This window comes from Poecilia reticulata, chromosome 12, assembly GCF_904066995.2.
Source record: "Poecilia reticulata chromosome 12, P_reticulata-male-v2, whole genome shotgun sequence".
NCBI classification, from domain to species: domain Eukaryota; kingdom Metazoa; phylum Chordata; class Actinopteri; order Cyprinodontiformes; family Poeciliidae; genus Poecilia; species Poecilia reticulata.
In genome coordinates this window covers 24998318-25120899 of record NC_088841.1, presented here as the reverse complement: position 1 = coordinate 25120899, position 122582 = coordinate 24998318, and the positions used below count along the sequence as shown (strand labels likewise).

Below are 122582 nucleotides of genomic sequence, written 5' to 3'. Positions count from 1 at the left end.
CCAAATTCCTGATGATTTTGGACCAAATTTGAAAGTTTAAATATACGTAATCAGCCATACCATCATTGTGTTGGGGCAAATTTTTATATCACTTTATATGGTATTTAGACTAGATTGTTTCAAGTGGGGGCTGCACAGTGGCGCAGTTGGTAGAGCTGTTGCCTTGCAGCAAGAAGGTTCTGGGTTCAATTCCTGGCCCCGGTCTGTCTGCATGGAGTTTGCATGTTCTCCCTGTGCATGCGTGGGTTCTCTCCGGGTTTTCCGGTTTCCTCCCACAGTCCAAAAACATGACTGTCAGATTCATTGGCCTCTCCAAATTGTCCCTACTTGTGAGTGTGTGTGTGTGTGTGTGTGTGTGTGTGTGCGTGGTTGTTTGTCCTGTGTGTCTCTGTGTTGCCCTGCGACAGACTGGCGACCTGTCCTGGGTGACCCCGCCTCTCGCCCGGAACGTTAGCTGGTGAGGCACTAGCAACCCTCCCGACCCCACTGAGGGACCAGGATGCAAAGAAAATGGATGGATGTTTCTAGTGGGGAAAGTATTAAAACTGCACTGCTGCAACATTTTATAAATGTTGATGTTGAGGGTGGAGTGTTTGGTCAGAGACATCAGAAGGTGAGACGGAGACACCAGCAGCAGGTCCTCCACCTCTTGACTCTCGGTATAAAGGTCATAAATGTCTCAGCTCAGGTTCTGCATGATGGGAAACATTCATGGGGATCAACATTCAGTTGGAGGAACAGGAACAAAACAAAGCTGCAGTGAAACATTCAAGCTGGCAGAATAACGAGTAAACCCCAATTAACTGGTGGAAACTAATTTGCTCAAACTGCAACTGAAGGAGTACTGGGTAGAACAGATTTACAGACAAATGTTTTTTTTTCATCTTCTAAACAAAATGTTTACATTTTTAAACTTTTTTAACTTGTTTCCTGCAGTTTCAGGGTGAGTCTTTCTCATGTCACTTTAAGGAACGAGAAGCTCAATGTTTTTATTCAACCTTGTTATTAATCAGTGAAATAAATTGGATGAGAGACGTTTGGTTCCTGCTGCAGCTCAGTGTTAATCTGGTTAATCTGAGAGATGAGCTCCAGTCTAACACTGCAGTGAGGATTAAAAGCGGCCAGACAAGGTGAGGGACGGAGGAGAGGTCACCATCAGGAAGTTGGAACCTCTGCAGCAAACTGCATCTATCTGGAATTTTTTCTGCACAGTGAAAAATGTTCTGCAGGTTCTGAGTTTCAGGTAAAAGTTCTGAATGAAACAGAAAATATTTAGATTTTATCACTTTATGCTTCAAAGGATTGACCTCTGACCTTCATTGAATGGGAATCTTTTAATTTAGATTTCTGGAAGGCAGAATTTACAAATGAAAAAGTTTCTTTACAGCAATATCTAAACTTGAACAGAAACTAAAACACACAAAGAATTATGGCAGCAAATATACAAGAGGAAGATTTGACATTCAAATCTGACATGTTTAACAGACAGAAACATTGATTTAGGAAATCTGACTGATAATGTAATGAAAAAAAGGAAGAGAAACATCTTGATATTCAGTGTGAAGTTTTGACTGGAAACAAACAGAAAAACATGAGGATCTTGGAATAATCCCAGCTTCCATCTTTAAATGACTGGAAGAAGAAAAGGTTTCTAAGGACTCAATCAGAAAAGTTTAACCAAGAAATAGATTGTAGAGATGAACTATCTGTTCAACAGAGAGAGTTTCTCTGACAGGAGGAAAATATTTAGACTCAAATCAGCAAAGAAACACTGAAGAGGAACCAGAACTGGACCACCAGACACGAAATCCAGGAATCAGAGGTTCATTGAATGTGGTGTTGAAGGTGTGGAGGTGGATCAGTGAGTCAGATGAGACTCTGCAGAAGGACAGAATGCCAGAAGGACAGTCCACATACACTGATACTCTGTTAGAGACAGAGGAGGAGGAGAGACAAGTTTCTATGTTATTGTGCCAGACAGAGTAACCATAAAGATCAGAGCATCTCAGACTCCAGGAATAATCATTATATCCAAACCAGCAATTTCTCCAGTCTCCTCTCCTCTCAATTCTTCTGTAAGTCACTGATATATGAACTTCTCCTCTCCATTTGACCTCCCAGTAACAGCGACCAGTCAGACCAGTTCTACACAGCAGCTGAGGATAATCAAATCTGTCTGGATGATCAGGATATGACTGAAGATCCTCCACACGTGTTGCCTTCCTGTTGTCTTCAGACAGCTTGAGTTTTCTGCTCACTGTGTTTGTGTCGATGGTGAGTTGACAGGAATCTGATGGAGAGAACAAACACAATCCAGCTGCAGTTATTGATCATTTATTGACACTTTGATGGCGACTCCTGAATGTGACAGTTTGAAGATGGTTGAATGTGAGTTACTTTGTTGTCATGAATCAAATGAAAAAGAAACTTACACCTCCATGGACCTGGTGTCAAAAATCGGACTCCGGCAGGCTCCACCCTGAAAGGAGGAGGGGGGTCAGACCATCAGTCAGAATAACAAAAGACATTTCTCCCTCTTCCTCTTCTATCAGACCTTCTCTGCTCCTGCAGCAGGTTCCTCCATACCTGAGAGTCTTCAGCCTCCAGTGTGGATTCTTCAGTCCAGCCAACAGCAGCTTCACTCCTGAGTCTCCTGGATGATTGTAGCTCAGGTCCAACTCTTTCAGATGAGAGGGGTTAAAGGTCAGAGCTGAGGCCAGAGAAGCACAGCCTTCCTCTGAGACCAAACAGCCTGATAAGCTGCAGATACACAATTCATCACATGATGAGAAGATGAGAACATTGAGGTAGAGCCAAAGATCTGAACTGGTCATTTTCAAGAAACTAGTTGTTAATGTATTTATATTCTCACTATATCGCCATTCCTCAATCTGCAGGACATGGTGCGGATTAATTATTCAAAAATTGAGCCTATGCACATCATACATGTACAAAGAAAGTAATTTGTGGCTGGATTGCATATCATAGATGGTTCATGAATAATAAGTAGGTGACTTTGTGGCCTGCACAGCAGCCAGATTCCATTTGTACTCCAAACCTGCCTTCACATGAGGGTTCCACATAAAGCAGTTGGTGTGTGTGCTATGACTCAATTAGCAGCTCCTCTGATAATAATACAAGACAATATAGCTCCAGGAAAGACCTCTTATTCTCTCTCCAGCACCTTAATGACTCAAAGACGCAGACATGTGCTGGCCAGACACTCTGTACTTATGTTTTTACTGCTAATTCACCCACTTTTATAGATGTGATTGGCATTGTCTGTGGAGTCCCAAACAAATATAAATTAGCTGATCAAGTAGCAGCTGGGTTTGAAAATATACATATTCTGTCTGCTTTCTTCCCAATCACTTAAAGTGATAGAATAATGTGGATAGAATAATGTACATTGGAACTTTCTGAGATTGGCTAATCTCACTGTAATGTGGTAGAATGTCTGAGTGACCAGCTAGCTCCCACATTCTCAATGGCACTGCAGAACCGACTGGCATCATATATGTTGTCAGGCAAAAAAGGAGGCATTTATGCCATTTTGGGCTGAATTTGAAAAATCCTGGGGGCCCATCCAGGGGTCACAGGGTAATGAGATCAGGGTACCCCGAAAGAGCTAGATCTCGTTACCCATATGCCCTGGATACAGAATTTGTGACACCCACTGGGACACCGTGACGGCCCCCCAAAAACAGCAAAGTTCACCAAAAACAGTGGACGTTTTTTAAATGCACCAGGAAGTCAATTAGTTAGGGAGAGTCCTATTGACAAACACCAGGTGGCATTCTGACTTAAGGCAGGATTTTTAATGACATCCAGGAGCATTCCCATATTGACTTGCGGGTGCATGGAGGAGTTCTCCCTCATGTCACCGCCCATTTACACTGCGCCCTGCGGGTGGATTTTACATGTGACATGCAGCAGCATTCCCATTTTGACTTGCAGGTGCATCCAGGAATCCTCTTTTGTGTAAGTCCCTCTTGGTATCAAGTTATAAGCATTATGAACCCTGTAATTTGCATCTCCATTGGCAGAGTGGTTCAAGAGCCAGCCTCCCATCTGGGAGAGCCTGGTTAAAATCTAGTCTGGGACAACATCTTTTTGGCAGGAATTAGGTGTCTGCAATAAATCAGCAATTCTTAATGATCCAATATGGTAGGAACTCAGGTATGGTGGTCTTACACTATAAGACCTCTAGAACCACTGACCGAACCATTGCTATAATTGAGGAGAGAGATTGCTGAAAGATGAATTTAATGAACATTTATTTGAACATTATAGAAATTTGGGAAAGTCTGAAACATTATTGTAAATAAAAAAAATAATTCTCTACTACTAATAAAGCGAACAAAATTTTACATTGTTAAACTCACCAGATAAAATAAGACTTAAAATTATGATTATTATGACTCTTTTGGAAGCACAGATGCAAGTAGAAATGTTATACTCGCTCTGGAGAGCCAGGGGCAGACTGTGGACCTACTTTACCCGGGGATGGGTGCTTGACAGCCTGCAGGACTTTGTAAAAAAATAAAACCCTCCCCAGTTCTCCACAAGTAGGTAGATGGCTCCCATGGCATAGTGGTTAAGGCTTCTGACTACAGTGAAACAGCGGTTTAGTTCAAATCCCAGCTGGGGGAGAACATTGACATGACCCAAGACCAGTAGAACCAAGAGGTTGTGATCTGGGAATGAAATTCATTATCAGAGCAGCTATTAAACTATAAGACCACTAGAACCACTGATGGTACCACTTTTTACATTTTCATATAAGTGCTAACACTAACAGCACTTGGTAAAATACAAAATCCACCCATATGTCAGTAATCCACCTTTGTGATAGGCTAATGTAGATTTGACTTCCCAGTATCATTTAAAATGGGATTTTTACCATACGGGTAACAACATTACAGGAGGTTAAAGGGGGGTTTCCATGCATTGATTGAAACACTAGTGGGAAGGGCCATCCCATAAACTAGGAATGAGTAACAGAACGAGGCAGAACCTTCTCCAAAACTCACCTAGCTCTGGAGGGACCAGGGCTTTTTACCCAGGAATGAAGCACCAAAAACTCGTGTTAAGTTGTCAAAATCCCCCTGACTGACTTGGTCCATAGCTCCACCAGGTTCTCCAGAACCGGGGGCTCTCATGGAGCTTCTCCACCCAGGAATGAAGCACCGAAACCCCGCAAGATGTCAAAATTCTCTTTGCCTGGTTCTGGAGAACCAGGGCTGAACTTTGGTCCATAGGTCCACCAGGTCTTCTTGAACCATTGGCACTCACGGAGCTCCTTTACCCTGGATTGAAGTACCAAAACCCTGCAAGATGTTGTCAAATTCCCCTTGCCTGGTTCTTCCTTACCAGGCCTGGAATTTGAATCATGGCTCCACCAGGTTCTCCAGAACCAGGGGTACTCACGGAGCTTCTCTACCCAAGATTGAAGCACTGAAACCCCGCAAGATGTCAAAATTCCCTTTGCCTTGTTTTCCAGGACCAGGCCTGGACTTTGGTCCATAGCTCTACCAGGTCCTCCAGAACCAGTGGAGTCACACTCTACCCGGGATTGAAGAAACGAAACAACACATGATGTCAAAACTTCCCCTTCCTGGTTCTCCAGAACATGGCTGGATCTTGGACCAGCACTGGTTCTCCAGAACCCACGGAGCACCCAAACATTCCATGGACCTCCAGGGACCATACTTGGTCCTCCAGAACCAACATCCCCACCACTGGTTCCATGAAACCCCAACACACACTCACAGTCAACCACAATACTCAAGCACTTGTTAAAATACATAATCCACCCATATGTCAAACATCCACCCTCATGGCAGGCCAGCCCACACACCACACACACCTACAGTCGACCCCAGTACTCAAACACTTTGAAAAACACATAATATACCCATATGCCAAATATTCAGCCTTACGTCAGACTCTCTGATCTCAATATACTGGTTTCCATCATTTCATTTGCAATACAAGAGATCCATCCAGTGAAGAATGCATAACACTTCAATGCTGCGAAATGTAACAAAAATAACCACAAATGGCCATTCATGTAATACCGACATGGCAAAATTCATTTTCCCAGACCATAAAGAGCAATGCCTGGCATGCCGGTGGATTTTACATGGGATTCTCTTGCCATAAAAGAAGGGTGCCCTAACCTCAATAATTAAAATTGCTAGAGTAAAATTTATCTGCTTCAAAGGCTAGGGTACAACCATCATGCATGTGGTAGCAGGTCACTTTTCAATTGTTTTTGAAATTTTATAGCTATCAACTACAATTGAGATAACATTTACATCATCTCTGATAGGTAATGGGAAGAAATCTGGTTTCACCAGGATGAGAACATTTACCTGAGAGTTCCCAGGTTGCAGTTTGGACTCTTCAGTCCACCAGAGAGAAGCTTCACTCCTGAATCCTGCAGGTTGTTGTTACTCAGGTCCAGTTCTCTCAGACTGGAGGACTGGGAGCTGAGAACTGAGGACAGAGCTTCACAGCTTCTCTCTGAGAGGTTACAACCACTAAGTCTGAAGAGACAAGGAGAAAAAATCTAATCTGTTATTAAACAATTCATCAATATGTATGTTTTGTTACCAGTCAACAATGTTCTTCTTGGACAGATTGAAGGAACTGTCTTATTTGACATATATATTCATACAAACTATTTCAATTTGTTGTGAATTGATTTAGTCTACATCTGGGCCGCCAAACTTGACAGTCTCAAGTACAGGTAAGGAGTCTTGCAATAATTCACAAATACGCTTAAAAACTTTTGTATCAAAATCTCTTACTACAAAAGAAACAGATACATCCTATCAAAACAACTTAATCTTCCTATATTGTCCTGTGTACATGTGATTTTCAGATTTACATATTTTCCATTTCCAACCTCTTGGTTGAACATGGAGCTATATTGATCACCTGCTGCTCTGACTACCATGTCGTTGTGGTTCCAGGTTCATTCAGCACAATTTGGAAAAATTCTTACAGATTTTAATCAGCTGCTGTTTGCAAAGTTACACAATCAAAATTAACAGCAAAAATTCAAGTTATTTAACTGTCATAAGAAATAAAAATGGTTCAGAATTTCATGTTATATTTTTGTCATGTTATTTATTAATTATACATCCCATGGTTGAAACTAAATATTTAATTAGCAAACTAAAGTTTTAGTTTCAATCACAGTCCAAAAGCATGACTGTCAGGTTAATTGGCCTCTCCAAAGTGCCCCTAGGTGTGAGTGTTTGTGTGCATGGTTGTGTGTCCTGTGTGTCTCTGTGTTGCCCTGCGACAGACTGGCGACCTGTCCAGGGTGTACCCCGCCTCTCGCCCGAAACGTTGGCTGGAGATGGGCACCAGCACCCCTCCGACCCCACTGAGGGAAAAAGGGTGCAAGAAAATGGATGGATGGATATTAAATTTGTATTTCATTGATAATCAAAGCTGTTTGTCATTAAGCAAGCACTAAAGCTTGCTTAATAAAGATGCATTAAAAATTCTATTAAGATTTGTGGACATTCAAATTAATCAAGTCATTTTTATGAGTATGGTTCTGATTAATGTAAAACCCATGAGCATGACTCTAGAAACATGGTGGTTTAAACGTTTCTTGGCGTTTATAAAATAATGATCTTGGGGCTTATGTTGAGCCACTAAACTTAATCTAGCCTGTAAAGTGCACGTTATTAATAGGGAGAGAGCTACCGTTAAGTGTGTTTTTGGAACTATGCAGTTGTAGGACTACTCAACTGATTGTTTCAATAACTGAAAAGGGTCATAGCCCTTGGATCGAAGGTAGTTAGTGACTAGACGTGTCTTGATACTAGCTTGAATAGATTATCTCCCCTGAACCTGTCTCAGGCTAAGACTCTGAGGTTTAGAGATTTTCCGGACCCGCTAAACCAGCGGTTCTCAACGTGGGCAGTACCAGCCTCTGGAGGTGTTCAGAAGATGGCACGGGGTGCTGGCGGAAATTTTAAAAAAGGGTTGGCAGTGAGATTCCTTTGGGGGCGTTTGGTCAAAGGTAAACTTTATGCCTTAAATGCACAACAATACCAGTTTAGACTTGAGCAACTTCCTAAAACTGTATTGTCTAACATTAAATTATGCCTGGCTGCAACTGCATTGAAGGTAGCTCTCCTTCTATTCAGTGTTTGTAGCTTCTTGGCACAGCTCCGTTCTGCTACTGGTAGCTTCACCACATCAGTTCAGCGTTACATCGGCTGATGACTTTGCTGTGATTCACTTTGTCTGGTATTTTGTCCATATGTTTTGGCAGTTCTGTGATCATGTTAAGCAGCAACTTATATTAAAAGGTGTTTTATTTCCGTTTGAAAGCTGCACGCTTCCATGGAAGGACAACAGAAAATCACTCTTATAAACATGTAATTACTAAAATTACAATACCCTCACTTTGTATCCCTCTGAAAAATGGACCCATTTAAATAAAGAAATCCCTCCATGGGTGATACCACGATAGAGGACATTCATTTTATAATGTTAACACCGGTGCAGGCGGTGCTACAAGTGATCGGTATAAAACGGGGGTGATAGAACAACCGTACTACCACAGCACTTTTAAATGTCAATAATCAGAATAACAAAAATGTTTCAGTTATTTCAAAAGGTTTATGTCAGTCCGCCTTTTCCCCATCGATACGTTTCCCGAATGCTGCGCACCATAGGGGTTAAAAAAAACAATTAACGACGTGCACATTGCGCTAAGCTCTGAACAGGAGAAGCGGGACATAAAATGAAGCGACCAGTTGTGAATATGGCATAAAAACAGAGAATCCAACGCTGAATAGTGAAAAATCAACACATGATGTGAAACATATGACGATTAGGTGGCGCAGCAGGTGATGAGTGAAGATTACTGATGGTGAGCGTGCCATTTGGGTGAAGTTTTATGGATGATACTCTGATGTCCCATTCTCCTGAAGGCAGCACAGAGCTGCACCACTAGAAAGCGACAGAAACACTGAAGAGAAGAAGAGCTATGATTAATGTAGTTACAGTTCTATCCATGTCTTAATGTTGCAGAGCTCAGTCGTTTTGCAAATAGATTAAAGTTTAAACTGGCATTGTTGTACATCTTCTACCTGGTCATTTGTGGAATATTTAACAACTGGAAAATGGCACAAAATAAGAATATTTTTTCCAATCTGATTGGCTGCTGTTAGGCCTACAAATTTAAATTGAATGTTCATTGCATTTTTCGTAGACACCTGTGAAAATAAATTCTATTACCATGGCTTTTTGTTCTCTGGGAAATTATTTTGATAAAAATACAGAAACAAGCATAAAAATCAAAATATCTACAATACTGATAGTAACTTTAATAATAAAATAATAGTCAGTGCAAAGTAGCCTACAAATTCTTTGGTGGGGGCGGTGAGGGACCTGGATAAAGGCTAGGGGGTGCTGGCCCAAAAAGGTTGAGAAACACTGTGTTAGATGGAGACCTGGTCAGTAGTCAGTCCATGAGAATTATGAGGAAGTAGGTGTGGCTGACTATTGCGTAATAATACAACCCCTGGAAAAGCAGTTATTGTTCATGTACAGACCATAAATATGGAGTACAGCTGTGTTTGATGCTGCTGGGCAGACGGGCCACTGGGAACATCTGAGCTCTGCTGGTCCACTCTGTGGAGGAATCAGGAACAATCAGGAAGTCAGGAAGTGTCCATGAAGTGATGTCTGGATGTGAGAAGTGAACCAGATGATCCAAGAATCTGTAAAGATTTAATATTCCTGCTGATCCCACTAAGAACCAGCAGAACCTCTGATGGTCCACATCAGCTCAGCCTGGTTGAGTTCCAGCAGATCTCTCCAACCACATCATGAAGATTTCCTTCCTGCTGAACTGATCTCACAATGCACACAGGAACCAAGTTCTGATGGACCAGACTGGTTACCAGGTATTTCCAAGTGGGTGGGGGAAATGTGTCTCACTGTTAGTCTGACATGGAGCAAGGAAGCAGCAGAACATCATCATCACCCAGAGATGAAGATATAAAGGTGTTTTTATTAGAACAGAGTAGCTGGTTTGTGTGGATAATGGTTCAAATCTCTGTAAAAATAACTGGGAACATCTGAGTGCTTACTGGTCAGTTTCACAGTTAGAGGCCTTGTGAAAGTAGTTGGCCCCCTTGAACTTTTCAACGTTTTGCCACTTTCAGGCTTCAAACATAAAGATCTAAAATTTGTATTATTTTGTGAAGAATCAACAACAAATTGGACACAATTGTGAGATGAAACAACATTTTTTGGCTATTTTAAACATTTTCAACAAGTAAAAAACAGTACAGCAGTTAGATACATCTCACCTTTCTGATGATGGAGGTCCATGAGATTTAAGGTCAGTCAAGTGACCCATTAACTAGGGTGCACTTGACCAGATATAAACAGAACAGTTGAAGCAGTTAGAAACATCTCACCTCTCTGATGGTGGAGTTCCAGGAGATTTAAAGTCAATGGGCTGACAGATTGACTTGTTGCTCTTAAAGGACACACGGCTGGGTCCTGGTTCTGATTTGAGTCTCCAATTGATCCTGTTTAAAAAAATGCTTGATAAAAACTTTGTGTGGGCTTATGCTTAATTATGTTTTTATGTGACTGATTGTAAAATACAGAGCTGTGAGACACAACCAAACCAGACAGATCTTCAACTTTATGTTCTAAATGATTCCCATCAGAACCGGTTCAATCCTCGAACATGTTCCTGAACATTCATCTTCCTGAATTATGTCAAGCCTTGTTTAAAGAGCAGAAAGATCTGATTCTGAGACAAACAGTATCATTCCATAAATTATAGTTAAATCACCCTAGATAGGTCGCCAGTCTGTTGCAGGACAACACAGAGACAGACAGGACACAACCATGCACACACAACGTACACCTATTGACAATTTAAAGCAGTGGTCCCCATAGTTGGTCCTGGAGGCCCGGCATCCTGCATGTTTTAGTTCTCTCCCCGGTTTTATACACCTGCATTAACTGATGGCTCATTAGAAGGCCTAAGCGGAGCACTGACTTTCTGAGGAGGTTGTTACAACCAGAAGAAAGAGAACTAAAACATGCAGGATGCCGGCCCTCGAGGACCGACTTTGGACACCCCTGATTAAAAGAGACCAATTAACCTGACAGTCATGTTTTGGACTGTGGGAGGAAGCTGGAGAACCTGGAGAGAACCCACCATGTACAGGGACAACATGCATACTCCATGCAGAAAGATCGTGTACTGGGAATCAAACCCAGGACCTTCTTGCTGCCACTGTGCAGCCTGTCAGTGAAACATCAGATTAGATTTTGATTTTGAGACTTCTGTTAACTAGCTGGATGTGGAGAAGTTTTGTTTAGAGACTGGGGATCTAGACTGGGGTCTCAAACTCCAGTCCTCTGCTGTCCTGCAGTTTTTAGATGTGCCACAGGTTCAAAACACTGGAATGAAATGGCTCAGTTACCTCCTCCTTGTGTAGATCAGTTCTCCAGAGCCTTGCTAATGACCTAATTATTCTATTCAGGTGCAGCAGAGGCACATCTAAAAGTTGCAGGACACGAGTCCTAAAGTACTGGAGTTTGAGACCCCTGTTACGGCCCTGGCCTTAAGGGCTGGGCTGCAGGTGTTGCTTTTGTCTGTCCTTGTGCTCCTCCCTTTACAGGTGCTGCTGATCAGGTTGATTGGGAGTGCAGAGTACTTAAACCTGGCTGTCTCCATCTGCTGGGTCACCTTCAGCGTCCACTCTGCCGCTTATAGTGTTCTGTTGCCAGGCCTCGGCTCCCCTCCTTTTTTGCACATTTGCGTTTGTCTTTGTTTTGGCACTTCAACACTTCCATATGCACTCATACAACACATCCAAGCATTTGCATCACACCATTTATACTGATATCCACAATCCATTGTTGTTTTTGTTAAATATTCATTTTTCTACACTTTAACCCCTGCATGGTCTCCCGTTTTTGTTATGACATTGAGCCAGTCGTAACAATTGGGGGCTCGTCAAACGGTTCTGTCGGTTATGTTCTGTTCGGTAAGTTTGGCTTTTGTTCTTACCGTGTTAATTGAATTACGTTCTTGTTTGTGAGCGCTTGTTGCGCATTGGTCAACTGTTTGTTAGCGTTCGGCTCTGGGATGCTAATTTCCATGCGTTTAATTGGTGACGGGGGGAAGCCTGTGACGCAATTGTCCTTATTTGGACTTGTGCGCTCTTGGGGGATATGCAGGTGGTTTAGATGAAGTGCGGTGCATTTTGTTGGAGCGGGATGCATGTTCCATGGATTTGAGTTTATCGATAGGTAAGTGGCAAGTTTTTAAATGTGCGCTAATAAAACGTTTTGAGCAGGTGTCCCCTTGTAGGCTTTAGCGGCGTTTCCCAACAGGGGTTTCACCGCGTTCTCTACTAGTGTGGAGGTTCGGCGGGTAGAGCTTCCCTCTTCCTCTTTCCCTTCATCGGCTCGGGTGCATTCCGTGGTTTCGAGGGGGTGACAGCCTGCTGGTCGCCTTTATCGTACCACTGGTTTCTAAATGCATAAAAACCCATCGCCACGCCTCACGAAGACTAGGGTTGAGTTTCTAAGCTTCTTCGCTAGGCAGTTAGCGGGGACACGCTGCGGGTGGTCATTGTTGGAGTTTTTATTGTGCATGTCGCTTGTCTATTTCTATAACATGGATCAAGTTGGGGCTTTTTATGGTTGAAACCTTCTTGGAAATGTGTGCTAAGCAGTTATAATGATGGCAGAGCATTATGATGATCGCTTGAGTGTCACGTGGGAATGTGATCGGCACGTCTACAAATGTTTTATTTGTTTGAAATTGGTGTGCTTTGTGTCTAAACTCGTCTCCGTCCGTAATGGCGAGCGTTACTGGTTTATCCATGGGGAGCAAATGGACTTTTTGAGTTTCAAGTTCAGTGGAAGGAAAGTGTGCTTTGAGCCAGGTTGTGCCTGTGAAATAACCGTTCTGGTGGAGGAGTTGGCCCACGTTTTGTTTGAATCCCATGAGTATGGTGCTGGACCATGCTGGGTTTGTTATGCGTGTGGCTCTCTGTGTTTTGTTGGTCATGTGATGAGAATCCAGGGAAAAATTTGTGAAGCAATGATGTGACTGTTTGGTTTTGTGGAGATGTCGGCTCCCTTTGGTTGATGCCCTTTTGGTGTTGCTGGCTGTGAGATGGCAGTAACTTTGAGTATGGTGCTGGACCATGCTAAGGGTCATCGTGTGTGGGTGTCGCTCTCCATAATTTGTTAGTCACTTGCTTGGTTACCTGACTTGTGGAGTAACGTTTTTTGGTTGTTGACCTCTTGTTGCTGTGATCTTTTTTGTTGGGTATCATCAGTTCAGTTCTCGTTGCATTACTGGTTATTGTTTTTGCGAGTGGTAACTGGGTGAATCCATTTTGATTTGGCTGTGAACCTGTGGTAGGTCACTTGTGTGTCAGGTCTCTGTTTGTAAGTTCTCTCCTCGTAAGGTATGTTAAACGTGTTGACGCATTAAGGACATGTCCTGTTTTAGCTGCCTACCAGTCTTTTTAACCAGTGACGGCCATGATGGGCGCAGCAACTTATGGCTGTGGACATGAAGGCTGATGTGACGTTGGTCATCATGAACACCTCTTGGGTAATGTACTACCAGCCCAAACATTTTAAATTCATATTTGTTCTTTTTTGAATTTTTAAAGGTTCCCTTTGGGGCCCTTTTCTTAAGGGTGGGGTGTTACGGCCTGGGCTTAAGGGCTGGGCTGCAGGTGTTGCTTTTGTCTGTCCTTGTGCTCCTCCCCTTTACAGTGCTGCTGATCAGGTTGATTGGGAATGCAGAGTACTTAAACCTGGCTGTCTCCATCTTCTGGGTCGCCTTCAGCGTCCACTCTGCCGCTTACGGTGTTCTGTTGCCAGGCCTCAGCTCCCCTCCTTTTTGCACATTTGCGTTTGTCTTTGTTTTGGCACTTCAACACTTCCATATGCACTCATACAACACATCCAAGCATTTGCATCACACCACTTATACTGATATCCACAATCCATTGTTGTTTTTGTTGATAAATATTCATTTTTTCTACACTTTAACCCCTGCATGGTCTCCCGTTTTTGTTATGACATTGAGCCAGTCGTAACACCCCTGATCTAAATGGACCTGTTTTATACTCCCATGTTTTTTCATACGTTTTTGTGATACCAATAATCCAGTTGGACTTCATTGTTTTCATGGAGACATCAATGTCTCCATGATGTCTCCATAAAAAAAGAAATAACCTATAATTCAGTCTAATGTTTCCATGACAACAAAATCCAACAGAGCTTGATTATGTCACATGGCTACAATGAAAGATGTAAACAGAACAGTTACAGCAGGTAGGAACTACAGAGCCTCTGAGGACATGGATTTTTTTTCTTTGCGTTCCCTCGCAATACTTTTGCATAACCTTCCAAAAGGTTTTACGTTCTCTCGCAATACTGTACTGATCAGTTCATATGGTATAACTGAATACTGTAAGGCTTTCTTAGATTTCTTACCTTAACAGACATAAACATGCAGTAAATCGATTTTCAATCAGTTTTTTGCACCAAAGAGTTAATGATACATGTTTTCACTGAGGCTCTGTAAGAGCCATGTGAATAAGTAATGATATAGGAGCACGTGCAGTTCCAGGTTTGGCTGGAACTGCACATGAAAACGGCCCGTTAAACCATTCAGATTAGCAGCACAATAGAGACACAATCAAAACTGTCAGATGACTTATTACCCCATGATAATAACTCAAATAGTCCAAATAGTTTGGATGTGTTTTTATTTCTTCCTACTTAGGGAAAGTTCTGTTTATATCATAGATTTGTTGTGCATTTCTGCACTGCAGAAAAATATATAAATCTGCAGATATTTCACAAGGAGATATTAACATACTTTGAAGAACCTTACATAAACTTGTATTAAAGCAGAAAGTACAGCGGAATCGCAAGAAATGCTTACAGTATTCAATTATGCCGCATGAACTGATCAGTAGATTATTGCAAGGAACACACAAAAAAAAACTTTGTTCCCGGAGGTCTGTGTTAGAAACAACTCACCTCTCTGATGGTGGAGATCTGAGAGGTTTAAAGTTAATGAGCCCATCCTTTGACCTGTTGTTCTTAAAGGACACACAGCTGGGTTCTGGTTCTGGTTCTGGTTTGAGTCTCTGATGGATCCAGACAGAAACATGATGATTAAAACTGAATCTGTTCAGTCTGGATGAAGCAGCAAAGAGGAGCAGCAGCAGCTTCATCACCACGTCTGTTTTGGCCTGATATAGTGAACGCTGTGTGAAAAGGGCTGTGGACAGTTAGAGATGGTGACCTGACCTTTGCTCTGGCTCTCATCTTCCCCACACAGAGTGGTTTAGAGGGAGGGACTCCCTCCTCTCTGTCCTCACACTGATCCATGCTGCTGAATTCACATCAGCTCACACACACTTTCTAGCTTCACCTGCAGAGGAAACACACATCATTCATCTGCACATCAACTCTGATCATCCTTTACATCATTAGTGCTGGAAAAAGAAAACAGGAAGCTGTCATCATTTCTGCACTTCCGCTGTTAGTTCACTCGATAGAGACATGGAGCAACATTTCCATTGACTGAAACACCTCGATTCACTCTGACTGAACATCACCAACCAGGGGCGCTGCCAGAAATCTTGAGAAAAAAACCCTGACAAAAATGTGATCGGGGCCCCCCACGCAGCTGCTGTTACAATTTTTTGAGTCTATCTGACCCATAAAAAGCATCACAATTTTAAAGGCTTGCACCTGCCTTGCTTTCTTTGGTTCAATACTGGTAATTAGCACAATATTTACTTGTCCAACAGTCCACATCCAGTATGGAAGTAGGTTGCTTAATTTTTTTCTATTAGTTTTAGATACTGAAATGTCTCTCCCCATATGCAACAGTCAAAAGCAATGTGCTACAGAAAAGCAAACCAGACTTCTAAAAAGGCTACACAGACTGGTTGTTTCTAGCACTGGGAGAAAGCAGAGGAAATAGATTTTTCACAGATTACCTCTCATACCATACTGTCACAACATAATGGCAGTTTTAAAAAAATATGTGCGGAAAAAAATGTTTTTTTTTTTATTTTTAAAAAAGTTACATACAGCAGCTTTAATTTCACTTAGGAGAGGACGGGTCAGGAAGGACGTGGGTTTGAGCTGCTCACTCACATCTGTTAAGTGGTAAAAGGCACAGGGAACAAGTTAAATATATGAATATGTTGGTAATGTTTTTCCTTAATTCATTAAATGCTAGTGAAAAGGAGGCAAACAGTAGTCAGTAGCTACCCACCTCTCTTGTAGAAAAACTGGATTATAAATTAACACTCTTGTCTTTTTCTCTCTCTCTCTCCCTCTCTCTTTTTGTTTTTGAAAACCTGATTTTATAACTTTTCTGAGCAGCATAGTAACTGACACAGTCGCCGCAGTTTGCTTAATGAAGAAATAAAGAAACATCATCTGCTCATCATGTCATCTGATTTGAGTTAATCAATAATCTTACAATCAGCAGAGATATTTAACAAAGCAAACTTACAGTTTGTTCAAATTATCCAAAGAGTTGATGAAGAACATCTGGACAACAGACTGAGACAGAAAGAACCACAGTAGAAGCACACTCGTGCCTAACCTGAACCGGTGACTTTAAATTGAAAGTGTTATGAGGAGAAATGAGCCCAAACTGGTCTGACTGGTCAAACTGGGCCTAAGAGGAAACTTTTTCTGCTGACATCTGAAGACAGGGACTCTACTCATAAATCCGAATCAGCTGTTACTCTGCTGATCCTGGTTCTGTTTAACTCCAGCTGAACCAGAACCTTTTTTTTTTTTTTACTTTGAACCAACTGAACTCTTCATTAGTTGGGGTTTCTCCCTCTGGTGATGAAACTCTTACCTACATGATCCAAATAAAGCTCTGGAACAAAAAAGTTGACCACTTAAAATGATCAGTTTTTCTGATTTTACTTTTTACAGTAAAAAGGTATATGTTTGCTACATATACCTGTAGCAAACATTACAGGTATATGTTTGCTAAAATTAACACAGTTATTTCATTATATGGACTACTGAGAACATATCTAGTAAATTCCAAGCAAAAATTGGGTATTCATTTGCGAAAAATTAAGTGGTCAAAATAAGATGCAGTGCTTTCAGACCTCAATAATGGAAAGAAAACAAGTTCATTTAGAAACAACAATACTAACGTTTTAATTTAGGAAGAGTTCAGGAATCAATATTTGGTGGAATAACCAGGAGGTTTTCAATGGGGTTCTGTGCAGTGGACTCTTAACCTTTTTCTAGAGCTTTGTGTCAACCAAAACTAGTTCTAAGGTTTCTTTTTATCAAGACATGAAAGACTATGGGGTTGGAGTCAGTCTGGCGAGGTACTGTGAGGAAGTCGATGAAGAACACTAATTCAAGTACTATTATTATTCCAACATCATCATGGTCCAAACCTATCAGTTCTTCTACTATTCTGGCTGCAGATAACTTCCTTGTTCTGAGGACATTGAGTCTGTGAAAAGCATTAAGACAGACAGACAAACATGAGAAACTTTTCTGAGGAGATTCAGAGTCGGTGGAAGAAGGAGAACCAAACAGAGACAATGTGATTGATGAACGGTGGATTCTGGCTACTGAATCTGAAGCTGTAAGATTACAGTGTGATGAGAATCTACCTGAGACATTCTGATGATGAAAATGAACAGGACATTGTACCCGGTTGTCGGTCTGGTGCTGTAACAGAAGTCAGAGTCTTTAGGGAACAGCTTTCAATTGCTGTTTTTCTATGACTTAAGAGTTGGATAGGACTCTGGTCCAGTACTCTACCGGTTTGAATCTTACATAAAGAATAAGGATTTCTTTGTTTCAATAGGAAACTTCTCATCAAAGCGGACAGCAGTCACATGTGGGGCACCCGAAGATTCAAACCTAGGACTCTCTTATTTAATATCTACATGCTCCCACTAATTCAGGTGATAACAGGACATGAGATTAGCCACCATAGCTATGTAGATGATACACAGCTCTACATCATGATGTCTGCAGGTGACTCAGAACCCATGCAGTCTCAGAACAGATGCTTAGAACAGATCAATGTGTGGATGTGCCAAAACTTTCTACAGCTGAACAGAAATAAAACTGAAGTTACTAATTTTGGACCTAAAGAGGAGTGATCTAAAGTCCATGAAGTTATTACAACTAAAACCAGTGATCAGGCCTGAAACCTGGGGTCCAACTCTGACCTTAAACTTCAGAGCCACATAAAGATGGTTACAAAGTTGGCCTTCTATCACATGAAGAGCAATTTCAGCATTAGAGGACTATGTCTCACCAAGATCTACAAAAACTCATCCATGCATTTATCTTTAGTCGTATCAATTACTGCAACAGTGTCTTCACAGGTCTCCCTAAAAAATCAATCAGACAGCCGCAACTGACTCAAATCACTGCTGCTGGCATTCTCACTAAAACCAGGAAGCTATATGTTACATTCACTGCTTAAACCACCCATTCAAGGATTTAGTAATCAACTGGATAAAGTCAGATATGAGGTTTTCGTAAAGGTTTTATTGGCTCTAGTGACCTTTATTTGATAGTGAATTGACAGGAAAGTGGGTAATGAGAGAGGGGGAAGACATATGGCAAAGGTCATTAGGTCAGGACTCAAACCTATGATGTTTGCATCGTGGACTAAGGCCTCCATATGTGGGTTGTGCTTAACCCAGCATCCCAGATCTGAGCTTTTTAATGCTAAAGTTAATGCTACTGATTGCATTCCAATGGTTTCAAAACCTCTTTCTGGTTATGTGCATGCAAGACTGAAACAAAAGGAAATCAGAGATATTTTGGGAAAATGTCTGGTTTAGCAGTTGGTGACTTTTACCAGTTAACGCCAAGATGCCCTTCACCTCTGTGTGCATGATCAGGAACACATTAATTTATGATGGGAACATTTCTAGATCGTCACCCATACTGAGATTATGCGTCAGAAAGATGATGTTGCCTTTGTTGAGATTTTGAACAGCATTTGGGTAAAACAACCAAGGTATGAGCTTGCTCAGCGTGACAGAGATTTGTTATCACAAGTCATGACTGTACCAGAACAATGTCCAATTGAGGTATTATTCATATTTGCAACCAACAAGAATGTGGAATCCAAAAACATATGTTTGAGAAACTTCATACCAAGTTATCCAGATTGATGCATATGATTTCCAAAAGGATCCATGTACAGGCAGAATGGCACAAAGGGACAAACCATTTAAAGATGGGATAAATTATTTACCTGACACCCTGAATGTTGCAATGTTGACCAGAAATGTAGACGCAATGAATGTTTTGGTAAATAGTGCTTTTGGTTTACTGACAAAAATTGTAAGATCTGAAAATAATGAAAACATTTTTAAACTCTGCTGAGGATGGAGAACCAGTCTAGCAGAAACAACCAGTCGAAATTCAATGTCTTATGATCTGGAATACTTTGCAAGAGCAATGAGAGTGAGAGTCTGAAATTTGTCCTTCAAGAAGGTGGGGTACACAGACAGTTTTTTGTGAAACTTGCCAGTGCAATTCACAAACCCAGGGTCTTGCTACACAGAGAGCTGTTGTTTCAGTGAAGAACAGTTTTGAACCAGGTGTGGTTTATATTGCTCTCAGAAGGGTCACATCTGCTGGACTTGGATGAAGATCACTCTTTCTACATGACTCTTTAAAGAATGAGAAGCTCTAACTCTACAATTTTTTACCCAACCTTGTAATTAAGCAGGGGGAAAGTAAGCTGGTACAGTCTGGTACTATGTAACGGTAAAATACTTTTTGCTTGTACGCAGTACTGAAAGAATAGCTGCAATAAAGCCTCATTCAGAATGGCTGTAATTTGAGTCAGAATCGGTCTCCTAGCAATAGAGAATTTAAAACACGACTTAATCTGTTCATAAATGTATAATTTTCTTATTCCAAAATATTTTGGACTGACGCTAGCTGGAGATGGGCACCAGCATACCTCCCCACCCCACTGAGGGACAAGGGTGTAAGAAAATGGATGGATGGATGGATGGATGGATGGATGGATGGATGGATGGATGGATGGATGGATGGATGGATGGATGGATTTTTGGACTGCTGCGTGATGGAGCCTCTCTCCCCCTTCCATCTTCCTCTTGGAGCTCGGAGCTTTCATCAGCAGCCTAAAAACATTCTCTGATATGCTTAACCCAATCCCAATTAAAAATAAACAGATATGATCTAGTTGTGTTTCATGGTATTTTGCTCAATTTAAACAACACAGCACACCTTGAAAACAACAGCCTATTAAATTGACCAGAGATTTCACTGGTATTTTTAATGCAATATTTAAATTTGAACAGGACAAGAACAGAATTAGCAAAAATTGAACCAAATGCAGAAGAAATTTTTTTTATTTCTCTGAAACACATGAAGAAAAACTGTAGCAAATATACAAAAAGAAGATTTAATATTAAAATCTGACGTGTTTAGAAAAATAGGAGCCGACAGAAACAGAAAATGTTCAGTGATTGAGGAAAACTGATCAATATTTCAATTAAATCTGATGAATGAAAGGAAAAAATAAGAGAAACAACATCTTGATATTCAGTGTGAAGCTTTGACTGGAAACTAACAGAAAAACATGAGGATCCTGGAATAATCCTGGAATAATCCCACCTTCCATCTTTAAAGGACTGGAAGAAGAAAAAGTTTCCAAGGACTAAATCAGAAAAGCTGCACCAAGAAATAGATTGTAGAGATAAACTATCTGTTCAACAGTGAGAGAGTTTCTCTGACAGGAGGAAAATCTTTAGACTCTTTAGACTCAACTCAGCAAAGAAACACTGAGGAACCAGAACTTAACCAGAACCCAAATCCAGGAATCAGAGGTTCAGTGAATGTGGTGTTGAAGGTGTGGAGGAGGATCAGTGAGTCAGAGGAGACTCTGTAGAAGGACAGAATGCCAGCAGGACAGTCCACATACACTGATACTCTGTTAGAGTCAGAGGAGGAGGCGAGATAAATTACTCTCTTATTGTGCAAGACAGAGTAACCATGAATATCAGAGCATCTCAGACTCCAGGAATGATCATTCCATCCAAACAAACAGTCTCTACTGTCTCCTTTCTTCCTGATTCTTCTGTAACTCACTGATATATTAACTCCTCCTGTCCACTCAACCTCCCAGTAACAGCGACCAGTCAGACCAGTTCTACACAGCAGCTGATCCCAGTGATCAAATCTGTCTGGATGATCAGGATATGACTGAAGCTCCATCACATGTGCAACCTTCCTGTTGTCTTCAGACAGTTTGATGTTTCTGCTCACTGTGTTTGTGTCGATGGTGAGTTGACAGGAATCTGATGGAGAGAACAAACACAATCCAGCTGCAGTTATTGATCATTTATTGATCTTTGATGATGATCCTGAATGAGTGATGTGACAGTTTGAAGATGGTTGAATGTGAGCTGCTTTGTTGTCATGAATCAGATGAAAAACACACTTACACTTCCTCAGACCTGGTGTCAAGAATCGGCCTCCAGCAGGCTCCACCCTGAAAGGAGGAGGGGGGTCAGACCATCAGTCTCTTTCAGCAGCAAACATGGACATTACATGTCTCTCAGACACACATTGTCCTCCACTGAGACAGGAACAGTCCAACATCTGGATTGCAAACTGCAGTGGATGTAGGAAGGACAGTTGGTGCTGCTGCAGCACAACTCATTTCTCCAAACACAGGAAAAGCTCCAACAGAGAGGAGAAAGGAAATCCCTCAGTAACAACCTGAAGAAACTCACTGAAGCCTAAAAGGACATCAGGAAACTAAGGAAACATTTCTGGAAGCTCAACCTGATTTAATAATCAGCATTAAAATCCAATCAATCTAAACTCTGATCAACACCTGGATACCTGCTCCATCCACACTCCCACACACAGATGAAGGAATGAAACACTAAACAGCCCTGCTGCTGAAAACCTGCTGTGGCCTCACTGTAATATCCAGAAATACAAACATTAAAAAGGAGAAGCTGCATCACATTCAACAAAGAGTTAAACAAGAACCAAAGATTTGATCTCTGAGCTCAGACTCACAAACCAGGGAGAGGCTTCCATCATCACACACCTCTGACAAACACCTCCAACCTTTCAGCACTTCATCTACCAACCAGCACCACCAGGTGGCGCTGCACACATTTACAATGAGACCACGAAGAAGAAGTACAGCCTTTTTCCATGTCATTGGGAATTTTTTCCAAACTTTATTGAACAATCCCAAAAGCTTTCCCAACTACTGAAAACCTAAACACATTAGTCTTTTATTGGAACTGAACTCTAAAAGGTCTTATTATTGTTTTTTAATTTCTACCATGGTCAACAGAGAACAATTCTACTTTTTCCTCATCATTCACTGCGATTCTTCCATTTCTCTGTAAAACAAGGGATTTTCATTCATTTAATCATTTTCCAGATGTCGCCCCCTGGTGGAGAACAAAATACTGAATGGATGAAATTGCTAAACTTCTCACTTTCTATCTTTGTCTTATGAATAGTTGTTTTGTTTCTTCACTTTTTCATGTATTTTAGATTTTATTAAATCTTGAAATTTGTGAGTTTTTTTAAAAATCTAAAATTCTTTATTTCTCTCTCAGAACTTTTAAACATCCATCTGACCAACATGGAGTTACTTTTCTTCTCATCTTTGCTCCTTGGGGCTGATTGGTCTGGAGCTCCATCAAATATTGTTTTAAAGTCTTTCTATCATCAGTAGATCATCATGGAAATCTAACTGAACTTCTCTTTTATTAATTTAGTCAGAGTCCCTATTAAACTCTATTAAACATCCCACTCTTTAATTTTCCTTGTGAGCTGTTCTTAGTCAGGAGAATATTCCAGAAAACTGGGTAATGATCTCTGCCTCCAGATGAGGAGTCTAATAAATCTCATTTCACAATCAGCTGAAATCTTCCTGGACACTCGTGTTAAATCAAGGACTGATCCATTTCCTGGATCAACATCTGTTCTTGTCTCTCTTAAACCATCCAAACATCATCAGTTCTTACCCTCTAAATATTCTTCTGCTGTTTCTCCATTTACATCTGTTTTGTTTCCATCCCATAATATTCCATGTGCATTATAGTCACCACATATTACTGATTATCTAGAGCTTTAATCTGGATTAATTGATTCTAATCTAACTTTCATAATTGTTAATTTCAGCTCATTTATTATTGTCTCTATAGCTACATGTTCTAGATCAATTCCTCTACTTGTTTCTCTGAACATAGATCATATTTTCTAGATGTTGCTCATCTTCCTCCTGTTTCTTTCTTCCTGTCACTGAAACATTTCTACTTATTCTAAAATCTACATTTGCTCTCAGCCATGTCTCTTCAGTACCAATAATATCTGCTTTATGATGTCATTTATCTTCATATTTTTAACTTCCTGTCCATCAGCCAATCAGCTTCTTGTATTTTCTCAGTAGACCAATCAGTGGAAGCCCCGCCCAGCCCATGATGCTCCTGGTTTGTGAAGACAGAGAGACAAACTGAACTCTGATAGGAAATAGTTTAAACAGATTTTCTCTCTCCAACCTCTTGGTTCCACATGGAGCTATATTTGGCCCCCTGCTGCTCTGACTACCAGGCCATTGTGGTTCCAGTAGATGGGTTGGTTTCCCAGGTTTATTCAGCACAATGGGAAAAATTGGTATAGTTTAAATGGGCTGATGACTGCAAAGTTACACAGTAACAATTACCAGAAATAATTTCAGTTACTTAAATTGTCAAAGGAGACAAAAGGGGGTTCAAAATGTTATCCAGTGATTCATAAATGCCATGGTTGTAAACTAGGCTGCAAAGTGGCACAGCTGGAAGCACCATTGCCTTGCAGCAAGATGGTCCTGGGTTCAATTCCCAGCCTGGAGACTGGCTGCATGAAGTTTGCATGTTCTCCCTGTGCATGTGTGGGTTCTCTCTGGGGACTATGTCTTCCTCCCACAGTCCAAAAACATGACTGTCAGGTTAAGAAGTCTCCATAAATTCTCCTTGTGTGTGTGTGTGTGTGTGTGTGTGTGTGTGTGTGTGTGTGTGCATGATTGTTTATCCTGTCTGTCTCTGTGTTGCCCTGTGATGGACTGGCTTCAATTCCCTATCCAGGGTGTACCTGCTTCTCGCCCGAAGGAGATAGGCACTAGCACCTCTCCCAACCCCACTGGAGACAAGGGTGGACAGAAAATGGATGGTTTTAAACTAGATATTTAGCTCCCAACTAAACATTTCCCATCAGACTGACTAAAGATGTTTCTCCTCTTCCTCCTCTATCAGACCTTCTCTGCTCCTGCAGCAGGTTCCTCCATACCTGAGAGCTTCCAGTCTCCAGTCTGGATCCTTCAGTCCAGCCAACAGCAGCTTCACTCCTGAGTCTCCAGGCTGATTGTAGCTCAGGTCCAACTCTTTCAGATGGGAGGGGTTAAAGGTCAGAGCTGAGGCCAGAGAAGCACAGCCTTCCTCTGAGACCAAACAGCCTGATAAGCTGCAGACACACAATGCATCACATGATGAGAAGATGAGAACGTTGAGGTAGAGCCCAAGGTCTGAACTGGACATTTTCAATTTGTGCTTAACCTGTCAATAAGATGAAATAGTAATAACACTCTAATTTCATTCCGTGGGTAATAAAAATCAACATTTTGTCACATGTAGAATAGAAACATCCTTCATTGTTTCACAGCACGGAGTTCAGGTTTACCAGCAGGTAAAAGGAAGAATCGGATATTTAAGAAAAAGTAAAAAACAAAAAATAATAGGATGTTGTAGAGTAAGGATACATTTACAACAGAGGAGTAATAATACTGTACATTTAATAAAAACAGCATAATCAATTTGAAAGAAATATGCAGCTGAGTAGGGCAATTTATAATCATGTATAAGATGTGTATATTTGTATGTTGAAACAGCAATAGACTATTTAAAAGAAACTTAAAAAGAAACTTAAAAATACTGCATGTAACAGTCAGGATGTATATAATTATTGAGTTTGTTGGGAGCAGTTCTGGTTAGAAAGTCTAACAACTGCTGGGAGGAAGGATCTGCAATAATGCTCATTTGTGCGCCTAGGATGCAGCAATCTGTCAAGTATCCAGAGTTACACTATCAATGGCAGCCTGACCACTGCCTTTCTAAATATCTCTCTTCTTGGTTCTCTCAGCCTGGAGTAAATGAAAACTAGCAATGTTTATGTATAAAGACTTGCTAGCCACTTGTTAGTGACAGGATGCTACTTGTACATCCCATCACAGTTTCACTCTGGAATTCACTGAGTTCCTGAGAGCAACCATTATTTCACAAATGTTTGTAAAAACAGTTTACATGTATAGGTGCTTACTTTCATACACATGTGGCCATGGAAGTTATTGGAACACCTGATTATGATCATTTGGATGGGTGGTAAATTCTTTGGCAGTATAATGTCTCTCTGTTAGCAGCTAGTGGACAGAAATCTGGTTTCACCAGGATTGGTCACATTTTACCTGAGAGTTTCCAGGTTGCAGTTTGGACTCTTCAGTCCAGCAGAGAGAAGCTTCACTCCTGAATCCTGCAGGTTGTTGTTACTCAGATCCAGTTCTCTGAGACTGGAGGACTGGGAGCTGAGAACTGAGGACAGAGCTTCACAGCTTCTCTCTGAGAGGTTACAGACACTCAGTCTGAGGAGACAGGGAGGAAAATCTGTTACTAAACAATTCAGAAAAATTTATCTTTCATTGCAGTCAATTATGTCCTTCTTCAAAAGATTGAAGGAATCTGCAACTAAGTCTGCTAATGAGATCACATTTACATCATCTCTGATGGGGTTTAATGGACAGAAATATGGCTTCATAGGGTTGAGAACATTGTACCTGAGGGTTTCCAGGTTGCAGTTTGGACTCTTCAGTCCAGCAGAGAGAAGCTTCACTCCTGAATCCTGCAGGTTGTTGTTACTCAGGTCCAGTTCTCTGAGACTGGAGGACTGGGAGCTGAGAACTGAGGACAGAGCTTCACAGCTTTTCTCTGAGAGGTTACAGTCACTCAGTCTGAGGAGACGGAGAGGAAAATCTGTTATTAAACAGTTCATCAAAATGTATGTCTTTCTTTCCAGTCAAAATGTTCTTCTTGGACTGACTTAAGGAACTGTTTTGCTTTTATTTGTCTTTATGTTGCCTTTTGTTTTGAACTTATTCAGTCTATAGTTGGGCCTCTAGCCATGATAGACTGAACTAAAGGCAACAAGGAGGTTGAAAGGAGAAATGTTAAATTCTTCTATGAACTAAATTAATCCAGTGTCAGTTTTAACAGAATAAATCCAATGGAAGCCTGATAATCAAGACTAGGCTGAAGATCAGCATCAGAGCTGGTTTGAGGGCAAACATTAGATTCAATCAAAGCAGAGAGAATCTCAGATTTCATCCTTTCCATTTTGTTAACTCTTGGTATGCAGAGATTTAAAACTAAGCAACAATTGACAAAAGCCATTCTTTTGTACAACAGTCAAATTGCTCAATAGTAGGATTGTTCAAAAACTTCCACAAGCTAAATTCCATTTTGTTTGAGAAAAAAAATATGGCAAAACTTATGGAGCAGGAAAAAACCTTTCCAGACACCAAACCTAAAATTAGCAGAAGTCAAATATTGAGCAGCGAGAAATTTACCGTAGCTTTTAATGTATTGGCTTTTGAAACACCCCACCAACCTGACATGTGAGGGATTTAGCCCCTCCCTAACAGGTGTTGTTTTTGTGTACTTTATATATTCTAATTTATTTGTTAAATGTATTTTGTGTTTGGGGAAAGTAGCTTGATTTATTTACTTGTTTTAATCATCTTCTTTTCTCTTTGAGGTCACCTGGTCATGTGCTGCCATGGAAGCCCATGAGCAATGCTGATAAAGGACCTAGTGTTTTCAATCAGCCTCATTGGGAAAATCCATTGCCTGAGAGGGAGGAGAGATGTATTTTCGATTTTGTTTGGATCCAGATTGGTTTTGTTTCTAGCTTTGTTTGAGTTAATTGTAACTGTGTAAACATTTTTTTAAGAATATAGTTTAGTACAAATATTTTTTTCTTTCTTTCTGGAAATGTGAATGTTTCCACCCCTCTAAATTAGTCCTGGTGGAAGCCAATCCCTTAAAAGCCAGGTGGTCCAGATGAGAGGGAGATTCATGGCAAAAGGAGTGGAATAGAGGAGACAAGGCGAGGTTTTATTATAGTATCCAAAAAAAAGTTGGGGAATTTAGGAAGTGTAATAGAAATAAGAATGAAGAAGACATTATATCTAGAATAAGATTTGGACATATAGGATTAAATAGTACTCTTAAAATAATTAATAAACATAGTACAGGTTGGACTGCACAGTGGCGCAGTTGGTAGAGCTGTTGCCTTGAAGCAAGAAGGTTCTGGGTTCGATTCCCGGCCTGGGGTCTTTCTGCATGGAGTTTGCATGTTCTCCCTGTGCATGCGTGGGTTCTCTCTGGGTACTCCGGTTTCCTCCCACAGTCCAAAAACATGACTATCAGGTTAATTGGCCTCTCCAAATTGCCCCTAGGTGTGAGAGTGTGTGTGCATGGTTGTTTGTCCTGTGTGTCTCTATGTTGCCCTGCGACAGACTGGCGACCTGTCCAGGGTGTACCCCGCCTCTCGCCCGGAATGTTAGCTGGAGATAGGCACCAGCAACCCTCCTGACCCCATTAAGGGACAAGGGTGCAAGAAAATGGATGGATAGTACAGGTTCTTGTAATTATTGTGGAGAATTAGAAACAGTACAACATATCTTCCTAGAATGCAACAAATATGTCCGGGAAAGAGAGGTATTACTCAGAGAGTTAAGTAGGAATAAATATTAGATATTAGAGAATTGTTTCAGAGATTGTCAGGGGATGTAGTTTTTGGTAGTATTTTTCTTTTTCTTAGAAGAACGGGTATTATGGGAAGATTATAAGCATCTGATCCATACTCCAACCTGGAAGGTGGCGGTAATGCACCTAAAGGTTGTTTACCAACCGCCATAAAAAGAAAAGAAGAAGAAGAGAGGGAGATTCTCCCTCTTCATTTTTGACTGCATGACATGCTGTAAAATGGACTGAAGTGTGTAAAGGAAAAAAAATGCGAGCTCTAAAACTGCTGGTTCCAGTTTGGTTTTTGATTTCAAACTAACATGACACACAAAGCAAACAATATTCCAGAAGCCACGACAAGCAAAACTGAGCTCAAAAATATCTCAACATTGAATGGTCCTCCAAATATATTTTTAAACATTTCTTTGGAATAGGACGAGCCCCAACATGTTACGTTCCTTATGTCATCACACAGATCTCACAAAGCACAAAGTCCAGACCAGATAATGTTTTTAACAGAGAGGTTTTATTGAACCCAAGTCTGGACACAAAGTGGTTCTGGAGTCTTGGCCAAATAAAAGAGTAAGAGACGAAACAAACCAAGCAGCAGTTGGCCATCAGATTCAGGCCGCTGTTGGGAGCTCACACTAATTCTAAAATTAATAATATTTATCTCTAGTTTATATCACCACATTTATTATTCTATCACTATATTTAAAATCAAAATTACTTAGGGAAATTAAGTGTTATTTTAACTCATGTTAATTCAAGTTCTTCAAAGAGAACTTTGAAGTTCTCTTTGAAGTTTGAAGTGTAGAGGGGTGAAAAACAAGTCAATAGTAAATTAAAACAATAAGTAAGAAAATAGGCACCCCAACATAATGTTTTTCTTTCTTTAATTTCTCATTGTAATAAGTTCTTTAGTGTCATTTTAGTTAGTCCTATGCAATTCCACACACAACCGCTAGGGGCGCTGCCGCGTTGGTGGCATGGAGAAGATTGAGCACACAAGAAGAATTAATCTTCCGGTTGAATGAGAAGGAAGCTCAATGTGTGTCAAGTCTTTCTCATACCACAGGTCAGTAAAAATATGGTTTTATACATATATTTTAGTTGTCTTGGAAGTGTTGAAAAGGTTCTTAAATCGAATCTCAACTAATGAGTCACAAAGTTCGTTTTGTGATTGTTATTGTGTATGAAAACTGGACTTGTTCTTAAGGCTAATTGGAGCTAATGCTAGCGGACGTATACACGTCTGCGTGAGCTAGCTGAGGAGCTAGCTGAAGGACTGCAGAGTTCAATTGAACTTGTGTTTCGCACTTGAGATAGTTCTCACTCAAAATACATTGTTCTGGTTTCTTTATTGTATTTTATGTGATTCTTTTGATGGGTTTGTTGCAAAAACCAGATAAACCATATCTTTAGGACATATATGAAGGTGAGTACCGAGGCACAGCATGAAAGGAGCATTGCGCCTTTTTCAGTTTTATATTAAGAATAGTTTATGTTAAATGTAAAATATTATTGTTCTATTGAAACAATGGACATTGTTAAAAGCTAAGATGCTTAAATGTTAAATTACATTTTTATTTTTGATAGTTAAATACAAAAGGTCTCAGAAAAGAGGACAAGGTTTTGAATTTAAAGTACTAACAACAAAATTAATATGGTTTATTAAGCTATTTGTGAATTAATTTTGTCAGTTGATAGAATTCATAATGTTAAATAGAGCATGTTAAAAGAATAGTTGTTTGGTTGAAAGGAATATTACAGCCATTTCTTATGTAATGAAGTTAATGATTCTCTACTGAAGTATGTGATACTTGAAATATGTTGTATATGAAGTGTTTATAACACATGAAAAATAAATCTTCTGGTTGAATGTGAAGGAAGCTCAATGTGTGTGCCTCATATTTCCCATATCACAGCATTACACCTTGAGGGTAGATTATTCTTTACTTTACCCTCAGTCATCCAAGGTTGCAGGGTAATAAGTACTATTGGCAGGAAAGATCTCTTGTAGCACTTGGCATTAGTGCTACAAGAGCCAAAACTTTCTCCAGCTGAACAGAAACAAAACTGAAGTTATTATCTTTGGACCTAAAGAGGAGCGAACTAGAATCAATGCACAGCTTCAGTTATCACAACTAAAAACCAGCAATTAGGCCCGAAACTTGAGAGTAGTGATGGACTTTGACCTGACTATGACCTGAACCTTCACAGCCATATTAAGACAGTTACAAAGTCGGCCTTCTATCACCTGAAGAACATCTCCAGGATTAGAGGACTAATGTTTCAGCACGATCTAGAGAAACTCATCCATGCGTTTATTTTTAGCCGCATTGATTATTGCAACAGCGTCTTCACAGATGTGACTAACAAATCAGTCAAACAACTGCAGCTGATCCAGAACGCTGCTGCTCGCGTTCTGACTAAAACCAGGGAGATAGAGCACATAACACCAGTTTTAAAGTCCCTACACTAGCTCCTTGTAGCTCAGAGAATAGACTTTAAAATACTGTTGTTAGTTTATAAATCACTGAACGGTTTTGCACCACAATACATTAAAGATCTGTTATTGCTGTACCAACCGTCTAGACCCCTCAGATCTTCTGGTTCTGCTCTGCATGCTGAGAGTGGAACTCCTTTAATCAGTGCTCCATTGGCTAAGCAATGTAACGTGATCCTCTGCAGCAAGTGATGGCAAAGCGGGGCGTGTCATCACAACTTTACACAAGTGTGTCTTTACCTCCATGGCAGAGGCTCCGCCGAACCTCTGAGACCGACTCATCAAACTCCTGGGGTTCGATCAAACCCAGGTTAAGAACCACTGTTCTAAAATATACATTTGCTCAAACATATCTCTTCAATTCCAATTATATCTGCTTTATGATTTTATTTATATGTATATGTTAACTTCTTGTCCATCAGCCAATCAGCTTCTTGTATTTTCTCAGTAGACCAATCAGTGGAAGCCCTGCCTAATCCATGATGCTCCTAGTTTGTGAAGACAGAGAGACAAACTGAACTCTGATAGGAAACAGTTTCAAACAGAATTTCTCTCTCCAACCTCTTGGTTCCACATGGAGCTGTATTTGGCCCCCTGCTGCTCCGACTACCATTGTGGTACCAGTAGATGGGTTGGTTTTCCAGGTTCAATCAGCATCATATGAAAGATTCCTACAGTCTTTAATGGGATGCCATTTTGAAAGTTATGCATCAAAGTTAACAAGCAATAATTTGAGTTATTTAGCCTGTCATAAGAGAAAAAACAGGGTTCAGAATATCAAGTCATATTTTACCATGTTATTCATTCATTTATAAATGTCATAGCTACAAACTAAATGTTTAATGATCAAACTAAATATTTATCTTCAAACTAAATGTTTCCCATCTGACTGACTAAAGTCATTTCTCCTCTTCCTCCTCTCTCAGACCTTCTCTGCTCCTGCAGCAGGTTCCTCCATACCTGAGAGCTTCCAGTCTCCAGTCTGAATCTTTCAGTCCAGCCGACAGCAGCTTCACTCCTGAGTCTCCAGGGTGATTGTAGCTCAGGTCCAACTCTTTTAGATGGGAGGGGTTAAAGGTCAGAGCTGAGGCCAGAGAAGCACAGCCTTCCTCTGAGACCAAACAGCCCGATAAGCTGCAGACACACAATTTATCACATGATGAGAAGTACAGTTTGAGAGACATTGAGATAGTTCCCAAAGTCTGAACTGGTCATTTTCAGGAGAGAACAAAACTGCTTAAACTCTTGAAAATAAATCTCATTAGTAATACAATTTTATTTTATGCTGTAGGTACAGAAAATCAACTTTTGTCATATGTAGAATGGATGAGAAAGTCTAACAACTGCTGGTAGGAAGGATCTGCTATAATTTTCCTTTGTGCTCCTACGATGCACCAGTATGTCAAGTATCCAGAGTTACACTACCAGTCAAAGCCTGATCCCCATCTTTCTAAATACGTTTTCTTGGTTCTTTCAGCCTGGAGTAAAGGAAAGCCAAACTTGTTTATGACAAGACTTAGTGTGCTTAGTGAAGTCACAGTCAGATTTCTAGTCTACCAGTGAAATAATTATATAATCTCTGACAGACTGTCATGGACAGAAATCTGGTTTCACCAGGAGTGATCACATTTTACCTGAGAGTTTCCAGGTTGCAGTTTGGACTCTTCAGTCCAGCAGAGAGAAGCTTCACTCCTGAATCCTGCAGGTTGTTGTTACTCAGGTCCAGTTCTCTGAGACTGGAGGACTGGGAGCTGAGAACTGAGAACAGAGCTTCACAGCTTCTCTCTGAGAGGTTACAGTAACTCAGTCTGAGGAGACGGAGAGAAAAATCTGTTAATTCATCAAAATTGATGTTTTTATTTCTTGGACAGATTAAAGGAACTGCTGTGTTCTAGAGCTCTTGATTTTCACTTTCGGTTGCAAACTGCTTGTCATGAATTGCTTGTTATTGGTGATGCTTGTCACCAATATGCTTGTCACCATGGAAAACGCTGCCACCATTTTCACTACAATGGTGGACCCAGGTTGTAGTGAAATTGACGGTTTCAGTGAAGATAAACACAAAATCCAGGCAGCACAGGTGAGCAGTGAGGCTAGGAGCTAAGACACTGGTTGCAACTGGAGAATAATACATGATAGAAAACAGACGCAGGCAAACTAGACATGTCTTACAACACGACAAGGATCGACAGGGAGCACGGGGCAAAGGTAGGTCTTTATACACAGGGAGATAATTGGGAAATAAGGAACAGCTGGAGACAGTCAAGGGGAATAGGCAACAACACAGACTCAATAACATAGAAACATGGACACGACACTGTTTTACTCCATAGTTGGGCCTCCAGGAGTGAATGACTGAACTACAGGCAACAAAGAGACTGGCAAGAGAAATATTACATTTCACAGTGAACTAAATTAAGCCTGTTTCAGTTTCAACAAAAGAGCAGCAATTGGTTGCTTAAATACATAAAGTCATGGCAAGCCGCCGAAAGAAGTCAGTTTCAGTCTTCTACTTATCGTCCGCTAGTGGCTGACATTGAGGAAACGATGCACCATTAAATAAACTCAAACAACATAATTCAATATTTACAACAGCATAAGCAGATTGCTATCAAAAACAAATGCAGTAAAAATGTGTGTCCTTACATAGCATTGTTGGATGCTTTAACCACTGGCAGCAGCCTCAGAAGAACCTCCTCTGAAGCAGAGTATTTCTTCAGGTCAAACACATCCAGATCTTTTCCTGAAGACACTAAGATGAAACCCAGAGCTGACCACTGAGCAGGAGACAGTTCATCTGTGGAGAGACTTCCTGATCTCTGAGACTGTTGGATCTCCTCCACTAGAGAACGATCATTCAGTTCATTCAGACAATGGAACAGATTGATGCTTTTCTCTGAAGACACATTCTCACTGATCTTCTCCTTGATGCACTGAACTGTTTCCTGATTGGTCTGTGAGCTACTTTCTGTCTGTGTCAGCAGACCTTGTAGGAGTTTTTGATTGGTCTGCAGTGAAAGTCCCAGGAGGAAACGGAGGAACAAGTCCAGGTGTCCATTTGGACTCTGTAAGGCCTGGTCAACAGCTCTCTGATGGAGAGAATCTAGTTTAGGTTTATGTAATAATGAAGAATTCTTAGATGTTTGTGTTTCTTCCATCAGGTTGACTCCAGAGTTGATGAAGGTCCAATGAACATGAAGAGCAGCCAGAAACTCCTGAACACTCAGATGGACGAAACAGAACACCTTGTCCTGGTACAGCCCTCTCTCCTCTCTAAAGATCTGTGTGAACACTCCTGAGTAAACTGAGGCTGCTTTGATATCGATGCCACACTCTGTCAGGTCTGGTTCATAGAAGATCAGGTTTCCTTTCTGCAGCTGATCAAAAGCCAGTTTTCCCAGAGACTCAATCATCTTCCTACTCTCTGGACTCTCTGGAGTCCAGAGAGCAGGATCTGTTTCAGCTCCTCCATCATACTTGACCTTCTTCACTTTGACCTGAACAACCAGGAAGTGGATGTACATCTCAGTCAGGGTTCTGGGCAGCTCTCCTCCCTCTCTGGTCTCCAACACATCCTCCAGAACTATAGCAGTGATCCAGCAGAAGACTGGGATGTGGCACATGATGTGGAGGCTTTGTGATGTCTTCATGTGGGAGATGATCCTGCTGGCCTGCTGCTCATATCTAAATCTCTTCCTGAAGTACTCATCCTTCTGGGGGTCATTGAACCCTCTGACCTCTGTCACCATGCCAACACACTGAGGCGGGATCTGATTGGCTGCTGCAGGTCGTGTGGTTATCCAGAGGAGAGCAGAGGGAAGCAGTTTCCCCCTGATGAGGTTTGTCAGCAGAACATCCACTGAGCTGGACTCTGTAGCATCCGTCAGGATCTCCTTGTTGTGGAAGTCCAGAGGAAGTCTACTCTCATCCAGGCCATCAAAGATGAACAGAACCTGGAAGTGTTCAAAGCTGCAGAGTTTTTTGGTTTCAGTAAAGAAGTGATGAACAAGTTCCACCAAGCTGAACTTTTTCTCTTTCAGCATATTCAGTTCTCTGAAGGTGAATGGAAATATGAAGTGGATGTTCTGGTGGGCTTTGTCTTCAGCCCAATCCAGAGTGAACTTCTGTGTTAAGACTGTTTTCCCAATGCCAGCCACTCCCTTTGTCATCACTGTTCTGATTGGTTGATCTCTTCCAGGTGGGACTTTAAAGATGTCTTCTTGTCTGATTGTTTTTTCTGGTCTATGTGGTTTCCTGGATGCTGTTTCAATCTGTCTAACCTCATGTTCATCATTGACCTCTCCAGTCCCTCCCTCTGTGATGTAGAGCTCTGTGTAGATCTGGTTCAGAAGGGCTGGGCTTCCTGCTTCAGCAATCCCCTCAAACACAGACTGGAACTTCTTCTTCAGACCAGATTTAAGTTGATGTTGACAAACTGCAGCAAGATGTTCTAAAATAACACAAAAAGTAAAATCAGGAACTAAACAAAATCATCTTCTGAAGATGATTTGAATAAATGTGATTCCATCTCTTCAGACATCAGTAAATGTGTCATTTATCCATCAGGTTAAATCTTTGTAGAAATCCTCTTACTGCTCTGCAGACGGTCAGCCAGCTCCTTCTGCTTCATTGTCCTCAGGAAGTTCAGTGTGATCTTCATCACTGCCTCTCTGCTGCTCCTCCTCTGCTCTTCATCCTCACCTTCCAACACCTCATCATCCTCTCTCTGACTCTCTGAGCATTCTGGGTAATCTGGACTCAGAACCTTTTGGATCTTCTTCAACTCTTTCTTCACAAAAGTGACAATGTTGTCCTCCAGCAGCTGGAACAGAATAATAGATGAAGGAAACATCAGACTGAAATCATGGAGCCAAACACCAGATTGATGTTGGACAGACTGACAGTCCTCTTGTCTACAAAGTGCAGCATGGAGACAACTGTGAACAGAACCATGGAAAAGTAGTTGTTCATGTACAGACCATAAATATGGAGTCCAGGTGTGTTTGATGCTGCTGGGCAGATGGACCACTGGGGACCTCTGAGCTCTGCTGGTCCACTCTGTGGAGGAACCAGGAACAATCAGGAAGGCAGAAAATATTCATCCAGCAGTATTCTCATAGGAAATCACTAGTTTTCTATTAAAAGTCCTTGAAGGAGAAAAAAGAGCATCACACAAAAATAATACAAAGAAGTTAGAAAAAGGATGAAACTTCAAGGATGAAGACCAGTAACACTAGAATCACCCAGTAGACATTTTAAAAAGTTGGTGCTGAACTTGGACTTCAAACTGTCCACAATGTCAGCAAAGTTGATGCTGTGGAGACAGTGTCCCCAGAGCTTGGGGACAGTGGAAGTGAAGGTTCTGTTCCCACAGGTCTTCAGGACAGTGTGGGACATCCATCAGGTTCTGATGACTGGATCTGAGGTGATGTGGACATGGAGGAGCTCTGAGATATGTGGATGTGTCCATGTGGGATCCTCTCCTGGATGTTATAGAGGATGTAAAATGGATCCTGTAGATCTTGGAAGCCAGTGAGCTCACATTATATCTGTCCACACAGACAATCAGAAGGTAAAGGTCCATGAAGGGATATCTGAATGTGAGCAGTGAACCAGATGATCCAAGTAGTTGTAAAGGTTTAATGTTCCTGCTGATCCCACTAAGAACCAGCAGAACCTCTGATGGTCCACATCAGCTCAGTCTGGTTGAGTTCCAGCAGATCTCACCAACCACATCATGAAGCGTTCCTTCCTGCTGTACTGATCTCACAACGCACACAGGAACCAACTCTAATATTATTCTGGTTTCGATATGGTTTTCTGGTGCTGTGCTGGGCAAGAAATGCTTTTTGACTTTCTATCTGAATGTTCAATAATACATTGGATATGTGTAACAGGGTTTTAATGTAACAATGTTGTGAATGTGAAGTTTGTCAAAATTAGTTTTTTAATTTATTTTTTATATGTTTCTTTAGACATTATTTTTTAAGTTCTGTTTTGTTGCTCATGGCAGTGGGTGTCTACCATAGTAACCAGTAACTTAAAGCTCATCCTGTTTTTCTGTTGATGTCTGTTACTGGGTATGTATTAGAATAAGATCTGTTTTCTTTACAATTTCTTTTCTGTTGATGTCCGTTACTGTGGGGACAGAAGCTGCTAGACTGGAGTAAATCACCAACTTGTTTTTTTTCTTTTCCTAAGAATAAATACGATGAACCTGATTGTGTCTGTCGTGGAGTCGGCCCATTGGATCTGAGAGAAGCAGAGAAGGGTTACACATGTGTCATACACATGTATTACGCTCATCAAATAATACATGCCAACAGTGAAACATTGTGGAAAAAAATTTACATTTAAAAAACATGCAAATTCAAACTGTTATGTTCATTTTCTAATTTAGGACATGTTAATAGACCTTTTTCATCGTGTCACAGGAGAGAACTAGTGGTCCCTGGATGCCTGTCAGCGTGGCCCCTGGGAGGAGCTAATGTATTGACTTACAGCCATGAGACCAAATGACCCAGGTCAGTATGGTGTGCTGCCCGGTGCTTCCACCACACAGGAGCTACTAGAGACACAAGTCAGCAGAGGCCCGGGAAAGAAGTAAAAGTTTGTATCAAACCATCACTGCTACTTGTTACCTTCCCAATGAAAACTGGAAATTAATTGTAATTTTAAAAAGTAGGCCTCATTTGGGTATGGCAGAATTCTGAGTTTGATTATGAATATTTTAAAACATGTTTTCTTCCAGGCACCAGCACCCATCCCAAGGCCAATGGAATTAGGGTGTAGGAAAATGGATGGATGTTTTCTTCCTCCCGAAGACATTAATTTGTGATTCAAAATGAATGGCATATCAGATTATTTATGCTCTTTCAACAGGCCAGGCATTGCAGCAGACACATAGGCACCTGAAGGAATCGCCTGTTATCATAACTCAAAATGTTCACATATTCACTTCTGGTGGAGTACTTTGCAACAAAAGTTGATTTATGCAAGAAAAATAACCTGAAATTCTGTCACATGTTCCCATGACAACAGAACCCAACAGAACTTGGCATCATCACACTGCAGCCTGAAGTGACTCAATTCCGATTTTTTGGCAATTCCGATTTTTTTGCCGGGGCCGTTAACGATGCCAGTAAATGCGACCTGTATGCGTTCTGCAGTGTAAATGGGCAAACGACTTCATATAGTCCATCATGGTTGTTGTTTTTCTTCCCACTTGCGCATATTAGGACGCAGAATAGTGAGATTTGTTGAGAATCAGTGACATTCAGTTCAGATGAATGCGACCTGAACGTTGGGTCGCATTTGAATCGGATACGTATTGGATATGGGTCACATTTGAAAAAGAATCCGACATGTGCTGTTTAGACTGCCATAAAAAGATCAGATACAGGTCACATTACGTTAAAAAAAATCAGAATTGGGTCACTTCAGGCTGCAGTGTAAATGCACCCAATGGCATATATAAACAGATTAGTTACAGCAGCTAGAAACAGCTCACCTCTCTGATGGTGGAGATCCAGGAGATTTAAATTCAATGATCACATCCTTTGACTCGTTGCTCTTAAAGGACACACAGCTGGGTTCTGGTTCTGGTTCTAGTTTGCGTCTCTTACGGATCCTGACAGAAATATGATGATTAAAACTGAATCTGTTCAGTCTGGATGAAGCAGCAAAGAGGAGCAGCAGCAGCTTCATCACCACATTTGTTTTGGCCTGATATAGTGAACGCTGTGTGAAAAGGGCTGTGGACAGTTAGAGATGGTGACCTCACCTATGACCTTTGCTCTGACTCTCATCTTCCCCACACAGAGTGGTTTTAGAGGGAGGGACTTTCCTCTTTCTGTCCTCACACTGATCCATGCTGCTGAATTCACATCAGCTCACACACACTTTCTAGCTCCACCTGCAGAGGAAACACACATCATTCATCTGCACATCAACTCTGATCATCCCTTACATCATTAGTGCTGGAAAAAGATCAGCTGCTCCTCTGATTGGCTCTTCTTCTTCTCTGCTTCATATCAGTGTCATCAGCTGCCATCAGCTGCTGCACTTCTGCTATCAGTCCACTAGATGGAGACATGGAGCAACATTTACATTCACTGGTTCAACCTCAACAGAAAGTATTTTAGTTAATTATTAATCTCTACAAGTGTGACCTGAACAACAAGTAGATTACCTGCTCTATGAAAGATGAGCTATTTAATTATCTGACTGAATCAAAAAGATTTTAATAAATTTGAAACGAAGCAGCAAGAAAGTGTTCTGTTTGACGTTAATGGTTGAGACTGGAGTTTGATTACTGGAAATAAAATCATAAAGCAGTTTGTTCAGAGAAGAAAATAATGAAACAGCAGCTGTTTTTATTCCACTTTATCAATAACTTAATAATCAGATTAGCTTTCCAACAGTAGTGACATGAAACTTTGAGCTGAATTTAGACGTGAACATTTTCCCCAAACATCAGAGAGAAGAAACAAGTAGGAAAGTTCCCCCTAAAAAAATTCAAGTAGAAAAAAAAGCAAACTTACAGCTTATTCAAACGATCCAAAGAGACGAAGAAGAGCACCTGAACAGACTGAGACTCAACAGAACTCTGGTAGAACCAAACTTGTACCACACATGTACAGAGACACAACAGAGCTGGACTTTTACCTGACTTGAACAACTCAGAGTTCAAAGTCAAGATGTTGTAAATGTTTAACTGATTATGTGACACCTCACCTGGTTTGTAGTTTTTTCTTTCAGACCAACAGAACCAGGAGGTCGAAGGTTTGCAATGAAATCAGAGGCATGTTGATAAAATCTTCATGAGGAATAAGATAAGTTCTGTTAAAAATATTTATGATGGAGTCATAAGGAGAAATGAGCCCAGACAAAAGAGCAGCTGGTTGATTCCTGCTGGTCAGACTGTAAATACCATGAGAAAATAAACATGAAAATCAAACAAACTAAACTGTAGTCTTTAACTTCAACAATACTGCTGCTGAAACTACACATTGTCCTAACATAAATTATTACAATACCTCCTATATAACAATTGATCATTATGTCAGTGAGGTGAGCAGAGTGAGGACAGTCTCTGGTTAAACCAGGATCAGCTGAGCAGGTTCTGCTGATCCAGGTTGAAACCCTGATTTCATTTCAATCATCAACCTGAATCTAAAGTCAGATCAGCAGCAGAGAGGTGGCAGCTTGTTCCAGACTCATTATTTACACATGATGCAGCTGTTTTCCAGCTGTTCTCCACAGCTGGAGGGAGGGAGGGAGGAGAGAACCTGAACATTCAGCCTCCAGGTTTTACAGTTGGATTCTGACCTCAGCAGCTGGAACAACGACACAGATGAAACCAGAGACTCCTGGAAAATGGATGTTTGGATCTGATCAGGTCTGCAGATTCACTGACTGGGATTTATTCAGAAAATGTCTCAGAGCTGAGAAGAGATGAGCTTCTTCAGACTGAATGCTGGGAAATCTCTCCTTCCATTCAGTGATGTTCAGGTTCTGAACTTTAAAACCTAGAATCAGTTGGAAACATCAGGAATTTGGTCCATTAAAAGTGTTAATAATAAAATCAAGCCCTTCTGCTGTTAGTTGAGTACAGTCTGTTTCCACTAAGAACTGTGAGTGTTTCCTTCAGTCTGTGTTTGGCTTTAATCTCCTGCAGGAAACCAAACCTCCATGTCTCGACTGGAGACACCATGGCAACGCCTTTCAGACAATAGGATAGTGGGTTGAGACTGGATGAGAGCCGATGAGTTGTTTTTATTTAGTGGCAGAGCTGCATTCATCCATTCATCATCCCAGTTTTCCTGCCATGCAGAATAATCTCCACTAATCTGATGCTTGGAGACCAAAATGTCACAGACTGGATTAAGAGAGTTGAGATGTTGAAATTTGTCACATTTAGAAAATAAGCTTCACGATGCTATGATTTGTTCTTCTGTAAAACGTTTTTTAAAATTGTTGCTCTTTATAACAAATCAAACATTCATAACATTTTGGGTTACCATATAATATTTGTTGCATTGAAATTGAATAGATGAAAATTCTTATAAAATTCAGCTGTGGTACATTTGAACTAAGAGGTTAAAAAGACCTTTTGTTTTCCTGGAACTATTTGTCATAACAAAACCTAAAATTAATGAAGCTTCAGCAGAAACTTGATCAATTTGTTGCTGTGATCCTAAATTATATTGATAAATCTGGTTAGACTGTGAAAACAGAACTTGAAACAGGATCCTGTAGATTAGAGTTCAATTCAAATATTAAAATGTTAAAAGGGAAAAAAATAGACAATCCTGAAGCTTCAGTAAATTTGATAATTACAATTTGAGAAAATCTACAAAATGAGGACTGACTGAAAATTATTGACTGTGATGAAATTTTAACAAATTCCAAATTCTGACTATCAGTTTGTTTCATGTTGGAGTGAATGTGTCATGTTGGGGGGTAGTTTACGAACCCACATGCGAGAACACAACCAGACAGGCAGTAAGGTTACAATGATTTTATTGAAAGGTAAGGAGGTGAGTTCTGGAACTGCGGACCGGGTCGTCTGACTGTCAACAGGGGAGCACAGGGTTAGACAGAGAGCTGTGATGAATTGAATGATGACGACTGAGGAGGGCTTACTTGGAAGGAGGATGAAGAAGATGGAGTGGAGTGAGAACGGTAAGTAATCCTGGAACGGTCAGGTGACTTCACCTGAGGTGACAGCCTGGAGCTAGATCTGTCGGAGGTTGTTCTCCGGAAGGGTTCGGGCGCGGGTCTCCTGACCCGTGGCGTCCCGAAGGGGAATCCACCGGAGACGGATCGACAACAGGAGCAGTACGCACACACACACTCGGGTTGGCGACAGCCGGTAACACCGGCTTCGTCGAGGGAGGACACAGACGGGAGGATCTCACGAGGGGTGGCGTCCAGGCCGGTAATACCGGTAGCGTCGAGGGAGGACACAGAGGGAGATGATCCACGGAGGGAAAGGCACACTCACTCAGAAGCCAGCAGTGATGGAACGAACCAGAGCAACGAGGAGGCGGCGGGAGAATCTGACGAGGAAACAACAGAGGTTAGATCCAAACAATACTCAGGGGGCCTAGTTCTGGAACGTAGTGTTACCGATGCGAGCAAACACTCAGGCGGTGAGATGAAGTGGAGCCGCTGCTTATATCCACCGTCAACGCCTCCTCAACAAGCTGCAGGTGTGTGTACGGGTTGACCCAGGCGGCTTCTCAGGGGTGGAGAGGTGGTGCCCTCTGGTGGACACCAGGCGTAATGCCGGTTCCAACCAGGATGGAAGACAAACAAAAGACTAACAAACAAAAAACATAACTGGGGAAACACGGATCCTGACAGTACCCCCCCCTCAACGGACGCCACCTGGCGGCCGATCAGAGGACGAGGGCTGAGAGTCCCAAAAATCTCTTATGAGGGTGCGGTCGACAATGAAGGAACCGGGAACCCAGGACCGTTCCTCGGGACCGTAACCCTCCCAGTCCACCAGATATTGGTAGCCGCGCCCACGTCGCCGGGAGGCGAGGAGCCGGCGGACAGAGAAGATCGGTTGACCATCAGTGTCAAGGGTGGGTGGAGGGGGCTCGGCCGGAGGGCAGAGCTCACTGGAGACGGAAGGTTTGATTTGGGACACGTGGAAGGTAGGGTGGACACGAAGGGAAGGGGGAAGGCGGAGCCGCACCGCCGAGGGTCCCACCAGCGCCAGGATCTCGAACGGGCCAATAAACCTGGGGGACAGTTTTCGGGACATGGACTTGAGAGGTATGTCATGAGTGGACAACCATACCTTTTGTCCGACGGAGTATGTCGGGGCAGGGGTCCGTCGTCGGTCAGCTCTCTTTTTATTGATGGCAGATGTATTATTGAGGGCGGCAATGGCGTCCTTCCAGATCTTGTGTGTCTTGCGAATGTGGTGTTGGACGGAGGTGACCGAGGTGTTATCTTCGTCGGAGGGAAGGAGCGGTGGTTGGTAGCCCAGAACTATCTCAAAGGGTGAGAGACCTGTGGCGGAGGAAATGTGGCTGTTGTGTGCGTACTCTACCCAATGAAGGAGTTGGGCCCAGTCATCGGGGTTGGAGGAGGTGAGGCATCGCAGGGTGGTTTCCAGTTCCTGGTTCATCCGCTCAGTTTGTCCATTTGTCTGGGGATGATACCCGGAACTGAGGGCCACTTTAGCCCCCAACGCGGAGCAGAACTGACGCCAGACCTGGGAAACAAACTGGGGTCCACGGTCGGACAGAATCTCCTGCGGAATTCCATGGAGCTTGAATACATGCTTGAACAGCAGCTTAGCGGTCTGAGCGGCGGTGGGTAGTTTCCTGAGTGGTATGAGGTGACAAGCCTTGGAGAAACGGTCAATTATGGTGAAGATGGTGGTCATACCTTTGGAGCTGGGGAGTCCAGTAACGAAGTCCACTGCGATGTGGGACCATGGGCGTTTGGGTATTGGTAGTGGCTGTAAAAGACCTGCGGGGGGTTGGTTAGAAGATTTGTTTCGTGCGCAGATGGCGCAGGCAGACACGTATTCTTTAACGTCTTTGTGAATGGACTCCCACCAGAATCTGCGGTTTATCAGCCCTATAGTGCGGCTGATACCGGGATGGGCCGAAAACTTGGAGGCATGAATCCAATGAAGAAACTGAGAGCGGACTGCGGGAGGAACAAACAATTTTCCAGGCGGGCAGGACTCAGGAGGAGGTTCAGTACCTTGCGCCTGGCGGATTATGTCCTCTATCTCCCAGGTGACCACGCCTATGGTGCAGCTGGGGGGAAGGATAGGGACGGGAACATCCTCTGAGTCGTCATCGGAGTAGACTCGGGATAGAGCATCCGGCTTGGCGTTCTTGGACCCTGGGCGATAGGAGATAGAGAGGTTGAAACGTGAGAAAAATAGAGACCAGCGCGACTGGCGCGGATTTGACCTCTTGGCCGTCTGGAGGTAGGAAAGATTTTTGTGGTCGGTCCAAATGATTACGGGGTGTTCCGCTCCCTCGAGCCAGTGTCGCCACTCCTCTAATGCCAATTTGATGGCGAGCAGTTCTCGGTCCCCCACATTGTAGTTCTTTTCAGCGGGGGAGAGCCTGCGGGAAAAGAAAGCACAAGGGTGTAATTTATGATCCTGGCTGGTGGTTTGAGACAGGACTGCCCCCACCCCAGTGTCAGATGCGTCAACCTCGACCACAAACTGCTTACTGGGGTCAGGCTGGATAAGAACAGGTGCTCTAGCGAACCGAGATTTTAGCTCAACAAAAGCTGCCTCGGCTTGTGGGGTCCAGGAAAAGACCCTTTTAGTGGAGGTGAGAGCCGTCAGGGGGGAGGCGGTCTGGCTGTAGTTGCGGATGAATCTTCTGTAAAAGTTAGCGAAGCCCAGGAAACGTTGGAGCTGTTTACGGGTTTCAGGCTGGGGCCAGTCCAGGACTGCCTTCACCTTATCCTCCGCTGCCCTTACTTGACCGCTCTCTAGGACATATCCTAAGAAGGTGACTGACGGGAGGTGGAACTCGCATTTCTCAGCTTTAACATAAAGTCTGTTCTCTAATAGCCTTTGTAGCACCAGGCGGACATGTTTCTGGTGCTCAACGAGGGTCTGAGAATAAATCAGTATATCATCTAGATATACGAAAACAAAAACGTTAATGAAGTCACGAAGAACATCATTGACCAGGGCTTGGAAAAAGGATGGCGCGTTGGATAACCCAAAGGGCATGACCAAGTACTCGTAGTGGCCCATAGGAGTCTTAAAAGCGGTTTTCCATTCGTCGCCTTCTCTAATCCTGAGCAGGTGATAGGCATTTCTGAGGTCTAACTTAGAAAATATGGTAGCCCCCTGGACGGGCTCGAATGCTGAGGAGAGAAGTGGCAGCGGGTACTTATTCTTAACGGTGATTTGGTTGAGTCCTCTGTAATCAATGCACGGTCTTAGGGAACCGTCCTTCTTCCCCACGAAGAAGAAGCCGGCCCCCAGCGGGGAGGAAGAAGCGCGTATGATGCCTGCGGCCAGGGACTGGTTGATATAATCCTCCATGGTTTGACGCTCGGCCCTGGAGATGTTGTAAAGCCTGCTGTTCGGTAGAGGAGCCCCGGGCAGGAGGTCGATGGCGCAGTCGTAAGGTCTATGGGGCGGTAAGGAAAGAGCTTTGTCATTAAATCATGGTACTCACTGGGTACGCCGGAGACATCTGGGGGAGTCCTGTCATCAGGGGTAGGACTCAAGCCCTGTACTGGCACGGCGGAACGGAGACAAGTGGAGTGGCACTTGGTGGACCAAGAGGCAACCCTGCTTTCCACCCAATCGATGTGGGGGTTGTGAGTAAACAACCAATTGAAACCCAAAACTATGGGTGAGCTGCATGTGGGGAAAACATAGAACATTATCTCTTCAGTATGATTACCAGATATGAGGAGACGGAGAGGTTTGGTCCGGTGGGTGACTTGGGGTAGGTTTTTCCCGTCCAAGGATGACACTCGTAGAGGTGCAGGTAACTGTTCCACCTCGACGGAGAACTGGCGCACTATATCCGTGCTAATCAAGTTCTGCTCACACCCAGAGTCGATGAGGGCCGACAAGGGCAGANAGTCATGGTGAGAAAAAGGGTGACTGGAAGAATGAGGCGGGGTCTGGTCAAAGTTGGTTCCGGCAGTTTCCCCGCGTTTACCGCCGGACCTGTGAGTTTAAACGGAGAGGACAGTTAGCAATCATGTGGTTAGGTTCCCCGCAGTAAATGCAAAGCTTCGAGCGTATCCTTCTCTGGCGCTCCTCGGGTGTGAGTCGGGTGTTTCCCAGTTGCATGGGTTCTGGCTCATGAGCGGGAGGAGAAGGAGGTAGCAACTGCTGGGGGTTTGAGCGGCTTCCGGCTCTGGAGACTCGGGGGGGTGAAACCTGTCGGCCTCGTTCCCGGACCCTGGCACGGATACGATTATCTAACCTTATGGCTAGGTTAATGAAATCGTTCAATGACTGGGGTTCATCTAGCGTGGCTAGCTCGTCCTTTATTTGCTCATTTAAACCGTGGAAGAAGGCACTTTTAAGTGCGGTGGCGTTCCAGCCTGAAGCGGCCGCTCTGATTCGAAAATCTATGGCGAAGTCTGAGACGCTTCTCCTACCTTGTTTAAAGCCATGTAGTTCTCTAGAGGCGGCCGTTCGTTCGGTTTCCTGGCAGAAAACCTGCTTAAATTCTGCCAGAAACTCAGGGTAGGTACATCCATAGTTTGCTGCCTCGGAAAATCGGGCTTCAGCCCACTCTAGGGCTCGGCCAGAAAACAGGGACAAAAGGAATGAAATCTTGGAGCTGTCGTGAGGAAAACTTTGTGGCGAATGGTTAAACACAATCGTACATTGTAGAATGAATCCCCGAACCTTGTTTATATCACCAGAAAATCTTTCGGGAGTAGCTGGGCGGACATCTGAAAACCCGGAGTGGGTAGGTGGATCGGGAGTTGCTGGAGGGACCGACGAGGACGTGGAGTGGTGATCTGAAACCTGTTGGGTTGAATTCTGTAGGGAAGTGGAAAGTTCAGTTAATCGTGGGTTAGTTTCGGCTTGGTGGTTTCCCAGCTCTCTCAGAGCTGCGTCGTGGGACTGAATTAATGCATGTTGATCTGATAACGCCCGTCTGATAGCGTCCGCGGAGGTCGTGAGTTGGCCTGAGTGTTCTGTCATGTTGGGGGGTAGTTTACGAACCCACATGCGAGAACACAACCAGACAGGCAGTAAGGTTACAATGATTTTATTGAAAGGTAAGGAGGTGAGTTCTGGAACTGCGGACCGGGTCGTCTGACTGTCAACAGGGGAGCACAGGGTTAGACAGAGAGCTGTGATGATTTGAATGGAAACGACTGAGGAGGGCTTACTTGGAAGGAGGATGAAGTAGATGGAGTGGAGTGAGAACGGTAAGTAATCCTGGAACGGTCAGGTGACTTCACCTGCGGTGACAGCCTGGAGCTAGGTCTGTCGGAGGTTGTTCTCCGGAAGGGTTCGGGCGCGGGTCTCCTGACCCGTGGCGTCCCGAAGGGGAATCCACCGGAGACGGATCGACAACAGGGAGCAGTACGCACACACACACTCGGGTTGGCGACAGCCGGTAACACCGGCTTCGTCGAGGGAGGACACAGACGGGAGGATCTCACGAGGGGTGGCGTCTAGGCCGGTAATACCGGTAGCGTCGAGGGAGGACACAGAGGGAGATGATCCACGGAGGGAAAGGCACACTCACTCAGAAGCCAGCAGTGATGGAACGAACCAGAGCAACGAGGAGGCGGCGGGAGAATCTGACGAGGAAACAACAGAGGTTAGATCCAAACAATACTCAGAGGGCCTAGTTCTGGAACGTAGTGTTACCGATGCGAGCAAACACTCAGGCGGTGAGATGAAGTGGAGCCGCTGCTTATATCCACCGTCAACGCCTCCTCAACAAGCTGCAGGTGTGTGTACGGGTTGACCCAGGCGGCTTCTCAGGGGTGGAGAGGTGGTGCCCTCTGGTGGACACCAGGCGTAATGCCGGTTCCAACCAGGATGGAAGACAAACAAAAGACTAACAAACAAAAAACATAACTGGGGAAACACGGATCCTGACAGAATGCTTGTTTTGTGTTTGATAAATATTGTTTTCTAACCTAAAATTAGTGTTTGATTAAGCAACTTAAGTTTCTAAAGGTATTTAGATGAGATGATCTGAGATCTTAGTTTGTCTTCAGGATGGTAATTTAGATTTTTCATACTTTGAAAACGAAAATAATAATTTTCTCTGTTAATTCTAACAGTGTGAGGAGGAAGTAGGACTGCCTACAGTCGACCTTTGACCTGTCTGAGACTGACACCTCCTGGCTCCTCCCACCTGCTGGATTTGTTCCCACCTTCAGTTTCCATAGCAACGCTCATCGTCATCACCCTTTGAGTTTCACAGAGTTTAGGAAGAAAGAAAAAACCTGCCAAGCTGCTAGAATGAATGATGTTTATATAATAACTGAGCAGGAAATTTTTATTTCTAGTATTTACATATTAAAGATTAATAAAACAGTTTAAATGATTTTTAAATATTTTCTTTTCTTTGTAGAATAAGGGATTTATTTGCAGAAATTATTTTCACATTTAACACTTTTAAGAAAATCAATGTAAAATTGTATCTTTGCTTTAGTTTCCATTCCTTCCTATTTATTTAAAAACAAACAGTCAAACTCAAAACTTCTGGAGGGACCAGGGCATTTTACCCAGGAATGAAGCACCGAAACCTCGCACTAAGTTGTCAAAATCCCCCTGCCCGGTTCTGGAGAACCAGGGCTTGTCCGTGGACCAGTCTTGGTCCTCCAGAACCAGAGGGGGCACTCATAGAGCTCATCTAGCCGGGATTCATCCACCAAAACACTGTGGTAAGTCCTCCTTAGTGGACTTTAGACCTTGTCAACACGCACTTACAGGCTGAGGAGCAAGTACTCCAAGTTCGTGCCCCTGGTAAGGCAGGTCCTCCAGAAGCACCGAAACCCCACAAGATGTTGTCAAAATTTCCCTGGCCTGGTTTTCCAGGACCAGGCCTGGATCCTGGACCTCCACAGTACTCAAGCGCTTCGTGAAATACACAATCCACCCATATGTCAGAAATCCATCCTGGCAGCAGGCTCTATGATCCTATAGAACCAGGGGTAGGACTCATGGAGCTTCTCTAGCCAGGATTCGGGCACCAAAACCCCACATAGACGTCCACTGAACATCCCCGTGGTTCTCCAGAACCGAGGATTTCCACTGGACATTCACTATGCATTGGGATCGACCGTGGACATTCACTGGACATCCACATGGTTCTTAAGAACCAGGGGGCCTCCTGGAGCTCCTCTACCCGGGATTCAGGCACCCAAACCCGCCTGGACCTCCACTGGACCACCCTCTGGTTCTGGAGAACCATGGGGGGAGTCAAGGAGCTCCTCTACCCAGGAATGAAGCACTAAAACCCTGCAAGATGTTATCAAAATTCCCCTTGCCTGGTTCTCCAGTACCAGGGCTGGACTTTGGACCATGACTCCAACAGGTTCTCCAGAACCAGGGGCACTCAAGGAGCTCCTCTACCCAAGATTGAAGCACCGAAACCCCGCAAGATGTTGTAAAAATTCTGCTTGACTGGTTCTCCAGGACCAGGCTGGAATTTGGTCCATAGCGCCACCAGGTCCTCCAGAACCAGGGGCAGTAACGGAGCTCCTCTACCCGGAATTGATGCCCCGAAACAACGCATGATGTTGTCAAAAATCCACCTGCCTGGTTCTCCAGGACCATAGCTGGACCTTGGATGGACCTACGGAGCTCCTCTACCCAGGATTCAGGCACCCAAACCCTGCATGGACCTCCAGTGGAGCACCCCTGGTCCTCCTGGGACTAGTGACTACTGGTCCCACAGAACCCCAACACACACTCACAGTCGACCACAATAATCAAGCACTTGATAAAATACATAATCCACCCATATGTCAAATATCCACCCTCATGGCAGGGCAGCCCACCTCCACACACCCACAGTCGACCCCAGTACTCAAACACTTTGAAAAACACATAATATACCCATATGTCAAATTCATTAATTCATTCAGAATAGCTGTAATTTGAGTCAGAATAGGTCTCCTAGCAATAGAACATTTAAAACATGACTTAATCTTTTCATAAATATAGATTTGTCTTATTCCAAAATATGTTTGGACTGCTGCGTGATGGAGCCTCTTTCTCTCCTTCCATCTTCCTCTCGGAGCTCGGAGCTTTCATCAGCAGCCTCTGAAAATCAGAGAACTGAAAACGTTCTCTGATATGCTTAACCCAATCCCAATTAAAAATAAATAGATATGATCTAGTTGTGTTTCATGCTATTTTGCTCAATTAAAACAACACAGCACATCTACAAAACAACAGCCTATTAATTTGACCAGAGATTTCACTGGTATTTTTATTGCAATATTTAAATTTGAACAGGAAAAGAACAGCAAATGAACTAAATGCAGAAGATTGTTTTTATTTCTCTAAAACACGAAGAAAAACTGAAGCAAATAAACAAAAGGAAGATTAAATATTCAAATGTGATATTGAATATATAGAAAAATAGGAACTGACAGAAACGGGAAATGTTCAATGATTGAGAAAAACTGATCAAAATTTCAATGAAATCTGATGAATGAAAGGAAAACAAAAAGAGAAAAATTATCCTGATATTCAATGTGAAGTTTTGACTGGAAATTAACAGGAAAACATGTGGATCCTGGAATATTCCCAGTTTCCATCTTTACAGTAAAGGGCTGGAAGAAGAAAACGTTTCCAAGGACTCAATCAGAAAAATTTCACCAAGAAATAGATTGTAGAGATGAACTATCTATTCAACAGTGAGAGTGTTTCTCTGACAGGAGGAAAATCTTTAGACTCCTTAGACTCAAATTAGCACAGAAACACTGAGGCACCAGACCTGAGCCACGAGAACCCAAATCCAATAAACAGAGTTTCAGTGAATGTGGTCTTGAAGGTGTGGAGGTGAATCAGAGAGTCAGAGGAGACGCTGTAGAAGGACAGAATGCCAGCAGGACAGTCCACATACACTGATACTCTGTTAGAGACACAGGAGGAGAGACGAGTTTCACTGTCATTGTGCCAGACAGAGTAACCAACACCAGAGCATCTCAGACTCCAGGAATGATCATTCCATCCAAACCAACAATCTCTACCGTCTCCTTTCCTCCTGATTCTTCTGTAACTCACTGATATATCAACTCCACTTTTCCATTCGACCTCCAAGTAACAGCGACCAGTCAGACCAGTTCTACACAGAAGCTGAGGATAGTAATCAAATCTGTCTGGATGATCAGGATACAACTGAAGCTCCTTCAAAAATGTCACCTTCCTGTTGTCTTCAGACAGTTTGAGGTTTTTGCTCACTGTGTTTGTGTCGATGGTGAGTTGACAGGAATCTGATGGAGAGAACAAACACAATTCAGCTGCAGATATTGATCGTTTAATGATCTTTGATGATGATCCTGAATGAGTGATGTGACAGTTTGAAGATAGTTGAATGTGAGCTGCTTTGCTATCACGAATCAGATGAAAAACACACTTACACTTCCTCAGACCTGGTGTCAAGAATCGGCCTCCAGCAGGCTCCACCCTGAAAGGAGGAGGGGGGTCAGACCATCAGTCTCTTTCAGCAGCAAACATGGACATTACATGTCTCTCAGACACACATTGTCCTCCACTGAGACAGGAACAGTCCAACATTTGGATTGAAAACTGCTTAAAATCTAACATTTTTCTCTGTCATAACTTTTAAACATCCGTCTGACCAACATGGAGTTACTTTTCTTCTCATCTTTGCTCCTTGGGGCTGATTGGTCTGGAGCTCCATCAAATATTGTTTTAAAGTCCTGTCATCAGATGATCACCATGGAAATCTAACTGAACTTTACTGTTATTAATTTAGTCAGAGTCCCTATTAAACTCTATTAATCCATCCCAGTCTTTAATTTTGCTTGTGAGCCGTTCTTAGTCAGGAGAATATTCCAGAAAACTGGGTAATGATCTCTGCCTCCAGATGAGGAGTCTAATAAATCTCATTTCACAATCAGCTGAAATCTTCCTGGACACTTGTGTTAAATCAAGGACTGATCAATTTCCTGGATCAACATCTGTTCCAAACATCATCAGTTCTTACCCTCTAAATATTCTTCTGCTGTTTTTCCATTTACAACTGTTTTGTTTCCATCCCATAATATTCCATGTGCATTATAGTCACCACATATTACTGATTATCTAGACCTTTAATCTGGATTAACTGATTCTAATCTAACTTTCAAAATTATGTTAATTTCAGCTAATTTATTATTGTCTCTATTGCTACATATTCTAGATCAGTTCCTCTACTTGTTTCTCTGAACATAGATGATCTTTTCTAGATGTTGCTCATCCTCCTGTTCCTTTCTTCCTGTCACTGAAACATTTTCACTTATTCTAAAATCTACATTTGCTCTCAGCCATGTCTCTTCAGTACCAATAATATCTGCTTTATGATGTCATTTATCTACATATTTTTAACTTCCTGTCCATCAGCCAATCAGCTTCTTGTATTTTCTCAGTAGACCAATCAGTGGAAGCCCCGCCCAGACCATGATGCTCCTGGTTTGTGATGACTGTCTTCACAAACCAGAAGCATCATGGGCTGGGCAGGGCTTCCAAACCAGGAGAGAGAGAGAAACTGAACTCTAATAGGAAACAGTTTAGACCGATTTTCTCTCTCCAACCTATTGGTTCCACATGAAGCTATATTTGGCCTCCTGCTGCTCTGTCTATCATGTCATTGTGGTTCCAGTAGATGGGTTGGTTTCCCAGGTTCATTCAGCACCATGTGAAAAATTCCTACAGCTTTTAAAGGGTTGCTGTTACAAAACCAAAATTGCCTGAACTAATTTGAGTACTTTAACTCCTGTAGCAGGTTCCTCCATACCTGAGAGTTTCCAGTCTCCAGTCTGGATCCTTCAGTTGAGCCGATAGCAGCTTCACTCCTGAGTCTTCTGGATGATTGTAGCTCAGGTCCAACTCTTTCAGATGGGAGGTTTTAAAGGTCAAAGCTGAAGCCAGAGAAGCACAGCCTTCCTCTGAGACCAAACAGCCTGATAAGCTGCAGACACACATGATGAGAATATGAGAAGGCTGAGGTAGAGCCCAAGGTCTGAACTGGACATTTTCATAAGAAAAAAAAGTCATTAAATTGTGCTTAACCTGTCAATAAGATGAAATAGTAATAACACTCTAATTTTGTTCTGTGAGTAATAAAAATCAACATTTGTCACATGTAGAACAGATCAGAATAGAAACATCCTTCATTGTTCCACAGCAGGGAGTTCAGGTTTACCAGCAGCAAGTTTAAGGTAAATGGAAGAATCAGATATTCAAGAAAAGGTAAAAACAAAAAATAATGGGAGAGTGTAGAGTAAGAACACTTTTACAGAGGACTAATAAGGCTGTACATTAAAAAAACAGCATAATCAGTTTGAAAGAAATGTGCAGCTGATTAGGGCAATTTATAATCATGTATAAGATGTTTATATTTGTATGTTGAAACAACAAGAGACTATTTAAAAGAAACTTAAAAAGACTGCATGTAACACCCTGGATGTATACAATTATTGAGTTTGTTGGGAGCAGTTCTGGATAGAAAGTCCAACAATTGCTGGGAGGAAGGACCTGCAATAATGCTCATTTGTGATTGCAGGATGCAGCAATCTGTCAAGTATTCAGAGTTACACTATCAATGGAAGCCTGACCACTGCCTTTATAAATATCTCTGTTCTTGGTTCACTTTCAGGCTGCAGTGCGTTCACACTGCAGCCTGAAGTGACCCCTTCCGATTTTTTTGACGTAATGCAACCTGTATCCGATCTTTTCATGGCAGTATGAACAGCACAGGTAGGATTCTTTTCGAATGTGACCCATATCCGATACGTATCCGATTCAAATGCGACCCAACATTCAGGTTACATTTATCGGAACTGAACGTCACTGATTCTCAACAAATCTCACTATTCTGCGTCCTGATACGCGCAAGCAGGAAGAAAAACAACAACTATGACGGACTATATGAGGATGAAGTTGTTAATATGCTGCTCCAGCCAGATAACAACTTCAAATATGTAAGCTAAGCTCCACCGTTAGCCTCCATGTTTACTTCCGCAAACACTGAGCACTTTTTCTTTTTTGGCAGTTGGCAGAACACTGAAAATGCTGACGCTATTGCACCCTCTAGTATGCATGTGGGACACTTTCAGGTCGTTTGCCTGTTCACACTGTAGAACACACACAGGTCGCATTTACTGGCAGTGTGAACGGCCCCGGCAAAAACATCAGAATTGCCAAAAAATCGGAATTATGTCACTTTAGGCTGCAGTGTGAACGCACCCTAAGCCTGCAGTAAATGAAAACCAGCAACGTTTGTGTGTAGAGACTTGTTTGCCACTTGCCACTGATAGCATGCCACTTGTTGCACATCCTATCACAGTTTCACACTGGAATTCACTGAGTTCCTGAGAGCAACCCATTCTTTCACAAATACTTGTAAAATCAGACTGCATGCCTGGGTGCTTACTTTCATGCACCCTCAGCAAAGGAAGTTATTGACCTGATTCCGATCATTTAGATGGTGATCAAATACTTTTGGCATTATAATGTATCTCTGTTAGCAGCTAGAGGACATAAATCTGGTTTCACAAGCAATAAGAAAATTGTACCTTAGAGTTCCCAGGTTGCAGTTTGGACTCTTCAGTCCAACAGAGAGAAGCTTCACTCCTGAATCCTGCAGGTTGTTGTTACTCAGGTCCAGTTCTCTGAGACTGGAGGACTGGGAGCTGAGAACTGAGGACAGAGCTTCACAGCTTCTCTCTGAGAGGTTACAGTCACTCAGTCTGAGGAGACGGAGAGGAAAATCTGTCATTAAACATTTAATCAAATTTTTTGTCTTTCTTTCCAGTCAATTTGATTCTTCTTTAAAAGGTTGACAGAATCTACAAATAAACCTGCTATTGAAATAAAATTTACATAATCTCTGATGGGGGTTAATGGACAGAAATATGGCTTCAATAGGACTGAGAACCTTTTACCTGAGAGTTTCCAGGTTGCAGTTTGGACTCTTCAGTCCAGCAGAGAGAAGCTTCACTCCTGAATCCTGCAGGTTGTTGTTACTCAGGTCCAGTTCTCTGAGACTGGAGGACTGGGAGCTGAGAACTGAGGACAGAGCTTCACAGCTTCTCTCTGAGAGGTTACAGTAACTCAGTCTGAGGAGACAGGGAGAAAAATATGTTAAGCAGTGGTTAATCAAAATCTTTATTTCCAGTCAACAATGTTCTTCTTGGACTGATTTAAGGAACTCCTTCATTTTTATATCTTTATGTTGCCTATGCATGGAGGACTGAACTACAGGGAACAAGGAGGCTGGCAAAAGATATATTAAATTCCTCTATGAACTAAACAGACTACTCATATTTTGCTTACATAAATGTATTATTTCTCAGGATTTTTGAGTCTGAATTAAAATACTTGGTATGAAGGTTAAAATTTTTCTAGATTTTTTATTTTGCACAGTGATATAGTCAAATATCACTGCTTGAGATTCAGCCATTGCACTGTGGTGATGAACCAGATCAGCCCTAACACTGACAGTGGACCAGGTATCAGGTTCAGCCATTGCACTGTGGCAATGAAACGGGTCAGCTATAGCACTTTGGTGGTGGACCAGGTTGAGTTTGTCAGTACGGATGTCCTGTTTTTTACCTGGGGCAACTTCAGCTGTGCAAACTTTCTAGCTTGCACGGACGTGTTACTGGTTAAGTGTCAGAATGCTGGGTCCAATCCGATGGGCACACGTTGAGCAGGCCCCTGTTAAATTTCTACAGGAATTTAATATGTCTAGTTCTTTTATTAGACTAATTTAAACGACAAATAAATTTATACATAAGCTTTCTAAAGCAGCCATCAAAGTGTTGACGTGAGGAGATAGAAACAATTCGCTGGCATCTGGGTTTATTTAACAAAAGTCTTAAAGAATCATTATAAAAGCCACCTTCAATATTTGAAGACTGTTTTTTTTAATTGCACCACAAATATTTGGACCCCTGCTGCTCTGAATACCATGTCATTAGGGTTCCAGTAGATGGGCTGGTTTCCCAGGTTCATTCAGTACCATTTGAAATAATCCTACAGTTTCTAATGAGATGCCATTTTGAAAGTTACGCAGTCAAAATTGACAGCAATAATTACTATTCAGAGATATTTAGCCTTTCACAAGAGATAAAATGGGGTTCATAATGTCAAGTCACATTTTTACCATGTTATTCATTCATTATAAACAGGGCTGGAATTAGGAGGGTGTGGGCCCCAGGGCTTGAGCTAAGGTGCGGACCCTATTTAAACATCGATATACAGTTGCAAAAATAAAAAAAATTCCCTTCTCACCCTCCGCGGGTGGTCTGTTTCATCCTCTGAGCTCGGGTCCTCTACCAGAGGCCTGGGAGCTTGAGGGTTCTGCGCAGTATCTTGGCTGTGCCTAGAACTGCACATTTCTGGACTGAGATGTCTGATGTTGTTCCTGGGATCTGTTTGAGCCACTGCTCCAGTTTGGGGGTGACTGCCCCGAGGGCCCCGATGACCACAGGCACCACTGTGGTCTTCACCTTCCAGGTCTTTTCCAGTTCCTCCCTGAGGCCCTGGTATTTCTCCAATTTCTCATGCTCCTTTTTCCTGATGTTGTAGTCACTTGGTATTGCTACATCCACCACAACGGCTTTCCTCTGTTCTTTATCCACCACCACAATGTCCGGTTGGTTCGCCATTACCATCTTGTCTGTCTGGATCTGGAAGTCCCACAGGATCTTAGCTCGGTCATTCTCCACCACTTTTGGGTGTGTTCCCCACTTTGATCTCGGGGCTTCCAGTCCATATTCTGCACAGATGTTCCTGTACACTATGCCCGCCACTTGGTTATGTCGTTCCATGTACGCTTTCCCTGCCAGCATCTTGCACCCTGCTATTATGTGCTGGACTGTCTCAGGGGCCTCCTTGCACAACCTACACCTTGGGTCTTGTCTGGTGTGGTAGATCTGAGCCTCTATTGCTCTGGTGTTTAGGGCCTGTTCCTGGGCGGCCAGGATGAGAGCCTCTGTGCTGTCCTTGAGTCCAGCTTTCTCCAGCCATTGGTAGGTTTTCCTGACATCAGCCACTTCAGTTATTTGTCGGTGGTACATCCCATGTAGGGGCTTGTCCTCCCATGATGGTACTTCCAGCACCTTGTCTTCTGTTCCCCATTGACTGAGACATTCGCTGAGCACATCGTCCATTGAGGCTTTGTCCTTGATGTATTTATGGATCTTGGATGTTTCATCCTGGACAGTGGCTCTCACACTCACTAGTCCTCTGCCTCCTTCCTTACGGCTCGTGTACAGTCTCAGGGTGCTGGATTTGGGGTGGAATCCTCCATGCATGGTTAGTAGCTTCCTAGTCTTTTATTCATTCATTATAAACAGGGCTGGAATTAGGAGGGTGTGGGCCCCAGGGCTTGAGCTAAGGTGCGGACCCTATTTAAACATCGATATACAGTTGCATATATATATATATATATATATATATATATAATATGAAACCCGGCTGGTATAAGTGGGCTAGTAGGGCTAAGCCCTCCCTTGTCATGATCCGTGTTTCTATGTGTTTATTTTCTAGTTTCTGTGTGATCCTGTTCCCTGTTAGTCATGTCTCTGCGTCTTTCCCCGTTGATTGTCTCCCAGGTGTGTCTCGTTCCCGTGATTGCCCCGTGTGTATTTAGTCTCCCCTGTTGTCTGTATTCTTCGTCGGGTCCTTGTCTAATGCATGTCAATTGAATGCTCATTGATGTTACCTGTCTTCGTGCTACCAGTTTTCCTCGTGCTGTTTCCCTGTTGTTCCTTGTGAGAGTTCTTGTCATTAAATTCATCATTTTTGCTACATCCTGGTTCCTGCCTGCGTTTCTACTCACCGGAAAACACCGCCTCATGACAGAAGGACCCGACCAAGACCGGTGAGAAACGCTACAGGATGAACCCGACGGAGGAGGAACGGGCTTACCTCGAGGACTCCATTAGGGGCTACATGGAGGCCCTATCTAAGCCGTACTCCGCCCTGCGTCGGCTAGGTTTCGCCACGAGACTGGTACTCCAGTTGGAGTACTGGGCTCCGCGGCTGCCGGTTCCGGGGTTGGAGGAGCTTCTCTTGGAGGCAGAGTGGGAACGCCAGACAGCTATGGCCATCATGGCTGGCGACCCTCTGCCTCCTAAACCGGATACTCCACGCTTCCGCCCCGCCAATCCTACCACCTCTGCATGTCCGTCTCCTGCCGTTGCCGCTGTCGCGGCCCCCGAGCCTCCCGAGTCCGCCGCTGTCGCGGCCCCCGAGCCTCCCGAGGCCGCTGCTGTCGCGGCGTCCGAGCCTCCCACGGAGTTTCCCGCTGCCGGCGCGCAGCCGCCGGAGGTCCCGGTCCCGGGGAACCGAGACGACCGGATGAGTCCCTGGTGGGGGACTCGTATGGCGATCTGCCCACCAGGTGTCGGGCCACGGCGATACCATCGCTCTGAGCCGCCGGAGGTCCCGGCCCCGGGGCATCGACGTCGCCGCCGCCCTCGACCACCGGAGTTTCCCGTGTCCGCTGCCGGTGAGCAGCCGCCGGAGTCCGCTGCCGGTGTGCAGTTCCCCGAGCTCCCTAGTGTCCCCTCAGAGTCCCCTAGTGTCCCCTCAGAGTCCCCTAGTGTCCCCTCAGAGTCCCCTAGTGTCCCCTCAGAGTCCCCTAGTGTCCCTCCAGAGTCCCCTAGCGTCCCTCCAGAGTCCCCTAGCGTCCCTCCAGAGTCCCCTAGCGTCCCTCCAGAGTCCCCTAGCGTCCCTCCAGAGTCCCCTAGCGTCCCTCCAGAGTCCCCTAGCGTCCCCCCAGAGTCCCCTAGTGTCCTCCCGCCTGAGCCCCCAGCGCCCGCAGCAGCCGGCGCTCCGCCAGAGCTCCCAGCGCCCGCAGCAGCCGGCGCTCCGCCAGAGCTCCCAGCGCCCGCAGCAGCCGGCGCTCCGCCAGAGCTCCCAGCGCCCGCAGCAGCCGGCGCTCCGCCAGAGCTCCCAGCGCCCGCAGCAGCCGGCGCTCCGCCAGAGCTCCCAGCGCCCGCAGCAGCCGGCGCTCCGCCAGAGCTCCCCGAGTCCGCTGCCGGTGCGCAGCTCCCCGGTGCACCTCCCGAGACTCCAGCCGGCCTTCCTGCCGGATCCACGGCCTCGGCTCCGCCCGAGCCCCAGTCTCCAGCGCCCGCAGCAGCCGGCGCTCCGCCCGAGCTCCCAGCGCCCGCAGCAGACGGCGCTCCGCCAGAGCTCCCCGAGTCCGCTGCCGGTGCGCAGCTCCCCGGCGCTCCGCCCGAGACTCCGCCCGGCCATCCTGCCGGTTCCACGGCCTCTGCTCCGCCCGAGCCCACGGCCTCTGCTCCGCCCGAGCCCACGGCCTCTGCTCCGCCCGAGCCCCAGTCTCCAGCGCCTGCAGCAGCCGGCGCTCCGACCGGCACACCGCGGCACAAGCTCCGCCTCCAGCGTCGCCGCCCACCGCGGCTCAAGCTCCGCCTCCAGCGTCGCCGCCCACCGCGGCACAAGCTCCGCCTCCAGCGTCGCCGCCCACCGCGGCTCAAGCTCCGCCTCCAGCGTCGCCGCCCACCGCGGCTCAAGCTCCGCCTCCAGCGTCGCCGCCCGCCGCGGCTCAAGCTCCGCCTCCAGCGTCGCCGCCCGCCGCGGCTCAAGCTCCGCCTCCAGCGTCGCCGCCCGCCGCGGCTCAAGCTCCGCCTCCTGCGTCGCCGCCCGCCGGACCTCCCACGAGAGGTCTACCTCCTGTGCCGTGGTCGGCCCCCGGAGGGCTTTGCGGTGTAAGAGTTTCGTTTTGGATCTGGTTTTGTTTCTGGACTCTGGCCCTCCTGCCGTCGCCCCTCCGCCCACCCTGTTGGGATCTGGTTTTGTTTTCTGGACTCTGGCCCTCCTGCCGTCGCCCCTCCGCCCACCCTGTTGGGTTGTTTTTTGTTTTTTTTTCGTTGGACTTTTTCTGTTGGGCGCCTGGTAGTCGCCCCTTGAGGAGGGGGTACTGTCATGATCCGTGTTTCTATGTGTTTATTTTCTAGTTTCTGTGTGATTCTGTCCCTGTTAGTCCTGTCTCTGCGTCTTTCCCCGTTGATTGTCTCCCAGGTGTGTCTCGTTCCCGTGATTGCCCCGTGTGTATTTAGTCTCCCCTGTTGTCTGTGTTCTTCGTCGGGTCCTTGTCTATTGCTTGTCAACTGAATGTCAATAGTTTGTCTACTGATTGTCAATTGAATGCTCATTGATGTTACCTGTCTCCGTGCTACCAGTTTTTCCTCGTGCTGTTTCCCATTTGTTCCTTGTTGTTAGTTTTGTCATTAAATTAATCATTTTCGCTACATCCTGGTTCCTGCCTGCGTTCCTCCTCACCTACCACCACACCGCCTCATGACATCCCTGACATTTATAATAAAGTTTTAAAATAAACAACTTAAAAATAACTAACTGAAATTAAATACATTTTAGAAATAATGTATCGCATTTTGTTAAATTTTCAACAAACCTGGTATCAAACCGCCTGGGATTTTTCCCAGGCAGTTTCCAAAGGGCTAACTTCTGACAGCCCCATTCAGCATAACTGTCTGTCACGGCTCAGAATGATTGACAGGCGTCTAGCCACGCCCCCTCCGTTTGTGGCTCATTGGGGCTAAAGCTAGTTCCGCTTTTCTAACTTCGCATTGAGCGCAAGTGAGCAGAGCAGTTGCACTACTTTTCTGTGACTTTAGCTGTTTTCTTTCTCTTTGAATCGTTCTATTCCTTTATTCCACTCACGGAAACCCATTTCAAAGCATCACTGACTTTTAATATTGTTTAAAATACAAAACACAGCTGCTGTGGATGGAGGATAACTCAGCCTGGTTTGGATGTACTCACCACTTGCGAACTGGCTTTCAAAACGCGATCTGGCAAAGAATCATTACTGTAAAAATGTTTCGATGCTTTAAAATTAACATCTATATTCCCTGCTTCTTGCTCAGCTTAGTAAGCTCACACAGTTTTTACCCAAAGTGCAGGATCAATACTGTACAGATTATCCGTTGTCATCACTGCACCTGGTGAAGAAGTCTGACTCCTCAGGCTGGCAGACCTTAGAGCCACTGCTAGCAAAGCTAACGTCTTGAGAAGCAGAGAGGGATGATGGTTATGTTCCATGTCCAGTATGAGTTTTAAAAAACCCTGTTAGCTTGGATTTTTTCTTCATCACCTCTCGGTCGTGCACTTCTTCTTCTTTCGTTCCTGCGTGCCGCTGTCATTCATTCTGTTGTCCGCCATCGTGAGAAATCCCTCCTTGATACTCCGCTGCAAAGCATAAGAAGCGTCCAACTTGGACCAATAATAATCAAACATTCATGATGGACGTTCGCCAGTACAAATCAGATGATTTTTCAACAACATTGCCAAAATCCTCCTATCCAGTGATAAAAGTAAGGTAATCTGACCTTATTCATTGACAATAATACAAAGCATTTTTCGGGGCCCCCTATGCGCCAGGGCTCTGAGCTGCAGCCCCGGTAAGCCCATGCTAAAATCTGGGCCTGAATGCCTTAGCTTTTATAATTACTATATATTTCATTTGCAAAGTAAATATTTAGCTTCACACTAAATATTTCCCATCAGATTGACTAAAGACGTTTCTCCTCTTCCTCCTCTATCAGACCTTCTCTGCTCCTGCAGTAGGTTCCTCCATACCTGAGAGCTTCTAGTCTCCAATATGGATCCTTCAGTCCAGCCGACAGCAGCTTCACTCCTGAGTCTCTTGGATGATTGTAGCTCAGGTCCAACTCTTTCAGATGGGAGGGGTTGGACGTAAGAGCTGAGGCCAGAGAAGCACAGCCTTTCTTTGAGACCAAACAGCCCGATAAGCTGCAGACACACAATCAATCAATCAATCAATCAATCAATCAATCAATCAATCAATCAATCAATCAATCAATCAAATCAAATTTTATTTGTATAGCATATTTCAGCATCAAGGCATTTCAAAGTGCTTTACATCATCAAAAACACAAAACACAAAGTCATGTAAGAATCAACAATCAAAACATAACATTAAGTCGCTAAATTTGTAATGGATTATATTTCAAAAACAACTCTAATCAGCTAAATTTTAGTCTAGGTTTAAAGCAACTCAGTGTTTCAGCTGTTTTACAGTTTTCTGGAAGTTTATTCCAGATTTGTGGTGCATGTTTTAGTGTTGTGTGATAATTACGTAGTCTTTCTTTATAGATTTCATAGTAAACATGAAGTTGAGTTTTATGCCATTTCCATTCGGGCCTATGACAGATTGAACTGTTAGTGCATTTCTCCATGGATATTTCTTCCTGCCAGACACAACCTTAACTTTAATGGGGCAATGTAATCAATTATATCTGAAAGGTTGGACTGAAAAACAACTACCAACTCATCTACAACATTACAGCTTAAGGGCAAGGAAGAAGAGTAGATTTGATTAAATGTTTCTGCTGTGTTTTCTGTGAAAGAACGTTTTGTGATAGTAGCTGTTTGTCCAAGTGGGTTGACGGATAAAGAACTGTCAAGGATAACAGCAAAGTGATCCGACAGGCAACATCAGTTACAGAGACATTGGAAATAGTCACACCTGATGAGAATATGAGAACATTGAGGTAGAGCCCAAGATCTGAACTGGTCATTTAAGGGAGGGATAAAAGGACAAGACACCAGTGCTTACCCTATTAATAACATAAAATAAGAAAAAATATATTTTGTTCTGTACGTAATAAAAATCAACATGTCACGCATACAATGGATTTGAAAGTGTAACAATTGCTTTGGAGGAAGGATTAGCAATAACGCTACCTTGGGCACCTAGGATACAGCAATCTGTCAAGTGCCCAAACTTAGACTATCAGTTGAAACTTGAAGCCCACATTTCTAATTTCCTCTGTTATTCTTTCACTCTGCAGTAATTAAAACCTGTCATGTTTATGTGCTGAGACTTAGTATAGTTAGCCACATCACTGTCAGAAATATATCATGATTGGATAATCATGATTATATGGCTAGCTATACCTTATTCCTGGGAGGCTTACTGGGGAAACGATCATGGGTGTTATTCTAGCGTTCACCGGAAGTAGCATTATTTCGATGTAATTTGTAGGGTTTTTTGCCAGTCTATATTCATGATAGAAGTTACATCTCTTTTCGGTTATAAATTATTAGTAAAACTTGTTCACAGACACGCCATCTACTATAGTAATTGTGAGTTTAATCAGAGGGAGTGACAGGAATAAGATGGTTACGTTTTGTAATGGAATGACCTGTTAGCAGCGCTGCTAACAGGTCGTTTCTCTGAAGAACTGACAGTAATAAAGAGAAAAGCAGAGAAGCTGGTCAGAAATCTGAGCTGCAGGTTTGTGCCGACAGTGTAAAACACCAGAACTATATTGTGTTAGCTTGGTTTGATGTGAATTTTATTTTTTGTTTGAATTTTAAAAATAATAAAGTTCATAATCTGAGTCTTTATCATTATGATTGGGCCTGGAAATTTTATTTATAAGAAAAAAATAAAATATCTGATATTATTTAGTCCATCAGAAAAAGAACCTTGAGGTTCTCCAATGCTGAGTGTCGCTACAAATCAGCGGAGAAATAACCTCAGCTCCTGCTCTCCAGACCATAATACAAAGAATCTCCTCTCTGGACTAGAACCAAACCGAATCCCACATTAACCTGTTATAGAGAGCAACATGCCACTGGAAAGTGTTGTAAGATCCCCTTGTGGAGCTCCGGTAACTGTTGTGCTGTTTATGGCTGTTCTCTAATAATCAGACCAAGTTTAAGAAAGTGTTTTGAATGTCCTCCCAAAACAAAAGTGATAGTTTTCATTGCCTACCGGCAGATAAGCAAACAAAAAGAATTTGGCTAAAAATTCTTAACTTGAACAGAGAACCGAGAAATGCTTTATGTGTGTTCATAAAGCATTTATGAACACACATAAATGCTTTCATGTGTGGATAGAAGCCAAGGGAAGAAAACCCGCATCTGCATTTGAAGCAACGCAGTGAAGTAGCTGCATATGCTAGTGTGGGTAGCTACATATACTAGAGCAACTTGAAGAAATTAGACAATTTCTTCAAGTTCCCAATCCCTCCCCGCAATAGCTGAAGGTTGTGGTAAAACAATATTGTCACATTTAAGCTTTGATACCTGGTTTTCCCACATATTTTATCCCACATATTTTATATTTTAAAAGATCTGACGAAAGCCAGTTAGCGAGTTGCTAACATGTAAACAAATGGCGGTTCTGGTTGCCGGTGGAAGTCACACCCATAAATCACGCAAAGCCTCATGGGGGCTCGGAAAAAGGTGGATAATCTACTAAGAAAATTAAATTTACATCTGTTCGTAGCAGCTACTGGACAGAAATATGGTTTCACCAGAATTGAAAACATTTTACCTGAGTGTTTCCAGGTTGCAGTTTGGACTCTTCAGTCCACCAGAGAGAAGCTTCACTCCTGAATCCTGCAGGTTGTTGTCACTCAGGTCCAGTTCTCTGAGACTGGAGGACTGGGAGCTGAGAACTGAGGACAGAGCTTCACAGCTTCTCTCTGAGAGGTTACAGACACTCAGTCTGAGGAGATGGGGAGGAAAATGGTAATTAAACAATTGATTTAATTTGTTTTACTTTCCAGTTAACAAAGGAACTGCTTCCTTTAAATAAACTGTACAAACATGAATCAATACTTAACACATCAGTTTCGGTTTTCCATCAATCAAAAATAAATGCAGTAACAATCTGTGTTCTTACTGAGCTTTGTTGGAGGCTTTAACCACTGGCAGCAGCCTCAGAAGAGTCTCCTCTGAAGCAGAGAATTTCTTCAGGTCAAACTCATCCAGATCTTTTCCTGGAGACACTAAGGTGAAACCCAGGGCTGACCACTGGGCAGGAGACAGTTTATCTGTGGAGAGACTTCCTGAACTCAGAGACTGTTGGATCTCCTTCAGAAGAGAACGATCATTCAGTTCATTCAGACAGTGGAACAGATTGATGCTTTTCTCTGCAGACTCATTGTCAATGATCTTCTTCTTAATGTACTAAACTGTTTCATGATGGGTCTGTGAGCTACTTCCTGTCTGTATCAGTAGACCTTGTAGGAGTCTCTGATTGGTGTGCAGTGAAAGTCCCAGGAGGAAACGAAGGAACGAGTCCAGAAATCCATTTGGGCTCTATAAGACCTGGTCAACAGCTCTCTGATGGAGAGACTTTAGTTTAGGTTTATTAAATACTGAAGATTTCTTAGATGTTTGTTTTTCTTTCATCAGACTCACCAGTGTTAACGAAGGTCAGACGAACATGAAGACCTTCACAGGTACTTGTTACTCAGGTCCAGAAACTTTTGAACACTCAGATGGACAAAGCAGAACACCTTGTCTTGGTACAGCCCTATCTCCTCTATAAAGAGCTATGTGAACAAACCTGAGTACACCGAGGCTGCTGTGATATCAATGCCACACTCGCATCACACTCTCACTCGCACATGCAGGTATGGTTAATAAAAGATCAGGTTTCCTTTCTGCAGCTGATCAAAAGTCAAAGGAGAGCAGAGGGAAGCAGTTTCCCCCTGATGAGGTTTGTCAGCAGAACATCCACTGAGCTGGACTCTGTAGCATCAATCAAGATCTCCTTGTTGTGGAAGTCCAGTGGAAGTCGACTCTCATCCAAGCCATCAAAGATGAACAGAACCTGGAAGTGTTCAAAGCTACAGATTCCTTTGGTTTCAGTAAAGAAGTGATGAACAAGTTCCACCAAGCTGAACTTTTTTCTCTTTCAGCACATTAGCTCTCTGAAGGTGACTTGAAATATGAACTGGATGTTCTGGTGGGCTTTGTCTTCAGCCCAGTCCAGAGTGAACTTCTGTGTTAAGACTGTTTTCCCAATGCCAGCCACTCCCTTTGTCATCACTGTTCTGATTGGTTGATATTTTCCAGGTGGAACTTTAAAGATGTCTTCTTGTCTGATTGTTGTTTCTGGTCTGTGTGGTTTCCTGGATGCTGTTTCGATCTGTCTGACCTCATGTTCATCATTTACCTCTCCAGTCCCTCCCTCTGTGATGTAGAGCTCTGTGTAGATCTGGTTCAGAAGGGTTGGACTTCCTGCTTATCAATCCCATCAAACACAGACTGGAACTTATTCTTTAGATAAGATCTAAGTTGATCTTGACAAAATGCAGCAAGATGTTCTAAATTAACACAAAAATTAATATTATAAACTAAAAAATATCAGATTCTGAAGATGATTTAAATAAATATGATTCCGTCTCTTCAGAAATCAGTAAATGTGTCATTTATCCATCAGGTTAAATCTTTGTAGAAATCCTCTTACTGCTCTGCAGATGGTCAGCCAGCTCCTCCTGCTTCATCCTCCTCAGGAAGTTCAGTGTGATCTTCATCACTGCCTCTCTGATGCTCCTCCTCTGCTCTTCATCCTCACCTTCCAACACCTCATCATCATCATCTCTCTGACTCTCTGAGCATTCTGGGTAATCTGGACTCAGAACCTTCTGGATCTTCTTCAGCTCGTTCTTCACAAAAGTGACAATGTTTTCCTCCAGCAGCTGGAACAGAATAATAGAGGAAGGAAACATCAGACTGAAATCATGGAGCCAAATACCAGATGGATGTTGAACAGACTGACAGTCTTCTGGTCTACAAAGTGCAGCATGGAGATGACTGTGAACAGAACCATGGAAAGTAGTTGTTGTTCATATGCAGACCATAAATATGGAGTCCAGCTGTGTTTGATGCTGCTGGGCAGATGGACCACTGGGAACCTCTGAGCTCTGCTGGTCCACTCTGTGGGGGAACCAGGAACAATCAGGAAGGCAGGAAATATTCATCCAGCAGTATTCACCTAGTTTCACATTAAAAATCTTTAAACTATGAGAACACATGAACACAATAGAGTAGTTAAACAGAGGAAGATAAAATACAAGGATGAAGACCAGTAATACCAGTACCACCCAGTAGACATTTTAAAAGTTGGTGCTGAACTTGGACTTCAAATTGTCCACACTGTCCACCAGATCTGATGCTGGTGGAGACAGAGTCCCAGAGCTTGGGGACAATGGAAGGGAAGGCTCTGTCCACACAGGTCTTCAGGACAGTGTGGGACATCCATCAGGTTCTGATGACTGGATCTGAGGTTAAGTAGACATGGAGGAGGTCTGAGATATGTGGGTGTGTCCGTGTGGGATTCTCTCCTGGATGTTATAGTGAGGATTTAAAATGGATCCTGTAGAAGGATTTAAAATGGCTTCCATTGGCAGGATGGATCCTGGAAGCCAGTGAGCTCACATTATATCTGTCCACACAGAGACAATCAGAAGGTAAAGATCCATGAAGTGATATCTGGATGTGAGCAGTGAACCAGATGATCCAAGTAGCTGTAAAGATTTAATGTTCCTGCTGATCCACTAAGAACCAGCAGAACCTCTGATGGTCCGCATCAGCTCAGTCTGGTTGAGTTCCAGTAGATCTCACCAATCACATCATGAAACTTTCCTTCCCTGCTGAACTGATCTCACAATGCACACAGGAACCAAGTCCCGATGGACCAGACTGGTTTACCAGTTATTTCCCAGTGTAAATGTGTCCCACTACTAGTCTGACATGGAGCCAGGAAGCAGCAGAACATCATTATCATCACCCAGAGTTGAAGGTATGAAGGTGTTTTCATTAGAACAGAGCAGCTGATTTAGATAATGGATCAAAACTCTGTAAATATAACTGGGAACATCTGAGTTCTTACTGTTTAAATTTCCATAGTTACAGCAGTTTGAAACAGCTCACCCCTCTGATTTGGAGCTCCAGGAGATTTAAAGGTAATGGGATGATCCATTGAAACGGCGCTCTTAAGGGACACAGAGCTGGATTCTGATTCTTCTTGTGTGAAACTCTTTTGGATCCTGATAAAATAACAACAACATTGAATCTCTGTTGAGTTATGCTTTAAAGATTATTTTATGTGACTGATTGTAAGCTAAAGAGCTTTGAGACACAACAGAACCAGATATATCTTTAACTAATTTATTCCTATTAGAACCGGTCCAATCCTCCAACATGTTCCTGATCACAGATCCTCCTGAATGATGTCTTGCAGAAATATCTAATTCTGAGACAAACATGTTCATTTAAATGATTGAGGGAATTTTGGTGATCTTAGAGTTGAGCTCTGACATGGAGAAGAACAAGGTGTCATTTCCACTCTGACCATCCAAGGAGGATCTGATGAAGCTTCATTCAGAACCAGATGGTCTGTCAGAGACCATCTGGTTCTGAATGAGATTCACAGGAGACATTATTTAATTTAACTGTAGAAATTATTGATAGTCCACCATAAGGGATATTTGAACCTCAGTTTCATCCAAAGGTGAAACTGGAATAATCAAATTAATTCAAAGATATATTTTTCTTTCAGCATTGTTCAGTCTGGAAACTAAACTCAATTATAGGTTGATCCAAATATCAACCTAGAAATGAAAATTAATGTGTGTTAAAATTAATACTCTATGAAATAAATTTCATTTCATTTAGAAAAAATAAGTTGATGCATGACAGAATAAAACAGACCTTTGAGCCACATAAATGTTTGTGGTTCAAAGGTCATGTCAACATAATAGTTAATATAAATTTATGTCCTTTTTGAGGATTTTCTTTGTTCTTAGTATATCATCTTTTAGCGGCTATAGCAGAATTGTGAGTTGATTCTGGTAAAAAAAAAAGTTGTTTAAGCTATTCATAGGCAATAACTGCTTTTTATGGTTTCAATAACTAGCAAGTAGGGGGCAGTATCACTGCATGAATGATAAAATTATCTCAGTGAAAGATCAGATTTAGAGACTATTAACTTCACTGATCTGGAGAAGCTTTGGGTAGAGACTGTGGATCTAAACTGACCTGCTTTATTCACTGAAGCTCTTTCATTAAATGTTTGCGGTACCTAAGATCCAGTTGATTTTTATTGTCCATCATTAATACATTGATACATAAACGTAATTGATGTGATACATATGAATTGAAAATACCCTGAAATTCAATCAAATGTTTCCATGACAACAGAACTTGGTATCGTCACATGGCCACAATGACAGATATAAACAGATCAGTTACAGCAGTTAGAAACAGCTCACCTCCATGATGGTGGAGATCCAGGAGATTTAAAGTTAATGGGAGGACCCTTTGACCTGTCGCTCTTAAAGGACACACAGCTGGGTTCTGGTTCTGGTTCTGGTCTGAGTCTCTGATGGATCCTGACAGAAACATGATGATTAAAACTGAATCTGTTCAGTCTGGATGAAGCAGCAAAGAGGAGCAGCAGCAGCTTCATCACCACGTCTGTTTTGGCCTGATATAGTGAACGCTGTGGGAAAAGGGCTGTGGATAGTTAGAGATGGTGACCTCACCTCTGACCTTTGCTCTGGCTCTCATCTTCCCCACACAGAGTGGTTTTAGAGGGAGGGACTCCGTCCTCTCTGTCCTCACACTGATCCATGCTGCTGAATTCACATCAGCTCACACACACTTTCTAGCTTCACCTGCAGAGGAAACACACATCATTCATCTGCACATCAACTCTAATCATCCTTCACATCATTAGTGCTGGAAAAAGATCAGCTATTAATAATATTACTATTTAATAATCTGACTGAATAAAAGACATTTTAACAATAATATTTCATTTTGAAATACAGCAGCAAGAAACTGTTCTGTTGGATGTTAATGGTTGAGACTGGAATCTGATTTCTGGAAATAAAATCATGAAGCACATTGATCAGAGAAGAAAATAAAGAAACATCACTGTTGTCATGTTTTTTCTTCCACTTTATCAATAGTTTAATAATCCTGTAGATTAGCTTTACAACAGCAGGGACATGAAACTTTGAGATGAATTTAGACGTGAACATTTTCTCCAAACATCAGAGAGAAGAAACAAGCAGGAAAGTTCCTGTAGACAAACTTCAAGTAGAAAAAAGCAAACTTACAGTTAGTTCAAAGAATCCAAAGAGATAAAGAAGAACATCTGAACAACAGACTGAAACCCAACAGAACCACTTTTAGAACCAGACTATTGCCACACCTGTACAGAGACACAACAGATCTGGACTTTTACGTCACCTGAACAACAAGAGTTCAAAGTCAAGGTGTGATAAATGTTGCATAACTGGTTATATGACACCTCACCTGGTTTGCAGTTTTTTCTTTCAGAGCAGCAGAATCAGAGACTGTCCTCACTCTGCACACCTCACAAATAATGATCAATGATTATACAAGAACTATAGTAATAATCTACATTAGATAAATCCACACTTTCAGCTATTGTAGTGTGGTGATATTAAGGACTACACTTTAGTTCGTTAAATTTTTCTGTTTATTTTTTCTAGTCTGACTGAATCAACCAGCTGCTCTTTTCTCTGGGCTCATTTCTCCTCATGACTCCGTCATAAACATTTCATCAGAACTTCTCTCCTTCCTCATGAAGACTTTATAAACCTGCCTCTGGTTTCACTGCATACCTTCAGCATCTCCACAAATCTTTATGATAAGCATTACATTACCAAGACATATGAAAAAATGGCTTTATTTGGGCTTCTTTTGTATTCTACGTCTTTCTTTTGTCAGTCCCAGAAGGATAAATCCTTTTTTGTGACATTGTTTAGCTTGCTTGTCTTCCACTGGTGCTTTGGAGATTTGCATGCCCATTGCAAAGCTGTGCAGTGCAGTGCGGTACATGTCATGGCCACTGGGCAGTGCCCAAGAGCAATTTATTTTTTTATCTTTCTTTTTGTCCATACAAGAAAGATATCTACATACATTATCAAATATATATTATTGTAAAAGACAATCACAACTTTATAATGAATCTATGTGGTTTTGTTAATATAATCACATAGAAATCATTACTAAAAAAAGGCATCAGTTCCACTTATGGGCCCTTAATTTGCTTTGTATTGGGCTGGCCCTTTTAAAGCCTGAACTATCTGTTCAACAGTGAGAGTTTCTCTGACAAGAAAATCTTTAGACTCAACTCAGCACAGAAACACTAAGGAACCAGAACTGAGCCAGAATCCAGGAATCAGAGGTTCAGTGAATGTGGTGTTGAAGGTGTGGAGGTGGATCAGTGAGTCAGAGGAGACTCTGTAGAAGGACAGAATGCCAGCAGGACAGTCCACATACACTGATACTCTATTAGAGACAGAGGAGGAGGAGAGACGAGTTTCTCTGTAATTGTGACTGACAGAGTAACCAACATCATCAGAGCAGCTCAGACTCCAGGAATGATTATTCACCCCAAACAAACAGTCTCCACTGTCTCCTTTCCTCCTGATTCTTCTGTAACTCACTGATATATAACATATCCTCTCCACTCGACCTCCCAGTAACAGCGACCAGTCAGACCAGTTCTACACAGCAGCTGAGTCCAGACATTAAATCTGTCTGGATGATCAGGATATGACTGAAGCTCCTCCCATGTCACCTTCCTGTTGTCTTTAGACAGTCTGAGTTTTCTGTTCACTGTGTTTGTGTCGATGGTGAGTTGACAGGAATCTGATGGAGAGAACAAACACAATCCAGCTGCAGTTATTGCTCATTTATTGACCTTTGATGATGATCCTGAATGAGTGATGTGGCAGTTTGAAGATGGTTGATTGTGAGCTGCTTAGTTGTCATGAATGAGATGAAAAGCACTTACATTTCCTCAGTCTCCACGGACCTGGTGTCAAGAATGGGACTCCAGCAGGTTCCACCCTGAAAGGAGGAGGGGGAATAGACGTAAATCCCGGGGGGGGGAGAGGTTTCGGGGGTTCCCAACTCCCCCAATCTTGGAAAAGTCTAGAATTGTCCCCCCCAAAAAAACAATTGAAAAACGTTTGCATTTAAATAATATCAATGTAAAAAGGCAAAAGAAACTAAGAGCGTAAAGTCTTTAAAACCACAAATAAAATCAGAATATTTTTCTATATAAACCCTGGTGCTTTAAATGTTACGTTTAAGTTATGATGCTCCCCAGATATTAATTTCTATCTACCTGTTGGTTCTCCATCACACAGGAGTAGGGCTGTGTAATTACATCGATTCTACAATATATAGGCTATAGCTATTTTCCGCCCTCGGAATGTATCGATTTTTCATCCGCGAGTATCGATACGTTAAACCATAGGGGCCCATGGCCTTATAGCGTATTTTTAAACATCTAGTTTGTTACGGCATAGCAGCAAGACTCCGCCTCCCCCAGTCTCACTTTCAACTTTGGCTTAAAGTGAACATTATAAACTACACACAAGTTTTTAAATTGTGTTAATAGGCAAAGTAAAACCGGAGTTATGCTAAAATAAGTAAACTATATGTTTCCGAATGTCAGAGAAATGTCAAAAGCGCCGCCAGTCTCCGGCTTTTCCGGTTATGTGAAAGGGAAAGAGCTTCCAAACGTAAAAACGAAACCCAACATTAGATTCCTGTGTTTTTGGAAATCTAAAATCTTCAATAAATAATGGTGGGCTGTAATTTGCTGCTGAGAAACGAAGTAAAGTTGCACAAGTAACCGTGAAAGAGAAACAGAACGGAGCAGCTGAAAAAGCAGTCAGATCGCTAAATAAATGCAAAGTTCGACTGGTGGCATCCACTTCGTGATTTGTTTTTAGCTTAGCGGATTCTGTTCTGTACATAAATGATTACCTTAAGAATGAACACGCAGCACATGGGATGATAACATCCGAAGCAGCATGCAGCGGCGCTGTGTTTTGAGCAGGAAGATCAAGAGGAAAAATCCCCATCCGGAATCCCCAGCGCAGTGAGAATTTCCATGATAACAATGGCTGATCGATCATTCTTATTAGCAACAGACAAAGAGTATCAGAGACTGAGAGAACGATGAGATCCTGGCAGTCTGAGAGGCAGCTACTCAGAGATCCAAGCAGGGGGATAGCGGCGCTGCATAGCTGCAGGGAGTCGATAGAGGTGAGGCGGAGCCACTCTCCCGGCAACTAGAAGTAAACAGTTTACAGCGATGGCTAACTCCAGGAGACAAGGTAGAAAAGCCTTTTCCCTATAGTCCAAAATATTTTTTTTTACTTCAAAATGAAGCCAGAGTATGTCCAGAAGAAAACATTTGCATATTGAGTGTCTACGGAGGCCGATAAAATCCTCACTCTGCTCCTGGATCACTGTTGAAACTTTGAGTTTAATGTCAAAGCCACATTAATTAAATGACAGAAACTAATCTTCTCATTGCATCTTTGATTCATTTAGTCTATCTGTAGACTGTTAGACTCTGTCCAATCAAAGTCTGGTATTGTGTAGTTGGTTCTTTTAATCAGCTTTCAGTTAACTAAATCCAAGGCTATGGAACACAAAATGTCACTAAAATCACTCTGTCATTCTAAATTTTTCAGAAAATCGTAAAAATGCACAGAATTTCAGTGAATTGTATCGTTTGCCAATATTGACACATATTGTATCATGATCAGAGTATCGCATATTGTATCGCATCGTGAAATTAATCGTGAATAAAGGACATCAGGAAACTAAGGAAACATTTCTGGAATCAGACTGACTAAAGACGTTTCTCCTCTTCCTCCTTATCAGACCTTCTCTGCTCCTGCAGCAGGTTCCTCCATACCTGAGAGCTTCCAGTCTGTAGTCTGGATCATTCAGTCCAGCCGACAGCAGCTTCACTCCTGAGTCTCCTGGATGATTGTAGCTCAGGTCCAACTCTTTCAGATGGGAGGGGTTAAAGGTCAGAGCTGAGGCCAGAGAAGCACAGCCTTCCTCTGAGACCAAACAACCTGATAAGCTGCAGACACACAATTCATCACATGATGAGATGATGATAACATTGAGGTAGAGCTCAAGGTCTGAACTGGTTATTTTTAGTGGAGAGAAACCGAGAGACTAGTTAATAACATAAAATTGTATTAAAACTGAATTTCATTCTGTAGGTGATAAATATCAACATTTGTCTCCTGTAGAAAAGTTGAGAAAGCCTATCAATTACTATTGACGAAAATGAATATTCTTAGTGTTTAATACAGTTAAATCTTATGACATGTGAAAATAGTGGATTAAGCAAGAGTCCTTTGGATAACATTTTAGAGGGCCTGTAGAAAAGATTGTCTGTTATCAGGAAGGAACCACGCCAAAATTTTCTCTGGCACACAGGCCGTGAAGGAGACATCTCAAGTCATCTCCCTCAGAGAAAAACTAAAACTTAAGGAAAAACAAACTAACAATCCACAGTATTTTAATAATTGCAATTTAATTAGTAAAATACGATTTAGTTAAAATTAACATGACGAACTAGTCTAATTTGTAGTTTTATATTAACAACTAATTGGAGTCTCTAATCTAGGCCAAATGTAATATCAGTTAGTTAAATATAATCAAATTAGCATAAGATTAATTAGAAAATGTTTAGAATGAATGTATTTATAATGAAAGAGCATAAGTTTTATTCTTAAAATCTGCGCTTTGATCCAACAGGATGCAGAAGTTCTGAACCACTTTGCGTACCAGGCTTCATGTCAATTTAAAATTATTGCACAGATCTGTATTTGTAGGAATTGCTCCACAGGGAAATAAAATAGGTTTTAGACAGGTTAGCTTTTGGTTGAACCCTGGTAAAAGACTAGAGGCTTTGTTCCAACCAGGAATTAGGAGTAACATCACAATTCAAACTGGCATGAGAAGATCTTGCTCTAAATAACTTTTAGTCTCCATTGTCTAGATAGAGAAACGCCGTAGCCTTGAAATTAACAGGTCTCAGAAGGTAGTAAATTGCTCCGGACATCCCAACTTAGTAATTTGATACTTAGTAGTTGTAATGCTAGGAGAACAACACGCCTTAATTGCATACTTGCATGAATTAAAACAAAGAAAACACCCTTTTTGAATAAAAGTATGGGCCCCAGAGGAACAAATCAAATTTGCTATTTGCAGCCGCTTGGCAATCTACAAAAAACGTGTTTTTTGCCTTTTTCTTGTTTTTCTATTTTCTTCTTGTCTCAGGTAAATGAATGTCTGTTTTAGTGTCTGTGTTGTCAATGTGATTTTATACTTTTAAACGTTGGAATAAACTCTGAAAATGTATGACGTGGAGCTCTGATTGTTATCTTTGTGTGGCTTTTATTGACAGACATGGCATCATTGAATCTGGGAGAACAAGAGAATATAACAACCCAGAATGATTTTATTCTCTTATATTGTACTTGACCTAGGATGCAGCGATCTGTCAAGTGCACAGTTACAATGTCAGTTGAAGCCTGACCTTTCTAAATACCTTTAAATAAATAACCTTTCTGTATGACTCTTCCTGTTTTTTTTACACTGTTGTAAATGAGAACCAGCCATGTTTATGTATCATGACATAGCATGCTGAGTCACAACACAGTCAGACATCTATTATCTACTAATAGAATAATGATTACATAATCTCTGACAGCAGGTAATGGACAGAAAACTGCTTTCACCAGGACTGAGAACATTTTACCTGAGAGTTTCCAGGTTGCAGTTTGGACTCTTCAGTCCAGCAGAGAGAAGCTTCACTCCTGAATCCTGCAGCTTGTTGTTACTCAGGTCCAGTTCTCTGAGACTGGAGGACTGGGAACTGAGAACTGAGGACAGAGTTTCACAGCTTCTCTCTGAGAGGTTACAAACACTCAGTCTGAGGAGAAAGGGAGGAAAGTCTGTTAAAATGCATCTAAATTTATGTATTACTTTCCAGTCAACAATGTTCTTCTTGGAAAGATTGAAGGAACTGCTTCATTTAAATAAACTAAAGCAACATAAATCAATACTTAACACAACAGTATTGGTTTTCCTTCAATCAACAATAACTGCAATACCAATATGTGTCCTTACAGAGCTTTGTTGGAGGCTTTAACCACTGGCAACAGCCTCAGAAGAGCCTCCTCTGAAGCAGAGTATTTCTTCAGGTCAAACGCATCCAGATCTTTTCCTGATGACACTAAGATGAAACCCAGAGCTGACCACTGAGCAGGAGACAGTTTATCTGTGGAGAGATTTCCTGAACTCAGAGACTGTTGGATTTCCTCCACTAGAGAACAATCATTCAGTTCATTCAGACAGTGGAACAGATTGATGCTTTTCTCTGCAGACACATTCTCATTGATCTTCTCCTTGATGTACTGAACTGTTTCCTGATTGGTCTGTGAGCTACTTCCTGTCTGTGTCAGCAGACCTTCTAGGAGTCTTTGATTGGTCTGCAGTGAAAGTCCCAGGAGGAAACGGAGGAACAAGTCCAGGTGTCCATTTGGACTCTGTAAGGCCTGGTCAACAGCTCTCTGATGGAGAGACTTTAGTTTAGGTTTATTAAATAATGAAGACATTTTAGATGTTGTGCTTCTTCCATCAGGTTGGTCCCAGAGTTGATGAAGGTCAGATGTAGATGAAGAGCAGCCAGAAACTCCTGAACACTCAGATGGACGAAGCAGAACACCTTGTCCTGGTACAGCCCTCTCTCCTCTCGAAAGATCTGTGTGAACACTCCTGAGTACACTGAGGCTGCTCTGATATCGATGCCACACTTTTTTAGGTCTGATTCATAGAAGATCAGGTTTCCTTTCTGTAGCTGATCAAAGCCAGTTTTCCCAGAGACTCAATCATCTTCATGCGCTCTGGACTCCAGTGTGGATCTGTTTCAGCTCCTCCATCATACTTGACCTTCATCACTTTGGTCTGAACCACCAGGAAGTGGATGTACATGTCAGTGAGGGTTCTGGGCAGCTTTCCTCCCTCTCTGTTCTCCAACACATCCTCGAGAACTGTAGCAGTGATCCAGCAGAAGACTGGAATGTGGCACATGATGTGGAGGCTTTGTGATGTCTTCATGTGGGAGATGATCCTGCTGGCCTGCTGCTTATCTCTGAATCTCTTTCTGAAGTACTCCTCCTTCTGGGGGTCAGTGAAACCTCTGACCTCTGTCACCATGCCACACACTGAGCAGGGATCTGATTGGCTGCTGCAGGTCGTGTGGTTATCCAGAGGAGAGCAGAGGGAAGCAGTTTCCCCTGATGAGGTTTGTCAGCAGAACATCCACTGAGCTGGACTCTGTAGCATCAGTCAGGATCACCTTGTTGTGGAAGTCCAGTGGAAGTCGACTCTCATCCAAGCCATCAAAGATGAGCAGAACCTGGAAGTGTTCAAAGCTGCATATTTCTTTGGTTTCAGTGAAGAAGTGATGAACAAGTTCCACCAAGCTGAACTTTTTCTCTTTCAGCACATTCAGCTCTTTGAAGGTGAATGGAAATATGAAGTGGATGTTCTGGTGGGCTTTGTCTTCAGCCCAGTCCAGAGTGAACTTCTGTGTTAAGACTGTTTTCCCAATGCCAGCCACTCCCTTTGTCATCACTGTTCTGATTGGTTGATCTCTTCCAGGTGGGACTTTAAAGATGTCTTCTTGTCTGATTGTTGTTTCTGGTCTGTGTGGTTTCCTGGATGCTGTTTCAATCTGTCTGACTTCATGTTCATCATTGACCTCTCCAGTCTCTCCCTCTGTGATGTAGAGCTCTGTGTAGATCTGGTTCAGAAAGGTTGGACTTCCTGCTTTAGCAATCCCCTCAAACACAGACTGGAACTTCTTCGTCAGACCAGATTTAAGTTGATGTTGACAAACTGCAGCAAAATGTTCTAAAGTAACACAAAATGTTAAATCAGGCATGAAACAAAAATATCTTCCGAAAATGATTTGTTTAAATGTGATTCAATTTCTTCAGACATCAGTAAATGTGTCATTTATCCATCAGGTCAAATCGTTGTAGAAATCCTCTTACTGCTCTGCAGACGGTCAGCCAGCTCCTCCTGCTTCATCCTCCTCAGGAAGTTCAGTATGATCTTCATCACTGCCTCCCTGCTGCTCCTCCTCTGCTCTTCATCATCACCTCTCAACACTTCATCATCATCTCTCTGACTCTCTGAGCATTCTGGGTAATCTGGACTCAGAACCTTCTGGATCTTCTTCAGCTCATTCTTCACAAAAGTGACAATGTTTTCTTCCAGCAGCTGGAACAGAATAATAGATGATTCATGATTTCATCAGACTGAATCATGGAGCCAAACACCAGATGGATGTTGGACAAAGTAACATTCCTCTGGTCTACAAAGTGCAGCATGGAGACGACTGTGAACAGAACCATGGAAAAGTAGTTGTTGGTCATGTACAGACCATAAATATGGAGTCCAACTGTGTTTGATGCTGCTGGACAGATGGACCACTGGGACATCTGAGCTCTGCTGGTCCACTCTGTGGAGGAACCAGGAACAATCAGGAAGTCAGGAAATATTTATCCAGCAGTATTCACAGAGGAAATTATCAAGAGTTTCACATTAAAAGTCCTTAAAGCAGAAACCCAGAGCGTCACATGAACACAATACAAAGAAGTTAGATAGAGGGAGATGAACTACAAGGGTGAAGACCAGTAACACCAGAATTGCCAGTCGACATTTTAAAAAGTTGGTGCTTAACTTGGACTTCAAACTGTCCACACTTTCAGCAGATCTGATGCTGTGGAGACAAAGTCCCAGAGCTTGGGACAGTGGAAGTCAAGGCTCTGTCCACACAGGACTTCAGGACAGTGTGGGACATCTATCCGGTTCTGCTGACTGGATCTGAGGTGATGTGGACATGGAGGAGCTCTGAGATCTGTGGGTGTGTCCATGTGGGATCCTCTCCTGGATGTTATAGAGGATTTAAAATGGATCCTGTAGATCCTGGAAGCCAGTGAGCTCACATTTTATTTGTCCACACAGAGACAATTAGAAGGTAAAGGTCAATGAAGTTATATCTGGATGTGAGCAGTGAACCAGATGATCCAAGTAGCTGTAAAGATTTAATGTTCCTGCTGATCCCACTAAGAACCAGCAGAACCTCTGATGGTCCACATCAGCTCAGTCTGGTTGAGTTCCAGCAGATCTCACCAACCACATCATGAAGCTTTCCTTCCTGCTGAACTGATCTCACAATGCACACAGGAACCAAGTCCTGATGGACCAGACTGGCTTTACCAGGTATTTCCCAGTGGGTGGTGGAAATGTGTCCCACTGTTAGTCTGACATGGAGCCAGGAAGCAGCAGAACATCATCATCACCCAGAGATGAAGATATGAAGGTGTTTTCATTAGAACAGAGCAGCTGATTTCTGTAGATAATGGATCAAACCTCTGTAAATATAACTGGAAACATCTGAGTTCTTACTGGTTCAGTTTCCACAGTTACAGTAAATACAAACAGCTCACCCCTCTGATGGTGGGGCTCCGGGAGATTTAAAGTTAATGGGATGACCCACTGAAACGGCGCTATTAAGGGACTCAGAGCTGGGTTCTGGTTTTTCTTCTTTTGTGAAACTCTGTTGGATCCTGATAAAACAACAACAAAAAAACATTTAAACTTTCTGTGGTGTTTTGTTTTAAAGATCATTTTAATGTGACTGATTATAAGCTAAAGAGCTTTGAGACACCACAGAACCAGATATATCTTCAATTAATTATTCCATCAATTCTGGTCCAATCCTCCAAAATGTTCCTGTTCATTTATCCTCCTGAATAAATTCTAGCCTTGTTTAAAGAGCAAAAAGATCTGATTCTGAGACAAACATGTTGGTTTGAGATGACTTATAGAAGTTTGATGATCTTAGTGTTGATCTTTGACATGGAGAAGAACCACGAGTCATTTCCACTCTGACCGTCCAAGGAAGATCTGATAGAGCTTCATTCAGAACCAGATGGTCAGTTAGAGACCATCTGGTTCTGAATGAGATTCACATGAGGTATTATTAGTTTTAGAGCAGAAATGGAAGATAATTTCTGCACCATGCACCACGATGTTTGAAACTCGAAGATGCAACTAGAATAATCAAATTAATTTATAGAAACTTTTTTCAGCATTAATCTGTGTTTAGAAACAATCCAAATTTTAACCTAGAAATTTCATTTGAAAAAATTAAGTTGATACAAAACAGAATAAACACAATTAAATGTTTGTAACCACAAACACAAAGGTCATGTCAACATAATGTCAACATAAGAATTTATGTGTCCTGATTTAAAAGTGAGTTTATTTTGGTTATTTTAGTCCTTGTTTTCACCAGCAGTAATTGTTTATACCATACCATACCATATCAACTTTATTTATAAAGCACTTTTAAAACAACCACAGCTGATACAAAGTTCTGTAAATTAAAACACGACATAACAATCAAAAAATAAATCTCTTACAGTTTAAAAACAAAACATACAATTTAAAACTAGATCCTGCTGGAGTTGAATGCCAAGTAAAATAAATGGGTTTTAAGACGAACTTTAAAGTGGACAGTGAAGGGGCCTCTCTGACCTGCAAAGGCAAGTCGTTCCATAACTTTGGGCCCATGACAGAGAAAGCCCTGTCCCTCTGAGCTTCCTCCTGGATCTTGGTACCTCCTAGAGCAGCTGACCTGAGAGACCGATAAGGTACGCAGGGGTGAAGAAGCTCAGAGAGGTAAGCCAGGGCAAGATTATGCAGTGATTTAAAAAAAACATAAGAATTTTAAAATGAATCCTAAAATATACAGGCAGCCAGTGAAGTGAGGCCAGGACAGGGGTCACATGCTCCCTCTTTCGAGTTCCTGTTAAAAGTCGTGCAGTAGCATCTGAACCAGTTGCAGACGTGAGAGCAGCGACTGACTGACTCCCAGATAAAGTGAGTTACTGACACCAATCGCCTTAAATGATAAAAGCTGGACTTAATCACGGCTCTGATTTGGCTGTCTAATCTAAAATCACTGTCCACCTTAAAACCAAGATCTGTAATAACAGGTTTAAAATATACCTCCAAAGGTTCCAAGTCAACAGAGGAGTACTCACAGGAGCCACAGGAGTTTATGTATGGTGTCAATGCCTGGCCAGTAGGGGAAGTATGAATGATGGTTAAATTGATCTCAGGGAAACATCAGATCAAATATTGAGACTTCTGTAAACAAGATGGATGTGAAGAATCTCTTGATAGAGACTGTGGATCTAAACGGACCTGATCATTACTCAGAAGTTCTTTAATTAATTTTTGCAGTATCAACAATCCATTTGGACTTTACTGTCTCAATGGTATCATGTTACGATAGAGACATGAATGTCATTGCTGTAATATGTATGAATGAAAAATAACCTGAAATTCAGTCTGTTGTTCCTATGACAACAGAACCCAACAGAACTTGTTATTGTCACATGGCCACAATGACAGATATAAACAGAACAGTTACAGCAGTTAGAAACAGCTCACCTCTCTGATGGTGGAGATCCAGGAGATTTAAAGTGAATGGGAAGATCTTTGGAATCATCGCTCTTAAAGGACACACAGCTGGGTTCTGGTTCTGGTCTGAGTCTCTGATGGATCCTGGCAGAAACATGATGATTAAAACTGAATCTGTTCAGTCTGGATGAAGCAGCAAAGAGGAGCAGCAGCAGCTTCATCACCACGTCTGTTTTGGCCTGATATAGTGAATGCTGTGTGAAAAGGGCTGTGGACAGTTAGAGACGGTGACCTCACCTCTGACCTTTGCTCTGGCTCTCATCTTCCCCACACAGAGTGGTTTTAGAGGGAGGGACTTTCCTCTTTCTGTCCTCACACTGATCCATGCTGCTGAATTCACATCAGCTCACACACACTTTCTAGCTCCACCTGCAGAGGAAACACACATCATTCATCTGCACATCAACTCTGATCATCCCTTACAGCCCGCGGGCCCCAAACTACGGCCCGCGGGCTGGATCCGGCCCGCCTCCACATTTGGTCCGGCCCCCTGAACAATACCGGAAAGCATTCAGAGTTTTTTTCATTTACCGTATTTTCTGGACTATAAGCCGTTTTTACATGTGGATTTCTCTTCAACCACCAGGGGGCTCTTTAGCAGGAAGTGAATCATTGGAAGTCTGGTTACTTGTGCGCCAACATTGAGCCCACAAACATCAAAATGAGTAAGAAACAGATCAGATGTCTTTGGAAAGTTTCTTTGCAAAGGGGAAAAGGCCCAGAGAAGAGACAGGAGAATGGATTTATCCTGGACCGGTAGGTGAGTCCCACATTACAAGCCCGCTCTGCGTAACATGCGGCGACCGGCTGCTAATGAGGCAATGAAGCTTCAAACTGCTTTGCCATGTAGAGACCAAGCAGGCTGTGCTCAAGCAACATGTCAGGTGTTATGTCTCTCATCACTCCCAGATGGAACCGTCTCGTTGCAGAGAAACAAGCTCAGGGCTCCCGTTAGTCATTATCGTGAGTTAAAATTTTCACAAAAGTAAAATGTAAAATGTTTTTGTGGGGCTTCTGTATATTATTTTGAAGGGATATATAAACGTTACCATAGCGACCAGAGTCCGAGCGTTTGGGCAGTGGTCGAGAAGGAGATGAGTAGAGCTTTTGAGTCTTAAGTCTGGTTTAGACGGCAAGATTTAAGAATTGTCGGCCGATTCTCCAAACCTCTGTGACCACAGAGCTGATAAAAGTACAACAGGTTCGATCGGTTCGTGTTCAGCCACACGGCACGAACCGATTCCAGTCACAAACATCCCGATTCCAGAGGATAATCCAGTAAAATCCCCCAACATAGCAGGAATTTAGAATAAGCAAACACGGATGACAATGTAGAAGCAGTAGTTATAGTTTGTGGAGTCATTTTAAGAGATAAAAGATGTAATAGAAAGAAAAGGCGGTGGATAAAAGACGACGGAGCAGCCGCTCTATGATTTGGAGGTGAATGTTTTTTTCATAGTTAACATTTTTAACTGAATAAACATAATGACCTTTTAGATTTAATAATAAACATTTCCACATATCATCTCCGATATCCACCGGACTCTCAGTTGGGCTGTGTCAGCTGTTTGGGATTCCCCTCTGTTCTTACTGTGCTTTTTGATTGACTACCTGTCACATTCAGCAGGTTGTATTCTCGTTCCCAGTCATGGAAAACCCCACAGGCTGCGATAAAAGGGCCAAGACAACTCAAACAGGGCACATTCAGTATTTAGTGGGAACACATATAAGCCGCAGATATCTCTGCCGGTTTTCCACAACGACGCAGCAGCAACAGAGGGGCGCGGACACCCAAAATCTGAGTCATAACAGGTCAATTGAATATCACATTTATTATGGTTGAAAAAGAAAAAGTTGCTAAGATTGGATTTAACGTTGCACAGGGGAAAATATGATTGTTTGTTTTCTTTTTTTTGTTTTGCTTGTTTTTCTCGCTTGTTGTGCTTTGCATGTTTTGGATTGTTTTTCCCTTTAACACCCAAATGCACCAGGCTGTAGGTAGCCCTTTAAGGAGACGGAGCCCACTGATTGCGGCCCGTAATCAGTGCATCGACAGGCTGATTGAAGCCATAATAAAAGAAGCCTGGATAGAAGGAGAGAGGAGATCCTGTAAGTAAGAGAGACTGATGCAGACTGAGTGACGGACAGAATTCGCACCCCAGGCACAGAGAACCGAGAGGCGAATTGACGGCTCAGCACAGAGAATCGGGGCAGAGGAGGACCTCTGCCCGCGCCTCCGGATCTGGCTGGAAATGATTGTGACACGCCGAAGAGCAAGCAGTGCTGGAGTTTTTTGGGAAGTCAGCTGGGGGCCAGCAAGTGGACGTAGTGTGAGCGGGCCGCATTCACTGGAGCGGCGCCGTGGATATCAAATAAGGATCTTGAATTGGTGACTGTCTTTTACGGAACTTTTGGATTTTATAAAGAGGACTGTTTTTTTATTTTTTTTTATAGTCACTATTACAACTGACTTCTTGTTGTAATAAAATATTTTAAATTTGATTGTTCCGTTGGTTGGGCTTTTTGAGTTGTTTGCTCCCCTTGTATCGCGAACTAAGCGTGGGGCCATATTGGTCACAGCTTTATTTTGGCGTTGTCGGCAGGATACAAGTAGGAGCAACACTCATACCCAAAACTAAGAACTCAATATGATGATGCCAGTCTTTCCTGGTGCACCTTGGGTGCCCAAGTATAAAGGGATTGAAGGTGAACTAAAATATGTGGACTGGAAAGAACAAGTGCATGGACTTTTAAGTGCTCAAGAACTAACAGAGACAAAGAAAGTGGACATTTTAATAGGGGCTCTAGCTGGGGAAGCAAAACAACAGGTGAATGTTTTAGATGAGACTGAGCGAAATGAGGTCCGTAAGATTTTTAATTATTTGGACACATTGTATGGTGACACTACCCCAGTTGCTGTGTTAAGGTCACAATTCTTTGGTTGCATGCAGAAACCTGATGAATCTGTAAAGTCTTTTACTCTAAGGTTGAGAGAACTGGGCTGCAGGTTGCGGCGGCGCAACCCCACTGATGCACCTACTGACGCAAACTTATTGGATCAGATGCTACTTGGCCTGTGTGAGGGTCCCCTGTCCAGTACGCTCCGAGCCTATGTCCGACACAACCCGGGAGAGGATTTTGCTGCTGTTCATCAAGAGGCATTGCAGCTTGAAGAGGAACATAATGGCGCACAAAGACTACAGAATATGTGTCTCGCAGTAGGTGAGTCATCACAGAAGCGACTGTTTGATTCCAACTGGAAAGAAGATTTTAAAAGGGAGATAATGCATAATGTTAAAGAACAAATGAAAGATTTGACAAAAGAAGTAATTAATGAGATCAGACCTCTTTTACAACAAAGTCAGGGGGATGTTATTACTTCAGGGGTATCAAGACTACCACAAAGACGGCCTGGGTATCCCCGTGGCTGGACTAGAGATGGACGACCTATTTGTAGGCAGTGTAAGCAGGCAGGCCATATGGCCAGGTTTTGCCAAGCATCTGATAAGGAACAGCCAGCTTTAAACTAGATAACCCTACTGCTGAGGCCCAAGCAGTAGGGATGAGTTGCATAACAAATAACCGAGGGGCCACCACACCATTCATTGGCAAATGTCCCACCATAGAGTTATCTATGGGTGGTGTGAGAATGACAGCTTTGCTAGATACTGGTTCTCAAGTCACATTGGTTCAACAACAAGTAATGGATTCCTATTTTCCTCAGATGATAAATGATCGGTCTTTGGTGTTCACTTTAAAAGCTGCAAATGGCCTCACCATCCCATATTCTGGGTATGCTATTATGGACTTTGAGGTTGAAGGACTCAAAATACCTGAAAAGGGTGTTGTGATTGTAAAAGATGATTGTTCTACCCACCCACTTATTGTGGGCATGAATGTTATTGGTGCTTGTTGGGACACCGTTTTTAAAGGTGGAACGTCAGCCTTCTCCCCTCAGAAGTGGAAGTCTCACCAGGTCTGGGAAGAGGCATTTGCCATCTGCCAAAGGATTTCTGCCACTAAGACTGGAGGGGATTCCCTAGAATATGTCCGACCTGCCTGTCGCCGAGGAATACAGGTACCCCCTAATTGTGAAACAATGATTTGGGGCTGCACCTCTCAGAAGATGATGTCCAAGGATGGGTTGGTGTTGGTTGAGGCAATATCTGGATCAGAACAATGGGGGGTGGCAAGAACTTTATCAGTGGTCGATAGGGGTCGGCTCCCTGTCAGAGTCTGTAATCCCCACCCATATCCACTAAAAATAGGTCCCTATGAGAAGTTGGGCCGATTGTATCAAGTGGAAGAGACTGAAATCCAGGGTGTTGGTGATCTTAGTCTAACTATGGGATCCGATGGAGTGGTTGAAGTGGGTGTAACAGAAGCTGTAGAGATGGGAGAACCCAACAGCTATAGAGAGGTGAACAAACTCCTAACTTCTGTGGATCTACCTCCACAGCAGAAGGTGGAGTTCCAGACCTTTCTGCGGAGGTGGAAAAAGGTGTTCTCTGTGGATGAAGAAGATGTTGCCAGAACAGACCTGGTCCAGCATAGCATACACACAGGTAATGCCGCACCTATCAAAGAGAGATATCACCCCCTGCCCCCTTTGATGTACAAAGAGATGAAGATACTTCTGGCAGATATGCTGAATAAAGGAATTATCTGTGAGAGTAAAAGCCCATGGGCTGCACCTATTGTTCTGGTGAGAAAGAAGGATGGGAGCCTGTGGTTTTGTGTAGACTACAGGAAGCTTAATGCTGTCACTCATAAGGATGCTTTTCCCCTTCCTAGAATCTAGGAGACTTTGACATCTTTAACAAAGGCTGAGTGGTTCTCAACGTTGGATCTGGCCAGTGGCTATTGGCAGGTGGAGATGGACCCTAAGGACAGAGAGAAGACCGCCTTCACCACACCACTCGGACTCTTCGAGTTTGAACGCATGCCGTTTGGGCTCTGTAATGCTCCTGCCACATTTCAGCGTCTAATGCAGCGATGCTTAAATGGCCAACTTACAGATTCCACCGTGGTCTATTTGAATGATATTATTATATACTCACCTGACTTTTCCTCCCATTTGCAACACTTCAAAATTGTTTTCCAGATACTTTGGCAGCATGGTCTGAAACTTGGATTGGACAAATGTAAGTTGTTTCAGTCCCAGGTAAAGTTTCTTGGTCACCTCGTTGATAGGAATGGGGTGAGACCTGATCCTGAAAATGTTAGTGCTGTTAAGAATTATACTGTCCCAACTACCATTCGCCAGGTCAGAGCTTTCCTGGGCCTGGCTGGGTACTATAGGAGGTTTGTCCCTGGTTTTGCTAGAATGGCCAGCCCTTTAAACTCTCTGCTGATGGGGATACCTGTTAAGAAGTCGGAAATAAAGATTACATGGACAGCTGATTGTCAGGAAGCATTTGAACAGTTAAAGACCGCACTTACACAAGCCCCTGTTCTTGCTTATGCTGACTTTTCCTTACCATTTGTCCTTTATACAGATGTGAGTAAACATGGGTTGGGTGCCATTCTAGCCCAGGTGCACGGTGGGAGAGAACATGTGATCACCTATACTAGTCGAAGTTTGCACCCTGCTGAAAGGAACGATGCAAATTATAGTTCTTTCAAGCTGGAACTTTTGGCCTTAAAGTGGGCCATCACTGAAAAGTTTAAAGACTACCTGACAGGAGCTAAGTTTACAGTCTTTACAGATAACAATCCAGTGGCACACCTTCAAACTGCTCATCTGGGGGCAACAGAACAGCGCTGGGTAGCGCAGTTAGCCTCTTTTGATTTTATTGTGAAATATCGGGCAGGAAAGGATGCCTTGTCCAGATTTCCTGCAGGCTCACTACCAGAGATCCAAGCTGCCCATGTAACCAATGTAACGGCTTCTCCAAATCCTCAGGAGCCTGGACTACAGATACAGGATTGGAAGACTGCTCAAGAGTCAGATTTGAACTTAAAAGTTGTGCAAAGGTATGTGAGACAGGGGACCTTACCTGAAGCACAGATCCGAAAGGGCTTATCAGCCATCACATGCAAAATTTTGAAACAGTGGGGGAAACTCGTACTCCGGGATGGTGTTGTTTGTCGAAAGATAACAGATGGCAAAAATAATGAGACTCTTTTTCAAGTTGTATGCCCCACAAACAAGTGCAGAGAGGTGTGGGAGAAGTACCACGAAGCAACTTCCCATGCAGGGGTGGAGAGGACCGTGTCCAGAATTCGTCGGTTCTTCTATTGGCCCAGTATGGAGAAGGAGGTGCATCAGTTTCAGTTGGGTTGTGTTACCTGCAGCCTGCAAAACAGGGTGGAGCCTAAGGCCCCACTGCACCCTATATCTGTGTCTTACCCCCTTGAGGTTATAGGCCTAGATTTTCTTTCTCTGGGTAGACCTACAGATAGGTACCAGAATATTTTGGTCATGACTGATTGGTTCACACGCTATTCTTGGGCTGTTCCAACAAAAGATCAAACTGCTCAGACAACAGTTCAGGTATTATGGTCACATGTAATGCAGACATTTGGTTGTCCCGCTAGATTTTATACAGATAGAGGGTCCAATTTTGAGTCTGCTCTCATGCAGGAGCTTTGTAAGTGCTATGGTATCACTAAAAGCAGGACTACTCCGTATCACCCCGCAGGGAACAGAAGTGTGGAGAGAATGAACCAAACTCTCTTGAATATGTTGCGGTCTCTTGGAGCAGAGAGACAGCACAGGTGGCCGGAGTATTTACCTGAACTGTTGCAGGCTTACAACAATACTATCCATGGCTCTACAGGTTATGCCCCTTCATTTTTGATGTTTGGTGGACACTTGAGACAGCCAGTGGATGTGGGTTTAGGAGTGGAACAGCCCCAGTCACAGTGTGACAAGGAAGGATGGGTTAAAGACCATCATGCAAAGCTGTCCTTTGCTTATGGACTTGCTAAACAGCACATGGCTAAAGTTGCTGCTTGTAGTAAGAAGCAATATGACAGGAAAACACAGGCTTTGCCTTTGGCACCGGGTGAGAGGGTGTGGGTAAGAGACAGAAATAGAAAAGGGTAAATTGCATCCAGGATGGAATGATGAACCTCATGTTATCCTGGAGCAAGTAGGTAAAACGGGAGTGGTGTACAAAGTACAGCCAGAGAAGAGAGGCCGCGAAAAGATGTTGCATCGAAACGCACTGAAACTTTGTATCGTTCCTTTAAAGCAGGAACCTCAGCTGGTAGCTGATAAGAAAAGTGTGGTGGAGATCAATATTGGCCCCCCGTTTTATGGTGTCATGCTGACCCCCCCCCAAATCCTTTCCAGAAAAGAGGTTTTAGGACCTCGGTGCTCTGTAAGGGCAAACTTAGGCCAGCCTCCTGCTCGCTACAGACCAGAAGATTAGTGACAGGGACTGCCACTGTAAAAGTGTGGGGGGATGTTGCACAGGGGAAAATATGATTGTTTGTTTTCTTTTTTTTATTTTGTTTGTTTTTCTCGCTTGTTGTGCTTTGCATGTTTTGGATTGTTTTTTTTGTTTTTCCCTTTAACACCCGAATGCACCAGGCTGTAGGTAGCCCTTTAAGGAGGCGGAGCCCACTGATTGCGGCCCGTGATCAGTGCATCGACAGGCTGATTGAAGCCATAATAAAATAAGCCTGGATAGAAGGAGAGAGGAGATCCTGTAAGTAAGATAGACTGATGCAGACCGAGTGACGGACAGAATTCGCACCCCAGGCACAGAGAACCGAGAGGCGAATTGACGGCTCAGCACAGAGAATCGGGGCAGAGGAGGACCTCTGCCCGCGCCTCTGGATCTGGCTGGAAAGGATTGTGACACGCCGAAGAGCGAGCAGTGCTGGAGTTTTTCTGGGAAGTCAGCTGGGGGCCAGCAAGTGGACGTAGTGTGAGCGGGCTGCATTCACTGGAGCGGCGCCGTGGATATCAACTAAGGATCTTGAATTGGTGACTGTCTTTTACGGAACTTTTGGATTTTATAAAGAGGACTGTTTTTTTATTTTTTTTATAGTCACTATTACAACTGACTTCTTGTTGTAATAAAATATTTTAAATTTGATTGTTCCGTTGGTTGGGCTTTTTGAGTTGTTTGCTCCCCTTGTATCGCAAACTAAGCTTGGGGCCATATTGGTCACATTAACAGAACTGATTACGGTAGTTTCCGAATGGTAACTGTAACAGTAAAAGTGCTGATCCTTCCTGTCTGCTGCTAGCATGGGCTAAATCAGTGGTCCCAACCTGTTTATTACCGCGGACCGGTCAAGACTTTGACATTTTGTTGCGCCCGGGGGAGAGGGAGATGGGGGACGAACAGTCAGATAAGGCTTCTGCATACTGGTGTGGCTCATAGTTCGGAAAATACGGACTATAATCCTTCCTGGATTTTTTTCTGTGACGAACCCAGAGAGAGTTATTTGATTGTGCTTTCTGGAAAACAATATATTTTTACATTTAGACACTCCTGCAATTGTCGCACTTTTTCTGTTACAAACTGACTCCGGCCCCCCACCAAAGAAGGGAAAAGTCATGTGGCCCTCACAGGAAAAAGTTTGGGGACCACTGCTTTACATCATTAGTGCTGGAAAAAGATCAGCTGCTCCTCCTCTGATTGGTTCTTCTTCTCTGCTTCATATCAGTGTCCAGGGTTTCCTCTTTTGTATTATCGGCTTGGTGGGTCCCTAACTTAGCCAGGTCAAGCATGGCTTGTTTTAGTGTGTGTGTGTGTGTGTGTGTATATATATATATATATATATATATAAACTTTATTAAAGTGGACAAACTGCAAGCGTGGTCAGTATTTCATTGTCAGGGCAGAATACTTCCTGAAAGATGGTTTGTAGCATTGAACAAGGCATGAAGCTGCATTATGCACCAATTAACCTCACAGCACCAGATTGTAGCTATGATAACAAAACAACCTATCTAAGAATATTGTTCTTTGAACTTTTACAAAGTAAACTTGCCTACTCCATAAAATCTTAGATTTAAATTTAAATGTTAAACAATGTATCATCTTTTAATTTATCTATGCTGAATCCATTAAATAAATTTTAACAGCTTAGAAATTCTCAATAAACGTTAAATTTCTATATCTATGATCTTTGTTAAAATGTTAGCATTTATAGGGCTCCTGAAGGCCTCGTTGAGCCTTAAGCAGCTGCTTAGTTCATTTATTAAATGGGCCGACTTTACATTTGATCAGCATTATTTCATGTTTTTAGATCCACTGACTGGTGACTTAATTTCGATTTATCAAAAGTGCAAATAATATGGATTTTAATTGAAATTTTTTGTTGTTGGTTTAAGAGTCTATAGTTATGGGTTTAAGTATTGTCTGCATTGTCATATCAGTGTCAGGCAGCTTCTTCTGCCTTCCTCAAACAGCAGAGAGGCAGAGGAAGCTGCATCAGCTGCTGCACTTCTACCATCAGTCCACTAGATGGAGACATGGACCAACTTTTACATTCACTGATTCAACCTGAACAACAGGAAGGATTTAGTTAGATCATTATTTAAACTCTACAAGTGGATTAAATGATCCATCAAAGACTAACTATTTAATAAACTGACTCAAAATATTTTATTTTTAAAGGAAAAGTCAGGAAACTGTTGTTTATGGCTGTAACAGTGGAAGGTTCTTTCACATAGAAATCCAGGATTAAAGATAAAGCCAGGCTTGACAGCACCATAAGTTCATTAAGGCTTTGTTTGTTTTACAAAGACCAAACCAATTTCAGGAGGTGCAGCTATGGTTTAATACACGTTAACAGATTTCTTTAAGAGACCATGAGACCCATCACAGGTTCACTGATGCTACTCTAGATAATTTGCATATGCCATACCTCTCACCTAAGAAACATCTTTTGATGAAGAATTATGAGGAATTAATCAAGAAAAAATACTGCTATCCTAGTAAAGAACAGTAGATTGATTGAAAGTGTAAATAGCTCAAAATATACATTTTCAAACCATTCTTAACTAAGAAGGTAATAATCATGGCTTTACTTTGCTCAAATGAACAACTTTAAATTTATAGATTAACAGTGGAAGTCAATATAACAATATGTAAACCTGATAGTGGATTTTTTTCTTGTTCTCTTTTCAGTGAAGTCAGATGATTTTTCCCTCCTCTGCTCTGGTTTTTGCTCTGTTTCCTGTGCTTTCTTTTTTGAAGCTTATCTTTCCACGTCTTTCGAATTGCAAACTATGGATCTGATCTTTATGAGAAGAAGTGGGAGACCCTGTGTCTGTCCACAGAGACACACACAATTGAATTTCTGATGACAGGATTTCTGCTCCTTGACTTGGAGGTCACCTGGCATATTATGAAATTCAGGAAATGTTGGCAACTGTTCTGCCCATTGAGAGGCTGATGGCATAAGGAAATGCTTTGCTGTGAAAACTCAGACTCAGATGTGAACAGAACCTCAAACTGGAAGTGATTCTTGCTGAGTTACAGCTCAGTTGCAGTTCCTGAAAAAGACCTTGGAGAAGTTGCAAGCTCAGCTTGGTGGGATTGATCATGAGTTTGGCTGTCTGGAGTCACCATTGACATGAAACGGTGAGAATTTAAGAAAATAAAACCATTGGCCTGATCCAAAACAATTATTGTCATCTGAATATGGCTCCCTCTGTGTCGGCCTTGGACGTCTGGCTATTTCTATTTCTCCTGGATGTTACATGAACAAGATGCTCTGCTTCTGATGGCCGTGAGGCTACAAGCTGAACTACCTGGTCTGGACCAGGCTAGTTGCACATGTTATGTTGCTATGGTAACCAATGTTCCACTGCTTTTGTGAAACCAAATCAAAGTTTAATAAAAAGTCTGGTTTAATCAGATATCCTAGTTTTGTAAATCCACTCTCAAAGTTTGAATCTAGGAAATAGAAACATCAAGCTGTTTGTTCAGAGAAAAAACAAAGAAACATTAACTATTCATCATGTTTGATATCAGCTCATCAGTAATTTAATAATCCTGTAGAATAACCTTCAAACAGCAGAGATGAAACGTTGAGCTGAAATTAGAAGTGAACCTGTTCTTAAAACATGCGAGAGAAGAAAACAACCAGGAAATTTCCTGAAGACAAAGATCAAGTAGAAAACAAAGCAAACTTACAGTTTTTTTCAAACGATCCAAAGAAATGAAGAAGAACATCTGAACAAAAGACTGACTTTCAAACTGAAAGTAAATGTGAGGGATGTTGTGTGACTGATGACATCATAAATCACATGCTTTATAGTTTCTTCTTTCAGAGCAGGAGAAGATCTGCAGTGAAATCAGAGTAATATTGGGTAACACTTTATTTGAAGGGGTGTGAATAAGACTGTCATGACACCTTTATACACATATGACATAACACATGTATAGAACATGAATAAGCCTTCATGAATATTTATGACTGTTTGTCATAAAGCATCATTCGGTAAATTGTGATACTTTTAATACAAAGTTGACAATATTCAAAATGTCTTTGTTATGACAACTTGACATTAACCAAGAAATCATTACTGATATAAATTTGTTATAAAAGTATTACTGATTGCACTTTAAAAATTAGGTAACTTTGTTATTAAAGGTAAAGTTTAAACAGGAATATTGCATGAGATGATCTGAGATCTTAGTTTGTCTTCAGGATGGTAATTTTTATTTTACTTTGAAAAACAAAATTGTTAATTCTAACTGTGAGGAGGAAGTAGGACTGCCTACAGTCGACTTTTGACCTGTCTGAGACCGACACCTCCTGGCTCCTCCCACCTACTGGATTTGTTCCCGCCTTCAGTTGACAAATTGCATTTTAATCATAACCAGCTGCTGATTTTACTGAGTTTTGGGATTTCCAGTTAAATCCTTTATTTCCGGTTTGGGTTGAATCAGGTGTGGCCCACGTTGGGCTGTGGCGGGTCATATCCATGTTGGTTTATTCTCAGCTAAAATAGGTTTACTGTTGTTATCAAATGTAAAATATGTCAGAGATGCGGCGATCAGAGCTTTTCTGTCAAACACTGATCTCCAGTTTTCATTCTGCTCTGATCTTCCAGTTCCTGGATTTTTTCTTCAAAGAGAAAAATGTTCTGCAGGTTCTGAGTTTCAGGTAGAAGTTCTGAATGAAATGCAGAATATTAAGATTTTACCACTTTAAGCTTCAAAGCATTGACCTCATGGGATGGAAACGTTTTACTTTAACTAGGACTTTCTGAAATGCAGAGTTGATGAAAAATATTTTTAATGCAAATATTTAAATTTGAACAGGAAAAGAACAGAATGAGCAGCAAATGAAGAAAATGCAGAAGAAAAATGTTTTTATTTCTCTAAAACACATGAAGAAAAACTGCAGCAAATAAACAAAAGGAAGATTTAATATTCAAATCTGACAAGTTTAGAAAAATAGGAGCCGACAGAAACAGAAAATGTTCAGTGATTGAGAAAAACTGATCAACATTTCAATGAAATCTGATGAATGAAAGGAAAAAATAAGAGAAACAACATCTTGATATTCAGTGTCCTGGAATAATCCTGGAATCATCCTGGAAGAATTCCAGCTTCCATCTTTAAAGGACTGGAAGAAGAAAAAGTTTCCAAGGACTCAATCAGGAAAGTTTGTAGAGATGAACTATCTCTTCAACAGTGAGAGATTTTCTCTGACTGGAGGAAAAACTTTAGACTCTTTAGACTCAAATCAGCAAAGAAAAACAGAGGAACCATAACTGGGCCAGAATCCAAATCCAGGAATCAGAGGTTCATTGAATGTGGTGTTGAAGGTGTGGAGGTGAATCAGTGAGTCAGAGGAGACTCTGTAGAAGGACAGAATGCCAGCAGGACAGTCCACATACACTGATACTCTGTTAGAGATGGAGGAGGAGAGACGAGTTTCTATGTTATTGTGCCAGGCAGAGTAACCATGAACATCGGAGCAGATCAGACTCCAGGAATGATCATTATGTCCAAACACAGAGTCTTTGCCTCCTTTCCTCCTGATTCTTCTGTAACTCACTGATATATTAACACTTCCTCTCCACTCGACCTCCCAGTAACAGCGACCACTCAGACCAGTTCTACACAGCAGCTGAGGCCAATAATCAAATCTGTCTGGATGATCAGGATATGACTGAAGATCCTCCTCACATGTCACCTTCCTGTTGTCTTCAGACAGTTTGAGTTTTCTGCTCACTGTGTTTGTGTCGATGGTGAGTTGACATGAATCTGACGGAGAGAACAAACACAATCCAGCTGCAGTTATTGATCATCTATTGATCTTTGATGATGATCCTGAATGAGTGATGTGACAGTTTGAAGATGGTTGAATGTGAGCTGCTTTGTTGTCATGAATCAGATGAAAAACACACTTACACTTCCTCAGACCTGGTGTCAAGAATCGGCCTCCAGCAGGCTCCACCCTGAAAGGAGGAGGGGGGGTCAGACCATCAGTCTCTTTCAGCAGCAAACATGGACATTACATGTCTCTCAGACACACATTGTCCTCCACTGAGACAGGAACAGTCCAACATTTGGATTGCAAACTGCAGTGGATGTAGGAAGGACAGTTGGTGCTGCTGCAGCACAACTCATTTCTCCAAACACAGGAAAAGCTCCAACAGAGAGGAGAAAGGAAATCCCTCAGTAACAACATGAAGAAACTCACTGAAGCCTAAAAGGACATCAGGAAACTAAGGAAACATTTCTGGAAGCTCAACCTGATTTAATAATCAGCATTAAAATCCAATCAATCTAAACTCTGATCAACACCTGGATACCTGCTCCATCCACTCTCCCACATGAAGGAATGAAACACTAAACAACCTGCTGCTGAAAACCTGCTTTGGCCTCACTGTAATATCCAGAAATACAAACATTAAAAAGGAGAAGCTGCATCACATGTTCTTGTTTGGTTCTTGTTGAATCTTTGGTTCAACAAGAACCAAAGATTTGATCTCTGAGCTCAGACTCACAAACCAGGGAGAGGCTTCCATCATCACACACCTCTGACAAACACCTCCAACCTTTCAGCACTTCCTCTACCAACCACACATTTACAATCAGACCAAGAAGAAGAAGCAGCTTCCTGAATCCAGTAGCTGCAGTAATGGCTTGTGAAAGAGTCCAAGGAGCATCTGGAACCAGAACCAGCAGATCCAACAGTCCAGAGAGTCTTCGTTTGCATCTTTCCTTTCAGATTTCTAAGCTGCTCTGAAAGGGAAATGACATCCATAAAGACCTTACATCCCTGCCACAGTGCAATGGTTGAAGCTCATGCCAGTAACAATTTTTCGAGACCAACGACTAAACTTCGTACATGTGGTTCTGACTCATGGTGCGAAAAAATAGATAGTGGAGAATTGTTTTTTCAAGCAAATTTTAACTCAAATTCAGAAATTTTGAGAAATAATTAATTTATTTAAGCAAAATAGAAATAGTCCTAGGAAATATTTATTTCCCACAATGCATTGCGAGACCTGAGTTCAAACATTTTAAAGTAATTTTGTCATTTAAAATGTATTTGTTCTCTTAAATGAACAACCAAATCCTTAACTGATTTAATATTTGAAATGAAAGAGCAGATGATGAGGAATGTGTCTAAAACATGAAGAGAAAATATTTCCCTCTCCAATAAAACCCATCATTACCAGTGAGAGACACAGGCAGACCATAGTAGCCTGCAGTTCAGAACTGCAGACATGATGTTTCCTGTTGCTATGGTAATTAATGACCTGCACCTAGGCTGTGTCTCTGTGAGACAGAATCGTGGAGAAGATTTAATTTCCAGGAGGTCAGCCTCGAATTCTCTGAACTTCCAACACATATCCAGTGTAAGACGGAGCCAGAATTGCTATGCAAGCGAGATTTAATAACACCATTGGTCAAAGCTTCCCAATACACACCAGTAGAGCAGGAACTGTATAAAAAGCTGATGTCAGAAGTATAGAGTCGAGACATTTTGGATTTCTAAGACAATGAAAATGTGATGTGTGACTCCGCAGATATGCATTAAATGTCTTCCTGTTTGTCTTTGAGCAGAGAGCATGGAGTTTTGTGTATCATTTCTTTATTCATGTATTCCATGCGTTTAGCAACTTTAAATTCCTCCATAGTTAGTAAACACTGTAGGAGCAGCAAAGAGCAGGGACATATATATATATATATATCCATCCATCCATCCATCCATTTTCTTCCGCTTATCTGGGGTTCGGTCGTGGCTTCAGAAGGGAGGCCCAGACTTCCCTCTCCCCAGCCACTTCTTCCAGCTCCTCCGGGGGAATCCCAAGGCGTTCCCAGGCCAGCCGAGAGACGTAATCCCTCCAGCGTGTCCTGGGTCTTCCCCGAGGCCTCCTCCCGGTGGGACGTGCCCGGAACACCTCACCAGGGAGGCGTCCAGGAGGCATCCTGACCAGATGCCCGAGCCACCTCAACTGGCTCCTCTCGACGTGGACGAGCAGCGGCTCTTCTCTGAGTCCCTCCCGGATGACTGAGCTTCTCACCCTTGTACCCGTGATCTCGTTCTTTCGGTCATGACCCAAAGCTCATGACCATAGATGAGGGTGGAACGTAGATCGACCGGTAAATCGAGAGCTTCGCTTTTTGGCTCAGCTCTCTCTTCACCACGACGGACCGGTACAGCGCCCGCTTCACAGTAGACGCTGCCCCAATCCGCCTGTCGAGGTCAGCAGCGCACCATCCCCACTATAAACAGTGTTGGTGCTGCACTGCTTCCCCTCCTGAGACGCCGGATGGTGGACCAGAATCACCTCGAAGCCGTACGGAAGTCTGTCTCCATGGCCTCTCAAAACTCCTCCCACGCCCGAGGTTTTGCCTCAGCAACAACCCGAGCCGCATGCCGTTTCGCCCGCCGGTACCCATCAGCTGCTTCTGGAGTCCCACAGGCCAAAAAGGCCCGGTAGGACTCCTTCAGCTTGACAGCATCCCTCACCGAAGGTGTCCACCAACGGGTTCGAGGGTTGCCGCCACGACAGGCACCAACAACCTTGCGGCCGCAGCTCCGATAGGCCGCCTCGGCAATGGAGGTACGGAACATGGTCCACTCAGACTCGATGTCCCCCAGCTCCCCCGGAATGTGTTCGAAGTTCTGTCGGAGATGAGAGTTGAAGCTCCGTCTCACAGGGGACTCCGCCAGACGTTCCCAGCAGACCCTCACTACACGTTTGGGCCTGCCAGGTCTGACCGGCTTCCTCCCCCACCACCGGAGCCAACTCGTCACCAGGTAGTGGTCAGTGGACAGCTCCGCACCTCTCTTCACCCGAGTGTCCAAGACATATGGCCGCAAATCCGATGAGACGATGACAAAGTCAATCATCGAACTGCGGCCTAGGGCGTCCTGGTGCCAAGTGCACATATGGACGCCCTTATGCCTGAACATGGTGTTCGTGATGGACAATCCATGACGAGCACAGAAGTCCAACAACAGAACACCGCTTGGGTTCAGATCGGGGGGGCCGTTCCTCCCAACCACGCCTCTCCAGGTCTCACTGTCATTGCCCACGTGAGCGTTGAAGTCCCCCAGTAGAACAAGGGAGTCCCCAGGAGGGGCACTCTCCAGTACCCCCTCTATGGACTCCAAGGAGAGGATGTATATATATATCTTATATAATTATTATATAATTATTATATATATATATATATAATTCCCTTCTCACCCTTTATATATATATATATATATATATATATATATATATATATATGGTAATGGCGAACCAACCGGACATTGTGGTGGTGGATAAAGAACAGAGGAAAGCCGTTGTGGTGGATGTAGCAATACCAAGTGACTACAACATCAGGAAAAAGGAGCATGAGAAATTGGAGAAATACCAGGGCCTCAGGGAGGAACTGGAAAAGTAGCTGACTGTATAGCTCAATAGGTAAGTCACCAGTCGAGGCCAGGCTTGGGGCTGGGGCAAAAAGTTACAACGGTGACATTGACTCACTGCCCTCCATGAGCGACTGGCAGCTCAACTGAACCAGCTGCTACAAAATGGGACTCACCCTGAATGGTTAACTGAAGGGCGCACAATCCTGCCCTCGAAGGGTTCAGTCCCATCCAACTATCGGCCAATAACCTGTCTCTCTACAACATGGAAGCTCATGTCAGGCATCATAGCGGCTAAGATAAGCGGGCACATGGATAAATACATGAGCAAGGCACAGAAGGGCATAGGCATAAATAGCAGAGGAGCCAAACACCAACTCCTTGTAGACCACACAGTTGCCCGAGACTGCAAAACCCGACACACCAACCTGTGTACCGCTTGGATTGATTACAAGAAAGCCTATGACTCAATGCCACACACTTGGATCATTGAATGCTTAGAGATGTACAACATCAATAGGACTCTAAGAGCCTTCATTGCAAACTCGATGGGGCTGTGGAAAACCACCCTTGAAGCCAACTGCAAACCACTTGCACAAGTGTCCATCAAATGTGGCATATACCAAGGAGATGCTCTGTCCCCACTGCTGTTCTGCATAGGCCTGAACCCTCTCAGCCAAATCATCAACAAGACTGGCTACGGATACCGACTCAAGAATGGGGCCACGATCAGTCACCTCCTCTACATGGATGACATCAAGCTGTACGCCAAGAGCGAGCGAGTTATTGACTAAGTGATCCACACCACCAGGATCTACAGCACTGACATTGGGATGTCATTCGGACTAGAGAAGTGTGGTTGGATGGTTACAAAGAGAGGGAAGGTCGTCCACACAGAAGGGGTCTCACTCCCAGGAGGACTGAGACCCTCCTGGGAGCAGACATTGAGGACAGTTACAAGTACCTGGGAATACCATAAGCAAATAGCAACCTCGATGAGGTCCACAAGGAAAGGAGCCACAGCCAAATACCTCCAACGAATAAGGCAAGTCCTGAGAAGCCAGCTCAATGGCAAGAACAAGATCCGTGCAATAAACAGCTATGCCTTACCAGTAATCAGATACCCTGCCGGAATAATTAGCTGGCCAATGGAAGAGATGAAGGCCACGGATGTTAAGACTCGGAAGCTACTAACCATGCATGGAGGGTTCCACCCCAAATCCAGCACCCTGAGACTGTACACGAGCCGTAAGGAAGGAGGCAGAGGACTAGTGAGTGTGAGAGCCACTGTCCACGATGAAACATCCAAGATACATAAATACATCAAGGACAAAGCCTCAAAGGATGATGTGCTCAGCGAATGTCTCAGGCAATGGGGAACAGAGGACGAGGTGCTGGAGGTACCGTCATGGGAGGACAAGCCCCTACATGGGATGTACCACCGACAAATAACTGAAGTGGCTGATATCAGGAAATCCTACCAATGGCTGGAAAAAGCTGGACTCAAGGACAACACAGAGGCACTCATCCTGGCTGCACAGGAACAGGCCCTAAACACCAGAGCAATAGAGGCTCAGATCTACCACACCAGACAAGACCCAAGGTGTAGGTTGTGCAAGGAGGCCCCTGAGACAGTCCAGCACATAACAGCAGGGTGCAAGATGCTGGCAGGGAAAGCATACATGGAACGAAATAACCAAGTGGCAGGCATAGTGTACAGGAACATCTGTGCAGAATATGGACTGGAAGCCCCAAGATCAAAGTGGGGAACACCCCCAAAGGTGGTGGAAAACGACCGAGCTAAGATCCTGTGGGACTTCCAGATCCAGACAAACAGGATGGTAATAGCGAACCAACCGGACATTGTGGTGGTGGATAAAGAACAGAGGAAAGCCGTTGTGGTGGATGTAGCAATACCAAGTGACTACAACATCAGGAAAAAGAAGCATGAGAAATTGGAGAAATACCAGGGCCTCAGGGAGGAACTGGAAAAGACCTGGAAGGTGAAGACCACAGTGGTGCCTGTGGTCATCGGGGCCCTCGGGGCAGTCACCCCCAAACTGGAGCAGTGGCTCAAACAGATCCCAGGAACAACATCAGACATCTCAGTCCAGAAATGTGCAGTTCTAGGCACAGCCAAGATACTGCGCAGAACCCTCAAGCTCCCAGGCCTCTGGTAGAGGACCCGAGCTCAGAGGATGAAACAGACCACCCGCGGAGGGTGAGAAGGGAATTTTTATTTTTATATATATATATATATATATATATATATATATATATATATATATATATATATATAGAGAGAGAGAGAGAGAGAGAGAGAGACAATAAATTACTGAACTATAAATTGGGGATGTATTGATCGTAAAATGAGCTGGTTTGTTCAATAAATAAGATGCTGGGAGACAGTGGAGTAACACAGACTGCGTCTCCCGTGTGCTCATTTACATGCTGTTATTCAGTTTTAACATCTGCTGCTAACGGGTCTGGAACCCTGGTACCCGTTACACTCGCAGTGGTTCAGGCCGCATTTAGGGTGATGTAAGAAGAATAAATAATAAAGAAACGCCTAATTGGGTGTGGAACAATAGGTTCCTGCCATGCATTGCATGGGCAGGCCCCAACTATAGAAATAACTGTAAGTTGGTAGCACTGTTGCTTTGCAGCAAGAAGGTTCTGGGTTCGATCCCTGGCCTGTGGTCTTTCTGCATGGAGTTCTCTCCGGCTTCGTCCCACAGTCCAAAAACATTACTATCATGTTAATTTGTCTCTCTAAATTCTCCCTAGGGGTGTGTGTGCGTGTGTGTGTGTGTGTGTGTGTGTGTGTGTGTGTGGTTGTTTGTCCTGTTGCCCTGTGACAGACTGGCGACCTGTCCAAGGTGACCCCGCCTCTCTCCTGAAATGTTCCTTTCTAGTATTGCTCAGGTATCCCCATATTTGGGGTCTGCTGATAAATCTTTATTAATTGATTATTTGATCCAGGTTAGTTAATTTTATATTATTCCTTTATTTTCTCTGTTAGTTCATATTCAATACCAGTTGAGATGATCTTTACTAGATATTGTCTTCCTTGCTGTCATGGAGCTATATTTGGCCCCCTGCTGCTCTGACTACCATGTCATTGTGGTTCAAGTAGATGGTTCGTTTCCCAAGTTTATTCAGCACCATAGGAAAGATTCCTACAGTTTAAATGGGCTGCAGTTTGCAAAGTTACAAAGCAAAAATTACCAGGAATAATTTTAATTATTTAGAGGGTTCCAAATTTTTGCCATTAATTCATAAATGTAATGGCTGCACACTAAATAGTAAATTATAAAACTAAATCCTTATCTTCGAACTAAATGTTTCTCATCAGACTGACTAAAGACGTTTCTCCTCTTCGTCCTCTATCAGACCTTCTCTGCTCCTGCAGCAGGTTCCTCCATACCTGAGAGCTTCCAGTCTCCAGTCTGGATCCTTCAGTCCAGCCGACAGCAGCTTCACTCCTGAGTCTCCTGGATGATTGTAGCTCAGGTCCAACTCTTTCAAATGGGAGGGGTTAAAGGTCAGAGCTGAGGCCAGAGAAGCACAGCCTTCCTCTGAGACCAAACAGCCTGATAAGCTGCAGACACACAATTCATCACATGCAGGGGTAAAAGTAGTTTAAAATTCTTGGAGGTACTATGAGTGTGTGTGTGTGTGTGTGCGTGTGTGTGTGTGTGTGTACACGCACACACACAATGCACACACACACACACATACACATAGGCGCTTAAATTCCATAACAAAAGTATGCTTTTTTTACTGTTTCTTACTGTTTATTCAATGTCACATGCTGTTTTTATTTTTCTTTATGTAAAGCACCTTGAAATGCCTTGCTGCTGAAAGGTCCTATACAAATAAAATTAGATAGATAGATAGATAGATAGATAGATAGATAGATAGATAGATAGATAGATAGATAGATAGATAGATAGATAGATAGATAGATAGATAGATAGATAGATAGTGTGGAGACGCTTATCAAGGTCAAGTACACTCACATGCATTTACACACATTACATTCATACTTTCACACAAAGGCCCTTGTACTTGTAACAGATTCAGAGACTGAACTATTTTCTCACTCCCATTTCCAAGGCGTGTCCTTAGATCAGAAGCAACGAACCTTTCCGTTTTTTGATCACATGCTATATAGATTCGGTTAGATTCACATCTTTTCTGTAATGGTAAGCATCTCTTCTTTTCTAGCGCTAAAAAGAATGAAAAGAGTAAAGTCTGATTGCTTTGTGTTGGCCGATTTTCTGCTCCGTGTGTCAATGCAGTTTTGGTTCATCGATTAGTATATTGATGGAATCACTGACTAACTGACAGACAATACAATACAATTGCTGCTTTGGAGTTTCTGTGCTGATGAAAATCTGGATAGCTCTTTCAAAATGGAGCTGCATTTCCCTCAGCCCATTGGCTGCAATGTTGACACCTTGAGATGCCATGAGACCTAAATTCTGAACATCATGGCATGGAGTGCATCTCAGTTTTCCATGTCTGGCATATAACCATTCATTTTAGCTTTGATCCTGTGTCCAGACAGAGGGATAATCAGTAGCCCAGCATCATGACCTGTTTGTTCTGAAGATCCAGCAGCTTCCACTTCTCTTCCCACCATGGCGCCTCCTCATCCTGACTCTCAAACTGATAGGAGGAACCACAGAGCTCTGTTAGGTTAAAGCTCATCTTCTGAAGTTGGGATATTTTTTCTCCAACAGGCTCCAGAGGTATCACCTCAAACCAGGTGTTGGACTGGATTTTATTTCACTGTCATTTGTGAATATTAGAGCCTCATTTTCAACAGTGGAGCTACAAGGGTTGAAAAAATATTATTTTGGAGAAAATCTCAACATCAAAATTAATACTAAATGAGAGGCAAAAAATTTGATTGGTAGAGGAAAAGCCTCTCAGACCCTGAGCTCAAAGCGAGATGTCAGAGAGCACCAAAATTTAAAAAAAATTATTTAAATTAGCATAACTATCACGGTAGAAGCCATTTGTTTGTTAAATACTTAATGAAACATATTTACCGTGTCTGATGTTTATTGTGAATGATGTGTACTCACTGACAAATGAGGTAATTAGTTCAAGTTTGTTGTTTATTGAACGTTCAGAAACTACAGTGGCGCAACACCTTGGAGAAACAATAATTACTGAGATTATTATTTTGTTGGGTCATTAATTTGAAAACTTTTTGTTGAATTTTTTATAAAGTTACAAAGTTTTGATAAGGAGTCAGAGGACGTGCCTGTCTCAGCATCCTGACGGTGTTCAGTTTGTCACTTGCTGCCGAGATCAATTCAAAACCTTCTGCGATCGACATATCGCATCCCTGCTCTAACAAAGCATGAACAGTTCAAAATAATATAAAATGGGAAAAACTATTAGCTGATTAAGTTGTGTTTTAGATTGTTCTTTAAAAACTAAGCAGTCACAGCTGGACATTGAAACCAATAGATTTTTTACAGCAGACAGCCACTTCTCTCTCTTGCAGGTACTGCGTATCCCCACTAAATCGTTCAGTGGTACGCAGGACCCGACCGTACCCTCCTACTTTCACCCCTTATCACATGATGGAAAGATGAGAACGTTAACGTAGAGCCCAATGTCTGAACTGGTCATTTACAGGAGGGGGAAAAAGTAAATAAACTGTGCTTAATCCTTTAATATGAAATAGAACAAAAATTTATTTTTTTCTGTACTAAAAATTAACATTAGTAGAAAGGATTAGAAAGTCTAACAACTGCTGGGAGGAAGGATTTGCAACAATGATCTTTTCTGCACCAGGATGCAGCAATTTGTAGAGTCTCCAGAGTTACACTATCATTGGAACCCTGACCACACCACTTTTCTAAATTACTTTCTTCTTGTTCTTTTAGCCTGGAGTAAATGAAAACCAGCCAATACGTGTAGAAATTTAAAATGGTTAGATATGTCGTAGTCAGACACCTGGTATCATAGCAATCTACTACTAAAATAATAATTGCATCATCTCTCTTAGGAGATGATGCAAGCATTTCACCAGCATTGAGAACATTTTACCTGAGAGTTTCCAGGTTGCAGTTTGGACTCTCCAGTCCAGCACAGAGAAGCTTCACTCCTAAATCCTGCAGGTTGTTGCTACTCAGGTCCAGTTCTCTAAGACTGGAGGACTGGGAGCAGAGAACTGAGGACAGAGCTTCACAGCTTCTCTCTGAGAGGTTACAGCCACTCAGTCTGAGGACACAGGGAGGAAAATGTGTTATTAAGCAGTCAATCAAAATTTATGTTTTACTTTCAAATCAACAATGTTTTTGGAAAGATCTGTATTTTCATCTTTTTCTGTAAAATAAGACAAACTGTCTTATTTTACAACAAAACTGAACCAGTTGTGTTGTGAAATGGTTCAGACTATTCAGCTTTGTTAGGAAAATAAATTTAAAATATGCTAGTTCTTAACTTAACCATATGTACAATACTATATAAAATTGTCAGTGTTTTAAATTAAGAACATTGAGTTCCAAACTATATGTCACTGTAGGTTTAAAGCCGGAATCTGTTTTTTTATGAATTGCTCAGGCAGGTAAAACAACAAGGTCTGGGTGAAAAATAAATCTCTTTCTGATAACAAGGTCTTTGTTCAAATGTTTAGAAATTGAGGAACTGAGAGAGATGTCAACTGGTATGAAAAAAATCCTGTTTGGGAATGACCTTTGCTCTCTCTGGACCTTTGCTCTCTTTCTCTTTATCTTTGGTTTTGAATAGGTCCCAATGAAGGTAACAAAATCAACTAGACCATCCCATATAAGTAATTTGAAACTGCTTAGAGGTTTAGAAGGAGAGGACACACCTTCAAAGCATATATTAAAATTAGGAATACACCTCTTAATAAAAGTTCCCACTTCATAGCCGCAAGTCGAATTGCTTTGTTTGTGGCCTCACGAGCGATTCCGAAAAATGCATCTTTGCTTTTCTCCTATTTTTGCATTTTGTTCATTTTTCTACTTTTCTCAAGTAATTAATGTCTATTTTATGGTTTAGACTACTTGATGATTTGGGTGTGATGCAAATGTGTTTTTTCTATGCATTTAAATGTCTGAATAAAACTTTAGATATGTCTGAAGTTGAATGGGGACTTGTTTTCTGTGTGTTTTCCACTGTGTACATGCAGAACCCTGGATTTAGGAGACTGGAGGAAAACGATGAGCAAAAAGTTTAACATTTTATTCCTCTAAGTCAATAGCTGCCATCCTTGAGGGCCTAATGTAGAAGTAAAGTGTCTTTCAACAAATAAATTCCACAATCACCTAAATTTTGCAGAAGTTTTGCTACTTGAATATGGAACATAATGGCCAATCGCCGAAGGAGGTCTGCCACCTTTCTGCTTGTTGTCTGCCAGTAGGCGGACAACATCAATAAATAAATTTAAATCAATCAATCAATCAATACTTAACACATCATTAGCAGTTTTTACTCAATCAAAAATAACTGCATTAACAATGTGTGTTCTTACAGAGCTTTGTTGGAGGCTTTAACCACTGGCAGCAGCCTCAGAAGAACTTCCTCTGAAGCAGAATATTTCTTCAGGTCAAACACATCCAGATTTTTTCCTGATGACACTAAGATGAAACCAGAGCTGACCACTGAGCAGGAGACAGTTTATCTGTGGAGAGACTTCCTGAACTAAGAGACTGTTGGATTTCCTCCACTAGAGAACGATCATTCAGTTCATTCAGACAGTGGAACAAATTAATGCTTTTCTCTGCAGACACATTCTCACTGATCTTCTCCTTGATGTACTGAACTGTTTCCTGATTGGTCTGCGAGCTACTTCCTGTCGTGTCAGCAGACCTTGTAGGAGTCTCTGATTGGTCTGCAGTGAAAGTCCCACGAGGAAACGGAGGAACAAGTCCAGGTGTCCATTTGGACTCTGTAAGGCCTGGTCAACAGCTCTCTGATGGAGAGACTTTAGTTTAGGTTTATTAGACTCCTTAGATGTTTGTGTTTCTTCCATCAGGATGACTCCAGAGTTGATGAAGGTCAGATGAACATGAAGAGCAGCCAGAAACTCCTGAACACTCAGATGGACGAAGCAGAACACCTTGTCCTGGTACAGCCCTCTCTCCTCTCTAAAGATCTGTGTGAAAACTCCTGAGTACACGGAGGCTGGTCTGATATCGATGCCACACTATGTCAGGTCGGATCGATAGAAGATCAGGTTTCCTTTCTGCAGCTGATCAAATGCCAGTTTTCCCAGAGACTCGATCATCTTCCTGCTCTTTGGACTCCAGTGTGGATCTGTTTCAGCTCCTCCATCATACTTGACCTTCTTCACTTTGGTCTGAACCACCAGGAAGTGGATGTACATCTCAGTCAGGGTTCTGGGCAGCTTTCCTCCCTGTCTGGTCTCCAACACATCTTCCAGAACTGTAGCAGTGATCCAGCAGAAGACTGGGATGTGGCACATGATGTGGAGGCTTCGTGATGTCTTCATGTGGGAGATAATCCTGCTGGCCTGCTCCTCGTCTCTGAATCTCTTCCTGAAGTACTCCTCCTTCTGGGGGTCATTGAACCCTCTGACCTCTGTCAGCATGCCAACACACTGAGGAGGGATCTGATTGACTGCTGCAGGTCGTGAGGTTATCCAGAGGACAGCAGAGGGAAGCAGTTTCCCCCTGATGAGGTTTGTCAGCAGGATGTCCACTGAGCTGGACTCTGTAGCATCAGTCAGGATCTCCTTGTTGTGGAAGTCCAGAGGAAGTCGTCTCTCATCCAAGCCATCAAAGATGAACAGAACCTGGAAGTGTTCAAAGCTGCTGATTTCTTTGGTTTCAGTAAAGAAGTGATGAACAAGTTCCACCAAGCTGAACTTTTTCTCTCTCAACACATTCAGCTCTCTGAAGGTGAATGGAAATATGAAGTGGATGTTCTGGTGGGCTTTGTCTTCAGCCCAGTCCAGAGTGAACTTCTGTGTTAAGACTGTTTTCCCAATGCCAGCCACTCCCTTTGTCATCACTGTTCTGATTGGTTGATCTCTTCCAGGTGAGACTTTAAAGATGTCTTCTTGTCTGATTGTTGTTTCTAGTCTGTGTTGTTTCCTGGATGCTGTTTCAATCTGTCTGACCTCATGTTCATCATTGACCTCTCCAGTCCCTCCCTCAGTGACGTAGAGCTCGGTGTAGATCTGGTTCAGAAGGGTTGGACTTCCTGCTTTAGCAATCCCCTCAAACACAGACTGGAACTTCTTCTTCAGACTAGACTTCAGTTGATGTTGACAAACTGCAGCAATATGTTCTAAAATAAGACAAAAAGTAAAATAAGGAACAAAACAAAATTATCTTCTGAAGATGATTTGAATAAATGTGATTACGTCTCTTCACACATCAGTAAATGTGTGATTTATCCATCAGGTAAAATCTTTGTAGAAATCCTCTTACTGCTCTGCAGACGGTCAGCCAGCTCCTCCTGCTTCATCCTCCTCAGGAAGTTCAGTGTGATCTTCATCACTGCCTCTCTGCTGCTCCTCCTCTGCTCTTCATTCTCACCTTCCAACACCTCATCATCCTCTCTCTGACTCTCTGAGCATTCTGGGTAATCTGGACTCAGAACCTTCTGGATCTTCTTCAGCTCGTTCTTCACAAAAGTGACAATGTTTTCCTCCAGCAGCTGGAACAGAATAAAAGATGAAGGAAACGTCAGACTGAAATCATGGCCCAAACATCAGATGGATGTTGGACAGACTGACAGTCCTCTGGTCTACAAAGTGGAGCATGGAGATGAGTGTGAATAGAACCATGGAAAACTAGTTGTTGTTAATTTACAGACCATAAATATGGAGTCCAACTGCGTTTGATGCTGCTGGACAGATGGACCACTGGGAACCTCTGAGCTCTGCTGGTCCAATCTGTGGGGGAACCAGGAACAATAAGGAAGCCAGGAAATATTCATCCAGCAATATTCACACAGGAAATCACCAGGAGTTTGACATTAAAATTCCTTAAAGCTGAAAAACTGAAAATCACATGAACACAATACACAGTGAAATCAAAAGTGTTAGATTTGTAGTATATTTGTTGAGTGTTAAAAATATAGTGTTAATTCAACATTTGTTTAGTCTAATTCAACAACATGAGTGTTAGTTTTCCAAAATAATTGGTGTTATTCCAGAGTTAAATAGAAGCAATTCTGTCTGGTGTGGATTTCTAATTTATCACCAGACAGCTGCTCCCACAATATAACGTATTTGTGACACCACGTGTTTGCCTGAGGAGGCAGCAGCATGGCGTCTTGTCTGAATCTTATAACAAGGTAAGTTCCATGTTAAAATTATCCTGTTTTTGATCATTTTTTATGGATGCATTAATTTTCAGTTTGCACAAAAGTATAGATTCATATACATAGTTAGCTTAATGTACATTTATTTGTTTGGATATCATGACTGTTAATGACTGTTTATTATTTTTGTTAGCAGCTAAAGCTAGCCAGGCAGGTAGCATGAAGTGTCGGGTGGTTAACTGAACATTAAAACTGTCAGAACATCAGTAGTTTGTACTGAGGCATATCTAAAATCAGCCAAAATGTGTTTTCTTTATTTGTACATCATGTTGGTGATTGAAACCTGTTATGATGACTTCAACACATTTCTTCAGACAGGTTGGCACAACTTTTAATGCTGTCCAGAATAGTGATGGGCAAATGAAGCCTCATGAAGCAATGAAGCTTTCCAGCCCTTTGCTTTGCAAAAAGGTTTACTACTCGATGCTTCATTCATTGCTCACTAGTGACATCTGCTGGTGAAACTGTAACAGCCTTGTCACTCAGTTGGATCATACTTCCAAAAATTACTAAATGCAATATTGTCACAAAGTTTTCATCAAACTCATATTTAGTAACAGGAGAATCAAGGACCTCTCCTTGGGCTGCCACCTTATCGTGGTGGAGGGGTTTGAGTGTCCCAATGATCCTAGGAGCTATGTGTCTGGGGCTTTATGCCCTGGTAGGGTCACCCAAGGCAGACAGGTCCTAGGTGAGGAACCAGACAAAGTGCAGCCCGAAGACCCTATGATGAATAGAACTTTGGACTGCGTTTTCCCTCGCCCGGACGCGGGTCACCGGGGCCCCACTCTGGAGCCAGGCCTGGAGGTGGGCACGATGGCGAGCGCCTGGTGGCCGGGCTTTTACCCACGGAGCCCGGCCGGGCTCAGCCCGAAGAGAGACGTGGGTCCCCTTCCGATGGGCTCACCACCTGGGCCAAAGGGGTCGGGTGCATTGTGCTATGGGCGGCAGCCAAGGGAGGGACCCTGGCGGTCTGATCCTCGGCTGCAGAAGCTGGCTCTTGGGACGTGGAACGTCACCTCTCGGGTGGGGAAGGAGCCGGCGCTAGTGTGTGAGGCTGAGAGGTTCCGGCTAGAAATAGTCTGCCTCACCTCGACGCATGGCTCTGGTTCTGGAACCAGTCTCCTTGAGAGGGGCTGGACGTACTTCCACTCTGGAGTTGCCCACGGTGAGAGGCGCCGGGCTGGAGTGGGCATACTTGTTGCCCCCATTTGGGCGCCTGTACGTTGGGGTTCAGCCCGGTGAACGAGAGGGTAGCCTCCCTCCGCCTACGGGTGGGGGGACGGGTTCTGACTGTTGTTTGTGCTTACGGGCCGAACGGCAGTTCAGATTACCCACCCTTCTTGGAGTCCATAGAGGGGGTACTGGAGAGTGCCCCTCCTGGGGACTCCCTTGTTCTACTGGGGGACTTCAACGCTCACGTGGGCAATGACAGTGAGACCTGGAGAGGCGTGGTTGGGAGGAACGGCCCCCCCGATCTGAACCCAAGCGGTGTTCTGTAGTTGCACTTCTGTGCTCGTCACGGATTGTCCATCACGAACACCATGTTCAGGCATAAGGGCGTCCATATGTGCACTTGGCACCAGGACGCCCTAGGCCGCAGTTGATGATTGACTTTGTCATCGTCTCATCGGATTTGCGGCCGTATGTCTTGGACACTCGGGTGAAGAGAGGTGCGGAGCTGTCCACTGACCACTACCTGGTGACAAGTTGGCTCCGGTGGTGGGGGAGGAAGCCGGTCAGACCTGGCAGGCCCAAACGTGTAGTGAGGGTCTGCTGGAACGTCTGGCGGAGTCCCCTGTGAGACGGAGCTTCAACTCTCATCTCCGCAGAACTTCGAACACGTTCCGGGGGAGGTGGGGACATTGAGTCTGAATGGACCATGTTCCGTACCTCCATTGCCGAGGCGGCCTATCGGAGCTGCGGCCGCAAGGTTGTTGGTGCCTGTCGCGGCGGCAACCCTCGAACCCGTTGGTGGACACCTTCGGTGAGGGATGCTGTCAAGCTGAAGAAGGAGTCCTACCGGGCCTTTTTGGCCTGTGGGACTCCAGAAGCAGCTGATAGGTACCGGCGGGCGAAACGGCATGCGGCTCGGGTTGTCGCTGAGGCAAAAACTCGGGCGTGGGAGGAGTTTGGAGAGGCCATGGAGACAGACTTCCGTACGGCTTCGAGGCATTCTGGTCCACCATCCGGCGTCTCAGGAGGGGAAGCAGTGCAGCACCAACACTGTTTATAGTGGGGATGGTGCGCTGCTGACCTCAACTCGGGACGTTGTGGGCCGGTGGGCGGAATACTTCGAAGACCTCCTCAATCCCACCAACATGCCTTCTGTTGAGGAAGCTGAGCATGGGACTCTGGGCTGGGCTCTCCAATCTCTGGGGACGAGGTCACCGAGGTGGTCAAAAAGCTCCTCGGTGGCAGGGCCCCGGGAGTGGATGAGATCCGCCCAGAGTTCCTTAAGGCTCTGGATGTTGCGGGGTTGTGTTGGCTAACGCGACTCTGCAATATCGCATGGACATCCGGGGCAGTTCCCCTGGACTGGCAGACTGGGGTGGTGGTCCCCTGTTTAAAAAGGGGGACCGGAGGGTGTGCTCCAATTACAGGGGATCACACTCTTAAGCCTCCTGGTAAGGTCTATTCAGGGGTCCTGGAGAGGAGGGTCCGTCGGATAGTCGAACCTCGGATTCAGGAAGCGCAGTGTGGTTTTCGTCCTGGTCGTGGAACACTGGACCAGCTCTACACCCTCAGCGGGGTCCTGGAGGGTACATGGGAGTTCGCCCAACCAGTCTACATGTGTTTTGTGGACTTGGAGAAGGCGTTCGACCGTGTCCCTCGAGGGGCCCTGTGCGGGGACTCCGGGAGTATGGGGTACCGGGCCCTTTGATACGGGCTGTCAGGTCCCTGTATGACCGGTGTCAGAGTCTGGTCCGCATTGCCGGCAGTAAGTCGGGCTCGTTTCCGGTGAGAGTTGGACTCCGCCAAGGCTGCCCTTTGTCACCGATTCTGTTCATTACTTTTATGGACAGAATTTCTAGGCGCAGCCGAGGTGTTGAGGGGATCCGTTTTGGTGGCCTTAGGATCGCATCTCTGCTTTTTGCAGATGATGTGGTCCTGTTGGCTTCATCGGAACGTGATCTGCAGCTCTCACTGGAGCGGTTCGCAGCCGAGTGTGAAGCGGCCGGGATGAGGCTCAGTGCCTCCAAATCCGAGGCCATGGTCTTGAGCCGGAAAGGGTAGAGTGCCTTCTCCGGGTCAGGGGGGTCATCCTGCCTCAAGTGGAGGAGTTTAAGTATCTGGGATCTTGTTCACGAATGAGGGAAGAAGGGAGCAGGAGATCGACAGGCGGATTGGGGCAGCGTCTACTGTGAAGCGGGCGCTGTACCGGTCCGTCGTGGTGAAGAGAGAGCTGAGCCAAAAAGCGAAGCTCTCGATTTACCGGTCGATCTACGTTCCCACCCTCATCTATGGTCATGAGCTTTGGGTCATGACCGAAAGAACGAGATCACGGGTACAAGCGGCCGAAATGGGTTTCCTCCGCAGGGTGGCTGGGCTCTCCCTTAGAGATAGGGTGAGAAGCTCGGTCATCCGGGAGGGACTCAGAGTAGAGCCGCTGCTCCTCCACGTCAAGAGGAGCCAGTTGAGGTGGCTCGGGCATCTGGTAAGGATGCCTCCTGGACGCCTCCCTGGTGAGGTGTTCCGGGCACGTCCCACCAGGAGGAGGCCTCGGGGAAGACCCAGGACACGCTGGAGGGATTACGTCTCTCGGCTGGCCTGGGAACGCCTTGGGATTCCCCCGGAGGAGCTGGAAGAAGTGGCTGGGGAGAGGGAAGTCTGGGCCTCCCTTCTGAAGCTGCTGCCCCCGCGACCCGACCCCGGATAAGCGGAAGAAAATGGATGGATGGATGGAGGATCCAGGTGCGTTAAACCAGGGAGAGAACTAAAACATGCAGAATGCCGGCCCTCAAGGACCAACTTTGGACATTTACTGCTGTCAGCTGATTAATTTCTATAATGCCTAATACCTGAGTTATGTTCATGGTAATTATTTCTGATATTTTATGCTTTATTTTGTAGGTGGTGATATATGCTCTCCAGGCTAAAGGGTGGTAGAGTATTTTGAATGAATATGATGGTGACACATACAGGTGGTCTCATCAGGTTTTGCTCTCACTTCTCTTTAAAATATTTATTTATTATCATAATGCGTCTGCTATTTTTCCTGTTTTTCCTCCAGACTGGGAAACCAGGCATTCTTTTGTTTGTTCACCTGCTTCTTCCTACATCCAAAGGCCACAAGAAAAATGTCAAACAGCTCATGTCAAGCTGTGGACCATGTTGTCAAATATGTGTAGTTATGGGGCAACTGTGGCTCTGTGGAAAGAGTAGTTGTCCTGTGATCAGAAGGTTGTAGGTTCAATTCCAGCTTCCTCTTGCTTCATGTCGATGTGCCTTTGGGCAAGGCACTTAACCCCGATTTGCATGTTATGTATGAATGTTTGAGTGTGAATGGGTGAATGTGACTCTAGTGTAAAGCGCTTTGAGTGATCAAAATGATCGGAAAAGCTCTATACAAGTTCAGTCCATTTACCATTTATTCTAATGATGCTACTTCTTTGTAGAAGCACTTTCTCAGTGGCTTACGGTAGTTTGCTATTTGAATGTAGCTGTGCTATATATCAATTTTTATTTGTCTTATCATTTGTCAAAATGGGAGCAAATGATTAAGTCTTCCTCATTGATGTGGAACCTCAATGAGGTTCTCTTTCCTCCTTCATGTTGGTGAAAACAAGAGCAGCACCAAAGACACTTCACCATCAGTGATCACAAGACCATCCCTGGCAACTTTCGATGAACTTTTAAAGCACACCTCACTTTCAGTGCAAATACCATGTATTCCTCTACAACTTCTGTACATTAATCTAAACTAAAGTTTTCAACATTGCTGGGACTTTTGCACGACGCTTGTGGTGATGAATATCCTTGTTTTTATTTTGCCTGGCAGTGAACACGCCTCATTATGATGATCATTTAAATGCATACTGCATCAATAAGAGGATTCATTTTATGTTCAAATTAAGGACTTGGTTTATTACAGCTATGGCAAGCAGTTTTATGAGATGTGAAAAAGAAACGTAGCAGACTGCCAACTGTATGACCTTTGTATATTGCTGTAAGTGCTGTTAACGTTCTTGTTTTGAAATAAAGTAGATTATATATGGCAACTTTGTGTTGGTGTTTTATAGACTCAAATTACATCAGAATCACCAGTCGACATTTTAAAAAGTCGGTGCTGAACTTGGACTTCAAACTGTCCACACTGTCAGCAGATCTCATGCTGGTGGATACGGTGTCCCAGAGCTTGGGGACAGTACATGGAGGAGCTCCATGTACTGTCCATGGGTGTGTGTCCATGTGGGATCCTCTCCTCGATGTTATGGAGGACTTAAAATGGATCCAGTAGATCCTGGAAGCCAGTGAGCTCACATATCTGTCCACAATCAATCAATCAATCAAATTTTATTTGTATAGCACATTTCAGCAGCAAGGCATTGGAAAGTGCTTCACATAATTAAAATAAAAACAGCATGTGACATTGAATGAAGAGTGAGAAAGAGATTTTTAAAAAAAGGATAAAAACATTCAAACCTGCACCCCCTTTATGACTTGAGTTAAACACTGTTTAACTGGGACTCTAACCCTCTGGGAATTTAGTCAAAAACACCGTTTGACAAGGCGTGAGGATTTGCCCTTATGGGGTCTCCTCAAAGAGAGTTTTAGCAGAGCGACATCTAACAAGGATTCTCAAACCTCTAAAACAGCGTTAGTTGAAACGCCGTCAACTGGGAAACCCCGTAGGACTTTAGTTAAACGTTTAACTGGGACGTTTTCCAGGGGGGCTATACATAATTAAAAACGTAGACAGTGAGAAAAGAAATTAAAAGAAATTAAAAACATTAAAAACATCGAAGACATCAAAACCCTAATTTATCCATAAGCAACTCTAAACAGGTGGGTTTTAAGTTGAGATTTAAAGCAGTGGTCCCCAAACTTTTTCCTGTGAGGGCCACATAACTTTTCCCTTCTCTGGTGGGGGCCGGAGTCAGTTTGTAACAGAAAAAGTGTGACGTTTATCACCTGTGCTGTTGACGGGAGGGGGGGATGTTTCTCGGTTGCTTTTTACCCAGAAAGTACATGGGCAAAAACCGTGAGTGAAACTGTCCATGGGACTGACTAGTATATATTCCATTGAGGGAAAGTAACTTTAACATATGAATTACTACTACTTACAGGCATTGCTTCGAAGAATTTGAACTGGAATGCGGCGCACAGACACGTATGTTCATCTGCTCTACCGCTAGCAAACAACCGTACTGATTAAAAACATAAAAGTCAAGCAGTTCCCTAAAAGTCCAACAGATGGCAGCAATGCGCCATGCAAAACAAAACACCCACAGTTGGCAGGACACACTTCCTGCTAAAGAGCCCCCTGGTAATTGAAGAAAAACCCACATGTAAACCGGAAAATACAATATATGAAAAAAATCTGAATGCTCTTTGGTATTGTTCAGGGGCCGGACTAAATGTGGAGGCGGGCCAGATCCGGCCCGCGGGCCGTAGTTTGGGGACCACTGATTTAAAGGCACCCAGTGTTTCAGTTGTTTTACAGTTTTCTGGAAGTTTGTTCCAAATTTGTGGTGGGTAGAAGTTGAATGCTGCTTCTCCTTGTTTGGTTCTGGTTCTGGTGATGCAGAGCAGACCAGAACCAGAAGATCTGCGGGGTCTAGACGGTTGGTACAACAATAACAGATCTTTAATGTATTGTGGTGCTAAACCGTTCAGTGATTTATAAACTAACAACAGTATTGTAAAGTCTATTCTTTGAGCTACAGGGAGCCAGTGTAGGGACTTTAAAACTGGTGTTATGTGCTCTATCCTCCTGATTTTAGTGAGAACACGAGCGGCAGCTTCTGGATCAGCTGCAGCTGTTTGATTAATTTGAAAGTCAGACCTGTGAAGACCCTGTTACAGTAATCAATGCGACTAAAGATAAACACGTGGATGAGTTTCTCTAGATTGTGCTGAGACATAAGTCCTCTAATCCTGGAGATGTTCTTCAGGTGATAGAAGGCCGACTTTGTGACTGTCTTAATGTGGCTCTAAAGGTTCAGGTCAGAGTCCATCACTACTCCCAGGTTTCGGGCCTGATCGCTGGTTTTTAGTTGTAATAACTGAAGCTGCGCATTGATTCTAGTTCGCTCCTCTTTAGGTCCAAAGATAATGACTTCAGTTTTGTTTCTGTTCAGCTGGAGAAAGTTTTCCCACATCCACACATTAATCTGTTCTAAGCATTGGATGGGTTCAGAGTCACCTGGTGACATCGTGATGTAGAGCTGTGTATCGTCTGCATAACTGTGGTAGCTAATCCTATTTCCTGTTATAACCTGAGCCAGTGGGAGCATATAAATATTGAAAAGAAGGGATCCTAGGATTGAACCTTGGAAGAAGGTTCAATCATCTCTGATGAGAAGTTTCCAACTGAAACAAAGACATCCCTGTTCTTTATGTAAGATTCAAACCAGTGGAGCACTGGACCAGAGAGTGTGACCCAACTCTCCAGTCGATTCAGTAAAATGTCGTGGTCAACAGTGTGAAAAGCTGCACTGAGATCCAACAGAACCAGCACTGGTTCTCCCACAGTCTGTATTTATATGTATGTCATTGAACACTTTTACAAGGGCTGTCTCCATGCTGTGGTGAGCATGAAAACCAGATTGGAAGGAGTCAAAGCGATTCATTATTGTTAGGAAGTTATTTAATTGTTTAAAACAGCTTTTTCAATAATTTTGCTGATGAATGGGAGGTTGGAGATCAGCCTGTAATTCTGCAGTATTGATTTGTCCACACAGAGACAATCAGAAGGTAAAGGTCCATGAAGTGATATCTGGATGTGAGCAGTGTACCAGATGATCCAAGTAGCTGTAAATATTTAATGTTCCTGCTGATCACCAACCACATCATGAAGCTTTCCTTCCTGCTGAACTGATCTCACAATGCACACAAGAACCAAGTCCTGATGGACCAGACTGGGTTACCAGGTATTTCCAACTGGGTGGTGGAATGTATTTCCCAGTGGGTAGTGGAAACTGTTATTCTGACATGGAGCCAGGAGGCAGAAGATCATCATCATCATCATCATCATCCAGAGATAAAGATATGAAGATGTTTTCGGTGTTTTCATTAGAACAGAGCAGCTGGTTTCTGTAAATAATGGATCAAACCTCTCTGTAAATATAACTGGGATCATCTGAGTTCTTACTGGTTCAGTTTCCACAGTTACAGCAGTTAGAAACAGCTCACCTCTCTGATGGTGGAGATCCAAGAGATTTAAAGTTAATGATCTCATCCTTTGATTTGTCACTCTTAAAGGACATACAGCTAGGATGAGCTTCTGCTCCTTCTGTCACTCAGGTGGGTAGCGGTAGGCAAAGCATATCTGATACTTAGACAACAGCCCGTCCAAGGTTTAACAATTTTGAAATGAGAGAAATACTCAGACTAACTCCACTTCAAGGTGAACCAGACCTAGCTGAATTCTATGCAAAAGTTTTGCAATTATTCAGAACAGAATTATTCCCCTAGTACAAAGAAACAACCTTGTCCAGTTAGAACTTGTCACTGAAACACAGAACCATCATGTTTCATTTTCAGTATAAAATGGTGAGAATATATTACAGGAATTTGAAAACTTCCTAGAATCCATAGCTCAGTCTAATTCAGAAATAGCTGCCAGTACAGATCTAGAGTTTGTTGTGCAAATTATTCAAAATCCCTGTGGTGGAGGAAGACATACGATTGAAAACACCTTAATGTGTGAGTTAATTAAAAAGAAACAGAAGCATTTATACATTATAAACAATCCGACAGATCAACTATGTTTTGCTCTCTCACTTGTGTATTTGTGTTATCCAAACTGTACAGAGCTACATCAAGGAGTTTAACAGCTAATTTGCAGTTACAAACAGGGGTCACAGTTCAAACTCCTGTCAATTTTTCTGACATTTCCAAGTTTGAACAACTTTTAAACAGAAAATTGTGTTTTTCTTATCGTTCAGAGGGTGAGACAAGGTTGTCAAAATTTCACACCAGTTTTACAGACAGAACAAGCTGTCATGATCCGTGTTTCTATGTGTTTATTTTTGAGTTTCTGTGTGATTCTGTTCCCTGTTAGTCCTGTCTCTGCGTCTTTCCCCGTTGATTGTCTCCCAGGTGTGTCTCGTTCCCGTGATTGCCCCGTGTGTATTTAGTCTCCCCTGTTGTCTGTGTTCTTCGTCGGGTCCTTGTCAATTGAATGAGTTTGTCTATGGTCCCTGTCGAACGTCTATTGATGTCACCTGTCTCCGTGCTGCCAGTTTTCCTCGTGCTGTTCCCCGCTGTTCCTTGTTGTTGGAATTATTCATTAAACATATTATTTTCATCACATCCTGCGTCTCTCCTCACCTACCACCACATCTCCTCATGACAGAAGGACCCGACCAAACTAACGGTGAGGAAGCTATGGCCCATGAGGCGTGGATCCAGCAGCAGTTGGAGTTGGCACAACGGGATCTATATAAGGATGTAGAGATCCTGCCTTCTCCGCTGCTGCTGGAGGAATTGGGCCTCCCCTCGGACCTAGACTTGCCCAGGAGACGGAAGCCGCGGCGGAGGTCTAAGGGGGGGCCGGGCGGAGCAGCTCCTGCCAGCCCGAACCTGTGGCTGGGATCGCGGCTGATACGTTGCCCGCCCGAATATGGACCCCGCCGTTTCTGCCTTCCTGAGCCGCTGGAGGTCCCGGCCCCAAGGCACCCAAGTCACCAACGCGACGACAAGCTGAGTCCCTGGTGGGGAGCACGTATGGCGTACTGCCCCCCAGGTGTGGGACCACGACGCCACGAGCGCCCTAAACCGCTGGAGGTCCCGGCCCCTGGGCGCTGGAATCACCAGCGCTCTGAGCCGCCGGAGGTCCCGGCCACTGGGCACTGGAATCACCGTCGCTCTGGGCCACCGGAGGTCCCGGTCCCGGAGCATCGACGTCGTCGCCGCCCTCGGCCTCCGAGGTTTCCAGCGCCCGCTGCCGGCGTGCAGCTACCCGAGCTTCCTGCGCCCGCTGCCGGCGTGCAGCTCCCCGAGCTTCCTGCACCCGCTGCCGGCGTGCAGCTCCCCGAGCTTCCTGCGGTCGCTGCTGACGAGCAGCCTCCAGAGTCCCTAGTGTCCCTCCAGAGTCCCCTAGTGTCCCTCCAGAGTTTCCTAGTGTCCCTCCAGAGTTCCCTAGTGTCCCTCCAGAGTTTCCTAGTGTCCCTCCAGAGTCCCTAGTGTCCCTCCAGAGTCCCCTAGTGTCCCTCCAGAGTCCCCTAGTGTCCCTCCAGAGCTCCCAGCTCCCGCAGCAGCCGTCGCTCCGCCCGAGCTCCCAGCTCCCGCAGCAGCCGTCGCTCCGCCCGAGCTCCCAGCTCCCGCAGCAGCCGTCGCTCCGCCCGAGCTCCCAGCTCCCGCAGCAGCCGTCGCTCCGCCCGAGCTCCCAGCTCCAGAACTCCCCGAGTCCGCTGCCGGTGCGCAGCTCCCCGGTGCTCCTCCCGAGACTCCAGCCGGCCGTCCTGCCGGTTCCCCGGCCTCTGCTCCGCCCGAGCCCCAGTCTCCAGCACCTGCAGCAGCCGGCGCTCCGACCGGCCCGCCGCGGCTCAAGCTCCGCCTCCTGCGTCGCCGCCCGCCGCGGCTCAAGCTCCGCCTCCTGCGTCGCCGCCCGCCGCGGCTCAAGCTCCGCCTCCTGCGTCGCCGCCCGCCGGACCTCCCACGAGAGGTCTACCTCCTGTGCCGTGGTCGGCCCCCAGAGGGCTGTGCGGTGTTAGAGTTTCGTTTTGGATCTGGTTTTTGTTTTCTGGACTCTGGCCCTCCTGCCGTCGCCCCTCCGCCCACCCTGTTGGGATCTGGTTTTTGTTTTCTGGACTCTGGCCCTCCTGCCGTCGCCCCTCCGCCCACCCTGTTGGGTTGTTTTTTGTTTTTTGGACTTTTCTTGTTGGGCGCCTGGTAGTCGCCCCTTGAGGAGGGGGTACTGTCATGATCCGTGTTTCTATGTGTTTATTTTTGAGTTTCTGTGTGATTCTGTTCCCTGTTAGTCCTGTCTCTGCGTCTTTCCCCGTTGATTGTCTTCCAGGTGTGTCTCGTTCCCGTGATTGCCCCGTGTGTATTTAGTCTCCCCTGTTGTCTGTGTTCTTCGTCGGGTCCTTGTCAATAGTTTGTCTATGGTCCCTGTCGAACGTCTATTGATGTCACCTGTCTCCGTGCTGCCAGTTTTCCTCGTGCTGTTCCCCGCTGTTCCTTGTTGTTGGAATTATTCATTAAACATATTATTTTCATCACATCCTGCGTCTCTCCTCACCTACCACCACATCTCCTCATGACACAAGCTCTTTTTCTCTTAAAGGAAAATAAGCATTATTATGGCATAAAATCGATTAAAGGATTTCTGGGAGCAAAATGTTTTTGTACATTTTGCTTTACTTTTTGCGGCGATAAAAATTTGCATTCTCGCCCAGGTTTTTGTACTATCTGCAACGACCCATTGTTCCCTCCATCCAGGTTTGATTCCGTTTTCTGTTCGGACAGTAATCAAACGTGCCATAATAAGAGGTGTTTTATAGGTCATAAAACTCCTAAATATAGACCTGGGGCAAAATTGTTTGTCAGCGGATGTGACTACATCAAGAAATGTTTAAATTGTAAACAAACTTTCCAGATTCCGTTCAAAAGAACAGAAAAACCACACATTTGTCCCCTTCCAAAACTTTGTAAGCAAATTCTACCCAGATTCAGAGGTTTTGGTCAAGGTCACAAGTGTTACATACAACCTTGCCAAGTAGATGAAAAGCTGACTGCAAAAATAGTTTATTTTGATGTAGAAACTTTCACTGAAGGGGACGTTCACATTCCCTTTCTCATCTACGCCATCTTGTGGAATGGTCAAGAATGGCACTCATTTGGCCTAAATTGTATCACTGAGTTCATTATGCATTTTCGTTCACCAATGTTTTGGGGCTTCACTTTATTGGCACATTTGATTTCTATCTGGTGATAAATGCTATGATGAAACTTGGAATTTCACCCAAAATTATTATGCAAGCATGCAAGATTCTCTGCTTCACAGTTGCGTTTTATTGACAGTTTGCCTTTTCTCCTAATGAAGCTTTCTAACTTGTCGGTGGCTCTCAGTTTTAAGGATAAAAGTAAAAGGTATTTTCCTCACGAATTTTCATCAGCTGCACATTTCTCTTATCTTGGATCTTTCCCTGCTCCAGAATTCCTTTGTTGTGGATAAAATGAGCCAATCTGACAGGGAAAGATTTTATTCCTGGTATAAAAAAGTGAGTCAGGGTACGTTCTGTTTCAAAAAAGAGGCAATTCACTACTGTAGGAACGATGTTGTCATTCTTGAGGAACAGTGCAGAAGATTCCGATAGGAATTATTTCAGGAAAGCAAAGTAGACCCTTTTTCAAAATAACAATCGCTTCCGCTTGTTTTAAAACTTTCCTGGGTAATTTTCTGCAGTCAAATTCACTGGCAATCCCCTCTCTGAACGACTACAGTCATCAGACAAAATTATATTCAAACAGTTCCATTGAGTGGCTTGAATATATCTCACAGAGCACAAACACATTTATTCAACATGCACGAAATCTAGGGGAGAAACAGGTTGGCCAGTACTTTGTGGATGGTTACGCGGAAGCGAACGGTGAAAAACTGGCAAGGGAGTTTCTCGGATGCCTGGCACAGATGTCCGCATTGTTTTTCTCAGCCAGCTGTCTGCCCGATAAGGGCATCGTTCATTTCCTAATTTCTGCATAGAAATTAGGAAATCTATACCGAGACTAGGCAAAAATTGCATGTCTTAAAAGCCCTTCATGGTGTCACTGTTCATGTGATGTGGGAGCATGAGTGGGTTGAGCTTAAACGCTGTGATCCGCACGTCAGAGACTTCATGCGTGCTTACGTAGCACCAGAAAGCCTCCGCCCATGTGATGCATTGTTTGGTGGGAGAACAAATGTTATCAGATTGTGCTATACAGCTGCTTCTGATGAATCGATTGCATATCAAGATGTAATATCATTATATCCATCAGTTATGAAAACACAATTTTTTCTGCTAGGGCATCCAGAAATCATTTACAAAGACTTTGATAACCCGAGAAATTATTTCAGCTTCATCAAAGCAGTGGTCTCCCCACCAAGAGGGCTGTTTTTTTCCAATATTGCCCTTCAAAACAAAACATGGTAAACTTTTATTTTCCCTTTGCTGTACCTGTGCTGAGAAAAATATCCAGACAGAAACATGCAGACACACCAGAGAGGAGAGGGCTCTGTCAGGTGTCTGGGTAACTGAGAAATTTAATAAGGCTTTGGAAAATGGGTATGAGGTGGACAAGATCATTGTGGTATGGCACTTTAAAGAGAAAAGCAATAACTTTTTTGTTGAATACATTAATACATTTCTGAAACAGAAACAGGAAGCTAGCGGTTATCCTTCTGGTTTAGACCCGGAAGAAGGGAGAGAGAACTACATCTCCCAATTCCTTGCACATGAAGGGGTTCAATTTGACTCGTGTAAAATCGTAAAAAATCCTGCAAAAAGACACATAGCTTTGATTTCTTTGAACTCATTCTGGGGCAAGTTCTCCCAACGCAATGACCAGACACAAACATCAATAGTACGTGACCCAAGTGAGTTTTTTAACTTGGTATTTTCAGGTAACTATATGGTGAAATACTTTCACTTTCTCTACAGAGATTCACTTCTTGTACAGTGGATTTACAGTAAAAAAGTCATATGTCCTCCAAATAAGACAACACGCGTTCATAGCAGCTTTTACAACTGCATATGCACGTTTGGAAACTTTATAATTATCTCGATCAACTCGGTGAAAAAGTCTTGTACTTTGACACGGACAGTGTGATCTACGTAGCGCCAGGTGGCTCTGTGTTTCCATCAGGCAATTACCTTGGAGATTTGACTGAGGTTGGAGTAGAGGACCTACATGCTACTTGAATAGCTTCCTGCAGTTTTCTCTTTTCAGGCTTTCCTCCTCTAATGCGAACTATTTTTTTTCAGAGCAAGTGGTTCTTCCTCTCCAAAGGCAACAAGTAGAATTAGAGGACCTCCAAAAATATTAAAAGCAGAAAAACAGAAATCCTACCCCTTTATCTCTATTGGCTCATTCAAACATAAACTAAACAAAATGGGCTGGGCATCTGCAGGGGAGCAGGAAGATAAGGACTAATGGGGTGGGGTCAAACCATTTGCAACTAAGGGCCCTCGGTTTCAAAAAATGTGATGTTACACTTAAATGTCTTGCATCAGAAAATAGTGGAAAGGATGAGGTCACTGGGGTCAAAAGGTTTGCTGTATCATTCTGATATCAGTTTATGTGACCCACACACACACACACACACACACACACACACACACATTCACGTACGCACGCACAATGATACAGATATAAAACCCACCCCTACTTTCCAATTGGCTGAGATGAAATACAAAACAGGTGGGTTTTTTAAAATCAAATCCAAGAAGCAGGGGTGGGGTCAAACCATCTCTAACTAAGGTCACTGGGGTTTCAAAAAAGTGATGTTACACTTAAATGTCTTGAATCAGAAAATAGTGGAAAGGATGAGTTCACTGGGGTCAAAAGGTTTGCTGTATCATTCTGATATCAGTTTAATTTAAATCTGAAAACTCACAATAAGGGAAAAATTAAAGAATCAAAACATATTCCTCATGATATGATTTGTACTGTATGACGTATTTACAACATATGTTTGCAAGATAATGCATATAAACTTTATTAAAACATATGTTTGATACGATAAGGCTTTGTATGATGTAAAACAACAGGTGGCCAGGTACGATAGCATCAATTTTTGATTTGGGCGTGGCATTTTAATCCATCAAACTCAATTAATAAAATTTTGTCACAAAGTGTTCTCCTTATTTTTTCATGTTCACTGTTATATTGGTAGAAA

At 43.3% G+C, this 122582-nt stretch overlaps 4 protein-coding genes, 2 long non-coding RNA genes and 2 pseudogenes across 9 annotated transcripts; all 8 read right to left on the bottom strand.

Moving 5' to 3' along the window:
* Positions 1–1577: 1577 nt before the first annotated feature.
* LOC103473929 (uncharacterized) lies at positions 1578–2853 on the bottom strand. The gene is made up of 3 exons (XR_014090120.1): positions 2587–2853; positions 2433–2479; positions 1578–2290 (listed from the first exon to the last, which is right to left on the bottom strand). It is a non-coding gene; the product is annotated as an uncharacterized LOC103473929 (long non-coding RNA).
* Positions 2854–20422: 17569 nt separating this feature from the next.
* LOC145554086 (protein NLRC3-like) lies at positions 20423–38327 on the bottom strand. Its single transcript, XM_081613395.1, has 10 exons — positions 38213–38327; positions 37940–38059; positions 35409–35487; positions 35023–35251; positions 33076–34879; positions 32064–32237; positions 25952–26125; positions 24415–24588; positions 21561–21607; positions 20423–21413 (listed from the first exon to the last, which is right to left on the bottom strand). Exons 1-10 carry the CDS (start codon positions 38299–38301, stop codon positions 20884–20886), a joined length of 3420 nt encoding a protein of 1139 aa, XP_081469521.1. The 5' UTR covers positions 38302–38327; the 3' UTR covers positions 20423–20883.
* Positions 38328–49655: 11328 nt separating this feature from the next.
* Positions 49656–54362, bottom strand: LOC145554327 (uncharacterized). The gene is made up of 7 exons (XM_081613887.1): positions 54355–54362; positions 54061–54234; positions 53692–53865; positions 51912–52085; positions 50533–50579; positions 50177–50385; positions 49656–50024 (listed from the first exon to the last, which is right to left on the bottom strand). The coding sequence occupies exons 1-7, from the start codon at positions 54360–54362 to the stop codon at positions 49965–49967; spliced, it is 846 nt and encodes a 281-aa protein (XP_081470013.1). The 3' UTR covers positions 49656–49964.
* A 1035-nt stretch (positions 54363–55397) lies between these two features.
* On the bottom strand, positions 55398–65501 carry LOC108165643 (uncharacterized). Of its 2 annotated transcripts, XM_081613394.1 has the most exons (6): positions 65412–65501; positions 64358–65268; positions 63837–64279; positions 63486–63659; positions 59461–60931; positions 55398–56629 (listed from the first exon to the last, which is right to left on the bottom strand). In XM_081613394.1, the coding sequence occupies exon 6, from the start codon at positions 56434–56436 to the stop codon at positions 55453–55455; it is 984 nt and encodes a 327-aa protein (XP_081469520.1). In that variant the 5' UTR covers positions 56437–56629; positions 59461–60931; positions 63486–63659; positions 63837–64279; positions 64358–65268; positions 65412–65501; the 3' UTR covers positions 55398–55452. The 2 variants fall into 2 exon arrangements, with proteins under 2 accessions (XP_081469520.1, XP_081469519.1); XM_081613393.1 differs by having other exon boundaries at positions 63837–65268.
* A 2374-nt stretch (positions 65502–67875) lies between these two features.
* On the bottom strand, positions 67876–69158 carry LOC145554087 (uncharacterized). Its single transcript, XR_014090119.1, has 3 exons — positions 69070–69158; positions 68491–68622; positions 67876–68337 (listed from the first exon to the last, which is right to left on the bottom strand). It is a non-coding gene; the product is annotated as an uncharacterized LOC145554087 (long non-coding RNA).
* Positions 69159–70099: 941 nt separating this feature from the next.
* LOC108166749 (NLR family CARD domain-containing protein 3-like) lies at positions 70100–106484 on the bottom strand (annotated as a pseudogene). The gene is made up of 5 exons (XR_014090327.1): positions 104709–106484; positions 74571–74744; positions 72705–72878; positions 70779–70834; positions 70100–70633 (listed from the first exon to the last, which is right to left on the bottom strand). The product of XR_014090327.1 is annotated as an NLR family CARD domain-containing protein 3-like (transcript).
* Positions 75369–77829, bottom strand: LOC145554085 (protein NLRC3-like; annotated as a pseudogene). The gene is made up of 2 exons (XR_014090118.1): positions 76873–77829; positions 75369–76729 (listed from the first exon to the last, which is right to left on the bottom strand). The product of XR_014090118.1 is annotated as a protein NLRC3-like (transcript).
* On the bottom strand, positions 92653–100810 carry LOC145554301 (stonustoxin subunit beta-like; the record flags this gene model as incomplete). Its single annotated transcript, XM_081613854.1, has 3 exons — positions 92653–93570; positions 93718–93764; positions 100614–100810. Coding segments are annotated over 3 exons (768 nt in total), but the record flags the coding sequence as incomplete, so codon positions are not given.
* Positions 106485–122582: the final 16098 nt, after the last annotated feature.

What these genes read in the sequence shown, in the direction of transcription:
- LOC145554086 (XM_081613395.1), bottom strand. Translation starts at nt 38,301, where the DNA reads ATGGATCAGTGTGAGGACAGAAAGAGGAAAGTCCCTCCCTCTAAAACC. An exon ending in TGCAACCTGGAAACCCTCAG is followed by an intron (nt 24,589 to 25,951) that starts GTACAATGTTCT and finishes GTGTGTCTGCAG; the next exon opens with CTTATCAGGCTGTTTGGTCT. An exon ending in TGGAGACTGGAAGCTCTCAG is followed by an intron (nt 21,608 to 24,414) that starts GTATGGAGGAAC and finishes TCCTCCTTTCAG; the next exon opens with GGTGGAGCCTGCTGGAGGCC.
- LOC108165643 (XM_081613393.1), bottom strand. Translation starts at nt 56,436, where the DNA reads ATGCATGGAGGATTCCACCCCAAATCCAGCACCCTGAGACTGTACACG.
- LOC145554327 (XM_081613887.1), bottom strand. An exon ending in TGCAACCTGGAAACTCTCAG is followed by an intron (nt 53,866 to 54,060) that starts GTAAAAGGTTCT and finishes CCGTCTCCTCAG; the next exon opens with ACTGAGTGACTGTAACCTCT. An exon ending in TGCAACCTGGGAACTCTAAG is followed by an intron (nt 52,086 to 53,691) that starts GTACAATTTTCT and finishes GTGTGTCTGCAG; the next exon opens with CTTATCAGGCTGTTTGGTCT.